The 135,527-nt window shown below is 34.6% G+C and overlaps 3 protein-coding genes and 1 long non-coding RNA gene across 6 annotated transcripts; 2 read left to right on the top strand and 2 right to left on the bottom strand.

Annotated features, from left to right (window-relative positions):
* Positions 1-11,225: 11,225 nt before the first annotated feature.
* LOC149410136 (modular serine protease-like) lies at positions 11,226-78,890 on the bottom strand. 2 transcript variants are annotated; one of them, XM_089648482.1, is made up of 14 exons: positions 78,754-78,890; positions 61,988-62,039; positions 59,617-59,709; positions 53,459-53,575; positions 52,362-52,517; positions 31,208-31,394; positions 30,017-30,150; positions 27,622-27,830; positions 27,089-27,292; positions 24,052-24,213; positions 21,733-21,857; positions 14,422-14,601; positions 13,420-13,573; positions 11,226-12,329 (listed from the first exon to the last, which is right to left on the bottom strand). In XM_089648482.1, the coding sequence occupies exons 1-14, from the start codon at positions 78,791-78,793 to the stop codon at positions 12,106-12,108; spliced, it is 2,037 nt and encodes a 678-aa protein (XP_089504608.1). In that variant the 5' UTR covers positions 78,794-78,890; the 3' UTR covers positions 11,226-12,105. The 2 variants fall into 2 exon arrangements, with proteins under 2 accessions (XP_089504608.1, XP_089504609.1); XM_089648483.1 differs by lacking the exon at positions 13,420-13,573 and having other exon boundaries at positions 12,131-12,329.
* Positions 78,891-89,840: 10,950 nt separating this feature from the next.
* LOC149410137 (uncharacterized) lies at positions 89,841-94,897 on the top strand. Its single transcript, XR_016305028.1, has 2 exons — positions 89,841-89,978; positions 94,567-94,897. It is a non-coding gene; the product is annotated as an uncharacterized LOC149410137 (long non-coding RNA).
* Positions 94,898-97,957: 3,060 nt separating this feature from the next.
* On the bottom strand, positions 97,958-110,458 carry LOC149410138 (uncharacterized). The gene is made up of 4 exons (XM_089648472.1): positions 110,334-110,458; positions 109,397-110,039; positions 103,645-103,743; positions 97,958-101,373 (listed from the first exon to the last, which is right to left on the bottom strand). Exons 2-4 carry the CDS (start codon positions 110,025-110,027, stop codon positions 98,699-98,701), a joined length of 3,405 nt encoding a protein of 1,134 aa, XP_089504598.1. The 5' UTR covers positions 110,028-110,039; positions 110,334-110,458; the 3' UTR covers positions 97,958-98,698.
* LOC149410139 (uncharacterized) lies at positions 110,296-131,421 on the top strand. Of its 2 annotated transcripts, none has more exons than XM_089648486.1 (6): positions 110,296-110,455; positions 123,245-123,697; positions 126,742-126,910; positions 128,607-128,912; positions 130,021-130,237; positions 130,705-131,421. In XM_089648486.1, the coding sequence occupies exons 2-6, from the start codon at positions 123,249-123,251 to the stop codon at positions 130,899-130,901; spliced, it is 1,338 nt and encodes a 445-aa protein (XP_089504612.1). In that variant the 5' UTR covers positions 110,296-110,455; positions 123,245-123,248; the 3' UTR covers positions 130,902-131,421. The 2 variants fall into 2 exon arrangements, with proteins under 2 accessions (XP_089504612.1, XP_089504610.1); XM_089648484.1 differs by lacking the exon at positions 110,296-110,455 and adding an exon at positions 120,557-120,817.
* The last annotated feature ends 4,106 nt before the right edge of the window (positions 131,422-135,527 follow it).

A 135,527-nucleotide genomic window follows, 5' to 3' on the forward strand; every position in this document is an offset into this window, starting at 1 on the left:
CGGTTGTCTAGAGTCTAGACACAGCCGGTTCAGTGATGCAAACCCGCGTAGATCTGCGGTTGTCTAGAGTCTAAACACAGCCGATTCAGTGATGCCAACCCGCGTAGATCTGCGGTTGTCTAGAGTCTAGACACAGCCGATTCAGTGATGCCAACCCGCGTAGATCTGCGATTGTCTAGAGTCTAGACACAGCCGATTCAGTGATGCCAACCCGCGTAGATCTGCGATTGTCTAGAGTCTAGACACAGCCGATTCAGTGATGCCAACCCGCGTAGATCTGCAATTGTCTAGAGTCTAGACACAGCCGTTTCAGTGATGCCAACCCGCGTAGATCTGCGATTGTCTAGAGTCTAGACACAGCCGATTCAGTGATGCCAACCCGCGTAGATCTGCGGTTGTCTAGAGTCTAGACACAGCCGATTCAGTGATGCCAACCCGCGTAGTTCTGCTGTTGTCTAGAGTCTAGACACAACTGATTCATTATATTAATTTTTAAATAACTATTTATTAATTCTTCGCATCAAATTAAATGTAATGAAACTTATATATTCATAATCGGCGTTTGTTGACCTGTATGAATAATTATTTTTTATTCCATAACATTTTTCACCGGGGTTCTCCATTCGAATCTAAAGTACACGTCGTGTTAGAGGAGTAAGGCTAGAAAGCGGGTTCAAATCCCGGCGTGCGCAAGTAAATTTTATTTAATTAATGTGTGTTATTACACAATTTATTCATCTAAAATAAGTCAGGGTATCCGGGGGTGAAGTGCACTAATTTCGGGAGGTAATTTGACATGATGGCAGGAGTAAAAAGTATAATAAACTTTTACCGAAATTACAATTTTTAGGGGTGCTTTTCATTTAAAAAGGTAAAATTTGTTCAACGTGTGCGTCAGGCATTATTATACTAACTACCATCCCGCGTCTATTGCCGGTTCCATCAATCAATCTTTAATTCAATGAATTCCATGCTTTGTGTCAGTAATTAGTAAACAGTCATTCGCAAAGTGATCCGACAATTTAATGTACCTAGTAATGTTTGACTTTAAAAGCTTGATTGTTATAATCAAATCTAGTGTGTATTTTTTGAGAATTACTTTTATTTTATATTATGGTAATAAACAGTACATGATTTACAGTGATGAAACAATATACAGGAATAAGATACTTCATGTTGGGTACCTATGATATGTTTCCTTGTAATGTATGCTAAGCGGTATGTTTATTCCTTAATTATCAGGTTACGTGTTTAGTACAGGTGTGTGTGTGTAATGTGCGTGTGATTGTTTGTGTGTGTCTGTACAGTTTAAATTATTGACATGATGCTACGTTTGAATTTGGGCAGTGAATCCGAAAAAATGTCAATGTTAGACAAATATCATTTAGAGTATGAAGAGCTCGGTTAATTGGCGAATTAGATTCTGCATTTGTTTTATAATTAAGCGTGTGGAATAGCACTGTACTCGTATATCGTGTACGTCTCAAAGGTTTGTTAAAATTAATAAGGAACAGAAGTTCGGTACAGTCGATGTTATTATTCAAAATTATATGTATAAACATTGAGTCAGCTAATACTCGCCTTTGCTGCAAAGTTTCAAATGTACAACATCGTTATTTAACATTTTTTATACGTTCCTAAGTGGAAGATACATAAAAAAATTAAAAAAAAGACCGGGGACGATCATTATCATTTGTCAATATTCTTACGTCATTAATAGTGTGCATGGAAGTGCGATTGACGGAATTTCAATCTCTTAAGTTTTAAACTGATACACACCCATTAAATGTATGATAAATGGTTGCGTAAAAAATTAAAACTACAGGGTTTTCCAATAAGAGGTGTTATTTTCAATAGCCCGCTATTTCAGTAGATGTTACTTTTGAAGCTGTTATTTTTTGACATTTGACAAGTAGAAACTACGCCATTAATAAAAATGGAACGATACACGCTTCAACAATGCATTGAAATTATTAAAATTCACTTGATTGAATCAAATGCAAACCATCTTGAGTGATGAGGCCCATTTCCACCTCGGTGGCTTCGTCAAAAAGCAAAATTGTCGCACCTGGGGCTCGGAAAACCCAAGAGTTAGTGTTGAAAAGCCTCTCTATCCTCAACGTGTGACTGTTTGGTGCGGTTTATGGTCCGGCGGAGTCATTGGACCTTATTTTTTCGAAAATGAGGCTGGAGCAACAGTTGCGGTGAATGGATTGCGCTATTGTAATCGCAAGGCGAATCAAGAATGGACTGTAAAATTAATTGTGAACTTGAAGTTGACACAACGATGGTTAGCGATGGTGAACAGGGAGTAAGGAAGGAATCCGACTTACCCCTTTGATGTAAGTCAACGATGTTGCTGGTTGGTTTCACTCACAGGAGATGATTTATTTCACACGCAACTTCCACAACATCTGGGTTGGGTAAGAAACACACTGATGGGAACCGAATATATTCACTACACAGTAGGTATTCTACCCCGAGTTGATATCAATAAAAGCACTGATCATAAAGAGATGCTCATCAAACCGGCTTCATCAATAAACTGATTTGACAGTTACGTTTATTGTTGTAAATGACACACAAACGTGGGTATTGTCGGATAATGACAGGTACTTGTAGGTAATAGGATGGGAAAATTTCAAGGAAAATGTTAAAGGAAGATAGTTGCGTCAACAGCTATCGAGAGATGATTAATGATTTTTTATGGCTGGAATTGGATGGTATTGATCTGGACAACGTTTACTTTCAACAAGATGACGCTACGTGCCACACAAGCAACGAAACCATTGATCTTTTACGATTGAATATCAAAATAACAACTCTTATTGGAAAATCCTGTTCTTTATTATTAAGGGGGTAAGTAATTTGTGGACGTCTTGTGGTTAGACAGTGACACGAAAACCAATCTGTGTATTATTGAAGGCCAAGTGTTTATGGAAGATGAGATGATTAGATGTATTGTGAATAGTTATTGTTGTATCTCCCATTTATTACTTTTGTTTCCTTTTCATGTTATAATAGTAGATATATATTTTATCCTTTTCATTTTCTAATACTATATACCTTTCTAAAATTTTTTATTTTATTTTTTACAAACTCTTATTGCCTTTCAGACATTTTATAAGCACTTCATTCTTGCTTATACTACTTTATTGTATATTATTTCATATAATTTCTTACTTTTTTTCATACTTTTAACCTTACGACTATTTACTGATTATACCGTTATACTTACATTTATATTGTTGCATTCCTTATGTTGCTGTACTATTCTCTGTAATTTAGTATGTGAATGGCATATGTTGTGCCGTATATGTGAAAAATAAATAAATAAATAAAAGTATTGTAGCTTGGTTTGCGGTATATATTCAATTCAATTCTATTATTCAAAAGAGAGGTTAAGAAACAACTAATACCTATTTCTAAGGTGAACTGTGTTTGCGTGTGAAATGAATTTGGATTAAGGCATTTAACTGTCGATCCGTATCTGACCAAATACAAAATATTTCATCTACGTATCTCTTCTATATCAGCACGTTTTTAAGGAGAAGCTTAGTGCCAAATCACTATTTTGATTAATCTTTATGACGAATTGGTGTACATTAGGAATACCAAAAAATATGCATTAGATAAATTGAAGATTTTCCTATAGTTTCGCTTAAGATACAAATAAAAAAATAAACTACTCAATAAAAATATAAATGTAAGCTACTAAATTTTTTTTATTTTTTCAATAGAAATGTATGAACGCATAAAGGAAACAACTTTAAAAATACAGTATTATAGCTAAGATTATCTGTGACAGTTTTACTTGATGAACTTTTTGGTTTCTTATAAAATTATTTACAAAATAAATAAAAACCAGTTTTGTGCTTGAAATCGAACGTTTCTAGACTCCGTTTTTTAAGAGATTTTAAAACCTATTACCTACAATATAAGGTATACCAATAATATATACATTTTTGGCTTGTAGCTTCCTCTTAAAGAGTTAAAGAGAAACTTGTTATAAATCGGTAGGAATTGGGTATGTACGATAATAAAAGCTCGTAGTTTCTTAAAATCTTTATTTCATCAAATTTCGGTATTTATTTTAAATATTCTACATATTTATTAATTTTGAAGAATACCATTTTAGAAACGAAATAAAATTACCTATAATATTTTTGTATAATAATATACTTTTATAATTAAAAAAAAATAAATAAATTTTAAATTAAATCATGAAAAAAGTTGAAATAAAAACTAAATCACAAAATTTTTTAGGTTCATATATGACCTCATATTTTACAAAAGTATTTTTATCTTTTTTTGTATTTTTATCTTATCATGCGGAAATACGTAATTTTTTGACGCCTGAAAGAAAAATTATTATTATTTCTAGTTTGTCTCAAATATTTATACTGGATGCTATTAATAAAATCCTAAAAATTGCCAAAATGAATAATTTGGGTAACAAATTAAGTATAAATGTGTGTTCGCGCAATATATATGGGATTGTTAGGTATGCATCCACAGGCTTAAAGGACAAGTGTAATGTCAATACCAAATCCTGCAAATGTCCTACCTACCTTTTTACCCATCCCAAAATGTCACCATATTAAAAATATTGTTGCGACACATGTAAAATCTGACAAGTGGTGTCAGTTGCTTATCAGAGTTCGGAGTGATAATTAATATCAGACAGTGCGAATATACATATAATTTGTGAAGTGAAATCAACTAATACTCCTGGAGACGTGTGATAGTCATCAACGGGTGAGTCCATCTTTCCTGCATTCCAATCTGGGCTTATCTTGTGCTCCAGAAGCCCAGATTTATACCTTTGATTATTGCACTGTCCATCGGGTTTGTCGGATGCATATATCGTCCCATACCTATCATTCGGAGTAGTTTGGGACTGGTCCTTTGGGCGTGTGGCATATCACACCACCTCTAAAATATATAGTGGAGTCGCAGCTTCGCGACACCATTTTTGGTTCTTTCGAGCCGGATTACCAACGGGGCATTTAAAATTAACATATTTAAAGTTATAAATAAATATTATTTCCTCTTTATACTTTGTTAATTTGTATGTACTAGGTTGCATTTGTAATTATTGTTGTGTTTAAATTCCTACATACAATTAATCATGGCGACTAGCGATAGTACTCAGGATATTAAAATCAAGTTACTAGAATCGAAGATTAATTTGATGCATAATCGTGTTAATGAATTATATGAGAAAGGGAAAAGTATTGCGGACAGGGAGACGAGAAGTTCGGAGGATTTTGTTAAACAAACGGTTAATATAGCTACATATTATGCACAATTTAATACGTTGTGTGATGAATTTCATACACTTCAGTTGAAAAAGGATTCAAATTACAATATGAATTTCGATTTATGGAGTAAATTCGAAAATAAGTACTGTTTTGTAGTTTCTATACGCGAAAGCATTATAGCAAAGCAAGATTCATCACGTGATCGACAGAAATTAAATAATTCACCATTAATTAAGCTCCCACCGATCGAGATGCCATCGTTCGATGGTAATCAAGAGAATTGGTCGATATTTTATGAAGCTTTTAAATTAAACATTCACTCAAATGAAAATTTGAATACGTCGCAAAAGATGCAATATCTGATAGGGAAACTCCAAGGAAAGGCGTTATCAGTTTTTGCGGGAATACTTCCGAACGAACAAAATTATTTTTTAATTTGGGAAGCTCTCGAAAAGAAATATCAGGACAAACGCGTGCTAGGTACCTTTTATCTGAACAATATTTTGAATTTAAAATTATTGGCACCTAGTAACCCAAATGAGTTAAATAATTTTATCGAAAGGTTTGCGTCTTCCATAGCTGCACTCAAGGAATTAGGTATTGATGACCTAACCGATTTTATAATATTACATGTTGCACTGAAAAAATTAGATATACAGTTGGTGCAAAATTTCGAAATGTCTATACGGGAGAAAGCTATACCTACATATACCGATTTAATAGAATACATTCGGTCGCATGTCAAAATCCTAGAACGAACTGGGCAAAATGATAATAAAGTTGTTAATAATAAAAACAAAGTTACGCATTCATTCGCTGTGGTCGAACAGAAGTCAAGTAATAATAATCGTAATAGGTGCCGGAAATGTAATCATTCTGATCATGTTGAATTGTTTAAATGTGAACAATTTAACGAATTAAGACCAAATGCTCGCTTTCAGTTTGTGAAATTAAATAATTTATGTGTAAACTGCTTAAGCGATAAACATAAAACTGTGAAATGTCCATCTAAATCGGATTGTAGAATTTGTAAAAAACGACATCACACCGCTCTGCATTTTGAGAGCACGGTGAATACTGAAAGTCAATCGAAAAACGAAGCCATTACATTAATAGCGCGTAATAATAAACATTATAATAATTTTTCTGCGGGTAATATAGCTACGAATGTACTACTGTCAGCCGCGCAGTTATTTGCTTATGACAATAAAAATAATCAAGTAACCGTAAGGTGTTTAATTGATTGCGCCTCGCAACAAAATTTAATCAGTTTAAACACTTGTAATGAATTAGATCTTAAAATAATTCCTTTAAATAATTCAGTAGTTAAAAGTGTTGGTTCAGTAGAGACACCAATATTGGGACACGTTGCGTTAAAAATTAAATCCCGCGTTTCAGAAGATACTTATAAAATTAGTCTATTAGTTGTCGATAAAATAACTGATAAGCTTCCTACACAACATGTTGACACAAAGTCATGTGAGCATTTAGTGGGTTTAAACTTAGCGGATGAATCCTGGAACGTTCCATCCGATGTTGATATCTTATTAGGTGCACAGTTATTTCCATATATTCTGCTGGGGAATAAGGTTTTATCTAAACATAATACGAATGCACCACCGGCTATACAGACAGTATTCGGGTATATTGTAATGGGTGAAATACCTACGTGTACGCCGGAGGTTTCGTGGACGTTCGGCCCCATAACCAATGTAGATTTATATAATGCGTTATCCAAGTTTTGGACGATGGAAGACATGCCTATTAAGTCGTTGATGAGTGCTGAAGATGCAGAATGTGAGAAAATGTACCTCGAGTCAGTCCAACGGGATGAATCGGGAAGGTATATTGTATCTTTACCGTTTAAGATAGATCCTAATAATTTAGGTGATTCGCGCCGTGTCGCGCAGCGTCGATATGAATATTTAGAACGGAAATTTAATACGTCGCCAGAATTGCATTGCAGTTATAATGAAGTAGTTTCTGAATATCTGGAAAAGGGATATATGAGGGTTGAAGTTCCGTCTTCATCTAATATTGATGAGGGATATTTCATTCCTCATCACGCAGTAATTCGTAAAGATAAATCAACAACTAAAACTCGTGTTGTATTAGATGCAAGTACAAAGACCAGTTCAGGGTTGTCACTTAATGATACTTTGTATACAGGTCCAAATTTGCAATCTAATTTATTTACACTTTTAATTAAATTTCGCTTATTCGCTGTAGCATTAACCGCAGATGTTAAGCAAATGTATCTACGTATAATGGTAACGGAAAGCCATCGTAAATATCAAAAAATTCTTTATAGATTTCACGAAGATGAACAAATTGGAGTTTATCAATTTAATTCACTCGCGTTTGGTTTGAACTGTTCACCATTTCTAGCAATGCGAACTATACGGCAGCTAGCGAGCGATGAAAGAAATCGTTATCCGAAAGCGGCGGAAGTTGCAATTAATGATTTATATATGGACGATTTTGTATATTCTGTAAATACTATAAGTGAAGGCATCACTTTGGCTACAGATTTAATGGCGATGTTCAAGTGTGGAGGATTTGAATTAGTCAAATGGTCGAGTAATTCTCCTCATTTACTGGCCCAATTACCAGAGTCGCACCGCGCGACAATGGATTTTTCGGATAAATGTAGCATTTTAGGATTAAAATGGGATCCGATATCTGATTGTTTTCGATTTATGATATGTCCGACGGAGGAAAAAACTATATGTAAAAGATCAATTCTTTCCACAATAGCTCGTTTATTCGATGTATTAGGTTTGGTTGCTCCGGTAATTTCATATGCCAAATTACTTTTACAAGAGCTGTGGTTAGAGAAAGTAGGATGGGACGAGGAACTACCCCAAAGTATTGTTAATAGATATGTCAAATTCAAGGAAGAATTACCGATGCTTTCTAATTTAAATTTACCTCGATATTTGGGAGTAAAGGAGGACTGCACGATAAATATTATCGCCTTCGCAGATGCGAGTATGAAAGCATACGGTTGTGTAATATATCTTCATGTCACGGATAAGGGTGGCAACACTACAATGAATTTGATATGTTCTAAATCCAAGGTGGCCCCTCTGAAAACAGTGTCGCTCGCTCGATTGGAATTATGCGCTGCGCTTATTTTATCTAGACTCATTAGATCTATTATAGATACTTATAGAAATCGCGTTTCGATAAACGATATATTTGCTTTTTCAGATTCAAAAATAGCACTTTCTTGGATTCACTCGTCCCCGCACCGGTGGCAAACTTTTGTAGCTAATCGAGTTAGTGAAATTCAGGAAAATTTACCCGCGAAACATTTTTATCACATAGATGGCGTTACCAATCCTAGTGATTGTTTATCACGAGGACTACTGCCTGCACAGCTAGTCGATCATTCTCTTTGGTGGCACGGTCCGCCCTGGGCTGCGAACCCAGTATCCGAGTGGCCTGTCGAAAGATTTTCCCCCTCACGAGAGGAGGAGAATACTTTGGAATTGAAAAAATCGCATACATTTACGATAACGTCAATAGAGGAAAATTCTCCGATATATAATCTCGCTTTAAAAATTTCCTCATGGCCAAAACTGCTGAGAATTGTGGTATATATTTTACGATTTATGCGAAAGTTATCACGCTCAACAGTTATAAATTCCACGGAATTAAACATTGCTGAAATGAATGTATTAAAAGCTTTACAGAATAGGTATTTTAGTGCCGATATACAATTAATACAGAGGGATAAATTATGCTCACCTTCAATCCGAAAACTAAACCCGTTCTTAGATCATAATGGCTTGTTACGTATAGGTGGTAGATTAACAAACGCGAATATACCTTTTGAAAACAAACATCCAGTACTTTTGCCAAGACAGGATCATATTGTCGATATAATTATAGACTTTCACCATCGTGTGAATTGTCATACTGGTGCACATCTCCTTATGTCAATAATTAGACAGCGTTATTGGATCTTATCGGGGAGAAATCTAATACGCAAAAGAGTACATGCTTGTAATTTCTGTTTTAAAACTGCACCTTCTAATATTATACCGCTAATGGCAGATTTACCTACAGCTAGAGTTCAGGAAGCAAAGGCATTTACACATACGGGTGTAGATTTTGCCGGACCAATAAATATAACCCTTTCTAGGCGTCGTGGGGTAAAAAGTCAAAAGGCATATATATGTCTATTTATTTGTTTAACAACGAAGGCTATACATATGGAAGTGGTATCAGATCTAAGCACGGACAATTTTTTAAACGCATTTAAGCGTTTTCTATCCAGACGCGGACCGGTTTCGTGTATGTACAGTGACAATGCGACAAATTTCATAGGCGCAAAGAATTGTCTGGATGACTTATATAATTTTTTAGAGGCAAATTCAACTAAAGAAGTTCTTCGCAATGAATTTAACATTCGGAGAATTGAATGGAAGACGATTCCACCCCGCGCTCCTCACTTTGGAGGATTATGGGAGTCAAATATTAAATGCATTAAATCGCATCTGTATAGGGTTGTGGGTACTCAACTTTTATGTTATGAAGAGCTTCTCACAGTTCTGACACAAATAGAGGCTGTACTTAATTCACGGCCATTATGTTTATTAAGCAGTTCTCATTATCCAGAAGCTCTTACTCCGGCTCATTTTCTGATGTCTACCCCGATTCAGCATCTACCTGCTTATGATTTGACTAATGAACGCATTAGTCTACTGAAAAGGAAAGAGCTTTTGGACCACCTCGTTCAATCTTATTGGAAGAAGTGGCATATAGAGTATCTTCACTCTCTGCAGATGAGAAAAAAATGGAATAGTCCCGCGAATAACATTCTAGTAGGTACCATAGTATTGGTGCATCAAGAGGATGCGCCTCCACTTTATTGGCCGGTGGGTGTTGTTGAGGAGGTGTTCCCTGGTAAAGACGGAGTGGTTCGTGTCGCACGCGTAAGGACCCCTTCCGGGAACTTTAAACGACCAGTCGTAAAATTGTGTCCTTTGCCTACACAATAATTATTATTTCTTTATTTCATTATTTTATAAATTTTCGTTTTAACTTTGCAATATTAATAGCGTATTGATAAGAATATTTATATTTCATCTTTCGTTTTACATTTAACTTTTTACTTTATTTGAAAGTACTTAAAATTTCGGAAGGTACTTTCAACGCCGGGAGAATGTTCGCGCAATATATATGGGATTGTTAGGTATGCATCCACAGGCTTAAAGGACAAGTGTAATGTCAATACCAAATCCTGCAAATGTCCTACCTACCTTTTTACCCATCCCAAAATGTCACCATATTAAAAATATTGTTGCGACACATGTAAAATCTGACAAGTGGTGTCAGTTGCTTATCAGAGTTCGGAGTGATAATTAATATCAGACAGGGCGAATATACATATAATTTGTGAAGTGAAATCAACTAATACTCCTGGAGACGTGTGATAGTCATCAACGGGTGAGTCCATCTTTCCTGCATTCCAATCTGGGCTTATCTTGTGCTCCAGAAGCCCAGATTTATACCTTTGATTATTGCACTGTCCATCGGGTTTGTCGGATGCATATATCGTCCCATAACCTATCATTCGGAGTAGTTTGGGACTGGTCCTTTGGGCGTGTGGCATATCACACCACCTTTAAAATATATAGTGGAGTCGCAGCTTCGCGACACCAATGTGGTTACCGTTTTTGAAAACATTTTTCACATTTGATATTAAAATTTTATTACTTAGAAAAAGTCATGTTTATTTTAAATAATTATTATCTAGTTTCTAAAACAGTATTTGTTTTTACAGAAAATTAAAAAATAAGATTATATAGAGCATTTGAAATACACAGAAAACAATGCCAATTGTACTAAAATAAAAAATAAAAACACAATCCTTTTATTTAAGGAATTTGCAAGAAAGCTGATATTTTAAAAATGATTAAAAATTATAATGCTAATTCCCAGAGAATAATAAAAAATCCGATATTTTTATTAATTTTTGCAGAGTATAAATGTTATTTTCTTGGAATTGTATTTACCTACAAATGCATAAGGTATGTATGTTATTAGAAAACATCGTTATAAAATTCACGCGGTAAAAGTCAATCAAAAAATAAACCGTACGAAATAACCTCGCTTCTTGTGATAAAATGAAACTAAATTCACAACATGATTATAGATGGATTAAAATTTAAGGAAAAATAACACAAATAAATTGAATTATACTAATATCATTAGAATAGAAATTATGGTCATTGGAATAGAGTTATATAAAACAAAAACATGATTTGAATCACATGACACAAATCAAAACTGTAATTTTGTCGGGAAACTGACGTGCATGGCGCATGCGTAAGTCTGCTAAACGCAATGTTGCCAGTTCTTTCGCAGCCAGTTAAAGACATTTTTTGTTAGTTATAATTCAAAATAGAAATTGTACAGTATTTATACAATGAACAAAAACACCGTTTAACTGTTGGGAAGTGTTTTTTTATTGGTAAGGCTAAAAGTAATATAGTGATTTGTTAATTTGAATTCAAATTACACATCTGCCCTGATGATAGACACTGCAATGCTGTCCAAAACGTTGGCTAAAGAAGGAGGTAGCGCAACACGGCATAATACCTCAAAAACAAATTACTATAATACTTTTGGCCGTGAAAATCTCAAATCATACCAAGGCTAAAAGTGTTTAATTTTCATTAAAATGATACAGTTAAACTCGAAAAATTTTGTTCAAAATGGTGGTCTACTAATATATATAGAAGAAAATCACCTCAAATCGCTAACATTTGGGGCTGAAAGTTTTCAAAATAGTCTCAATTCCACGAAAATGCTGAAGTTAGTTCTAAATCTATGGCAATACTTTTAGAATTTGCAACTTTTCAGTCATCCAGTCTCTGTGTACGTAGATCTGCGTGAATGCGGCGTAAGTTTCGGTGTTGCATCTGCCTTCGACGCGCGGTTTCGGACTGACAGAGACTAGCGCGCGAAGGTGCCACACATCCTCGCTTAATTCTGGTTTGTGCTCTCTGAATACCAGCCCTCCGCCGCTGTCGCCCATGCACACGGTGGTACCTATAAATATTTATATACTTTTATGAACTGGAAACTAGTTACATGGTTTCATTTGCCATCGAGGGGGTCTAGCACGATTAAATTTATAACAATAACCCTCGATACTGACGTCAAAACTGGCGGATCAGTTTATGAATTGACATTCCTAAACGTCAAACTGTTATGGGGCACTATTATCTTACCTGTTATAGCGCTGTCCATTTAATGTGTACTGTGTGTAAAGGGTTGTGATAATGTAAAGAATGTAGTTGAATAATTACGTTAATATTTTTTGAAAGTACGGTACACTATTAGTTACAACACGAATTTTATCAGAAGGGTTTTTATGAAGAGCTAAGAACTGTCAACTGCCAAGGCGGACGTGAGAAACAGGAATGGTTGCCGTCGGCTAGAAGTGCCGAGAGCGCCGTTTTCGGGTGGCGAACCATAAAAATATGTTTCCATTATTAAAAATATAAATTAATATAAAAATTATCATTTAAAGTTATTTGCCAGTTCTTACCTCTACACTGTTATGTAAATATATTAATAAATTGACAATACTAGATTTAAATACTAATTTCAATATGCATTTTGAGTGAACTGTTAAAGAAGTTTTTGGCCATAACTTGTTACATTTTCGTTTCTCCAAGCCCGAATCTAACTAACTAACTAACTAACCATCACGCCGTTTCCCCGCAGGGGTAGGCAGAGAGGACGGACCGCCAAACAACCCGGTCTTGGCACACACTTCTTGCCTCATTCACAATTCATACATCGTCTCATACATTATTCTGACTCTTAATGTAAGCAGTTGGATTGAACGGAATTCCTTCAATTCTAAGAGCTTCGTTAGTTCACCTTTGTTCAATAAAAGCCAGAAATTTCGCGTAACGAACGATATCAGTAGAAGATATCTGTATATTTATGTTTATCTGGTACTTTGGAGGGTGCGCCGAAAATGGTCTATCAACCGTAAAATTTCTTATCAATTGTTGACCGTACTCGCAAATATCGCTAACTGACCATTTAGATGACGGATTTAGTCAATATCGTGTTTATATAGGGATTTATCGATCGACCGTGCTAGATTCCCAGTAAGTAAACCAACCATTTGTGTGTCCTACGCACAACTTGTCATACGTGATTATTCTGGTGAATTCTTTATTTGCCTCTATACACTTTTTATAGTCATTGATCGGCATATAGACGACGCGCAGTTCTTCCGACGTATTGCCGCTTTCCGTCTTGCCCCAACCAGCCACCTGCAGAAACATTAACTTGATGTTAATACAGATTATTATAGGAATTAGACCAGAGGTTCCCAAAGTGGTCTATATCAAACCCTAGGGGTCGATATCGGCTTGTCTATGTCAGCGAGAAAAAATTTGGGGGTCCACGAGATTCAAATGGGGGTACATACGAGCGGACCCCCATTTACCTCAAGTCAACATTTAGGAATTCCGTAAATGACACAATAGACCTAACACAAATATGATAGACTGAGAAATTACTTATTTGATATTTGTATTTTTATATTTCGTAGAGTTGTTGATTGAGGTATATAAATAGAGAATTAATATATTCAAGCAAAACATTGCACATTGGAATCCGCGAATTTTCCTAGTTCCCCAACTTGTTTTTGAAAAACGTCCAGGGTAATAATGACGTTCAACATTTAAATGCACTTCACACAGACTTCAAAACTAAGTTTGAGGACATTTTGACTATGAAAATGGAACGTTGAAGAATCGGATATCATGTGACAAGAAGAACTGACCGGAAAAAGCACTTTCAAAGAACTTAAGGGGCAGTTCTGTAGGGCTAGTTACAGAAAGAAATTCCCGTTGCTTATCCTGCTTCATTTCCATTTGGTGTAATACCTCACAAGGGTGCCCCTGTCTGCACAATGTAAAGACAGAGCAACTATACCGCCACCCGGTTGTTGGACAGGCAAGGGAAGGGAATCTTTTTACAAAAAAAAATGATTATCACATGGGATGTTAATAGTTTTAGGAAAATTCAATATTCGGCAGGCAGGGAACCTCTGAATTAAACGAACCTTATCAGCTAGGTACCATTGAATCTGAAATATTTAAATGAATTCTCTGACCTCTCCCACAGTGTCCGGTCTCAGTTGGAAGTCGTTCAAGGGTTTATAATTGAGATCGAAGCAGATTGGACGGACGGACTCGCTGAACTCGAGCGGGGTACTTAAGTGCACCAGCGCTATGTCACTTTGATAGCTAGAATCTTGACCTCTGTAAAGTTCAGGCAAGAAGATTTGGGTTACCTGAAAACATAATAATTATATAGAGTTGTTCAATAAAGACTCACAAATAAAGTCGACCAATGTATGTGCTTTCGACGGCGATTGCGAGCGGCCTGGATTGGAGAATTGATACGAAAGGTAGATTTATTAATGTATTTATTAACGGACATCGTCCAAATTACAAAATAATAACACGAATACAGTAAAATGAGAAATACAGGAGTAGACAAAGGTACATGAAAGCAAAGACATAAGGCAGATATAATATAAGAAAATAAAGTGACAAGTCAAATCAAGTCAAGAATACGCTGTGGGTCAGGACCACATGACACTTATAATATTCCGTCACTTGTTTAGCGACCGGCAAAAATCATTCAGATTTATCCCCAAATAGTTAAGGTTTTGACTTGAATTGACTGGTCTACACATTCTGGACAATGGTGAATAATATCCATAATTTGTCGGTTGATGGTTGAGGAAGAGCAGTTCATTATTTCTGAGTCTTTGCGAGGGGATATTGAAGGGAATGAGTTGCAGTAGAGTAGGTGAATCAATAATACCATTTATAATTTTGAAGAAGTAAATGAGGTCATTTCTTTCCCGACGGGCTTCCAAAGGAGAGAGGTTTAGAGTTAGTTCAATTTCATCATATGAGTATTTGCCTTTTTCTAAACCTAGCCTCCTAGCAATCCCTCTTAAGAATCGATGTTGAACAGATTCAATGCGTTAATTCAATTTGGAATGTTTCGAGTGTCTTCCTTCACATCTGGAAGATATTCATAGATGGCGAGATGTATTGAAGATATTCCATAGATATAATTTATACGGCAGATATATCGTCTCAAATTGTGTTACATAGGCCCGGTATATCAGGCGATCTTAAGCTCGCCTTGGTTAGAACGTCGAGCTTAGCGCGCCTTGGAACATAATCCGTATATAGGTCGTAAGCCTAGACATTAGCAATATTATAATCTGATAGTATTATTATTGTAATGACTGTACAGTTTAGGATTGTTGTAATCGGAAGTGGCGCCCTCTGTTATTTTCAAAAAGAACCGTCGAAGTTTCAAACATTTTAAAAATAAAATTTATTGAATTATTTGATATTTCTCAGTTTTAAAAACGTTTACACAATTTCTTGACGCATTACCGACCCATTTTTCCGGAAGAATATTTTTCTAGAAAATATAATGTTTCACAGGATAAAAAATTTCCAAAAATGAAAAATTTCCTAACTTAGGATAACAAATCAAAAATTATTAATGTTTACCAAAAAAACAAAAAAAAATTGACAAGATAACAATCGACTATGACTTTTGGAATCGGTTCCTTTAGGCTTTCATAAAATTCGAAAATTTAAATTGTGCCCAAGAACAAAAAATATATCTAAAATTACATTTTATGTATGCAAAAGGCAATCTTGCAATTTTAGAGCTCTCAAACCGATTAGGTTAAAAAAATTTATGGGGAGAAACTAGAGTTTCATGTGAAAATATTTCAGCGGCGTTCTTTAATTTCTTTGAATTCAGACAGGCTGTCAATTTCCTAGTTAATATGAGTTTGTTACTTAGTAAAAGTTAGTTTTCATTTGTGCAATTAATGATGAACGTAGTTACGCGACATACTTGGATATTTTATGGACTTTAAAATGATTTTTGTACATTTTCTGATAATTGCTGTTGTACTAAATCAGGAAAATTTACTAAATTGGGCAGTTTTCATCTGCTAGTGTTATATTACTTTTTGATTGTATGTGTTCTAAACAGTTTTTATCTGCTAGTGTTATATTACTTTTTGATTGTATGTGTCCTAAACAGTTTTTATCTGCTAGTGTTATATTACTTTTTGATTGTATGTGTCCTAAACAGTTTTTATCTGCTAGTGTTATATTACTTTTTGATTGTATGTGTTCTAAACAGTTTTTATCTGCTAGTGTTATATTACTTTTTGATTGTATGTGTCCTAAACAGTTTTTATCTGCTAGTGTTATATTACTTTTTGATTGTATGTGTCCTAAACAGTTTTTATCTGCTAGTGTTATATTACTTTTTCATTGTATGTGTCCCAAACAGTTTTTATCTGCTAGTGTTGTATACCTTTTTGATTGTATGTGTCCTAAACAGTTTTTATCTGATAGTGTTTTATAACTATTTGATTGTATGTGTCCTAAACATTTTTTATCTGCTAGTGTTATATTACTTTTTGATTGTATGTGTCCTAAACAGTTTTTATCTGCTAGTGTTATATTACTTTTTGATTGTATGTGTTCTAAACAGTTTTTATCTGCTAGTGTTATATACCTTTTTGTATGTATGTGTCCTAAACAGTTTTATCTTCTAGTGTTATATTACTTTTTGATTGTATGTGTTCTAAACAGTTTTTATCTGCTAGTGTTATATTACTTTTTGATTGTATGTGTTCTAAACAGTTTTTATCTGCTAGTGTTATATTACTTTTTGATTGTATGTGTTTTAAACAGTTTTTATCTGCTAGTGTTATATTACTTTTTGATTGTATGTGTCCTAAACAGTTTTTATCTGCTAGTGTTATATTACTTTTTCATTGTATGTGTCCCAAACAGTTTTTATCTGCTAGTGTTTTATTACTTTTTGATTGTATGTGTTCTAAACAGTTTTTATCTGCTAGTGTTATATATCTTTTTGATTGTATGTGTCCTAAACAGTTTTTATCTGCTACTGTTATATTACTTTTTCATTGTATGTGTCCCAAACAGTTTTTATCTGCTAGTGTTGTATACCTTTTTGATTGTATGTGTCCTAAACAGTTTTTATCTGCTAGTGTTATATTACTTTTTGATTGTATGTGTCCTAAACAGTTTTTATCTGCTAGTGTTATATTACTTTTTGATTGCATGTGTTCTAAACAGTTTTTATCTGCTAGTGTTATATACCTTTTTGATTGTATGTGTCCTAAACAGTTTTATCTTCTAGTGTTATATTACTTTTTGATTGTATGTGTTCTAAACAGTTTTTATCTGCTAGTGTTATATACCTTTTTGATTGTATGTGTCCTAAACAGTTTTTATCTGCTAGTGTTATATTACTTTTTGATTGTATGTGTCCTAAAAAGTTTTTATCTGCTAGTGTTATATACCTTTTTGATTGTATGTGTCCTAAACAGTTTTTATCTGCTAGTGTTATATTACTTTTTGATTGTATGTGTCCTAAACAGTTTTTATCTGCTAGTGTTATATTACTTTTTGATTGTATGTGTCCTAAACAGTTTTTATCTTCTAGTGTTATATACCTTTTTGATTGTATGTGTCCTAAACAGTTTTTATCTGCTAGTGTTATATTACTTTTTGATTGTATGTGTCCTAAACAGTTTTTATCTGCTAGTGTTATATTACTTTTTGATTGTATGTGTCCTAAACAGTTTTTATCTGCTAGTGTTATATTACTTTTTGATTGTATGTGTTCTAAACAGTTTTTATCTGCTAGTGTTATATACCTTTTTGATTGTATGTGTCCTAAACAGTTTTATCTTCTAGTGTTGTATTACTTTTTGATTGTATGTGTTCTAAACAGTTTTTATCTGCTAGTGTTATATACCTTTTTGATTGTATGTGTCCTAAACAGTTTTTATCTGCTAGTGTTATATTACTTTTTGATTGTATGTGTCCTAAACAGTTTTTATCTGCTAGTGTTATATTACTTTTTCATTGTATGTGTCCCAAACAGTTTTTATCTGCTAGTGTTTTATTACTTTTTGATTGTTTGTGTTCTAAACAGTTTTTATCTGCTAGTGTTATATTACTTTTTGATTGTATGTGTCCTAAACAGTTTTTATCTGCTAGTGTTATATTACTTTTTCATTGTATGTGTCCCAAACAGTTTTTATCTGCTAGTGTTTTATTATTTTTTGATTGTATGTGTCCTAAACAGTTTTTATCTGCTAGTGTTATATTAATTTTTGATTGTATGTGTCCTAAACAGTTTTTATCTGCTAGTGTTATATTACTTTTTGATTGTATGTGTCCTAAACAGTTTTTATCTGCTAGTGTTATATACTTTTTTGATTGTATGTGTCCTAAACAGTTTTTATCTGCTAGTGTTATATACTTTTTTGATTGTATGTGTCCTAAACAGTTTTTATCTGCTAGTGTTATATACCTTTTTGATTGTATGTGTCCTAAACAGTTTTTATCTGCTAGTGTTATATACCTTTTTGATTGTATGTGTCCTAAACAGTTTTTATCTGCTAGTGTTATATACCTTTTTGATTGTATGTGTCCTAAACAGTTTTTATCTGCTAGTGTTATATTACTTTTTGATTGTATGTGTCCTAAACAGTTTTTCGCAATAATCTAGGAATCAGCAAATGCTTTCAAAGCGGGTTTTTTAAATCGACGACTCAATTAATAAAATCAACATTCTTCATTGCTAGAAGAATATAACAGTCCAGACTGATAAAATTAGGCAATTTACGTAAATTTCCATGCGACGTAATGTCAGATTTGACATGTGTGGCTGCTAGCGCCTCGGTGTCTAAAAAAGTAACTATTCTGCAGAATTAGCCGCTTAAATTTGAGCGAGGAATTTCGTACATAGCGAGGATATGGACTATGGACGAGGATTAGAGCTGATATACCGGGATATAAAGGATTTTGTTGTTATAGCGCCTTGTTGCGTGTGGATCCTTTCAAATGTATCTCGTATAAACGTATTCGGCGTGTGAACTTCCATAATTGAAGAATTTACCGTTGTGTATGGCCAATCCTTGATTTTTATAGGTCGCTGCAGATGCCAAACTTGTGAAATAACCACCAAATCGAATCTGGGCAAGAATTCATTCCTTGTACTACAGTACAGAGCTTTGGACCACTTCTGGATTTACTTGATTCTTGGAGGATGTTGTCATCGGAGGTCATCGATTGATTCTGCACATTGATAAGGCCACACTTGCCCTGGAAGTAACTTTCTTTTTGGAAATCCAGCCAAGATGATATTCCTGCCTGCCGCGCTGTTCGTCTAATCTTTCTCTTCCCTGTGGTGGGGGGGTCAGAGGGGGACACCTAGGTCTGCGAGCCATTCTAGGGCCTCAGGCGTCGCCATGTGGACCACAACAATCCCGCCGGGGATTCTCGTTCCGGATCCCGTTCGGTGGTCTGCACCGCATCACATTCACACATCGCCGACTCTTTAAAGCCCCATCTGTGCATCATGTGGGCACAGCGGCTATGGGAGCGCCTTAACATATTGATGGCGTAGGCTATAGGTTTTGCGAGGCATTGAGAACCCAGGCTGTCTCTCGGTGGGGTCCTGTATGAGGTGGGCGTTTCCCACGTTGGCCGTTTGCCACTCAAGTTTCCACCTCTCTTCTGGGGTGAGAGGTAATCGTTCTGTCAGTGAGTATTTTGAATAGGAAATCCACTTTTGATCGACAAGGGGACAATATTTTAATTGTTCCCCGATATTTATCGATTCCGCTTGGCCGGGAGACCTATCGGTCTTCGGCCCCTTAAATAGCGGGTATAGATTGTTGTTGGAGGCCCACTTAATTTGGTATCCGCTTCACTCACTGCACTACCTACACGCGCGGTAACAATCGTTCGTCTATAACAAGGCTGCCCAACCTTTTTAACAGTTGGGCGAAATTGACGATTTTGAATCACTGGCGGGCCACTGAATACCTGACGGTTCCTATTTCCATGGGGGGGGGGGTTGTTAGAGAATTTCTATAAAACATAATTCCCCACAAAAAAAATTCAAAATGAGTGCTCCCCACAAAATATTTGAAATCCATGGGGGGGGGGGGGTTGTTCCGGAACTTCGCTGAGAAAAAATTCCGCGCACCCAAAAACATCATATGTGATTCCCCACAACAATTTTTCGAATTCCATCGGGGGGGGTGGCTACAAGATTCCATTTCGGACGCAAAAAGTATTATATCAAAAACCAGTGTATTTTTGTTTAAAAAGTAAGTTCAACAGGTTAGATTTTTTCATCGCTGATTCTCGTTCTGAGTAGCCTAAATATCGATAAATCGCCTTCGTTGGCAACACTGGTGACCGCGCGCAAGCTGCATTGTTTGTTTTACCGCGGGCCCGCGACACTTTTTTAAATTGGCGGATTGGCGGGTTTTTTGAAAATGGTTCACGCGGGCCACTTATAATTCGTTCGCGGGCCACATTGTGGCCCGTGGGCCTGGGGTTGGGCAGCCTTGGTCTATAACTTCGCTTCAAGAAGAAACGGTGTCAAACCATATTTACTACTCCGAAGCGAACCCTTTTGCCTTATATAGGGTTTTCCAATAACAGGTGTTATTTTGAATAGCCCGCTATTTCGGAAGATGTTACTTTTGAAGCTGTCATTTCTTGAAATTTGACAAGTAGAAACTACGCCATTAATAAAAATGGAACGATACACGCTTCAACAACGCATTGAAATTATTAAAATTCACTATTATTAATTATTAGAATTCCATCGAAAAATCATCTTGAGTGATGAGGCCCATTTCCACCTCGTTGGCTTCGTCAACAAGCAAAATTGTCGCATCTGGGGCTCGGAAAACCCAAGAGTTATTGTTGAAAAGCCTCTCTATCCTCAACGTGTGACTGTTTGGTGCGGTTTATGGTCCGGGGGAGTCATTGGACCTTTTCGAAAATGAGGCTGGAGCAACAGTTACGGTGAATGGATTGCGCTATCGAGAGATGATTAATGATTTTTTATGGCCGGAATTGGATGGTATTGATCTGGACAACGTTTACTTTCAACAAGACGGCGCTACGTGCCACACAAGCAACGAAACAGTTACATATTATTTGCAATAATGAAGTTCCATAGCTCATCAAATTGTGTTGACATACGATTATTTTGACATCATTTTGTTTTCATTGTTATTAATAATCCCTCGATAACAACAGACTGATGATGAGATGAATTAAATTGTAATGTCATTGAATTTTAACAAATTATTATAAGCATTAATTACTCGCCTGAAATATCCATACAAATTGAAAACATCTGCCGAATAAAAATAAATGCTGCCAACGGGAATTGAACCCGCAACTTCTTATGTCCGGTCAGGTTCTCTGGACCACTGAGCTACGTCTTATTCCAAACCCGCCAAATCAACCTCAACACAACTCAACAACACAAATGTAAAACATAATGAAAATTGTGTTCATACGTTTCTTTTTTGTACCCAGGGATTTTCGTCGTCTTTTGGATTGTTATAGGACTGATAAAACTTTCCAGCGGCGATCCTGAAGTATTGGGCACCTATTAGTCCATTGTCGTAAAAACAATGGGCGGCTGAAATCAAACATCATAATATATACACATCACGTGTTACTATGTTCGTACACGCTAATCTAAGAAACCGCCAAAACGTTACAATGATTTTTTGTGAATTCTAAAAAAAATTCAACAAGTAACAAACACTCAATTCTCACGTTTCTTTTAAATTATTTTTTTAAGTGTTGGTCATATGATATAACAAAGATAGAAATGGATATTAGACTGAATAGAATTTACGTTGTAATAAAGTAAAGTTGTATTTCTTGTAATAATTTACAATTTTAACACTCCAGTGATGGAGTGTACTGGGGAGCAAGCCCTTCTAATGCTATGTATATATTTGCGAGCCGAACTGCCGAACTGAACCTCAACTCTGGGAAAGAAACGAAGCAACCCCAAATGGCGCGAAACGCCGCTTGCAGTTGATTTGTTCCTTTCCCGTAATTCGTGGTACGGTTCGCGTTTCGGTTAGCAAATGGTCACTAAGTTCTTGTCTATTTGTGTATAAGTTAATTTAAGATGTTGTTAACCGGATTTGATTCGGCTCTTTCAGTAAATGGTACTTATGTCAGCTAGTGTATAAAATAGATCTGATTTTTTACCACTATATTTTGCACAAAGCGTGGAGCAAATTTTTGAGCAAAATAGTTTAACGCGTTCGATTGAACGAAATTTCTTCTCCACACTAAGTCGCCTACCTGATAAGTAAGATGTTTCCTACGCAAATTATAATGATTTGCTCCCTTTTGATATGCTTTGAGCAGAGCGTTTGCTACTTGTTCGTAAACTGAAGATAATCCTCCTAGCCTTTGAGCATAAGCTTTATGATGGGCACAATTTTGCAAAATTGTCCTCCACATCGGCTATCGGGTTATGGTGCAGATCTCCGTCTATTATCTGCTCCCGACCGTGCATCAAAAAATACGGGGTGTAACCTCTAGCGCAATTGACAGAATTCTTCATGGCTGATTGAATTTGAGGAAGAAATTTAGACCGATTCCGGTGGTCAGATTCAACTAGAATGGATAATGCGGTGAAAAAAATTGATTATAACGCTCCACAACATTGTTTTGTGGAGTGTACAAGGAATTGTAAAATGGTAGCGGAATATTTTAGCTTTGTACATAGTAGTTCTTTAAGAGATATCATTATCACAAACCACCGTTCGTGGTACGCCATGTACGAGGAAGACAGCCGATTAAACTTAGAAAAGACGTCAACGCATGTAAATATTACGGTGAAACCGGAGTAATTCCGAGGTAAAGTATAATAATGATAATAATAATATTGGATAATTTTTATTGCGCCGCTTTTGTGAATTATCACCTCACGAGCGCTTTACAGTTGATGCAGGTATTACAAAAAATATAAATATTACCAACATAAAAAGTGAAGTTAAGTAAAGTAAAATGAAGAACAGGAACAGGTGACATGAAGATAGAAGATGGAGACTCTGCAGCAAGAATCCTAGGTGGTGAAGAAACTGGACCGGCTGCTGCAGCGAGAGAGTCCACCAACAGTGCCAACGCGAGGTTCGTCATCCATCCAGGTATGTGTCTGCTGCTAATAAAGCGCTGACACAATATCCTCACATAGATAACAGACCTTAGCAGCACCGCTGTGATGTTCGACGAAGATAGAAAATGGAGACTCTGCAGCAAGAATCCTAGGTGGTGAAGAAACTGGACCCTACTAAATCTAGTGATAACATCTGCATAGGTCTAGTAACTCGTTTGGGGTTTGAGGATAAACCATGAGGAGGGGCCGTGCTAATCTTATGGACTTTACAAGTTGTGCAAGGATTCACGAATTGTTTTTTTTATATGTCTTAAAGACTTATCTTCACGAAGATAGTCTAATGAGCATTGGAATGAACTTGCTGGAAGACGAATTTGCTCCGTGCAGACCAACAAAAGGTAAAAAGCGATGCTTCTTCCGTTCTTTCAACTACTATATAAAGCACTTAATGATAAATGCTTTCTTAACTAATAGCTTTGATTTTGGTGTTAATTTTGAGATTCACGCGCCTTATATTGACAATACTTGGTCGATGGTCTATGTCTAATATTCTGTCTCATTAAGTTTTACGTATAAAATGTAACGCCACGAGGTTAGCTTCTGGACTGGACTGGGTCGGGTTGGGTTAGGTTAGGTTAGATTATGTTAGGTCAGGAGAGGAGTTCATCATTGAAGTGATGTCTCCACTTACCGCTGATGATGACATTGGAGTACAGGATGCTGCCCCCGCAGAGGTATTTTATCACTTCGTTTTGTGTTTGGTACACGCCCACGTGCCAGGGGAAGTCGTTTTTTTTTGCTACTTGTCCATTTGAAACCAGCGGGTTTAAAGCGGGCTTTCTACGTCCGCAAACTAAAAATAATTAATAAAATAATTGTTAACATGGCGGTTGGGCCAAATACATTGTTCGTCAAATACCACGTACACAAAGAAACCAAACCTTCTCAACAATTAAAATATTGATAATTTTGAGAAAAAGGTTGAACAAGGTAGTCTTTATCTCCAAATGTTGGTTTCTTAAGTTATATATACAAGGTGTCCGGAGGTAAAGTGCGCTAACTTAGGGAGCAGATTCTACATGATAATACATTTAAAAAAGTTTTTTTTCCAATAATAGAGTTACATTGTTTGTAATTTTTTTATGGAAAAATATTTTTGTATGAAAAAAAAATGATGTGATTTCGTAAAAAGTTACTTTTGTTTTTTACTTCTACCACAATCACAGTATCACAATCTACAGTTACACACTGTACATACAGGGTGTAACTGGACATACCCGAAAGGTAACCTATGTTAGCATAGGAGATAATAACAGTCAGCTAGAGAGTATAAACTATGGAGTTCCTCAAGGATCTATACTGGGCCTCCTTATATTCCAAATATATATAAATGACATCTGCCAGTTGAAACAACATGGTGAAATATTTCTATACGCAGATGAGACTGCAATATTTTACTTTGGAAAAAACTTAGAAACTCTATTAGAACAATCTCAAAAGGATCTTAATATACTAAACAGTTGGCTAATAAAAATATATTAACAATAAATATTAATAAAACCGGCTACATGATCCTAAGCTCACCTAAAATAATAATACCGTCGCATGAACCTTTGCAAATAGAAGAAACAGTGAACAGTAGACAGTGAAAAATACCTTGCCTTACATGTTGATAAACATCTGACATTTAAACAACACGTAGAAAAATTAAAAGCAGAAATCATCCCACTAATTGGTGTATTGGGTAGAATTGCCCATCTCCTACCAACAGAGGTAAAGAGGGGCTTATATTTTAGTTTAATCCAGTCTCATCTAAATTATTTAATAGAAATATGGGAAAACACATACATTACACACTTAAATGATTTAGAAACAATACAGAACAAAGTTATTACAAAACTCTTCAATTATAACCCGGACACTCCCACAAAAAAACTATATCAGGAAATGAAACTCTTGAAAATAAGAAAATTGTACGAATACAACATATGCCTCCTAATCAACAAAATCCAAAATGGACTTATACACACAAACACAACATTTAAACAAACTTCACAAGTACACGAACATTATACTAGGCAACATAACAAATTGTACACAAATACTGTAAGGACTGAAAGTGGCAAAAGAGGCATTGGCCACGAGGGTGTACAAATATACAATCTCCTTCCAGATAACCTTAAAACGGAGAGTATAAATGTATTCAAAAAAAATAATCTTAAGTTATCAGAACAAAATTAGAAAAATACTTGTATGTAAGTGAAATGTAAATTTCTTTTAACTTAATAAATACAATAAAAATAACCAACTATTCCTGAGTGATCGAGTGGTACGCGCTCTGTCTCGTCCGTTACCGTGCTGCTTGACGAGATGGAGTGCGCATCACATTATCCGCTAGGCCATACCTAACCACCCGTAATAATGCTCGAGAATCGCCAGTTAAATTCCTCTCGGTACATGCTGTCACCCCTTGTATATATATTAATATACTTTTAGCCCTGTTGCTTCGTGGTAAATTGATTGAATATCCTTCTAGTGAGAAACATAACCATCTTCTTTCCTTTCTCCTTGCTTTTCTCATTCCCATCGGTCTCAGAAAATCACAAAAATCAGGCTTACTGTAGTCGTACTGGCTACGAGCAGTTGATAAAAGGAATAAAAAATCATAATTTCAGTATCTGTCTACAAAATAATTTGAACAGGTTAATTAATTGGTGTTCTCTTAACAAACTTCATCTGAACATAAATTAAACATAAAATTTTCTAAAAAAAACATTATATATAACATTATTTCATAAACATTTCTAAACATAAAATTTTACAGAATAAATCAACCAATTATTCATTCATATAAACTCAATAACTCAATCCTTACCTCTGTCGAAGAAATTAATGACCTGGGGATAACTTTCGACTCTAAATTAAACTTTATATCGCATATAAATAATATTAATAATAAAGGAATGAAAATTCTAGGCTTCATTCTTCGAAATTCCAGAGGTTTCAAGAATATTTCAACATTAAAAATTTTGTATACATCCCTGGTTCGTAGTCAAGTCGAATATAACTCCTCGATCTGGTCCCCCCACTACAAATTACATTCAGATTCAATCGAAAAAATTCAACATAAATTCCTAAGACACATTAATTTTAAACTCGGTATTCCCATTGAAAATATAAATTATAATTAATTGATGAAAAATCTAAATTTATTAAAACTCTCAGATCGAAGAATTATATCCGACTTAATATTTATGTTCAAAATTGTAAATGGTAGTATAGACAGTCCTGATTTAATTAACCTCATTGAATTTCATATACCCACGAGAGCTACTCGTTCTAAAATTTTGTTTAAATGCAACCAGGACTGAGTATTCCAAACACTCGCTCGTACCTAGGTTGCATGAAGTTAGTAATAGATACGCAGATGTGGCAGATCTATTTAACTGCACGCAAGGTAGGTACAAGAGGGCTATGCTATCAAATCTTTTCAATCAATATTAATTTAATCTAATTCTACCTTATTTGCACTATAGAAACTTTTGTACTTGTATCTCTTGTTTACTTACTTACTTACTCTCTAATGTCATTTCACAATCAAATGCCACATATATTTGTAATTCTTTTTTTAAAATATTTCTACGATTTTAACTGTGACATGTTATCATTGTTTATGGTATATTTATACCATTTATATTAAATAAATAAATAAATAATTTGTTTCTCACTTGCTGTACAGGTGGGTGGGAGGACATTCCATTGACCGTCACGACAGGTGATTGGGTTCAATTTGTTCACTTTCTCAAACTCCAACTTGCACTTCGACTCCACCACCGTTCCGTGGGACATTGCGTCTTTGCATTGTATGGTCTCGCCATTTGCAGACAGGCAAATAAAATCCACTGAGAATGAAGTTGGCATCTCGCATCTTTCTAAAAAAACACCACGAAACAAAAATTTACTCATGAAGTACATTTTAAAAATAAACACTATTTCTCACGTCCCGTGAAGATCATACACTGGAGGAGAACAATGAGTATTTTAACAAATCAAATTACCTGTTCACGCACCTGCATTATTTTCCTTGCTGATTGTCCACCGTGAAAATTGGAGTGTGGGTCGGTTCGGTTGTAACATATCACAAAGATCTCGTACAATAGGTACCAATACAGAGAGGATCATTAGGAATGTATGTCTCTAAAATGTGAGCTGGACGAAAGAAGCCTTACGGAGAAGAATAAACAATAAATAGTGTACTCACTGTGACAGGTTGGAGTTTTGCCCCAGCCATTGTTTCCATCGCACGAGGGGGAGATTTCCGAGGACAAGTCGTAACCGTTCTCACAGGAATAATTTAGGTAAGTGAATTTTGGGACCAAATCTCTTGGTCCAAGCGTTGGATTATTAAAGATTCTGTATTTTCCTCCATTTGGATATTGTGGCAGAATACAACCTCTGCTACCAGGATTGCTATACAGCAAATAAAATAAAACATTATCCACCTATACAATAATAACTATTCTTCTTCAGAAACGTTTGGCAATTTGGTTAACCAAAACACAATATTCTACATGGTCGTAACGACGCGACGGGTTGACAATTGATTAATTTTCAAGTTCTTTTATTATTTCAGTTCTGTGAGGCTACTGGCACGTAATGATATAATAACAGAATTTGAATAGGACTTTCGTTTAATTGGAGAATGCCCATCTTCCAAGATCATCTTAGGCTGGAGATGGGGGCCCAGTCTAAGTGTTAAATATTAACGGTATCTCTGGAGAGATACCGTTTGAATACCTACAACGGTACATTATAGATACGAAAACCGTTAATGTGATGAAACAATGTACGTCTATAGACTATAGACTACAGTGCCCACATCAAGACCAACATTCAAGAGCTAAATCAGAACTTCACATTGAAGCCACAACATTCAAAAGGTAAAGACCTCCTTCCCACTATTTTTCTTTAGAATTTAGATTCAAGAACATATAAGATGTTATAATAATAAAATCATTTTTTCAAAATTCGCAGAACATCTCTTAGTAAATAATCACGTCCCGCTTGACAACAATGAACTTAAACCCTTACATATAGAAAGAAAGGGCCTTAGATTAAATTTACTTGAACAATTAGAAATCAATAAAAAAACCAATGACCCATTAATAAAGTAAGGAAAATTATTTATTCCCCGCTTCTAAGTATGTTCACAAAACCTAAACAATATAACACATTTAAATAAATTAATAACTGCTACATCATCATTAAACAATTAATGTGGGGAAAACAGACTTCAAAATACCCCCACAGAATATGAAATCTATTGTCACAATTATTTTATCAGTAAATTTTACCGGTAGTAAATCATTTTAAATTGGGAGGGGGTAAAATAGAATCATATTAATAAGTCGTCTAAACGTGGCTAAAACCAAAGTTTGAAAATGGACTTGAATGCCGAAACAGCTGTAACAATAACAAAAACCAAAAAATACTTGCAAAACATATTAAATATATTATTAAATTTGATTTTACCATAAATTAAATGGAATTATACGAATTAAACACAAAAACAATAAATAGAAATAACAAATGGTAATATTTTTATAGTGTTAGAATGCCAAATTCTTTTTATCGCATTTCCTAAATCTGTGTATTTTCTTATTTTTTAAGAAACAGATTTTTTAATATTACAGGAATTTGGTATAGCGACATCAATGATATAAGTTATTTTTTAAATTTTGTCATGTAAAACTATATCGGGTCTATTATGACTAATCGTTCGGTCTGTTAGTATAGTTTTATCATAATATTATATTTTATTAACTTCATTTTCTAAAAATGAATTTGGTTCGTATTCATAATGTTTAGTATTGAAACAGTTTTTTTGGATAATACCTACCATTTTTCCCATCATATACTATCCATCTTCTTCCCTAAAACATCATTATCTTGCACTGTAAATTGTCGCAAGTCAGTCGAATTCGTGTCGTATAACAAGAAGGTGCAACCTTAGTATCGTCGTTGTATTATTCACTTTTCTCGTTCATCTCGTTGTGGAGGAAATTTCACCAAAACAGTGCAAGTGCATCGAGATCCCTATTACCCGGATTCATGGGAATTCCAGGTAGGCTGTTCCCTTCATTCCACTTTTCCCGTGATTTATTCAGAACCAATTGAACGAGCTCTTTACTGTCGTTTTTTAATATAAATTTGATGTACAGTTCATTTTGATGTGTAATAGAACATTTTACACATAATATGGTACTATATTACGTCAGTCAAGCAAGTCATGTTTAATTACCAAACTGTAATGAATTATTTTTAAAACTTGATTGTGCCTAAATGTATACTCGGACGGTGTTAATACAGAACATCCCGATACAATATGCAAACATTTTCTACATAAATCATCAATTTGATTTGTATCTTTGATTATTATGCTTCCTATAATTTTTAGTATTAATGACTCTATCCTGAATGGTAAGCATAAATAATTCTATTTCTGCGTTCAACTCTCCAATACTCAACCATTTGTTAAACGAAAATTTCCACGTATGACGCAAGGTCGCGCTGTGCTACTAGACAGCCTGGACGAGAGCTTTTTATCGTCGACTCGCTCTGGCCAGTGTTAAATATAATAATAAATAAACACTTACACGTGTTCGTGACGATTGGTAAGTTTAGTGTTGGTTGGGGTCGGAGTAGTTGTGATTGTGACTTGTGGTGTCCATCCCGTGACCTCCTCACAAAGAACTGGATCCTCATCTGAACCATCTACACAGTTCACTACCTGGAAACGAACATGAATAACGGGAAGGAGCGTTAAAACTGCTTCTGGGCATCCCATAATTATCTTAAATTAGAACGGCGTATACGGCAAACAACAGTCAGTGGTATTTTATAGAGCTCATAAAACAGTCACTATCCGCATCAGTCTGTTTATGCGATTAGTTCTTCTAAATATGCAACGGATTTTGATAGAGTTTTCACTATTATTTAAAGAATTTTTTCCGGAAGGTTTATATATACAGGATTTTCCAATAAAAGGTGTTATTTTGATATTCAATCGTAAAATATCAATGCTTTCGTTGCTTGTGTGGCACGTAGCGCCGTATTGTTGAAAGTAAACGTTGTCCAGATCAATACCATCCGATTCCAGCCTTAAAAAAACTATTAATCATCTCTCCATAGCGCAATCCATTCACCGTAACTGTTGCTCCAGCCTCATTTTCGAAAAAGTAAGGTCCAATGATTCCGCCGGATCATAAACCGCACCAAACAGTCACACGTTGAAGATAGAGAGGCTTTTCAACAATAATTCTTGGGTTTTCCGAGCACCAGATGCGACAATTTTGATTTTTGACGAAGCCACCGAGGTGGAAATGGGCCTCATAACTCAAGATGATTTGCATTTGATTGAATTTTAATAATTTCAATGCGTTGTTGAAGCGTGTATCGTTCCATTTTTATTAATGGCGTAGTTTCCACTTGTCAAATGTCAGAAAATGACAGCTTCAAAAGTAACATCTACCGAAATAGCGGGCTATTTAAAATAAAACCGCTTTTTCGAAAATGAGGCTGGAGCAACAGTTACGGTGAATGGATTGCGCTATCGAGAGATGATTAATGATTTTTTTATGGCCGGAATTGGATGGTATTGATCTGGACAACGTTTACTTTCAACGAGACGGCGCTACGTGGCACACAAGCAACGAAACCATTGATCTTTTACGATTAAATATCAAAATAACACCTCTTATTGGAAAAATCCTGTATTTAAAGATTAGAGATAACGGAGAACGCTTCGATTGTAAAAGTAATTTATGAAAAATTGAATGTCCACATACATTATTGCATCTTGCACCAATATCCATACAGGCACCGTAAGCACACTGCGCGTTGATGCTGGGACAGGGAAAGTTCGCGCACAGATACAGTGTCTCATCAGATTTGTCTCTGCAGTTTGCAACTCCGTCGCACACTTCGTCCTTGTCTATGCACTGCTGACCATTTAGGCATTCAAATTTGTTTCTTCTAAAAAGAGAAAACAAATTTAATATTCAATTTGATAATAATTACGTATCTCTGCAAAAAAAAAATATTTACTAAAATAATTCATGTAAGAAGTCAACTTGCGTACAAGTATTCTCCTGTCTGGAACCCACATTATAATATATATATATACAAGCTGTTGAACGAATACAAAACAAATTCTTACGTTTTATAAATTTTAAAATGGATATTCCAGCAATTATATTTAACTACAGCACTCTGTAAAATTATATGAATATGCTTAAGAGGAAGCTGCAAGCCAAAAATGTGTATATTCTTGGTATACCTTATATTGTAGGTGATAGGCATTAAAATCGCTTGACAAACGGAGTCTAGATTCGGTTTCAAGCACAAAACTGGTTTTTATTTATTTTGTAAATCATTTTATAAGAAAGCAAAAAAGTTAATCAAGTGAAACTGTCACAGATAATCTTAGCTATAATACTGTATTTTTAGTAAGTGTAAGGTGGTTTCCTTTACGCTTTCATGAATTTCTTTTTAAAAAATATTTTTTTTAGTAGTTTACATTTATATTTTTTTATTTAGTAATTTATTTTTTTATTTGTATTCTACTCAAGCGTTAGTGTTACCGAAATGTTTTAAATAAATTGTTACTTAAATTAAAAACCACATACTATAATGATAAATTCAAAAATCTTTTTCAAGATTCAAAAAAAACATGGGACGAGAGTAATCAAATTTTAGGCTAGGTTTACACTTGTAAGTAAAATTTACGACTTTCGTAAATTTTTGATAAGTTACTCACAGGAGCGATTACATATGCATCCAACTTATCGTAAATAATGCTCACGGAAGTTGTTTGGAAGTTTAACTTACGAACTTCTCACAGAGACCGCTACACCAATAATTCTATTTTAGGTAAGATGGCTTCCTGACAACAACGCGTTGCCGCCGACTTTGACAGCTGTCAGTTAGTAATATTTGATAAGGGATTTGTTTATTTACGGTTAGATCATGGATCCCCATATAGTACCCATTTCCGCACACAACGGATTGCCGCTGCGATAATATGCACAATTTTGTCAAACAAAAACGTAAGGGCCCGCAGAGTGTGTTGGATTAGGAGTTGGCTTCAAACAAAAAGTACTGATGGGGATTTCGTTCGTTTAACGGCAGAATTAAGAATTGAGGATCAACGAAAATTACTTAATTTTATCCAAATTAGAGCAACTGACTTCTAATACATAATATATGTAAATGGTTAGACCGCTAATTAAAAAGAATGATACTCGTTTTCGGAATGCTATTTCACCAGATGAAAAATTAATGAGATTCCTGAGGCGTATGTGTGTAACACCATGTACGATCGTGTGAGAAATGCGGAGATCCGCAAAGAGTACAAGGCTGATGTAAGCGTAATGAGTAAGATCAAGAAAGGGACGCTTAGATGGTTTGGGCATGTAGAGCGAATGAGCAAAGAAAGGAGTGTAAGGAGAATATACGATGCAAATGTGAATGGTAGCAGAAGTCGGGGACGCCCGAGGAAGACATGGCACGACCGAGTGAATCAAATACTTGAATCGGGCCATGTCAACAGTCATAATAATAGAAGAGTATGTATTAGACGATGTATGAATGTGAATGAGGCAATAAGTGTGTGCCAAGACCTAGTTGTTTGGCTGTCCGTCCTCTCAGCCTACCCCTGCGGGGAAACGGCGTGATGGTTAGTTAGTTAGTTAGAAAAATTAATGGTGACTCTTCGATTTTTGGCGTCAGGTAATGTTTTCTACGTATTCTTGTATTGCATTTTTGTATGCATTCATTCGAGATATTAATTTGTTGTGAAGTTTGATAGCTGATCCATCAGTTCGTGAAGTCGAATACTAGAATCATTATCACACATTTACACAGGCATTTTTTAAACATGACATTGTGTTAATGATAAATAATGTTATGTTAGTCTCCATAGATTATCGCAGTGTATTATTTCATAAAGCTGTTCATGGCGACAAATAAACAAGTCCCGAGGAACAACGGCAGAAAGACCTGTCAGTGTTGCAGATTTCTGTTTTACCATCCCGACAGTGACGTCAAAACTTACTGTAAGCGTCTCAACTTATCAATCTGTTTTGATAAGCTGTGAGAGAGCCGTAAATTCACGCGTGAGCGATTAGACCTGTCAAAAACTTACGTAAAAAAAACTTCCGTAACTTGGTAAAAATTACGGTAAGTGACTTATGGTGTCGTTTACATTGGTAAATTTGTCGTAAGTCGCTTACGTGAGCAACTTACAGGAAAAAACTTACAAGTGTAAAGGCAGCCTTAGGAAAGAAATGTAAAAATAATTGTGACCAAGTTGCCTCCAAATATTTGATGAAAGATCAGACCAAAGAAAATCTAAATAATGATTTTGTTAATTATTTCTCTGATAGTGTTTGCAATATGTTAAATAAATGTAATTACAGGACAACTGGGTTTGAACCAGAGGAGATGCCTCAAACTATGTACCTACCAAGGGCCAAAATTTCTGATATAGAAAGCATTGTAAGACAACTTAAAAACTCTTCTCCTGGAATTGATAATATCAGAATGAGCGATATTAAAAAACACATATCTACCTTAGGTCTAATTATAACCCATTTTGTTAATAGAATCATATTTGAGGCAAAAATTCCAGATGACTTAAAATGTAGTATCATCCGACCCATTTATAAAGGCGGTGATCACACTGTATTGGGTAATTATAGACCGATTAGTATTTTGCCATCACTCGAAAAAATCCTTGAAAAATACATTCAGCTGAAATTGATTAAATATTTAGAAGATTTTTCTATTATTGATACAAATCAATACGGCTTCCAGAAAAAAAAGGGCACTGAAATGCTAATTCAGAAGTTTGCCAGCCTAATAAATAATGAATTAAATAGTAAAAATCATGTATTAGTCTTATTTATAGATTATTCCAAGGCATTTGACACTATTGATCATAAAAAATTATTGAAAATATTAGAAATCATAGGAATAAGAGGGAAACTTCTAAAACTCTTTGAAAATTACTTGAACAACCGATGCATGAAAATAAAACTTTTGAACACCTTAAGTAAACAAAGGAAAATATTAGCAGGCGTTCCTCAAGGTTCCATATTGGGACCAATTTTATATATTATTTATGTATCTTTTATTAAGTACATTTTTAAACAACGGTACGTTGTTGGTACGTAACGTACGGACGATACTGCATTGGTGATTTCTCGCAGTGATTTGCAATTATGTATTGAACTATTTTTTTTTTTTTTGTAATTATTTTTTATTTTTAATAATATGTTTACATGGTACATAATTAATTTTACATCTTGTATTTTTTTACTACTCTTCCATTGAAAGCATTTGCTTGTGTATGGAAGGGGAGTGTACATAAATGTTGTTGTTAGTTAGTACTTAAATAATTCTTTTTACATAAATGTATGTTTGCTGTCGTATTTTTTTTGATAGTAGTGAAGGATAATATATTAATTTATTAAATTTAAAAAAGAAAGGAAGTTATGGAAAACTAAGGATATTATTTGTGAGATTAATTAAGTGACAGTAGTTTTTTTTTCAGAATATTTTTAAAATGTCTCTTGACAGAGAGCAGTATTCGGGTTTTATCATTAATGCTTCTGATTTCTTCTGGTAGACGATTGAAAAAAATTCTTCCCTGGTAAGTATAATGATGTTGTGCAAAAGACGTATTTAGTTTTGGGCATAGAAAAACATGTCTAAGTCGCGTTCTGTTTTCATTTACAAATTGATATTTATCTTTTTCTTTTATAATTTGGATTAATGAGTTTTTAATATATAGGTCTTTAAATGTAGGTACTTGAAATTCTTCAAACAGGCGTTCTGTTGGGTAGTCAAAGGATTTTTTTAATATAATTTTAATAATTGTTCTTTGTATAATTTCAATTGGAAGAAGGTTACATTTATACGCGGATCCCCAACTAATAATAGCGTATTGTAAAGTGGATTGAACTAAGGCATAGTAAATTAAATATAGATTTTTTATCGACAGAAAGTTTCTAATTCTTAAAAATATATATATTAATTTTCTAATTTTGTTTACTACTTGACATATTTGTTCCTTCCATTTCAGATTTTTATCAATAATTACTCCTAGATATTTAATTTTATTTGTTGTTTTTAGTACTGTACAGTTTGATTTGCAATAGTTTTGGCTGTGAATTTTAGTATTATTATGTATGACAATGTTAAAATTTTTAGGAGTATCATTTGTATGGATTGCAAATGGAATTACAAATGTCTTTTCTTTATTAAGTGACAGTAAATTAGTGTCGAAAAAATTCTTGAGCGTGTTGATGTCTTCTGTGGCCTTTAATTCTACATTTTCCCAAGTCGTATCACTTATTATTAATACTGTATCATCGGCGTATGACGTAATTTGACCATGTAAGGGTTGAAAAAAAATATCGTTTACATATATAGTAAATAGAATTGGTCCAAGCACTGTACCTTGGGGGATTCCAAAGCTTGTAATCTCTTGATCACTATTAACACGATTGATTTTTACTACTTGAGGACGGTTTTTTAAGTAGTCGGTGATCCATTTAATTGCGTTGCCTTTTAATCCAATATTATTCAATTTTTTTAATAACATCTCATGGGATATGCTATCGAATGCCTTTCTAAGGTCAATAAATATACCCGCACATTTTTTACCTTTATCTAATGATTCGTAAATGTATGAAGTTACGTTAGCAATAGCATCTTGTGTGCTGAGTGATTTTATAAAGCCAAACTGGTTTTTGTGTAATATTTTATTATTATCTAGAAATTTTACCAATTGTTTTTTTACTATTTTTTCAAAGATCTTTCCTATATTAGAAATTAGACATATTGGGCGATAATTCGTTGCTTGATGTGGATCTCCAGATTTGTAAATAGGTGAGATTATTGTGGTTTTGTAGTTCATTGGAAAAATTCCATTTGTTAAACTTAAGTTTATTAAATGAGTGATAGGTTTTATTAAGTGAGGTTTCATAGTTTTTAACATGTGTGTCGTAATAGAATCAAAACCGGGGGACGAACCTCCTTTCATATTTTCTATTATTTTCGAGATTTCACATTCTGTTGTTGTTTCAAACATTGAAAGTATATTACGTTTCTGTATATTTTTATTTTTATGGTTTTCTTGGTTTGAAGGCTTATAAATATTTTTCGAAAGATTTTTCCCAACATTTGCAAAGAAGGAATTAAATATGTTTGCACATTGTTTAGGCTGTATATTGGCATCTATAATTTTTTTATCATGTTCAATGTACTTAATGTTTTGTGTTTTTTTTGTATTTTCTATGGCGAAATTAACAGTTTTCCACATTTGTTTATGGTTATTTTCTGAAGATAATATTTTATTTTTAAAATACTCTTCTTTACTTTTTTTAATATAAGATGTTAATTTATTTTTATATTTTTTATAGAAAATATATGCTTTTTCATCTTGGGGATTTTTTAAAGTTATTTTGTAAAGTTTTTCTTTATTTCTGATAGATATAATAAGTCCTTTGGTAATCCAAGGTTTTAAACATCTTAATTTTGATTTTATGTATGTTGTTATCTCAGTTGTCGAATTTTTAATGTGTTGTGACATAATATTTTCGAAGTTAGTCGAACAAATTTCAGTATCATCACTGTTTAAAACATTATTCCAATCTTCCTTTTTTAATTTTTCAGAGAGAATAGTCATATCTATTGTTGATTTTTTGGTTATTAAATTATGTTTTTTATGTTTAATATTATTATTATACAGAAGTAAGCATGAGTGATGATCAGTTATGTTAGTTTTCCAAACAATTGATTTTATTTTGTGAAGATCTTTAATGTTTACATTTGTCCAAATGTGGTCTAAACAAGATGGAGTATGTTCTTTTATTTCCCTAGTATTTTTATTTATGCAAGATATAAAATTTTGTTCAGTCATACAATTGATGTATTCATTTTTGTTATTATTTTCTATTTTTTCATTAATATTAACGTTAAAATCTCCTACGACGAAACAAAGTTTATTTTTTAATTTTAATAATATGTATTTGAGGTCATTAATAAATGTAATAATACTCGAGCCATGCGTTCTATAGATAGCTATTAGATGGTATATGGATTTGCCGAGTTTGAAATGTACTTCGATGCAGTTTACTAAGTGTATTGGATGTTCTATTATGTTAACAATACTAAATTTATTGCTTGCAAATATTATTATTCCCGAATTTTTATTGATGTCTACTTTGGTAGAAATATAGTTGTACTCAGGTAAGTGGTAAGACGGTGACTCAGCGTTCGTAAATGTTTCGGATAACACTATAAAGTCCGGTTTTTTAATTAAATTATTTATTTTTAGAATTAATTCATCTAAATTTTTTTGAATTGAACGGATGTTTATGTGCATAATAATTATATCATTGATGTTTTTAGAAATAATTTTGTTACACGAATCGGTACATATACATTCATATTCTTGAATTTTAATATTTAAATCTAATTCGTTACTTAAGAAATTATCCATTTAATGCATTTTCGGTTGTATTTTACAAAATTATTTAAAAGATTTTTATTCAATGTCGTAGTTAATTCTTTCTTTGGCTAATTTAAGCATGTAAGATCGGAACTTACATGTTTCGCTGTTTGTTCGGTGGTCTACTTCATTCATTTTACTGTTCAAGGAGTTTATTTCTTTCTTCTTGTTAGCTGAGTTGCAGTTAGCGCATTTGGGTGGCAGTTCCAGGGATTTACACTCGGAGATGGGATGATCTTCTGAACAGTGCTTGCATGTTGGTTTATTCATTCTATTGTAGCATTTTTGTGCTGTGTGTCCAAATCTTTGACAGTGGAAACATTGGGTAAGAGGACTGCAGTCTTCTACATAGATTCTCATGAATCCTAGATGAATTTTTTATTACAAAAAGATTACATTGAACTTTTGAAATGGTCTCACGACTCTGGTTTAATTATAAATGCCAAAAAAACTAAATTGATACATATTATGTATCAATTTAGTTTTTTTAAATTGATACGCGATATCCGGAATTATCGACCAGTTGCCGTTCTATGTTCCATCATGAAAATATTCGAGAAAATTCTACATAAATATATACTTAATCACGTTAATCCAATTCTTGATGACCGTCAATATGGTTTTAGACCCCAGATGTCAGTAACATCAAACCTCTTATGCATCTCAGATTTCTTATCACAAACTCTCGACAATCGGGGACAGGTGGATGTTGCTTATTTCGACCTGGAAAAAGCATTCGACAAGGTTGACATCGACATTCTTCTAAATAAGCTAGCTTCATTTGGTTTTTCCAAAAGACTACTCTGTTTTTTTGCTTCATATTTTCGAAATCGTAGACAGTTTGTTTATTATAAGGGTTCCAGTTCTTTGGAATTCACAGTTTTTTCTGGAGTTCCTCAGGGGTCTATCCTTGGACCACTTCTGTTTCTGATTTTTATTAACGATATTGGTTCAGTCATCACACATTCGCTGTATTTACTATTTGCAGATGACTTGAAACTATATCGTTCAATAAAAAACCATCTTGACTGTATTCTCCTTCAACGTGACATTGACTGCGTCTCAAACTGGGCCAAAATAAATGGCTTGAACTTCAGTACACCCAAGTGCAATATCGTCTCGTATACAAGATCAAAGAAACCGCATTTATTTGAATATACAATCAATGAAATTATTCTCCAACACCTAAATCAAATCAAAGATCTAGGAGTTATTTACGACAGCAAACTAACCTTTCACCTACACATCGATGATTTAATAAGCAGAGGATACAGGCTTCTCGGCTTCGTAATTAGAAACTCATATCCGTTTCGTAACACAAAAACACTGACGTTATTATATAACACACTAGTCCTAAGTGTACTTGAATCAAACTCGATCATCTGGGCTCCACATGAATTAACATACACTTTACGCATTGAAAGAGTCCATAAAAAATTTTTAAGGTTTTTATTTTCGCGGCTCTATGGACGTTACCCTTGGCTTTACCCATCGATTTATATATTAGGCATGACCAATTACCACTCCCTAGAGACACGTAGAGGTATTGCTTTGCTTAAATATTTTTTCCAACTAATAAACGGTCACTTATCTAATAATGAGATACTGGCCCAATTAAATTTTTTTGTACCAGAGTCTCACTCTCGAGGACGTCATCACAATCTTCTATATAGTAGAGCAAGCCGCACTAATTTATTAATGAACTCACCTGTGGGGAGAGCTACGTGCTTTTTGAATGCGGTAGATAAGAAATTAGATTTATTTTTTGTGTCCTATAGCGCATTTACGAGATTTTTGGCATTGCATATACACTGCATAAATGGTACAATTATAACGTCTTAGGCTTTATTACCTGTAATTGTTATAAATAAATGTACAAATTATATAAAAAAAAAAAAAAAAAAAATTAGATCACCCAATGCTAAGGCAAATATTATTACACCTGAAATAAAGACACACACTTCAAATTGCTTACATGTTGGTATTCCTGCAATATGTACATGTGAAAATATTGAGCTGGTCACAGAGTATGTATATTTAGGTATTATTATTGATTGTTTTTTCAAATGGGACTTACAAATAAATAAAGTATTTGCACGTCTGAGATCTATTGTTAATAGATTATATAAATTAAAATTCTATGTTCCAATATGTACACTTAGAATGATTTATTTATCACTAGCTGAATCTATTATAAGGTATGGAATCACAGCTTGGGGGCTTTCATGTAAAACAAATATAAACCATGTTCAATCAGTTCAAAATTCACTAGTTAAATTATTAGCTCATAAAAGTTTATACGAACAAAGGCATAATGTTCCATACCTTTATCAGAATCTTAAAATTTTGTCAGTAAGATCAATTCTGTGGTATAAAATTATATTTCAGCATATGAATAGCCCTATATACATAAATAGACCAGACCACACTTACAATACTCGTTTTACGTTAAATGAAGGACTAATTGTACCTAAGCATTTAAACAAATATGGACAAAGAACACTGGACTACATATGATACCTAGTTGCCTAAATATGTTACCTGCTGAAATAAAAAAAATGTACAAATGTAAAAACAAATATTATGTTGAAAAATTGGCTCGCTGAAAGAAATATAGGTAGGTAGATACTATCACTGTTTTGTATATGTTTTTATATTTTTAAAACAAATTGTTATTTTTATTGTTATCACTGTTGTCATTAAGTAAAATAAGTTTTTATCTTTTTTAAATATTTTTTATGTGAAAAGTTGCCATCGACAAACTACTGAAAAGTAGTTTATTGGAACTTTTCTATTTTTTTCTGTATTTTTTATTTTATTATTTACTGTAATATGTATTTTTTGTCTTGCTTTCTTCAAATAAAAAAAAAAAAGCGAAACGATAGGTTTTAGTATAGTACTCTTAATTTCCTCACGCTTACTTAATTTGTAAAAAGATATATTATTTCATCTTTAAAAACACACTTTTATAATTTGGGTATCTATGTTAATATTATGTTTGTATTTATATCATAAGTTTTTGATTATTGTTTAAAAAATCATTAGAACTAAAGGTAAATACTCTTCCCATAAACACGAGCTCCTGGAGCTCAACTTATGGAGTAGTAGAATAATAGGATGGGGAAGAGCGTATAAAACCAACTTAACCCCACTTGAAATAGTACATAGAAGACTCATGTAAATAATTCTAAAGAAACAATTAGACTATTCAACCCAAAAATTATTCGATGAATTCAAAGTATTACCAATAAATAAAATTTATCAAAAAAACGCATTACTACAAATCCATAAAGACAAACTAACAATAAAGTCATTTAGCACCAGACCGAGAACCTTAGGACAAATAATAATCCCTAAACTTAATACTACAACAGCCCAACATCATTACACATACTCAGCAATAAAATGCTATAACGAACTCCCTATAGAAATACAATCCGAGAGGAATTATGAAATTTTTAAACAAAAACTCAAAAAACAATTTACTATTAAATAATTTCTAAGTATGTGTTACGATGTGCCAACCTATATTTCCATTATGTACAAAACAAATGCCATCTGATATTTTTCATTATGTATAAAAAAATTTCATTATGTACAAAAAAAAAAAAATTGCAACTTATATTTTCATTATATATAAAAAAAAGTAGTCCTTCATGCATCCAAATTGTAACAACTGATAAGTATGTATAGTACTGTCAATTTGATAGTGCTCCCTCCCTAAACACGAGAATTTCTCAATTAGGTAGGTATTGTTACCACTAATATTATATATTATATATGTGGCGTCGAGAAAAATCTAGATTAACTAATTAATAATAAACCGCTCGACCTAATTAGTACCTACTCCCGAATTATGTACCTGCAGTCGAAATCGCATCGTAAACAAAGCAATCTACTTACTACAAGCACCTACTTGTCTACCAGGTGACAATACGTCACAGGCCGTCTTTCACATTACGAGAACTCGCCAGAAGGTTCGAGTCTACCACCTAGGCATAATTGCCGCGCCATCGAAACTTCGTGAAACACACAGACTGTGCGAGTGCCTAGGATTTAGTTGCCATCCATCTACCTACTGTTGCCGTCGGCCGTGTAGTATAAATATGCCCGACGCAGCGAGTCAGTCAGTCAGTCATCATTCTGCCGCCAACGATTTACTAATCTCACGAGTGACAAACGGTGCGCCCCCGCGCCCCCCGCGAAGGACAAGATACCCGGCTTCGCCGTACCATCATGGACTCCATCGGAACACCATCATAGCGCCTTGTCCAGATTGCCGTCCCTGGCAAGCGCTACTCGGATTACAAGCGCCCTGGTTCCAGCGTCTCTGACCAGCGCTTCTTCCACGTCACCATGACCACCACGAGGACACGTAGCATCCTCACTGGTCTACGTCGCTCCCGCACAACCGCCTACAAGGTCCGCCGCACCTTCGGCCTTCCGTCAGCACTGAAGTATTTATTCCCCAGATCGCCAGTGCCTGACAGTCATCGAGTCCCTGTCACCAGCGCCCGGCGTCGACTCACTGACCCGCGCTTGACCTGCCAACACAGCCAGCATCCGGTGAATACATCTGTCCAGCGTCAACTCTCTTTACGGCTACTCTGACTCAATAAACACAGTGACCTTCACGACACGCCTTTTATTTCGTGCCTCACCATTGATCCCCAAATATATTATGTATTATATGTATATTGGTTAATAAATATAAAAAAAAATTATAATATGTAATAAAAAAATGTAATAAAAAATATATATTTATATATATACATTGCTATTGAACTCCTTTGTACAACATAAATCTCCATGATAACTTTCATTATACCTGCTAATATTATTCACAATTGGCTTATTATGTCATGTAATATATTCTAACAAACTAACTAACTAACCATCACGCCGTTTCACCGCAGGGGTAGGCAGAGAGGACGAACCGCCAAACAACTCGGTCTTGGCACACACTTCTTGCCTCATTCACATTCATACATCGTCTCGTACATACTCTTCTATTGTTATGACTCTTGACATATCCCGACTGTAGTATCTGATTCACTTGGTCGTGCCATGTCTTCCTCAGGCGTCCCCCACTTCTGCTACCATTCTCATTTGGATCGTAAATTCTCCTTACACTCCTTTCTTCGCTCATTCGCTCTAAATGCCCAAACCATCTAAGCGTCCCTTTCTTGATCTTACACACTACGCTTACATCAGCCTTGCACTCTTTGCAGATCTCTACATTTCTCACACGATCATACATGGTTTTACCACACATACGCTTCAGGGATCTCATTTCTACAGCATTCAATCTACTTTCATCCTTTCTCTGCCAGTTCCATGCCTCACTGCCATACATCAGGGTAGGTACCAGCACTCCATTGTGGACTGCTAACTTCGCTTCTTTGGACAATTTTTTGTTAGCGCCAACTGCGTTCAGTCCTCCATTAATGGAGTTACCTGCATTTACTCTTCTTTAAATATCTCTGTCAGCCTTCTCATCTCTCTAGAACATACTTCCTAAATACACAAACTCATCCACCTGCTCCAAGTATTCCTCATTCACAGCTATATTGCACACTGTTTTCGTACTCTCTCTTTCAAACACCATTACTTTAGACTTACTTAAATTCATCATTAACTCATTCTTCATGCATACTTCGTTCATCCTATACACGAGAGACTGCAGATCATACATACTATTAGCAATATAATGAATACTTATTATTGAAATCCTGAACAACTTACCTATAACAATATATTCACGTAAAAGCCTTCATGGCTTGAATATATAAATAAATAAAATAAATATAATATGTTTTTTTTTTAACACCTGGCTTTCACCCTTCAAGGGTGTTCTTGGCCATCATTTAAAATTATTGAGAAATGAAAGGTGAATTTAAATATTAATTTTATTTAAATGGGCAAATTTCAAAATTATAATGATAATTGGAGTCGAGTTCAGACTTAGAAGAGATGAGATGTTGAATGGAGGGGAGGCAATTTTAGATAAGGCTTGATAGAAGAGAGGATATTTGTTTAGAGAGGGACAACCAAAAAATATGTGATCTAAAGTTCCCACTTCTAGACCACAGAATGTACAATCTGAGGAGTCAACGACGTGAATTTTAAAAAGATGGGAAGGAACGGAACAATGTCCGATCCTCATTCGAATGAGTGAAGAAATTTCTTTTTTGGAAAAATGAGGGAATTGCTGAAACCACGGTTTTGATGGAATAGTCCTTTGTATTGAGGCATAGCAGGCTCCCTTGGATTGACTAGCAATGTGCCAATACTCAGACCAAACATTGCGGGATCTATCTTTGATGATGGAAAAAATGTCAGATAGGGGAATGTGGTTTACGAGGGTAACAACAGGGTTGGACGCTCCTTGTTTTGCCAAGGCATCCGCAATATCATTACCCATGATACCAACATGTCCAGGAATCCAAATCAGAGTTACAGTTTTACCAGAGCTTTGAATGGAGGCTATCATCTCTCGAATAAGGCACACAAAGTGATCATCAGGATGAAGAAGAGGACTGGATTTAAGTTTTTGGAGGGAACTGAGAGAGTCAGAGAGAACGAGGGAATGTTCGATATTATTTTTAATTATATATTTGAGAGATTCTATTATTGCAATGCACTCGGCTGAAAATATTGAAAATTGATTTGAAATTGAATGAAATATTCTGTCATTAGAATTATTGTGGTAAACGTTAATACCTATACCACAGTTCGGAGAGTCGGGAGATTTGGATCCATCAGTAAATAAAAGAGAAAAGTTGGGCCATTTAGATGAAATAATTTCATTGAAAATATTATTGACAGTTCGGGCCGGGAGATTGGAATGACTTTTAAGGATTCCAATCCCTTCAAATATTGTTGGGGATAGGGTGACGTGACTATATTTTAATTTGTATAAGGGAAGTAGATCATTTTGGATGATGTGAAGCTCTGAGAGAGACTTAAAATTTTTACAGATGTCAGGATGAGGTTTAGTTGAAGCTCTGATTGTATATGAATGGATTGAGTCAATGAACAACGAGACGCTGGGGATAACCTGATGACATTTAGAATTTAAACATTTAAGAACAAATTTGTCAGCAAATAGTTGACGCCTTAAATAAAGAGGAGGATCAGAACATTCTACTTGAAGGGAATTGATGGGTGACGATTGCATCGCTCCAGTTATAATTCGCAAAGATTTAGATTGAATTTTGTCTAATTTATCAAGTACATTTTTTGAGGCAGTACTAAAAAGTGGGCAGGCATAATCGAGATGGCTTCGAATAAGTGCGTTGTAAAGCAACTTAATGCAAGTAGGGTGAGCACCCCACCAAACGCCAGATAATGATCTGATGATATTTAAATTTTTTTCGCATTTAGTAACTAAATTATTAATATGGGAAGACCATTTAAGTTTCCTATCAAATGTTACTCCCAAAAATTTTACTTCAGAAGCGTTGGGGATTGGAGAATTTTTAAATAAAATTTGAACGGGGGGGTTTTTATGGCGGTTTGAGAAGGTGACACACTGAGTCTTTTGGATTGAAAGTTCAAAACCATTTAAGGTGAGCCATGTGCAAAGGGCATTCATGGCTTCGTTAAGATATTTGACGGCGAGAGGGATGATTTTGGATGATAAGAAGAAAGCTATGTCATCTGCGAACTCAATAACTTTTACTTGTGGGGAAATAGTGACATGCATATCATATGTGTATATATTATACAGTAAGGGGGACAATACATCGCCTTGTGGCAAACCCTTCCAAACAGACCTACTTTGAGGAGAAATATCTGGAAGTTCAATGAAAATTTTTCTATCTAGAAATAGATTAATAATAGATTGGATAAACATGGGGTGAAGGCCAAGGCCTAGAAGTTTTTTTTTCAGGATTGGGATGGAAACATTGTCAAAGGCGCCTTCTATATCTATAAAGACGGCAAGACAAACTTCCTGTTTAGAAATTGATAAATTAATATCAGTGCTGATGATGGCAAGGTTATCTTGAGTGGATTTTTTTTCCTAAATCCAAATTGAGATGGAGAGAGAAGCTGTTTACTCTCGACAAAAAATTCTAATCGGTTTTTAATTAATTTTTCATAAAGTTTACTGAGGGTGGATGAAAGAGCGATTGGCCTGTAGTTGGATCCAGAATTTGGTGATTTGTTTGTTTTTAAAATAGGGATGATTATTTGACAACTCCAGTCATCAGGTATTATACCAGTCTGGAAGATTTTATTTAAGATGCTTAAGAAGTGGTTTAGAACATTATCATGACTATTTTTGATTATGCTGTAAGGTATACCATCTCTGCCTGGAGATGAGTCCTTGACTGTTGATAAACATTTTTTTAGCTCAATTAAGGTGAACGGAGAGTCTAGCCAATGATTAGACATAGGAGTATTATAGATGGGCGTTATTTCATCTAAGTTAGGTACAGAAGGGGGGGCAATTTTGTCCAAGAATTCATCGATCCATTTAGAATGAGACGCTCGAGGAGATGGTGAACTGAAGGAGGATCGAAATCTTCGGATCATAGACCAAACTTCCGAAATTGGAGTGTTCGGAGATACTGAACTGCAGAAGTTGTACCACCCAGATCTTTTTTTTGACCTCAATACCCTTTTGGCATTGGATTCAGCGTTTTCGTATATAAGATAGTTCTCCATAGTCATATTGTAACGATAGGAAAGAGATTTAGCTTTCCGAATCCTTACTACTTTGGAACATTCCTCATCCCACCAGGGAGTTGGAGGGAGTTTTTTTAAAAGAGATTTAGTTTTAGGGGGAGGATTTGATTTCTTTATTGCAGTTATGAGCATTGATTTGAAGTTATTATAATCATCTTTGACGGAAAATATATCGGTGGCGGGTAAATTTAGAAGGAACTTGTCCATATGAGAGTTAAATTCATCCCATTTGGTGTGTTTCGTTTTAATCTTTGTCGAAATATGAGACTTGTCCGATTGGAAAGAAGTTTGATAAGTAATGGTGATCGGGAAATGATCACTGGAGCAAGGGTCGGGGGACACCACCCAAGAGGAGAGAGAAGCCAGACTAGTAGAACATATCGAGAGATCCACTGCACTGGGGTTTGTGCTGGGGCGTGAGATCCTAGTAGGAGATCCATCATTCAAAAGGAAAAGGTTGGATTGATCTATGAAATCCATCACACTTCGACCATCTCGGTCGGAGAAAGCAGAACCCCAGACGGGGGAATGGGCATTAAAATCGCCTAATATACAGAAAGGAGGGCTTAGTTGACTTACAATTTGCAACCAAATTTTTTTATTGAAGTGGGCTGTTGGGGGAAGATAGACTGAAATAAAGGATGTGTCCTTTATTTTAGCTGCAACCATTTGGAAGTCAGCATTGGGGGGTTTGATATTATTTATTGGGTAAATGATATGGATTTCTTAATAAAAAGGGCAGCACCGCCGCCCGAACCTTCCGGGCGGTCGTCGCGGAGACAGGAATACCCTCCCACATTAAAGTGGGTGGATGGAGTAAACCAAGTCTCCGAGATAGCAGCCAAAGAAATAAAGTTGGAATTTAATAGGTTAAGGAGATCAGATTTGTTAGAAATAGCACTTCGGCTATTCCACTGAAGTATTTTGAAATCTTGAAGAGTCATTTTGAATAAATGATTTTAATGTGGAAATAATAGTAGCAGCGTTGGACGGTAGATTAGTTTGAGAAGAAATAAGGTCAATTAGAAGCATAATGAGAGTTTGGATAAATGAAGAATTGTCTTGGGAGAGTTTTTCAGAAAGTTTTAGAGAGTTCATTGAGGACGGATTATAATTATTTGCACACCCATTTGTGGCATTTGAAAGAGATGAACCATTGGGATTTAAGAGCAGTGAGTTGTGTTGTTGCTGATCGTATCCAGGAGCCGGTTTAGAGATAGCGTTTTTGTATGTGAATTTAGTTGAACGAGAAGTTGTTGTAGAAGAGGGAAGAGGGTTGGATGAGGAGTTGCTGGATAAAGCCTCAGCAAATGATTTTTTGACAGGCGGGAATAGTTTAGAAGCCTGCAGAAAAGACAAGTTCTGAGAGGCCATAGAAATTTTAATATTTTTTTGGCGAGATTGTTCTGGGCAAGAAGTGTTGATAGCTGTATGTGAGCCTGAGCAGTTAAAACATTTGGGTGAGGAGGAAGAAGGACATTGGTCAGCTGCGTGGTTTTCTCCACATTTAAAACATCTGGGTTGAGATCTGCATGCAGCTTTGGTATGACCAAAACGGCAGCAATTGAAACATTGAGTGGTGGGATAAGTATACATTTCAACTGGTAATGAGTTGAAGAATAAATATATATGGGAGGGAAGAGATTGACCTTCAAAGGTGATAACTACAGATTGGGAGGGCTTCCAGGAAATTATACCCTCAGAGGAGTCCTTGTAATTTAGCCTCCTGGCTTTAATGGGATTGCCAATGTGTTGGGGGGTTGAAAGTGAAGACAGAATTTCTTCGATGGACAGATCGGTCGAGATACCTCTGACCAGGCCCATGCGAGTGACATTGAAAGTAGGGATATATGCCTTGAACTTTGAATTAGATGAAATGAAGATATTTTTGATGAAACTGTTGGCAGCTGACCCTGAGAGGAATTCGACGGAGATTCGGAAGCGACCCTCGGCTTTTACACCTCCAGGCTTGATTGAAAGATTCTTGCTATTTGATAGGAATTTGCCAAATTCAAGAGGGTGGATGGTTTTTCCTTGCTCAGTTTTTTGGGCGTATACTATGAATGGGCCAAGGGAATGAGGAGAATAAAAGTTTGTTGGAGGAAGTTGAGAAAGTGCTGGTGGGGACTGTGAAGTCGAAGGTGAGTCAAGTTTTATTGGGGAAGAAGGAGTAAATTTCCTTTTTTTGGTAGAAGTCAAAATGACAGAATCACTGTCAGAAATTTCTGCATTTTCCCCGTCTGGGGGGTCTGGAGAGGGATCTGGGGGCTTTGTAGGGGGTCCAGGAGGGAAATCTTCCTCCATTATTCACAACAGTAAACAACTACAATAATAGTATGGAAAATGACAGAAGTAAAAAAAGTTTATAAATATCTGGAAATCGGCAGCGAAAAGTGACTCCTGGAAGATCAGGAGGGAGAAGAAACCTCAAGGCACAACACACTACACTTTTTTTTGCCAGAAAACAAAAAAGAATGGTAAAAATTTAATTTTAGATAGAGCAAAACAAAACAACTGATGACAGCCAAATGTTATTGTTGCAATCAAAATATAATATGTTGACTTACAATATTCTACAATAATTTTCCTCTAACAGGTAAAACATTCAGACGCTTGTATAATAATTAAATGTTACTTCTGTGAGAATTAATATATTTATGGATTAACAATTTTGTAATGTTTTTTTAATGTCCCCAAGAAATGATTCCATATCGGATTCAGCCAGAAATAAGTAGATTAAGGTTAAAAGTGACGCTCGTTATAATCTATGTGCTCATAGACGGCATTAATTCATTTATTTTATTAAAATACGCATTTTGCAAGATATTGCTTTACAATTTTGCACGTAAGTACTGCATAATTCATTGATTCCAGAAAACAATCATCAAAATTTAAACCGGTTAAGCCATAGTTAACTTTTGGATAAATTGTATCAATCAGACACAAAGAAGCACTATACAAAAATTTATCCGACAACCTACAAATGAAACACTAAAGAATCACCTAAAAGCATACAAAAACAAACTTACTTATTTAATAAAAAACACAAAAGAAAACTATTTTCGGCAAAAATTAGAAGCAACGGAGGACGATGCAAAAAAACGTCTGGCATGTTGTAAATGAAATCATAGACAAGACAAAACATAAAAAAAAGAAATACATAGCATCACACATAACAATAACAAAAACAATATTAAGCCAAATTATTTGTTTGCACCCGTACATACGCAATATGAATATGAATGAATAGTTTTATTTGTTTAAAACTCAATTCTTCGAGAAAGGCATACAAATACAATATTGTACCGAAGATTCAATCCAATATTGTAGTATTTGTATGCTTTTATTGAAATAATAATTTTTTTACGGGAAAAAAACTGTTTATTAATGTTCGTATTGCGTATATACGGGCACAAACGTGCCCGTATATACGCAATAGCAATATTTGTCTTAAAATTGTAAAGCAATACCTTACAAATAGCTAATTGTTGTGTTCTCAAAAACAGGTCTCCAATTCGTTTTGGAAGGAGTTTAATAATAAGTGGTTCTTTTAGATTAATCGATAGTCGACCTAACTAGAAGCTGGCTAATTGGAATCTGAAACAGTAAGTTTCTCTGGGAGCCTTCCCACTGGCCCTGGCGACTACTGGCCACTGGCTCCATCTTGCGGACTTCCACGCAAGCTCTATGCACTGCCATCTGTGCGTGCATCTATGAAGCTCTTACTCCCCAACAATAAGTTAATTAACACCATCTATGAACACGTAGAATATAACGAGATTCGCTTTTAACCTTAATGAGAACTTGTGTATAGGCACGGAATATTTCATTTTATAAATCGATTGATTACAATTTACATCCAGCGCCAACAAAACAGGTCTTTTTTTTACTTGTTTTTGTTTTCAACAGCTCGGCTGTGGAACGAATTGCCAGATTATTTATTTTTCAGTCCTGCTACATGTTAAGATTAACTCCTTCATCCTTAAAGGATGAAGGAGTTATACGCCAAATAAGGAAAATTCTTCCCCGCGGCCTCCCGCGTGGAGATAATAAAAACTAGGCAATGAAAAATGACCGGGGTACATGGTAATACCCAGAGAATTTTGTTGTATTTCCTGGTCAGCAGACTCGATAAACTGCTTTTTAGCAGTTTGTCTAACGGGTTCTTTCATTATAAATCTTATTATAGTGAATTTACAGTTACATTTTTACAATTATATGCATAAAACAAAAAATTAAAAATATTATAGAAATATAGCATGAGAAAAATGATGAAAAACATAAATAACAATTTTAAAAGACTTTAGAATAATATATCATTGTAAACCAATACAAATTAATTCTTTTAGTAAGCCAAGTTTTCAGTAAGTTCACCAATTATTGGTTTTGGGCACAGTTTTTAATTTCAGCAGGTAACATATTAAAACAACTCATATAGTTTAACGTTCTTTTTCCATATTTATTTGTATGCTTAGGTACAATAAGTCCTTCATTAAAGTTAAAACGAATATTGAAATTGTGTTCTAGCCTGTTTATATATAAGGGGTTATTTATGTGCTGAAATATAATTTTGTACCACAGAATTGCTCTCTCTGAAAGAATTTTGTGACTCTGATAGAAGTATGGGATATTATGCCTTTGTTTGTATAAATTTTTTCAGCTAATAATGTAACCAATGAATTTTGTATGGATTGAACATGGTCGATATTAGTTTTACAGGAAAATCCCCAAGCTGTTATTCCATACCTTATAACAGATTCAGCTAGAGATAAATAAATTATTCGAAGTGTGCAGATTGGAACAAAAAAATTTAGTTAATACAATCTGTTTACAATAGATCTTAGTCGTGAACAAACTTTGTTTATTTGTATATCCCACTTGAAAAAGCAATCAATATTGACACCTAAATAAACATATTCTTTAACTAGTTCCATATTTTCACGTGTACACATTGCAGGAATACCATCGTGTAAGCAATCTGAGGTATGGGTCTTTATTTCTGGTGTAATATATACCTTAACATTAGGGGACCTTATGTGTAACAATTTAGTTTTTTTGGCATTTATGACTAAGCCAGAGTCATGAGACCATTTTAAGAGTTCAATGTAGTCTTTTTTTAAAAGGTCTATTCAAGTTTGCAAATCACTGCTAGAAATCACTAAAGCAGTATCATCCGCATATACAAAGTGCTTTGCATGTCTAAAAATGTATTTAATAAAAGATACATGTATAATATGTATAAGACCGGTCGGTGGCCGAGTTGACATCGCGTTTGGATCGAACCCAGGCGTAGCGTGTTCAATTTCTCGGCTGGCTAAGTCCTCCATCACAACACAAGGAACATTTTCATCTTAATGTGGTGGTAGTAGGAGATTTTCAAATATTGTCAGGTTATTCGTAACCCGGGAATGTTTGTCTTTCTTTAAAAAAAAAATATATACAGAATTGGACCTAATATGGAACCTTGAGAAACGCCGGCAAAAAACTTCTTTTTTGTTGCTTAAAGAGTTTAAGAGTTTTAATTTCATGCATAGGTTGTTTAAGAAATTTTCAAAACGTTTTAGTAGTTTTCCTCTTATTCCTACAATTTCTAGTATTTTAAGTAATTTACCATTATCAATAGTATGAAAGGTTTTTGAGTAATCTATAAATAAGACCAATGTATGTTTTTTACAGTTAACTGTAACAAATTGTGGAAAAAAACGTGCAAAATATTGAATTGAACGTACCCGCAATTTCGAGATACTCTTTCTGTGTTGTTCCTGTCGCAGTCCCTGATGCGTTCGTCGGAACCGTCGGGACAGTCCAGCACGCCATTGCACTTGGCGCTTGCTTCTACGCATGCTCCGTACGCGCATTGGTAGAAGATGGACGCACACCTCCCGCTAAATAATCAAATCACATATAAATTTCTCAAAGTCGAGGAAGTATCCAACTATCTTCTTCTTCTTTACATCGATTATTTGTATAAAAGTGTTCTGTTTTTTCAGAGTGAAAGATACTCTCAGTATCGCCCTGATGAAAGATCATTATTCAGAATCAAAACAAAGCTTACCATGGCTTTAGTGACTTAGGTCTTAGATCTGGGAAAAGCCATTTACAAAAAACAACGCCAATAATTGTTCAAGAAAATAAAATAAAAAAATTTCTTTTTGACGCACGGGAACAGAACTTAAATTGATTGAAAGTTATATGGGAAACCACACCTAAGCCTCAATAATAAAAAAAAAAAAAAATTGTGTCACCGAACGGAATCATACGGAGTACCCCAAGGCAGCGTTCTTGGTCCAATACTATTATGCATACATATTATATGAACTATCTGTGACACCTCAATATATATGAGGAAATTAAAGTGTTACTCTGCCACAGATTGGATCACATTAAGCAAAAAATAATTGTGTCAACGAACGGTATCTTACGGAGTACCCCAAGGCAGCTTGCTTGGTCTAATACTATAAAATATATACATATTATATGAACTATCTTGAAATATTTTTTTTATTTCTACGTTGATTTTTTAATTTCTAAGTTGTCTAAGCGTTTTCCTCGGTTATTAATATGTAGAAATTTGAAAAAATACAGAGTTCATATTCTGGCTTTGATATAAAAAATATATTGGTCCAAACAAAGTGATATCATTTAATTTATTAAAAAATAATTAATTTAAAAACGATTTGTTAAGCAAGGTACTTCCCCACTTACCTCTTTCCCTCCCTGCAAGCTTTAGCTTCACACTACAGGTATTCGAATTGGGAATATCATTGATAGTCTTACTTGCTACAGACAGTTGGGAATCTTGTATACTTAAAAAAAAAATTCTCACGTGCGCTTGCTGCAAACGGCCTGAGTTTCATCAGACCCGTCTGGGCAGTTGATAGTTCCATCACACGCTGCGTCCCTTTCTATACAGGACTTGTCACGACATTGCCATTCACTAGATCTGGAAAATAAATCACAAGGAATAAAATATACCAAAAAAATTAAACAAACAATAATAAACGTGATACAGAACATTGTTACTATTACTAAACGAAAAGCTTACTTCAGCTACAACAACATTAAAAATGCCATTTTTGTAATATTAGCAATCTAGAACACCCAAAAGTCACGAGCCACCACTGGTAATAATGTGTTTTCAATTATACAAAATTATATACTTTTAGCTTTACAAATTCAACAATTGTAACAACCCGTGAATTCACGGGTTCACGCTACTATTGCTAAAGTACGTACTAAATTTTTGATGTGACAACATTGAATACTGACCTCAAAAAATTTGCAAGGCTTGACTTATATCTAAAAGGTGTTCATTGAACATTTTAAACCCCGTTTTAAAATGATCAGTAAACATTATTTTGTTTATCTAGAGATTACGATTTGACAGCTCGTACACGGTTAAAACATGAGTGTCTGATTTATTAAAATCCTGTTAAAAACGTGTTAGCAAAACCATTTACCAACAACTTATTAGTTGTATCATAATACATCGGAAAATGTGTTATTATAAAATGACAAAATGGGAAAATGTTAGTATTTTTATGAAAACGTGTTCCGACATCCTAATATACATTCGTGTTTTACTGAAAATTTGTTAGGAAATCTGTCAATTCATTCGATAAAGTCCCGAGAATACGAATAATTTGAGCAGATTTTTAATAAATTAGCAATATTTTATATCAGTAAGTTTTCTCTGTGTAAAAACAATATACGTCGAGCGGTCCGACGGAATGGACTGACCCATGGTCGACTTTGCCCTAGCAGGCCTAGAAAATAGATCTTTCCGTGAGGTTTATTTTAATTATTTCTGATGAACGTATTACTAAAATCTCAGATGTTTTTAGAGGAATCCCTTGGGAAGTTTTTTAATTCACCATCTAGAAAATTTAAATCTGGCGATTACCGGTTATTTTATACTTGAGAATAATAATATTTACTCTAAAGTAATATTTGTATAAAGGCGATGCACTACGTCGTGTAATATTTTAAATCGAGCCGCAATCAATAACAGCCCTTACGTAGATGGCGATAAGGTTTAAATTCCCGCTTAACACCATCCGCCTGTTTTGATTTATGCAAGAAAAAAACATGGCCAAAAATTGCCTTTTATTTTATTTTGTGGATGTTCAGACATAAATATTTATTTTTTTTCTGGTCATTTTTTAAATAATAATTAATTTACCACATTATACAATAAAATCATAACCGAAAATGGGTTTGTAAGTAGGAGATTTCGATCTTTAAAGCAGTTTTCATAGGCCTTATACATTATTTTTTCTGGGCTTATAAAAATACTAATCTAAAAAATACTCGATTATTTCAAAGGCCAAAATGTATTCTACTCGCAGTATTTAATTAAAGCATCTGAAACATTTCTAGGCGACCAAATTTTCAAACCAAAAACAAATGATTTTGCATAACTACGTATGGCATCGCCTTAAGCTTAAATATAAATAACTGACATAAAATATGAAAAAAATTTAATTTTATTTTGTTATTTTTATTTCTTGCTAGAGCAATCTCGATGAGTTACAAAACTCATTGTAGGACGAGAGGAACTTACAATACATAGGTGGGAGTCAATAGGTACAATTTTACATTGGTATTTTGATATCAACATTATAAATTTCACATACGAAACAGTACAAACATATATTTATTATTTATTTATTTATTTAATTATTTTTCATGTTCTCCGTAAAACGGTTATTCACCAATACATTATGGAGAAGATTACAAATTAGACAAAAAGTATAGCAAAACACATAAAAAGGTCAGTTTCACTACTTTGTGACATACGTCAAAAGATATTTGTTAAACTGCCTGTAGGTTACGTTAAAAATGTCGATGGTCAATGCAGACTCGTTGAGCAGTTCAGTCGCTCTGTTGACTGGGGCGTTCTGATAGGCAGAAGTCCTCGCTTTTGGAGCATAAAAAAGGGTATGGGACCTTCCACGAGTATACTTGTCTGGGACATATAAGTTAATCTCTTTCAAAATAGGTGGATTATGTATAGTTCCAGAGATTATCTTAAAAAAATGTTTTTCTAAAAATATTTTTCGGCGGGCTTCTAATGTATTAAGATCGAGCATTCCTGCTAAGAATAAGGATGGATACAGGAAAGGGTAGTACATATATTCCCTCATATATAGGTAACGCATGAATCTCTTTTGTACTTTTTCTATTTCGAGAATATGGTTTTGCTCAGAAGGGGCCCAAATAATGGAGCTATATTCCAAGATACTGCGAACAAGTGCTTCATACGTTCTTCGGATTGCGATTCCGTTGGTAAATGATCTTGAATTACGAAGAACAAATCCAAGCATTTTGTTGGCACGGGAGACAATATCAGATATATGGGATTTGAAAGAGAGATTTGCTTCAAAAATTACGCCAAGGTCTCGAATCTCATTTTTACGTGTTAATTCATGTTTATTAATGTGGTAGGGGAACAGGAATGTATCTTTGGACCTTGTAAATGTAACGACACTGCATTTCTGAATACTGAAGGGTAAGTTGTTCAGTTCCGACCATTTGACAAGAGAATCAAGATCGTTCTGCAGAAGAATGGAATCGATGTAACTTTTGATTGCTTTGAAAAGTTTTATATCGTCAGCAAAAAGGAGATATTTTGAGTGGTTTATAGTGTTGCCAATGTCATTGATGAATAAGAGAAAGATAAGGGGTGCTAGATTCGATCCCTGGGGAATCCCGGAGTTAGTTTTGTATTCGTGAGAGGTATGGTGTCCGTAACTGACATACTGACGACGATTGCGTAAGTAGCTAGCCACAAAAGCGAGGAAATTCTGAGAGAATCCGATGTCACTTAATTTTTTTAATAAAATATCATGGTCGACTTTATCAAATGCTTTCTCGAAGTCTGTATAAATCACACCAACAGGTACAAAATTTTCAAATGAATTATTAATATAGGTAATGAGATTCATAAGATTCGTTGAAGGTGACAGTGTGGGACGAAATCCGTGCTGATTTTCGGTGAGTGCGTGTTTTGTTTGGTTATATATCTGTGAATAAATTATGGTTTCTAAAAGTTTTGCGGGTGCTGACAACACAGCTACAGGTCTGTAATTATCTATTTCTGACTTTTTTCCTTTTTTATGTATAGGCGTTACTTTCATTAGTTTCCACATTTCCGGAAAGATATTTTTGCGAAGTGATAGGTTAAAAATATGTTTTAGAGGTTGAACAAAATAACTTGCATATCTTTTGAGGATTATAGGTGGAATACAATCTGGGCCGACGGAGTATTTAGGTTTTAGCTTATGGAAAGCTGTAATAATATCGTCATCGTTAATTTCATGAATTTGTACAGGTAAAGAGTTAAATGACGATGAAGCTATAGAGGATATGTCAAGTTTGGGGATATTGTCGCTAAATACTGATTGAAAATAGTGTGCGAAACCTGCGGCGATCTCAGACGATCCATCATATTTATTGTCTTTGTAGTCCATGTGGTTAAGTTTGTCACAGCCGCGGCGTTTATCGTTAGTGTAAGACCAAAATCGAGTTGGGTCTGTTATTATACTGTTCTCGGCCTCACGTGTAAAGTCAGTGTAGGCCTGACCAATTAACCGTTTGATTGATTTTCGCAAAGTTTTAAAGTTAGCTAAGGCATGTTCGGATTTTGTTTTTTTCCAAAGATAGTGCATTTTAGTTTTTTCTCGTATGAGGTGAATGATTTCCCCATTAAACCATTTCGGATATTGTCTAACATCTTTGAGCATACGTGTAGATCTTTTCTTAAAACAAATGTTGAAAATATTATTGAGCTGTTCATAAAACATTTCGACAGCTAGATTTACGTCAAGGCAATCGTAATGATTCCAGTGATGTTGTTCTAAGGCATTCTTAAGTGTGTTATCTGAGCTTTCGTGGAAAATCCAACCCATGTTTATGTCTGGAGGCAATGTGTCTGTTTGTATATGTGATTGAGTTGTGTAATCGAATGTGAATGAAAGTGAAGGGTGGTGAATATCCTCTCTGACTAATGGGGAGTCATGGCGGCAGATAACAGCATTTTTAGAATTTACATTACTTAATACTAGGTCTAACATGTGTGCATTTATGTTATAAACAGTGTTGAATTGTGTTAAATTATAAAAAGAACAAAAGTAATCGAAAACGTCAATTGGGTTTTTCCCTGAGGGAAAGTTAAAATCACCGAAAATAATAATATTTTTTGATTGTAACTTTACACTTTCACTTATAGTTTTGTCGTAAAATAATTGATACTGTTCAGATGTTGTATTTGGAGGAAAATATACAACACATATATAAATGATGACATTTCTATGCGATTCTTTCACCCACAAGTCTTCACCTTGGGTTTCTATGCAGTCCATTCTTTCCGCGTGTGAGTGGCTGTCAGCTCGGAGGGCTAGGAGAGTCCCTCCTCCGCGACTGCCTCTATCCTTCCTGTAGACGTGGTATAGGTTTTCGAATAGCTCCGACGAAAAGGTGCTTGAAGTTAGCCAAGTTTCGGTAAGAGTAATCAGAAGTGGTTTCTGGCACATTACGTTTGTCATGAAGTCGATAATTTTATTATTCAGACTTCGAACGTTCTGGTATACTCCACTAATGTCTATCTTTTTCGGACGTCGTATCGACCGTCCTAGTTTGGGGTCGTGGTCTCCGAAATGACCATTCGTTGAAGGCCACGTTTTCAGGCCAGATCGTGGGGTCCAGGAAAAAGTGGAAGTAATTTTCCGGTATGCCTATTTTGAAGGCAGCATAACGTTCATGCCTCGTAACCAGTTTTTCGACAGTGTAAATTAAATCCGGCTTCTTCTTTTTTAAGAATGAAGATAAATTTTCTTCTGTGGTATTCGGGTGAAACATGAATACATGCAGATGTAGGTTTTTGGGAATAGTGACCAAGCTGTCGTCGATAGACCCTGTCCCTTTACAGATTGGCCGAGATCGTCGTCTACCGTTGATGAGGGCATCGCTATACGATGTTATTGGCTGGGTTGGCAGCTTGGGCACAACAGGCTGTATTGTACTCTGTGGTTGTGGAGGAGAAGACGCCGCTGCAGCAGATGTGGAAGCGGAATGTAGATCTTCCTCCGGTTTTCCTTTTTTAGCAGTGGATCTTGTGGTCATTTTGCGGGTAGTGAGCGGCTGGACGCCGCTAACGGGAAGGTGAGTCTGGCCGGCTAGAGCGGCTAAGGTAGTAGCAGGAGCGGGGGCGGGGCCGGGGGGCCCGGGCGGTGGAGGTGTCCCAGACGGCTGCTTAGTGATATCGCCGTAGGCTGAGCGCACACACACATTTAAGTCTGGCGCCGGCGCTAGTACCTGGGGAGTACCTGCAGTTACGTTGTACGAGTACTTGCATGAAGGGCACACAATTTTAGCACTACCGTCACTTAAAATTGAACGAATCGTGGTCAGTTCGCTACCGAAACCCTCGATTTTGCCACTCAAAACATCGATCGTTTTAATCAGGGACTGAATGATATCACCAAACTCTTCCATTTTGTAAATAGACTAGAACGAACGATTAAAATGAATACTATCGAGAGCCGATGACAGAAGACGTGCGTCGCGTGTTGCGTGCGTATTGACAACTCATTATGTTGTGTTCCCACAAACAGTTTTTCAACTCGTCGTGGAAGGAAATTATGAAGACTAAGTTCTTGTGTTAAATCAGGGATTTATTAAATACTTCGCGTATTAGAATAGTGACTTCTATGGTCGACCTAACTAGGAGCTGGCTAAATGAGATCTGCAAAACACAAGTTTGTCTCGGAGCAGCCTAACCGGCCTTAGCGACTACTGACTACTAGCTGCCATCTTGCGGACTTCCAAGCAAGCTCTTTGCACTGCCCTCTATGAGTGCATCTGTGAAGCTCTTAGCTGACTCACTTCCCAACAATATAAATTATTAGTTATTAGTTATTAGTATTGTATGGCAATAAGCTAGGTAACGCTTTTTATCACTTTGGCAACTTGAAGATTGATTACCTGCAGTTACCCCTACTGGTCTGGCGTTGTTTCCTGGTTAACGCAGGCAAAGAAGGTTCCGAGTAGAAATCATCGTTCATTAAATCCACTAATCTGAAAATGAAAAAATATATATTTAACACCAATTGAACTAGTTGTTTTAATTTTTTTATTGGAGAAAACACAAATACAGACTATTAGAAACATTACAGTAAGAAAACATTAATTAGAGAATTAATAAACATTACAATAATAGTAATAAACATTACAGTAAGAAAAGATTAATTGGAGAATTATAAGAATTACAATAATAGTAATAAAAATTACAGTAAGAAAAAATTAATTGGAGAATTCGACTGCACCCTAACTATTTCCCATCCTAGCTTTCAATTTTCTACAAAAGATACTAACTGCATGTATCAAAAAATATGTCGGAATCCTTCAGGTTTGGATTTTGACTAAACAAAAAGGTTTTTGGGATTCATTTTAGGTTTGTGAAAGTTAAAGTTATAAGTTTGTGAATTCTAATAGTTTAACTTGCCAAATGGGTGCATTTTAAATGTAGAAATGCTATAAAATTATCAATGGCCTTATTGATTGTTCGCCCCTTTTGTCTGAGATTAATTTTAGTCCCAAGCTTTAGAACTAGAGACAAATCACCTCTTCAAAAATGTTTACTAATCTCAGACAAAACCTTTTTTATATTCAGAGCGTGTAACTTATATAATAAGAATTTTAATGATATTAACATATTTTCGTGTACTTTAGGAACATTTAAAAAATAAACCTTAATTATTATTAAATAATTATTAATATGATACTGCAAGTTATCATGTTGTTGAGAGTTGAGACGAACCCTGTCCAATTGCATGTGATTCATTTTATAAAAATTTGTTGAGTTTAGTTGTAGATATTTATTTGCGTTCTTATAATCTTTGTTATTTTTATTTTATTTAATATTTACAATTTTGTATTTTTTGTAAATATTTTTAGCCCACGGGTACTGGACCCTTAGTTTGTTGTTATAATTTTATGTTTACGTGAAAACCTGCCATTAGATTTTATTTGTATTGTTTATACGTTTATTATTTAAAGATGTAACAAAATCTGTTGGTTTTTCTAAATAAACAAAATAAAATATTAAGATTTGTTTCACTTGGTCGTGCCATGTTTTCCTCGGGCGTCCTCTACTTCTTCAACCATTCACTTCCAAGTCATACATTGTCCTCACACCTCTTTCTTCGTTCTGTGTTGATTCGTATCTTTTTTACAGTTCACTTCATGTATTATATATATAATAATTGCGGATATAAGAGTCTTCTTCGGGCGTCCTCAACTTTTTTGACCATTCACTACTGTTTACCATATCTACCTAATATTATCTTTAATTCGACTCAGTATCTCATATACGTGCAGAGATAATGTCAAGTCGTCCTCAGGCGTCCCCGACTTTTTCTAAAATTCAAACTACTCTCTAAACACTCCTGGCACTAATAAGAACAAACTTAGAAAATTTCAGCGAAATCGGTCCACTAGTTTTGGAGTCTATAGAAGACAAACAAAGAAACATTCGTTTTTTATGTATATGTAAATTACAGAAAATTACAATTTTAGTTAGTTGGTTAGATTACAGATAATTACAATTTTATTTGGATAGTTAGATTAAAGATAATTACAGTGGGTGATGATCTGGCTTGTAAGCCACACAGACCATCAGGGAATAAATAATTCCCTATAAAAAAGGGGTTGATTACAAAATTCACTCTGCATGAAACGTAACAAATCATCCAGCCATCAAATACAAAAAAACAGAGAACTCACCGAATATATCACTCGCATTGAGATTGGCACCGATTCCTTAATCTCAAAATTCGGCAGCGGACGGCAATCAGCACAATAACACTTGCATTCGCACCATGAAATAATGATCTGTCACGACCAGCTCTCAAGAGAGTAGAATTTAGAATAAAATTGAATTAAAAAATGTAATTCTAAAAGTACTGTCACTTTTCTTGTGACAAAAATATTTAAAATCAGAATATGACAATCAGGACTAGTGGTGCCCTCTCTTGTCAAACAATATAATTCGGATGAATCCAGCTGCTAAATACATAGGTGATTGTATTTCATTATCACTTACCTGCAGAGCAAAATCTATACAAAACTGACCAGAGATGTCTATCCTGTCCACTATTTTTAATTTCAATTTTCAAATTTTATTTCAAACTAATTTTTAGTCTAGTGCTTCTCCAACAGTTTTAGTTAGTTAGATTATAGTGGACGAATCGATACATTTTTTTGGTGTTCTGTGTGATGTAGATTCCCCATTTTCCTGCTTGTACTACGAGTTACCGAACACCGTGTATATTATCTTCTTTCATCTGATTCTTACCCCGCTTCGTCTGCCTGATGTCTCGGCAGGTGGCCGCTAAAGGCTGCTACCACTGTAACAAAACAAAAAAACACAATGGCTGATGTGACAAGTGCGTAAAGTTCAATACTACTGCTAGCTAATCCATTATTGCACAAGCAACATCTTCTGCTCAAGTAATATTTCGGCGCCCCTTGTCAAAACCAACATACACCTAGGTTGAAAAATTATATCAATGGCGATTTGTTATAACTGTTAGGTATTATCAGCGCTTTGGCAATTCGACTCCCTAAGTTTTTTACTATCGACGATTATAAATCTTTTTTATCATTTGATAATGTGAGCCTTACAGGTGCTGAGATCACCATTTTACAATTTTATGTGACGTATTATTATTTTTTAATTCAATATAGATATAAGTGGGTACAGTGGTGTTATATAAATTATATATCAGTAGAAAATATATTTATAATCGCAATCTCACCAAAGAAAAAACTGGTTCTTGTGCTTGGTGAGCGAGTTACACTTATTATAAGGATAATAGAATAACATTATGCAATAGGTAAGTATATATATATATATATAATAGGAACAATTGAAACTTCTGGATATCTATATGTGTGGGTGTACGACGAGGTTTATCTAGCACATGGTCGGCGTTCCTACGTTCCTACCTACGGCCTACGAGTACTTGCCGATGAGCGAACTACTCGAACGGGACCATCACAGCACCCTGGCCCCAGCATTCCTGGCCAGCGCTACACCGGATCATCACAGCGCCCTGGTTCCAGCACATCTGACCAGCGCTACATCCACACACCTAGACCCCGCGTCATCCTCGCCGGTCTATGCATCTCCCGCACAACCGCCGACCATGTCCATTGCACCTTTGGCTTCCCTGTTCAGCACTGGAGCACCCGGAAGACCCATGGACCTCACCAGTACCTGACACCTCCAAGAGTCCGGTTACCAGCAGCGGCGTCGACTCAAAGGCCCGCACTTTGACCAACACTTCACCGCCTGCATCCGGAGTCTTCAACATCGGTCCTGAAGTCATCTCATATACGGCATCCTGACTCAATAAAACACTCTGACCTTAACAACTCTTTAATTTCGTGTCTCCTCACCAGATCCCCATTAATATATAGGATTCTGTTACATACTAAATATTGAGCAATTAAGAGAGTAATTAGATTCATCTAAATAAAGTAGAGATGAATATAGACTGATAATAAAAATAAAGAAACGGAAAAATAGGCAACTATTTAGTTAATTATTCCTGTCAAGTATAACTTCAGTTTGTTTATATCTTTTAATTTTTTTATTTCAATCGGAAGGTTGTTGAAATACTTTATTCCGAAATAAATATAATTGTTTTGCATTAGTTTGGTATTAAATTTTGGTATTTTGATGTTTATTTATTAAATTATTATTGGTTATTTCTTACAAACAGGTCTCCAACTCGTCTTGGAAGGAGTTAATAAATAAGTGGTTCTTTTAGATTAATCAGGGATTTACTAATACTCCGCGTATTATAAAGGTGACTCGATAGTCGACCTAACTAGAAGCTGGCTAATTGGAATCTGAAACAGTAAGTTTCTATGGGAGCCTTACCACTGGCCCTGGCGACTACTGGCCACTGGCTCCGCTCCATCTTGCGGACTTCCACGCAAGCTCTATGAACTGCCATCTGTGCGTGCATCTATGAAGCTCTTACTTCCCAACAGTGGGTTTCAAAGTTTTTGTTGATATTCTCTTTGTAAATTTGTATAATTGCATTTTCTTGAAGATATCCTCTACTCGATCACCTCGAAATTTGCGAATAGCGTTTCTGTTGTATATGTGGAGAGTTTCTTTAGAGAGTTTAATTACTTTGATGATTAGCTTCTGGACCACTTTGATCAGGGTTAGAATATTGTTGTATGACCTACCCCATCCAATGATTCCGTATTGAATTAACGACTGAATTAGTGCGTAGTATACTGTTTTTAGTTACTGAGTTTTAAAATATTTCTTAATCTTATGAATATATAAACACACTTTCTGATACGCTTAACCAATTAACAGATGTGGCTCTTCCACTTCATATGTAGTTGTATTATCACTCCGTGATATTTAATTATGTAATCAAAATGGACTGTGTTGAAATTATGTTTATTAAACGAATTTAAATGAAATATTGAGAAATACAATAAAGTACAGTAATAAAACCTAAGCATCTAATAAATATATGCCATGTGACTTTGTAGGTATTTTGGTCCGGTTGTGTACGATATGTGTAGTATGTAGGTGTATTGTTGGTCCAGTTGTGTCCAATATGTGTACCATGTAGGTATATTGGTCTGGTTGTGTATGATATGTATACTTTATAGGTATATTAGTCTGAATATATATAATATGTGTACTTTGTAGGTATATTTGTTGGGCTGTGTTAGATATGTGTACTATGTAGGTATATTTTTTGGTCCGGGTGTGTATGATATGTGTACTATGTAGGTATATTTATTGGTCCGGTTGTGTAAGATATGTGTATTGTGTAGGTATATTGATCCGGTTGTGTATGCTATGTATACTATGTAGGTATATTTATTGGTTCGGTTGTGTAGGATATGTGTACTGTGTAGGTATATTGATCCGGTTGTGTATGCTATGTATACTATGTAGGTATATTTATTGGTTCGGTTGTGTAGGATATGTGTACTGTGTAGGTATATTGATCCGGTTGTGTATGCTATGTATACTATGTAGGTATATTGGTACGATTATATATAATATATGTATTATTTAGGTATATTTATTGGTCCGGTTGTGATGATACGTGTACTATGTAATTATATTGGCCCGGTTGTGTATGATATGTGTACTATGTAGGTATATTTATTGGTCCGATTATGTACGATATGTGGGTGTATTGGTCCGGTTATGTATGATATGTATACTATGTAGGTATACTGGTCCGATTATATATAATATGTGTACTATGTAGGTATATTTCGTCGGTTGTGTTAGATATGTTTACTATATAGGTATATTTATTGGTCCGGTTGTGTATGATGTATGTACTATGTAGGTATATTTTTTATTCTGTCAAGATAAATTTATTTGTCTTAATTTTGTTCGTGAAATGTTTTATGAAATAATGATGAAAGTAGAAATGTTGTCAAGTTACCAAACAAAAAACTTTATTTTTATAAATAATATGTAGGTTTAGCTTCTAGTCCAGTCAGTGGGGGATAAAAAAGGGCTCCACCTTGCAAAAGATTAGGTAGTAGCGATTTTCACATATGTTGTTAAGATTGGGACTCTAAAGAAAAAAAAAAGTTTTCGACCTTGGGGGGGTCGAGCTCGATCCGCCATCTTGGATTGAAGGTGCCAAAATTTGTTTTTTTCAAAATAATTATGAAGTGGTTGACTTTAAAACCAAATTGTTAAGCGCAAACTTAAAGACAACTAAATTATCTACATTTTTTGAGAAAAGTTTTTTTTGTAAGTCTAATAGGTAACGAGTTACAGCGGTTGAAAGAAGAAAATTTTGACCAAAAATTGTAAAACTCCAGTTTTCTTGATAAATTTTGTACGAACATATTACACAATATCATTTTAACGTATTTCTACGTTACAATATACTTATATAGCATCATCCGTGTACTCGATGACGTTGATTTGTTATAGTGGGATCCTAGTCTACAGCTGACTTGGCAACACTGATTGAGTCCTGGTTACAGGACGTTGCCTGGATGCTCATGTCTGCAGATGTTCTTTTCGATGAAACAATGCCAGTTCAAGTTTCACAAGAACGATTTTTAGCCAATGAAAATAACAAAGTCCGTCTGATTTCGATGCTTACAAAGGAATTTATACAGGATGATTTTACAGTTAAGCAGGCTGAAGAAGATGCTGATGAGTTGATTGTCAATACTGCGATTTCCTTGTGTTCATCATATGACGCTGTTTTCATTATTGGCGAAGACGTTGATCTCCTAGTTCTGCTGACAGCATTAGCACCATCCAAAAGTAGTATATATCTTCGCAAACCCGGGAGAGGCAAAACTTTTGAAAGACTGTGTTCCGCGAATAGTGTGAAATACAAAGAGGCGGCTGAGAATATTCTCTTCATGGCATTTAAGGCATTTAGAGGCTGCGATACAACATCGTCCTTCTTCAACCAAGGAAAAACAAAATTTTGTTCGCTTGTGCAAAACGACACAAGACTCAATGCCATGATAGGAATCTTCAAACAACATGATGCAACACCAGAAGACATAGCAGTTGCAAAAACACGCTTTCTTGTTGCTTTGTACGGGGGTGACATGGATAAGGAAACCTTGGAAGAAGTCCGCTACAAACGTTTCGTAAAGTCGACAGCAAAAAGCAAATTCAATCTTGCCTCTTTGCCACCAACGAACGACGCTGCACGGTACCATACATTTAGAACGTACCATCAAGTCCAAAAATGGTATGGAATCCAAAAAAATCCAGAAACTGGGGCTGGAAACGTGACACCAACGGGCTTGTTCCAGTAAGAATGACAAAGAAACCAGCACCCGAGATTTCATGCAATTGTAAAAAAGGATGCGGCGTTGCATGTAGCTGCACGAAAGCTGGATTGAAGTGTTCTATTGTATGTGGGTGCTGTAATGGTCAAACATGCTGAAATTCGCTAGAGGTTCACATCGATGTCGAGGACGAAGAAGAAGAGATTTTGTCAATGAAAGCCCAGAATCTCAGTATCACAGGCAATGAGTTAGATGATGACATTGGTGACGAAGACTGTTATTAAGTAACATAATTTATAGTAACATAATTCATAGTAATGTAACATAATTTCGAAATCTACCATCGCTGGTATATCTGTGGAGTAGACCTACTGCGGATACCACAATAAAAAAATGCGCCATGTTCTATACCTCATGGTGGTGTGGAAATGAGTTTACAAAATCATTATAATTATGTAATGAATAACCCGAAAAAATTACAAAGTTGGGAATTTCATCATTTTTTAGAAAAATATTCACATTTCTGCCACTGTAACTCATTACCTATTAGACTTACAAAAAATAGAATTTAAAAAAAAATGTAGGTAATTTAGTTGTCTTTAAGTTTGCTTTCATGAATTTGGTTGTAAAAACGACCACTTCACAATTATTTTGAAAAAAACAAATTTTGGCACCTTCAATCCAAGATGGCGGGTCGAGCTCGACCCTCCCAAGGTCGAAAACTTTTTTTTTTCCTTAGAGTCCCAATCTTAACAACATATATCAAAATCGCTACTACCTAACCTTTTGCAAGGTAAAACTCCCCACTGACTGGACTATTCCTTGTGATGAAAATAAATACACAGAACATATTATTATTTATTATATAAACTGGTTTGATAAATAGTAGCTACATTATCAAACCCGTTTTAGAAATATGGAACATTTATTAAAATTGCCTATACAAGGAAAGTCACCGATATCGATTCGCGTGTTTATGCAATAAATTTACTATCCATTACGCTGTTTCACCGAAGCGGTATGCAGAGAGGATAAACAGCACGCCCCTCTCTATTTGCGCACATTCCCAGATTGAGTGGAAGCCACAAGTCAAAAATATACATTATTAGTGTGCCTTATATTGCCACGAAAATAGGTAATAGACGTAAAAATCGTTTGGCAAACCGAGTCTGGAAACGCACGATTTCAAGCTCAAAATTGTTTTTTTTTTTTTAAATTTATTTTGTGAATAATTGCATTATAAAGAAAAAAAAATTATCAAAGGAAACTGTCACACATAATCTTAGTCACATATATTTTTAAGTTGTTTATTACATATATTTCTAATGAAAATAATACTTTTTTTTAGTAGTGTATGCTTTAACTTTTTACAACGTAATTAAAAAAATATTTTAATTCCACTCAAGCGAAACGATAGAAAAAACTTCAATTTATCGACAGCATACTTTTGGTATTCAGAATGTTAACCGATTCGTAGAAGAAATTAATTTTAAAAAAGTGATTTGTCATTACAATTTCATTCATACACGGAGAAAAATTTGTATTTGAAATGTATTAAACATTTATTCAAATCGGAACACCTTTTCATGCACTTGCATTCGCCTTGATATAATGACGATAGATAATTTCGCTTTAAAGTCGCTTATCGACGATTTTTACCGTGTAAACTGTAATTATCATTTTACAAGAATTTAAAAGTCACATTTAATTATACAAAGATTACGAATAACGTCACTATATATTAAAAAAAACTCCTATATAAATATACCCACGTCGCCTGGGTGGGAACCAGACTCATTTGTCAACCACTAACAGGCCTGTTATGGCATCTCAAACAACAAGAATTATGTTTAAAATTAATAACTTAACACAATTTTCGTTAAGGTTTCCAAATTCCGCTGCACGTACGCAATAAACAAATACTTGAAATCAACTCAATAGAGTATTTGCATTGATGCCAATATTAGTCTATAGGTATTTGCAATGTTTGTTGAATAAATTTTCTTTAACGATTTATTCGTTTTTATTCTTTCATTCGGCGGCGATGACGTCACGCTAGGTGACGTTGGTGACAGCCGTATTACGAGACATTGGAATTTTCTATGTCATAATGACGTTGTAGTCAGTTGGAACCGTTTCAGAATTTTTAAAAAAATCAATAATGGTGTATGAAAATATTAAAATTATATATTTTTAGTACGATAATCATGATCCGAATTTCAATTGAATCTAATAATTTAATTATTGAAGACAATATTAGCGATTCTTAAACGAAAATTTATAACAGAAACACATACGGTCACATCTAGAACTCGAACCCAGGACCCTTACCTTGCCGGGGCACCGCTCTACCAACTGAGCTAATGGGACCCTATCTCATTCGGTCATATTTAATTGTATCATTCTTCGAATAAGAACATCCAACATCATCTTTATTTTCTCACCGCACATTTTTATTGGCTGCTATCTTTATGTATGATCACAAGGAGATTGTCTTCAATAATTAAATGTTACAATTTGAGGTTTTACTCATTAAGTTATTCAAAAAATAAAATAAAATATATCTTTCACACATTTTTAACGGTTTTCATAGTTTCTGAAAATTACCTTTGGAAATAACTATTTTAGTGGGGGAGATGGTAAAACATGCACAAAATTGATTATTAGGTTCTTAGTTAGGAATATTTAAATAATTTATGAGTTCTTTCGATCTTCAAACATAATTTTAATCGACATAAAAACGTAACATACAATCTACAATCCCCCTCGAGATAAGTAGGTAGTTCTTATATATTCTTTTAGTAATTAAGGCGATGCACTACGTAGTAATTTATTTATTTATTTATTTATTTAAACGCCCATTGGGCTTTTACATACATTGTTATAAGTGTTATTACATTAACTATGTGACATTGAAAAGTTTACGTACATATATAAATAAAATAGTTATTATATCTGTAGTACATAAATGTTTTACAAATAATACAGAATACCATTATGGAGAACAGTTTTTTTTTCTTTTTTTACTTAGAAAAATAAATGGATTGAAATTAATCAGCATTTATAGGGACTTAAAATCATATTCGAATTGTTATTTAAATTACAATATTAATTACGTAAAGTTAAAACATATATATTAAAGTTAAAAAGACATAAAAGAAAAGAGTGAAAAAACAGAAGCTAAAAAATGGGTTTTTTACTATAGAGTGGAGAAGTCATACATTTCAGCAAAGTGTTTATGTAGATTTCGTTTGAGCACTGCTACGGAATCTCTAAATATATCAACAACATTACCAAATTTATTACCAAAATTTTGTATTCGATTTAACGATATGTGCGCATGATAATTAGATTTGAAATTGTTACAGAAAAAGGTGGAATTTTGTCTCGTATTTTTGGAAGGTACAAATAATTTTATTGTGGCAAGAATTTCAGGGCTGTCGATTCTATAATTAATAATTTTATTTAGTAGAACAAGGTCGGAGATAATTCGCCTATCTGATAGCTTAATCAAATTTAGTTGATGCATGAGTTGGATATAATTTATATTTTGGATTGGAATATTTAGTTTAAAGTTAATAAATCTTAAAAATTTGTGTTGTACCCTTTCAATATTGTTGGAATGTACTTTATAAAACGGGGACCAAATAGGCGAATTATACTCTACTTGACTTCTTACTAAAGATGTGTACAGTGTGTTCAAACATTCTAGTGACTTGAAGTCACATGCGGTTCTACATATAAACCCAAGCATTTTTAGGGCTTTATTTGTGATTTCATTTATATGCGGATTGAATGTTAACTGTTCATCAAATATAACACCCAAGTCCCTGATTTGAGTGACAGCTGTCAATTTTACATTATTAAGCGAATATTCATAAATTGTATGATTTCGTATTTTACAAAAACGAATGACCTGACATTTTTTAATATTAAGAAACAGAGAGTTGATGATGCACCAACGATATAGTTTATTTAAATTAAGTTGCAAAGTATAACAATCGTCTAAACTGCGTATTGTTTTATATATTTTCAAATCATCTGCGAAAAGAAGAACTTCTACATCTTTAAATATGCTAACAATATCATTAATAAATAACAAAAAAAGAATTGGTCCCAGGTGAGACCCCTGAGGGACCCCACTTATGGCTTCGAAAATGTAAGATTCCACAGATTTTATTTTGACACATAGCTCTCTTTTACTAAGATAACTTTCAATCCAACTTAACAGATTACCCTTGATACCCAACATACTTAATTTTTGTACAAGGATATGTCGCCTAACTTTGTCAAATGCTTTGGAAAAATCAGTATATATTGAATCCACTTGATGCTTCAAGGCAAGAGAATCAGTTATGTAATTTTCGTATATGATCAAGTTACTTAGGGTGGATTTACCTGTGATAAAGCCATGCTGGTTGGGTACAATAATATTATTAATTTGTTTACATATTACATCTAGGACTAACAATTCAAATAGTTTGGGAATAGCGGACAATATACATATTGGTCTGTAGTTCGATACATCGCTTTTATCTCCCTTTTTATGAATAGGCGTAAGATAGCTTTTTTTCCACTGTTTTGGAAAACACCCTGACGACAAAGACTTATTAAATAGTAAAAATAATGGATAAGTCAAACTGCGAACACAAGATTTTAAATATATTGGAGGGAAACCATCCGGTCCAGCGGATTTATTAGTATCTAATGCTTTTATAGCCTTTTCTATAGCGTTTATTTCAATAAAACAATGGTTAAGGTTAAGTGATTCTTCAAGTGATATATCATTTGGGATTTCATTATCGGTAATATTATCATCATAAACACTTTTGAATAAATCTGCAAAAAGATTGACAATGCCTTCGGTATTATCCGCACAATTGTTATTCAGATACATAATATTTGGTAAACTACCATCATTTTTACGCTGAGCATTAGAAAAGTTCCACAATTTTTTAACATTATCATGAACCTCCATTTCTATTAAACTAATATAATCATTATAACATTTTAAGACAATTTTTTGCACTGCTTTCTTATGTTAGTAAACATTATATAATCATCGACGTTTCTAGATTGCTTATATATTCGGTGAGTTTGTTTTTTAGTATAAATCAATTCTTTTAATTCTTTTGAAAACCATGTAGGGTAAAGGGATGCAATAAAATTAACTTTTGGAACATGACGTTCTTTTGAAGTGTTTAGGATTGAATAAAATTGTTGGACTTGATTCACAATATTGTTTTCATCTTCTAGAAATGACCAGTCTATATGGTCAAGATAATCAATTATATTTGGGTAGTCAGCTTTTTTAAAATTGTACGATGAAGTTTTTAATTTCTGCAATTTTCTAGACTCATTTGTGATAATAATATCTAACGCGGGATGGTGTTGGTCTAAAGGTAACAACAATTCATCCGATTGTTCTACCACTGTACTTAAGTCACTAGAAAATACTAGGTCAAGCATTCGGTTATAAGAATTATGCACTTTATTTAACTGTTTTAGTCCTAGGAAAAAAGACATATCAAGCATTTCCTTAGATTTGACACACTGCACTTCTGTTTCGTTAATAATCACTTCATTGTTCTTATCGAAAGACCAGTCGATTTTCGGAAGATTGTAGTCGCCTACAATTATAAATTTGGCTTTAGGATATTTATATTTTAGTGTTTCTACATCCTCGATGTGGTTCTTGTATATTTGCAGATCTGACATTGGTGGAATATAAGTACAAGCGATAATGATTTTTGTGGATGAAATATTTAGCATTACAAACATTTGTTCAACGCTTTTGTGTTTAACTGGCAATTTTTTAGATGAAATGTTTTTAGATATGCACACCATTACACCTCCTCCTTTTGATTTGTTGCTTGTTGCTCAAAAAAAAACTTACCAACCGTCACATAGAGCGCACGCAAAAATATTGCTTCACAAAAATTATCCGAATTTTAGCGTATAATTCAAAAAAAGCAAACAAGATATCAGTAAACGTTTACATGAAGATAAATTACAGTTAAATTTTACGGACTGTGAACTCTGAGTGATTTCATTAAGTGATTTCAAGTGATTCCAAGTGAACAATCTCTACAAAGTGACAGTGACTATTGTCGAAAAAATCCATCAGCTTATTTCATAAAATTTCTCTACCAAGAGATTTCATATTGCACCTATTTCACGATACGTCATAAGCGGCCAATAGCGCAGTGGCGTGAACAGTCACGAAAGCGGCAGTCTAGACAGGGGAGATATCTGAACCAAGTGAGTTCGAATCCTACTGTTTCAAAAAGTTTTTTTTTTTCTGTTACTTTAATAATAAATTAGCTAAATAACCTAAACTACTTGAAAATAGATTACAGTGACTACTTAAATAATTGGAACTGAAGGCAATAGAACTAAATTTAACTTAATTAAAGTGACATCTATCGACCAAATCATAAGCACAAATTTAAAAATGTCGAAATCACGTAAAAACACCAGTGCATCTCCTACTCCTCACTCAGCCGAATTACTCGAAGACCTAACACATCGACTAATGTCGCACATAGACACAAAAATAGATGAATTAAAAAACGAACTTTTCAAAAAAATGAACCTTGAAGCAGCAGAAAGACAAAAAACCATAGACTTTCTTTGTAATAAATATGATGAATTAATAGAAAAAATAGAACAATCCATTCTCTCGGAAAAAACAATGATGACAGATATCGAAACATTAAAAAAACATTAAACGAAAAAAGTATTCTACTAAAGAATCTGGAAATACGGGCTGCCGAAAGCGACCATAGAATACTGGCAGACTCGTTAGAAATATCCGGAGTACCTCTTAAAGCGGATGAATCTATATTGGAAATAGTAAGGTCAATAGCCGAAACAGCGGACATTCAGATCCTTCCGGAAGACATTCTACAGGCCGTCAGACTACATCCAACTACTGCCAAGGCTCAACCAGGGGGACCGTCTGCAGCATCAACGTCAACAAAACAAAAGGACCATCCGAAAATCAAAATTAGATTCAATAATTCTAAATTACGTGAGCTTTTGCTCTCTAAGAAAAGAGAAGTCAAATACAAAACATCCCCAGGGCTAAACTCAAAAATCTACATCAGTGAAATCCTGTCACCATATCTAAAGGAACTACTATGGAAAACAAAACAACAAGCCATCACAAAGGGATATGCATTTGTATGGACCAAAGATGGAAAGGTTATGGCGAGGAAAGCCGAGAAAGATAAAATAATTTATATTAAACACTCCGATGATATAATAAAGATGATCTGAATTTACTATCCCAAAATCGTACACATCCATCCGATAATTTTAATCTTACCATGGCTAAACAATTAAAAATATTACACCAAAACATACGGAGTATCTCAAAAAATTTTGACAATTTCACTGTCGTACTTCAACAATTGGAGACAGAATTTGACGTGATAATTCTCACAGAATGTTGGCTAGATAAAATCTTCACACCAATACAATTACCTAATTATACGGTCACTCACTCCAAAAATATTAAAAATCAAAATGACGGTATTGTAATTTACTGCAAAAAACATCTACATTCAACTTTAATGGAGGTAGATATCACAGACGCAAACGGCTTTGAAATAATCATAAATAATGACATATGTATTTTAGCTATGTATCGATCACCTTCTATACAAAACATATTTCCCTTTCTGAGGTCCTTAGACAGTCAACTTATCAAAATGAAAAAACAAAAAAATATCTGCTTAATAGGAGATATGAATATAAACATTTTAGAAAATAAAAAACATCCACAAAGTGACGATTACTTAAACCTTTTGTTATTCCATGGACTCTTTAGCACCATAAATGAACCCACAAGAGTCAACTTTAAACAAAATAACCTATTACCCACGCAAACTTGTATTGACCACATTATGTTAAAAACAAAAAGATCATACAAATCCTCAATCCATCACTCGACAATTACAGACCACTATACACTTATCCTGGAAATAAACACTACAAACAATTCACAAGAAATACACTCCAAAACCACAAAAACCCACAATACAACTGATATTTTAAAACTAAATGACATACTACTTAATAAAAAATGGGAAGAACTCGTAGAAAATAATAAAATTAATGAAGCATGGTCACTTTTTATAGAATGTATTCAAGACGAATTTAAAAAAAATACCATCACGTCCGAAAAAAGTTCTCCAACTAAACATAAACTTCTAAAACCGTGGATATCAAAAGGACTCATAACAAGTTTCAGTAAAAGAGACAAACTCCACAAACAATGCAAATCTAACCCATATGACATCTATCTCATAAATTTCTATAAACGATATCGAAACTTATGCACACGACTTGCACGTATATCGAAAGAAATATATTATAAAAATAAATTAGATAAATGCAACAAGGACCCCAAAAAAATTTGGCAAATCCTAAAAGAAATATCCCACACATCTTCAAAGAAAAGCGATTCCATAACCGAGATTAAAATAGATAACGAGATTATTAAGACATCAGAACAACCACTAAAAGTATGTAATTTTGTGAATAACTATTTCGCTAACGTCGGCAAGGTATTAGCAAACAGAATCACTACAAATGACGATATCCCAGAATTCTCAAACCACTATACACACACTAGTGTTTCTTCCTTTAAAATTCCATACATTACCCAAATACAAACACTAAAACTTATAAACGAACTAAAAAACACAAACTCTCAGGGTAGCGACAAAATATCACCGATGACACTAAAAATAATAAAGTCAGCACTTCTTATCCCACTTACTATACTTATAAATCGGTCCATTAAAGAAGGAGTGTTCCCAACTATTTTGAAAACGGGCAAAGTAATTCCAATCCACAAAAAAGGAAACAAGGAAGAAATTAATAATTACAGACCAATTACAATTCTAAACACGCTCTCAAAAATTCTCGAGAAACATATCAAAAACCACCTTTTAATTTTTCTTAACAAAAACAATATACTATCACCAAATCAATTTGGATTCAGGGAAAATATGAGTACCTCACATGCCATAGCCTCAGTAACAGACTTCCTCAAAACAAATATAGATCAGGGTAAAAAATGCCTTGGAATATTCCTAGACCTGGCAAAAGCGTTTGACACAATTCACCACCAAAACCTGTTCAATAAACTTAAATATTTCGGAATCACGGGAACAGAACTCAAATTAATTGAAAGCTACATGGAAAATCGCACCCAATATACCTCAATAGAAAACACATGTAGTGACAAGGAACAAGTATCCTACGGAGTACCACAAGGCAGCGTACTTGGCCCAATCCTATTTCTTATTTATATTAACGATCTTTGTCACCTCGAAATAGACGGGGAAATTATAAGCTTTGCTGATGACACTGTGTTACTTTTTAAGGCCACTGACTGGAACACACTAATCACAAAAGCTGAAGTTGGCCTAAATATTACAAAAAAATGGCTTGACTCTAACTTATTAACTTTAAATATAGATAAGACTAAATTCATAACCTTTAGCATAAACTCGAGAGGCCAACCCGCCAAAAACATCTACCTTAAAATACATTCCTGTCACTCAGCGAGCACCCCATGCAATTGTCCTCCAATCATACAAACCGAAAATATCAAATATCTGGGTATATACTTCGACCGATATTTAAAATGGGACAGACATATTGAATCGGTTAAAGGAAAGATAAACAAGTTGATTTACTTTTTCAAAAACGTGAGAAATATACTGAACATATTTGATATTAAGAATATATACCTCGCAATAGCACAATCTATAATGGAATACGGCATTATTGCCTGGGGCTATGCCAGTAAAAAATACATAGACACACTATTTAAAGCTCAGAAAACCTTAATAAAAGTAATACTTAAAGTACCAATACTAACACCCACTTCAACCATATTTAAACAATTCCCAGTGTTGAAGATTCAAAAACTATATTCAAAACAAATACTTACTTTCCTTTACAAGAACCTAAACACATTTAAAACTTCACAAACTTCTCGCAATACCAGAACAAGACATGCACACCAACTACTAATACCAAAAACCAACACATCCTTTGGACAAAAACACTACATATTCCAGGCTATAAAACTATTCAATTCACTTCCAACACAATATAAAACATCTAATCTTACAGAATACAAAAAACACATATGGAACTGGCTACAATCCTGTTAATATTTAACTTTTTATATTTCACTTTTTTGGAATAACTATGGAAAAACTACTGTTATAACTATGGAAAAATCGATTTTATATTTTAATTTTTAATGTTTCTATGTGTAACCAACTCCACTGTATTGTTTTAGAATTATATAATTTTACAATTGAAAAAGTCCTCCACAACACAGGTGAACTCCTAGCGTGGAGGACAATATACTATACCATTGTTTAACAAATATATTAAAGAATAAATAAAAATAAAAAAATAAAAATAAAATGGGGTCACGGTCAAGACGATAGATGTTGTATTTATTGAGACCTAATTCCGATGAATTGATGTCCTCATTTAACCATGTTTCTGTTAATAACAAAATATCATGTGGGAATGTGGGAGAAGTTATTTTAAGATGTTGTAATTTAGTTCTCATTCCGCGGACATTTTGGTAGTACCCAAACAATTTTAGGTGCTGTTTAAGTTTTTTGGCACGTTTTTTATTATTTTTGGAACAGAGTTTATGTACTTAATTGTTATGTTTGTTTCCCCTTCCGCTTTTCTCGTTTCAAACTCTTTCCAAACATCCGTCATTTGTTTCCTTTGCAGCTCCGTGAGATCTTGTTTAACTTTGATGCCATTTTTCAGTTTATATTTATTTATGATTATTTGCTTAGCTTGATATGAATCTTGGAGTTCTACTTTTATTGGCCTGATCTTGTCAGTTTTTCTTACGCCAAGCCTATATATTTTAGAAATATTTATCTGTAGTGTATCATCGATAATTTTTAACGTTGAACATACTTTGTTGTTGTCATCAGATATCCTGTTGGTTTGATTCTCGTCTCTACTTTCAGGTACGTTCAGCAGAATTAGATTTTTCGAACGTAAATTCCTTTCTGTTATCTCGGTAATTGCGTCACATATTTCCATTGAAGTAGATTGAGTAGTTCCAGTTATTGCAGGTTGGTTATTAATAATATTTTTGTATGCGGATAGTTCACCCTCCATAGTCCCCATCTTCACTGCCATCTGTCCCGCGACGCCCAGTAACTCGGTAGTTTTTGGCATTATTTTTGCAAGTTGTTCTTTATTGAACTTATTAGATGAGTCGGTAATTATTAAATGTATTTGGTTAATAATTTCCTGAGCCTTCGCCATACATTGATTAGCATCCATTTTTATTTTAGAGGTTCGTAATATTAAGTTAGGAAGTGAGTGATGACCCTGCACCCTGCACACTCAACTGCGTCCGGAGTGTTTCTGCGCTGCTTGCACTTACGGGTGATAGTGACCTACTATGATGTCGCACCGCTCACACGCACTGGAATCAGTAATGTCTGATAATATTTTATAGAATTTAGTGAATAACCGATTGATACGTTTGGATCACTACGATTATGGTATAATTATATTTCACAGTGTTTAGAGGGATTTTTATAATGTGATTCACACAACCAATTGTTTAAATGATGCTTATAAATAACTATTTTAACTGAAATTCGCAAGACAAATTCAAACGTTACTTGTCACTTTTAATATCACGACAATACGTAATGCAAAATCACGTGTTTTTGCTTTGAAAATTCGGTCGCCTAGAAATGTTTCAGATGCTTTAATTAAAAACTGCGAGTAGAATACATCCTGGCTTTTGAAAGAATCGAGTATTTTTTAGATAAGTCTTTTTTAAAGCCCAGAAAAAAATTAATGTATAAAGGCCTATGAAAACTGTTTAAAGTTCAAAATCTCCTACTTACGAACCCATTTTCGGTTATGATTTTATTGTATAATGTGGCAAATTAATTATTATTTATAAAATGATCGAAAAAAAAAATATTTATGCCTGAACATCCACAAAATAAAATAAAAGGCACTTTTTGGCCATTTTTTTTCCTTGCATAAATCAAAAAAGGTGGATTGTGTTAAGCGGGAATTTAAGCCTTATCGCCATCTACGTAAGGTGTGTTATTGCTAGCGGCTCGATTCAAAATATTACACGACGTAGTGCATCGCCTTAAGTTGAAAACAAGCGTTATTTTAAATTTTGGAATGTTGATTTAAAATTATTTACAATTTTACCCATTTTTTAAAAGTGTTGTAATCAAAAGATAAACTCACCTGTAAAAAAAATCGTTAAAAAAACCAGTAACCTACACATATTTCGTATTTTTACTATTTTTTATGTCACTGAAAATGTCCAAAATCACGTAAGAACTAGGTAATAATGCTATGTGAAATGGTAGGACCTTAGCCGACCAAGGTCGACCAATAAGAGTCTGGCTTATTCAACAGAGAGATATAACTGGCAACTAGAGATTGCAAATCAAGGGCCGTTTAGGAAAATTCGGATTTCCTTATCTATTATTTCCGAATCAAAATCCGGATTAAATCGTAATAAAAAATAAAATGTTTGGGGAAAAACAGTTGGTTGGGCGTGGCTCGCCAAAATCCATCCAGCTGAGACAGCGAGACGTGGCTTGGCTCGGCCGTATGTGGCAAATCCTCCCGCTGATGGCTCGCCTGCTCTACCTTGTGTGCGCGATGACCGAGCCAAATCCGTTCAGCGTGAAGTATGAATTCAGATCTCGGGTCGGACAGTATATCCCAAGGATGAAAGATTACTACGTGGTAAGACCACTTCTATCGGACGTCACTTTGTTCTTGGTGTTGAATAAAATATACGTTTTTTTATGTACCACCTATTTTTTCCGCTTAATACACGGAGAAAAAAAAGAATATGGCTTCTTTATTAAAAATGTTGACAGCGTGATGGCAAGCCATTTCCTAATAAAATATTAGTACATTCAGAATATATCGGAACACGTGTTGTACACGTGCAGATGCTCTTTTCCTGTTATATATAATTACGAAATGCGACAATATTAGAATGTTCCCACATCCTTATAACACATTCGTGTTTTACTGATAGTTTTTTAGGAAATCTGCCGATTCATTAATTAAAGGCTTTCAGTCCCATTTTTAACAGGAATACGAATAATTTGAGAAGATTTTTAATTAATTAGCAATATTTTATATCAGTAAGTTTCTACGTGTACTTCATTTTAAATAAACCTTCTCACGAAGCCCAATTGTGAACGACTGAATACCAATATAACAAACTCAGCATGCCTACATTGCGTCTGTGCGTTAGAGATGGAAATGTGTCTGTCGGCAACAGTAAATATATGAAAAAAGCAATAATTGTTGAATGAAATACTAGTATTTATTGAATTATTTAGCGGTTAAAAATAAAACGACGTAGCACAGTGGTTCCGTGTACCTGACCGGCAATCAGAAGGTGCTGGTTCAATTCCCGTCGACAACATTTATTTTTTTACGAAAGATTTTTTCAATTTATATTTGTGTTTCAGGCTAATAATTATCGCTTATAATAATCTGCTATCTTTAATAATTCAGATATATATACAAACAACACAAATTAGGGTCATGATTAATTTCTTAGAACAAGCACTGTATATTTAAAAACTAATGTTGATTGATTTGTTAACTGGGCCTTAACGTATTCACGCCTGTATTGTTAGCTTTCACTCGCCGTACATTTTACTTGTCAATATCATTGTGCATATATCCAATATACATGTATGCATTATTTGGCCCAATATGTAACTTATAATTTTTCTTCATCAAATGTAGATAAATAAATAAAAGATATCGTATATGAAAATCCGGAATGTGAATCCATTGTGAATGATCCGGATTTTCCGTATTGCAATCTCTACTTGAAACTGCACAAGAGGAAATAAAACATCTTGTTATGATAAATTAATATGACCCGTGCATTCAGTTCGAACTCCATGGCACAATAATATTATCATTAGTTTATTCCTTTTTTTAAATGTATGATCATGATAATTACAACATTGCAGATAACTGTATCCAATTCGCAAAAGTACCGTTGATGCAGTTTGCATTATAGATAATGTGTTAAAACTTGTAAGAACTCATTGTAATGATAGCTATACAATATTATTTTTTCATACCATTCTCCAAATGAAAAATCTTTGCTTTACACCAGGGCTTCCCTAACTGTGAGTCGCGACGCCCCGGGGCGCCGCGGGATCATCCCAGGGGCGTCGTGAGGCGATTTCGAAACTTCAACCTCGTTTTGAGAAACTATGCTCAGAAAAGCAAGCACATCCTTCTCATTAATACCAAAGAAAAAATTGCTCTTTTATCTTTTTTGTTTGCTTCCATCTTTATTTTTATGTTGTGTTCTTTATTTTCTAATAAAAAATTTAGATACTATTTGGAGTTTTTCTGACAAATTGTTATTAGGTAACGTACCCATACTACGTGACCCGTTCAGGGGGGGGCTTCAAAATACTACGCTGGGTACAAATGAGCGGCGGGGGGCTTAGATTTTTAGTCACCGGGGGGGGGGCGTCGCAAAAATATGGCTTCCCAAGGGCGTCACAGTTGAAAAAAGTTTGGGAAGCCCTGCTTTACACGATTATTATTTTCATACCAACGATTTTATACGTCATTAGAGTAGAAATTATATTTTGGGACGGTATTAAATCGGCAAAAAAATGACAACATAACAATAAAATCCGCATTCCTCTAACACACACTACGAAATATGGAATAAAATCTCTAAACTTTATTTCCTACACACTCTATAACTCTCTTTCAGATGTGTATTAAAACAGCGGCAATTATAAAAAAAATTAAAGTAAGGCTTTAAAAGAATATTTTTTAAAAACATATAAAAATGAAAATACGTATTCTTGTCGTGTTGTATTTTGTCTCGATTCTTTCTCTCTCCTTTATTTTTAATCGAGCATAATCTATTTTTACAAAGGTATTAGTGGATAAGTACCTTCTTGTGAATTCCTACCTTGGCTTTGTATTAAGTGTATATCCCTTTCTTGTTTATTTTTATTTGTTCTACTAAACCTCCATTTTTCTATTTTTGTACTGTTTCGTATGTGAAACTTATAATTTTAATATCAAAATACCAGTGTAAAGTAAGTTCCTCTAGTCCTACAATGAGTTTTGTAAGTCATCAGGATTGCTCTAGCAAGAAATAAAAATAAAATATTTATAATTGTAGCATACAATTATTCTATTTCGCTGACAATTTTAAACAGTCTACGTATGCAAATCAAGTTAGATCTCGTTTTATCGTAGAGTTTTCTCCGGTAAAAATTAACAAACAATGAAAACTGACGTTTAAAAATACTTAATAAATGCGAAGAAATGATTTTATGAAACGGAAATATTTTAATAAAATTTCCCTCGCGATTCTCGTGTAAGGCGCATTATCTTGTTTTGCACTTTGTAAAGGTCAACGCTAGGATGACCTATTAACAAATATGTCATAAGTATAAATAAGTTTATAGCGCATAGTAATATACATAAATGAAATTTTGGAGAATAAAATAAAAACCATTTCAAGTGCGACAAGTAAAAAAAAACTATTAGATTCATGAAACTGAGAATAGCTGATTTGGAATACCAAATTAAAACTGAGTGCATCGAAATAACTGGAATTCATATTCACGACAAACCAACAGAAATATTAGTAAGGACGGGTTGTTTCGGAGAATTTGAACAATTCATCAAATTTCAACGTTCATTTTCGGGGTCTGTGAAAGTTCTATGCAATTTCTGTTGATATATCATTGTAGGTTATTGGCTTGACATAACTGAAATAAAAACAGAACTTGAAAAAATCTTTTGCAGAACTGGAAAATGAACGTTGAAATTTGATGAATTGTTCAAATTCTCCGAAACTACCCGTCCTAAGAGTAGCTGACGCTGCATGAATATAGTTACATATAACAGACATAATAGAGGCAAGGAGAAATACAGACAAAACACAAAACGCACCTCCAAAAATTGTTGGTAAAATAACAGATTCTTCAAAACGAAATCTATTGATAAAAAAAGGAAGGATATAAGCTATCTCAAAATAAGTGATTTGGTTAAACAACCAATTTTCATGGGAGAAATCATAGGGCCGTATTACAAAGAACAATTGTGGAAGACAAAGGAGACGGCAAGGAAAATGGGCTGTATGTATACATGGTACAAGGAAGGCAAAATAATGTCAAGAAAATCTGCAAATGATACACAAATTAATTCAGTCTTTCTTCCACATATATATCCAGGGAAAATATTACAGAACCCTACGATCTAGCACGGCTTCTACAACCACTGAAATGTTAAAAAACATCAATCCTGAAGTAAAAATCACGAAAAATATCATAGACTTAATACATCAAAACATCCGAAGCCTTAATAAAATTTTTGACTAATTTGCGATTTTAAACCAACTTTCTTTTGATGTCCACACTATACTAATTCTCACAGAATGTTGGATAAATGTAAATACCCACGCTCACAAAAAAATGAACAACCACAAAGAATTTAATACCAAAATTCACAAAAACCAAAATAATCTAATAATTGTGTACTTAAAAAAATAATTTGGAAGGGGATGTTCAAGAGATTGATTTGAGCGATGCAAATTTTATAAAATTAAAATAAAAACATGATACTTTCATTTTTGCAATCTACAGATCTCCTGTGACCTCCAAAATAACACCTTTTCTGGAATCACTAGACTCCTAACCTACCCGAGTACGAGATATCAGGAACCTGTATATAATTGAAGACATAAACATCAAACTTGCATAGATCACATCATGATTAAAACTAACAAAATTAACTCTCACTGACCACTACTCCCTGATTCTTAATGTACAATCACAAATTAAGTTTCCCAATACAGAAAATACATTTCAAACTAAAACAAACACTCTGATAAATTAAAAACCTCGTTGAAAAATGAGACTTGTAAAACAATATACAATACCCAAAACCTGGAAGATGCTTAGCAACTCTTTGTTCAGCATTTACAAAATAAGATAAAAATGAGCTCAAGGATAAAAAACTTAAAATTGCACATAGAAACTCAATTCTAAAACCTTGGATCACATCTGGACTACTTAAATGCACAAGAAAGAGAAATGTTCTTCACCAATAACTAAAAAAAATCCATTCAATCTATCCCAAATATTTTTTTATAAAAAAATACAGGAATGTATGCTAAATTAACAAACCCACAAAACAAAATAAAAAAAAATGAAACAAATAATGACCAAAAACATATATGGAAAATAATTAAATAACTAACCTACACAAAACACAACAAAGGTAAACAAATTGAAATAATAGAAACGAAAAATGATATCATATTTCTACATACAGATGCGAACCTATTATAAAATTTTACTGATGAGTTCTTTGCCAACATAGGCTCTAGAATTAGCCAACAAAGTACACCACTTTACTTTTAAACCAAAATACCACCGTACATACCACGTCTACGTCTACAAGAAACATATTTGCCGTAAGACCTACTACCAACAGTGAATTATCTCATATTTTATCTAATTTTAAACCAACATCCTCATCAGGCCGTGATGGAATCTCAATGAAAACAATAAAATATATAGAAGATGAACTCATTGATCCCATTCACTTTATAATAAATAGATCCATTAATGAAAGCTTATTCCCAGCATTACTTAAACTAGGCACAGTAATGCCAGTGTATAAATCAGGTAATCGAATGAATATAAGGACGGGTTGTTTCGGAGTATTTGAACAATTCATCAAATTTCAACGTTCATTTTCAAGTTCCGTGAAAGATTTTTTCAAGTACTGTTTTTATTTCAGTTTTGTCAAGCAACTAGCCTATAATGATATAATAACAGAACTTGAATTGGAGTTTCACAGATCCCAGAAATGAACGTTGAAATTTGATGAATTTTTCAAATACTCCGAAACAACCCGTCCTTAGTAACTAAAGACCAATCACACTTATGAATACCCTATCAAAAATTATGGAAACTATTAAAATTAGTAAAAACTATTAATTGTAAAAATTGGTAATAAAACTAGCCAACCACTTGACATAAAATTTGGTGTGCCCCAGGGTAGTGTTTTGGGTCCGATCTTGTTTTTAATTTACATTGACCACTTGTGCAATATTGAAACCTATGGTGAAATTATAAGTTTATCCTCACAGATGGAGAAAACTGGGAGCAAACATTTACCATTTAACATTTACCGACAATATACAATTTTTTACATTCCGGAAGTTATACGAGGCAAATTTTTTGGTATTTTTAAAATGGAAACCTTAAAAATGCATCCAACATAGTTCACAACAAAAAAACGCTGTACTGCAAAGGTGAATTTTTTTCTAGAGTTCTGTATTTTTAAGAATATATATCAAACCATTTTGGAAAATAGAACAGAAACCGTAAAATATTGTTTGAATTATTTTATTTAGCCAAGTCGGCTTTTCGAAAAAGGCTCGCGGGCCACTTGTAGATCATCACTGCTGTAGATCTTCCACCATATTAGCGTTGTTAAAATATCTTTCAAACTACTTATCGGCCATGTGACGCACGCCAGGCAGATGTGAAACACCGAAATTGATTTTTATTGAGGGAAGTGAAAATGAAAATAAACAAGTCTTTATATTTTGGTTAATACACAATTATTTTTTTACTATTAAAATATACACAAATAAATCAGGGTTTCGCTGTAGTTTTTAGTTTTATTTTTATTATTATGTGTAAGAGTCTCAACTGCTCCCAAGAAAGCGGGGGCGTTGATGGAGAGTTGGAATGAGTGGGGTTAGATGATGGTCGTGGGAGGGGAGATGGAAGAGGTGGGGCGGGGGATTATCTGATCCTGATATTGTGTCCAACTCGACACTAATGCAGTGATAATGCCTCTGGGAAGAATGAATACGCAATTAAACCACCTTTCTTCTGACATTTGTAGACATTTTGCAGTCAAACCTCAGTGAATCAAGGATAACACGGCGCTGCATCGCAACAGATATCATTAATGTATTTAATTGATTAATGGAATTATTTGTAAATGTTGTGAAATGCTACTAGAATCACTGTTTTTTTCAGAAATAAACAATAAATAAATAATACAAATGCAAGTACCCCTCGAAAATGCTCTGTACTTAACTTCCTTCATCAATAAAGAAAACTTACAATGAAAATTAATTTTTAAATTAAACCCCTGGCGACCAATTTTCTATTCATATTTCGATTTACTCGAAAACGAAAGCTCAAATCAACAAAGTTGTAATTATTTACCTACGACCCCCGTTTTTAATACGCATAAAAAACAATCATTTTTGATACAACTTAATGACAATAAATAAGAACTTTTTGCATTGACGATTTAAAAAATATTGATATTTAATATTATTTACGTAAATAATAGTTTACGAGAAAATTTTCCATACGAAACACCATTTTAACAGAACACCGTTATGAACATGATTCGCGTTTGTTTGTAGGTAGTGTAGAAAACATGAAAGACATAATCGGCATAATAGACAATTCGAGATCGCTGGCCACGCACCCGTTAATTATTAGGCGCCCATATTTGGTACAAAACATCATATGCATTTAGTTTCTTAATATAAGGTTTACTACGTTTTTTTTTTAAATAAAACGTTTTGATTTTAGGTTAGGTTGGGTTATTATAGGTTATTACAGGTTAGGTTAGGTTGAGTTATTATAGATTAGGATAGGTTAGGTTAGGTAAGGTTGGATTATTATATGTTAGATTAGGATAGGTTAGGTTTGGTTATTATAGTTTAAGTTAGGATAGGTTAGGTTGGATTATTATATGTCAGGCTGGATTGGATTATTATAGGATAGGTAAGGTTAGGTAAGGTTGGGTTATTATAGGTTAGGTTAGGTTGGATTATTATTAGGATATAGGTTAGGTTAGGTTAGGTTGGATTATTATATGTTAGATTAGGATAGGTTAGGTTAGGTTAGGTTGGATTATTATAGCTTTGATTAGGATAGGTTGGATTATTATACCTATGTTAGATTAGGATAGGTTAGGTTGGATTATTATAGGTTAGATTAGGATAGGTAAGGTTAAGTTGGATTATTATAGGTTAGGTTAGGTTAAGTTGAATTATTATAGGTTAGATTAAGATAGGTTAGGTTAGGTTAGGTTGGATTATTACATGTTAGATTAGGATAGGTTGACCTAAGGTTAGGTTGGGTTATTATAGGTTAGGTTGGATTATTATAGGTTAGGTTGAATTATTATAGGTTAGGTTAGGTTGGATTATTATATGTTAGATTAGGATAGGTTAGGTTAGGTTGGGTTATTATAGGATAGGTTGGATTATTATAGGTTAGGCAGGGTTGGAGATTCGATGATTTGGATGATGTCAAATGGATTGTTCTTTCCGAAATCAATCCACGCTTTTTCCGCTAAATCCTATCAAAATGTACATAAAACATGTACATTTTCGACCCTCCAGATCAAATTTAACATTCAAATCAAGTTCGGACTTTTTTTCTTTAAAATGAGTAGTAGTTGAGAAAGCAACTTGCGTAGGGTGCTACCAGCACTGATATCAAATCCATAGTCGACGCGTCGCGTCTTGTACGTACACTAGCAAAATAGTACGGCAGATACTCGGGAGCGACGCGTACGCTACGGAAACAAAACTATAGTCGCTTTTAAGCAATTTACGAATGGTCTTACACTTCTCGGCCTTTCTATTTCTCATCTCTCTCCCTTGCGGTGGTTCGCAGTCATTCTCCATGTGGTTCAAGCAAAGTTTTTAGAGGACAAATAAATTAATTTAAATCACTGTTCACATAAAATAAAAATATATTCAATTTTAATTATATTTTATATGCATGTATTATTTTATTTTGGGAGGCGGGTATGTGAAATTGTCGAATTTCCTTATTTTATATTATCAAGACAAATGCAGGTGCATAAACAAGAGTTCCGAATTATTAGGAATTTATTAAAAGTTTATCAGGAAACGGCCTGCAAAACTGTTTTTAATTTGATCACCAATAATTTAAACAGATTTTGAAAAATCAGCAGTACTCATTTTGAATTGAATTTCATCAATTGAAAAATAGCTATTACAAACACGAATATAATAATTAAACTGGTCGTTAAGTATCTATATTGGATATTCAGGAATAATGTTATTCGATTATTTATATAAAACGTTGAAAGAAAATGGCACAGTAATGACTAATCACATAAAGAGATGAGGTGGTAAGAAAATGGCACAGTAATGACTAATCACATAAAGAGATGAGGGAGGTAAGAAAATGGCACAGTAATGACTAATCACATAAAGAGATGAGGTGGTAAGAAAATGGCACAGTAATGACTAATCACATAAAGAGATGAAGGAGGTAAGAAAATGGCACAGTAATGACTAATCAAATAAAGAGATGAGGGATGAGAGTGGTAAAAAAATGGCACAGTAATGACTAATCACATAAAGAGATGAGGGTGGTAAGAAAATGGCACAGTAATGACTAATCACATAAAGAGATGAGGGAGGTAACAAAATGGCACAGTAATGACTAATCACATAAAGAGATGAGGGAGGTAAGAAAATGGCACAGTAATGACTAATCAAATAAAGAGATGAGGAATGAGAGTGGTAACAAAATGGCACAGTAATGACTAATCACATAAAGAGATGAGGGAGGTAAGAAAATGGCACAGTAATGACTAATCACATAAAGAGATGAGGGAGGTAAGAAAATGGCACAGTAATGACTAATCACATAAAGAGATGAGGGAGGTAAGAAAATGGCACAGTAATGACTAATCACATAAAGAGATGAGGGTGGTAAGAAAATGGCACAGTAATGACTAATCAAATAAATGAACGTATAGAGCAAGGCTGCCCAACCCCAGGCCCGCGGGCCACAATGTGGCCCGCGAACGAATTATAAGTGGCCCGCGTGAACCATTTTCAAAAAACCCGCCAATCCGCCAATTTGAAAAAGTGTCGTGAAAACAAACAATGCAGCTTGCGCGCGGTCACCAGTGTTGCCAACGAAGATTTATCGTTATTTAGGTTACTCAGAACGAGAATCAGCGACGAAAAAATCTAACCTGTTGAACTTACTTTTTTATTATGTGATTCCCCACAACATGATTTTTTTTCTCAGCGAAGTTCCGTAACAACCTCCCCCCCTTCCCCCATGGATTTCAAATATTTTGTGGGGAGCACTCATTTTGAACTTTTTTTGTGGGGAATTATGTTTTATAGAAATTCTCTAACAACCCCCCCCCCCATGGAAATAGGAACCGTTAGGTATTCAGTGGCCCGCCAGTGATTCAAAATCGTCAATTTCGCCCAACTGTTAAAAAGGTTGGGCAGCCTTGGTATAGAGAGAAGGTTACCGCTTTTTCTATGTACTTCTTTCTAATATATTATAGTTATCCTCTTTTACTTTCAATGCCATGTAGTGGGTACTGTTATCAAGCTGTGAACTACAACTAGAGCAACAGGGTTAAGAGTGGGTTGATTCGGGGAAAGGGTAACTAGTAACTAGTAAAGTAGCTGGTAACTCAACTTACGTTTGGAATAACGTTTTAATCAACAAGGGAAGGCAGTAGCAGAGGAAATGTATTAATTCTGAGTAACAAGTGTGCCTTTTTCAAAAAGTATGAATGTACAATTTAATGGATAACCGACATCTCTGCTACAGGTCACCCCAAGTGGTTCGCTACTTTTGATGACTTAGAAGGGGTTCATGGGATGAGGTTAGTCTGGGTTTTGGCGGTGGATGCGTCTTCCCACCTACTGCGTGACAGGCTGGATCGGAGGACACTGGAAGACATCGGAAGGCATCGACCATCAGCCTGCACCGCATTTAGAGAAATGGATTGATACATCTGTCACTCCTGGACACACTGATCGCTAGATTCCTACCCACCCCTCATACCCTTTTCCTTCCGAGAACTTCTTCTCCTAGCTGAGCTTATAAACTAATTGTATTGGCATTATTGTTGTAGTGAAAGAAATTTTTAGTTTGTGTGACCCTATTAGGAACATGAAATGAAACAATGCAGGGCTACCAATAATGTAATTAATGATTTTTAAAAGAAAAAATGACATCAGATACCAATCTTCAGTTGGACAGCTTTATTAATTTTAGATTTTTTGTTAGACAGTTGTAGTCTAAAATTTATGTCTTTAAAATTTGTCCTGTGATAATTTTTTAATAGAATCTGAGTGAACCTTATGGTTGGGTCATTCATGGCCTATCTCCTTTGTTTGTATTATCCATGATTACACGAACGTTGTAATAAACAAGTTCTCCTACAGGCGGCAGGCTGGGGAGTGGACGAGTCGGGAGTTTCCTCGGAAACCCTGAACAGTATGGCCGTCATATCCAAGGCAGAGTGCAAGAAGGAGTTCGATAAGTACCGATTTGGAGGGTACCTTACCTCGGACAAGTTCTGTGCCGGCTACACTAATGGTCAGTATCTCAAAACACTATTATTAAGTAACTTTCAAAAAATTACACTGTTTTAGAGATTATAATGTCCTTTCTACATGCATGTATATTAGGGTGTCCCAAAAAAATTAAAGTTGTTATTTTTGAACGCATACCCTCTAATTTTGTTTTAATAATGACAAAACAATTATAAAAAAAATTTCGTTTACTTTGGACAACTGCAACCCGTGCCGACTTGCATCGAAAGATGTTAGTACTTGTACATTAAGACGCCAGCGAGCAAACGTGTTGATGAGCTTGTTGTAACTTGCTATTTTGTTAGTAAACGAAAATCACTCGTTCAGGCAAGATGTTGTTAGATTTACGCACTTCTAAAATGAGTATTTTTTTAATAGGAGTCGTAAAACACCAAATATCGGGTTCTAAACTGTCATCTAATGGACAAGTTCTTGAAGTTTTGTTCTACAATATCCGGAAAGTGAATTTAACTGTCAATATATACCAAATATAGCCATAGTTGGTATTAAAAGCTGTGTTTGAAGTAAAAATCAGTCAAGTGACTACAAGCCCTGACATACCACTCTTCAAAAAATTTCGAGATAACTGTAAAAATGTTGATCCCGATAAAATTCAATGCTACAGAGAAAATCTTACATTGCACCTAACCGCTTCCGAAATCGATGATTTGCTTGATTTTTACCGTACTGCACTGACAACAAAAATACTTGGAGATGACCATTGAGAGTTTTTAGAGCTCTGTGTGATAGTTTTAGGAGGAGATACAGCGAGAAAATTTAAGATTCGACCTCCAGGTGATCGATGGATGGCAAAGGCGCTTTATTCCTTGAAAATATCATTAATTTGTGCGCAATTTAAATTTACCGGCAAGGATAAGGCGGCACTTTTAGACGTTTGCACAGGCAATAATGTGTATGAACAGTCATAGTAACATCCTATGTCAAGCCATGGTTACAATGTATTATAGCAGTTAAAGCACCTTACCAGGACTTGTGCTTTTTGAAATCGATGAAGGCTTAAGAAAAAATTGATGAAAACATCTCAATGGCAGCTTTATTTCTGTTCAGTAAGAAGTTATGGTATTTGACCGATTAAGGATCTATTTTATCGCTGTTTGACGACGCTGTGGATCAAACAACTAAAATAAAAAAGCTCGAAATATCAAAAAAAATAATTTATCAACACATGACAAACGTTACATCCCATCGAAGGAAGATCTTGATGGTAAATTGTATGGTAAGTTTATTAAGTAGTTTAAATTGTGTTTTGTATTGAGGTTTTTGTTCATATCATAATTTAGTGACTTTTGTTGCAGAGAAAAATATTTACGACTTCATTTCACTCAAGAGCAAGTATTTGTTTGATCGTCTGAAAACAGATGCCAGTTTTCTTAACGAATTACCTACGATGTGGTCAAATAATGCTTCGTATCAAGAAGTCAGAAAGAAGGTGTCGCCGCTGAGGGTAGTGAATGATACAGCTGAAAGAACTGTTAAGTTAATGCAAGATTTTCATGGCAATCGCACGGTTGAAGAGGAACAAAAATAATTTTTGTTACGATGCGTTCAGGATCACCGGAAGATTTATCCTGACTGTAAAAAACAAACTATGAAGAAAAAAACTAACCAATAAACCATTTTTAAATATAAAATACTACATAATTGAACATTTGTGCATTTTTAAATTTTATTTATCCGACAAAAATGAAAGTTGAAAATCCTTCCATATCAACTCTGTACCATATGTTTGGCATCAAGTCGGCACGGGTTGCCGTTGTTTAATCAAAATAATATTTATTATATGAGTTATTGGGATCAAATAAAATAAAATAAGAGGGTATGCATATTTAAATTCATGAAAAAAAAATTCTTCCTTATGTCCTGGGACACCCTAATGTATATCTATGTGATTCAGAATTTAAGGCCAATCGTAAGCGGATATACTTACAAGCGTCTAGAGTTTTGTGCGTGTAGCGTATTATCTGCCACACATATTTTGCTAGTTTTCGTACAAAACAACAACGGGTTTGACGTCAGTTGCACGCTACTGATAGTGCTGTTATCACGCAACTCTAGTTGCGTACGCATCTACTACAAGTATGATAGAAATTACGTCCGAACATGAATTCAATGATAAATTTGTTCTAGAGGTAAGAAAATATCAATTTTTATATGACTACTAGTGAACCCGGCAATGCTTCACTATTACTAATGTATTTCTCGGGTGTCTCCGAATTCTTCCGCTATTCACTACATACCACATATGATATGATCACTGTATACCACAATGTTTAACTTTAACATTATATAAATCAATTGTGCGAAGTATTCTCGAATACGCATAAAAAATTTGGTCTCCCAATTATGAGATTCATAATTATAGGATTGAATCCATACAAAGGAAACTAATCCGTGTAATTGTTTATCGTGAAGGTTTATCTGGTCAATTTGGAACATATAATGACCGAATTTTGCAATATAAACTACACTCACTGACGGTCAGACGTAAACTTTCTGACGTACTGCTCCTACACAAAATTATACATGCATCAGTTGATACACCAAACATTTTATCTCAAATTAACATCAATATACCATCAAGAAAATCAACAAGGAGGATGAAAGACATTTTCTATTTTAAAGCCTACCACACAAATACAGGATATTTTTCCCCTGTACCGCGAACATTAAGAAATTATAACATTATACATGGCTCTAATAATGAAATAGACATTTTTAATGACCAATTTAAACACTTCAAAAAAAATGTATTACCTTTAATCATATTAAGCTGATATTGTGATGAAGCCCTTTATTTAAAGAGAAGCAACATTGTACCTACCTAATCAGTGTCTCACCAGTACAGGTGTGACAATAACAAATTGTTTATGAACATATTTGTATTTACCTTTTACCCATTCTTATTTGTTATTTACTTCTGCATATTTAGCTTATTCATTTTGTTACTATTTTTGTTATTATCATTTTGTTATTATGTATTTAAACATCCATGTATGTAAATTTTTGGGCACCATGCCTGTTTTATGTACTTAAATAATAAAAAAATAATGTTGCTGTTACACTACACTATATCGGCTTTAATTCGACTCCATATCTCATTCCAATGCAGAGATATTGCGTTAAGTATTCCTCGGGCGTCCCCGACTTGTTCTACCATAAAAAACTCTCTAAGCACTCCTAGCACTAATAAGAACAGATTTTGAAATTTTTCACAAAATCTCGTCTCGAGTAGTTTTTGCCTCCATAGCGCACAAACATTCGAAAAGTAATTTCATTCTTCTGTACATATAATCTACATTGTGGCTTCTAGTTATATGTGTATTTTGATGCTATGATTAATATTGTCAAATTGACCTGGTGACAAACTGCTTTGGCAGTTTAGTGGGTGCCGCCACCAGAGCCGCGTTCGTTCGGTAAACGACGGAAACCGTCGAACCCCATAAGTTCCGTATCGCTGTGGCGTGTAAATTTGCATGGACGAGTACTGTTACATTGCCATACTGTAACTTAAAAATTTACATTACAACTTGCTTGATATTGTATTTAATAACTTTATTTCTGTTCTTATTTTATTAGTATTTTTTTTATATTACCTACGCACAGGTAGTGCCTTTGTGAGTTCCTTAAACTTACCTTTTTTAATTATTTTACAAGCAATAATTATTCGCCTGAAACACTCATCCACATTGAAAAATCTCCTGATAAAAGATACATGACACCAACGGGACGTGTAAAATAATTGTTACCCTTTGTGCTATGCATAAAAAAAAATCTTGTCTTAAACATTAGTTTACCAAAAAAATAATAATTAATATTTGACAAGTTCTAGTATTTCACCTAAAAATGTAGACAATTTGTCTCGACGCCATCTAGTGAGAGAGTTTAGCACTTACAATGCCTTTCTCATATAAAATAAATTTGGTTGTTTTCAGGTGAAAAAATGTAACAAGCATTAATTTTTGAATGAAACACTAGTATATATTGAATTATTTCGCGGATAAGAGATAAGCCGCCATAGCTCAGTGGTCAGAGCTGTCGACCGGAAATCGAAGGGACACGGGTTCGCGTCCCGTTGGCGTCATGTATCTTTTTCAGGAGATTTTTCAATGTGGATGAGTGTTTCAGGCGAATAATTATTGCTTGTAAAATAATTGTTACCCTTTGTGCTATGCATAAAAAAAAATCTTGTCTTAAACATTAATTTACCAAAAAAATAATAATTACCTTTTTTAACATTTTATATGTAAGCATTTAAAAATATAAAAATTTTGAACGCAAACAAAGATAATGTTTATTGTTTATTAAAGTTGCTTAAATATGGTTTTTACTTATCCTGCAAACTGTAATTATTACACTACTTTACACGAAACAAAAAAATGTATTTAATTAGAAAAAGGTATTATAAAAGTTATTGTCCAATAACTTTTTTCATTTGATATAAAAATTTGCGTGACAAATATTTTTCAAACGCTAAATGTTGTTTCATAGAGTTAATTGAATTTTTTCGGGAGCGTTTAGAGTAAATTATCAAATGCAAACTGAAAGCGTAGTATTCTCTCTTTCACTTCCAGATAATCCGAATGCCATTGCAGAAGAGAGGCTCGTGGAGGTGTTCTTCGTAGAAGAAGATGAAGACGAAGCATTCCTCGATAGCCGTCCACTTCCAGGGCTATTGCTGGGTACGCAGTCTCTATCTCAGGGATAGTTGGACCATCCCACTGCTTCGCACGCCTTAACGATCAGGTAGCCGCAGCCGGTATCTGGTGTGAGGGGGCCACTGTCTCAAATAAGCTGCCGTCTCGTTTAAGAGAAGAGAGAATTCCCCAGACTCCAGAGGGTCCAGATGCTTGAAGATCAATTGATGAAATAGGAAGAAGGTGATAAGAGGCGATTGAAACTGAAAAGCACGATTAAAAATTGCAATAATAATTTATTGTTTTTTATTTCCATTTCTTTTAACAAATAAATATGTTTAATACATAATTATTTACAAATATGATTAATAAACAAGAAATATCATTCAATGATCTTGTGACTGGATCCAAGCTACCTATCCTGGAAACAATTATATTTAATAATTAAATTAGCATCGCAGATTATTTGCGTGTTCCGTGCAGAACACACCTTTTCTGTTGAGGCATACTTCAGCATTTTTTCACCTGAAATAAGGGAAGTAATTTAAGTAATCAACATTATTATTTCTGTGCAATGGCAATGCCATCAGGTGACAACACTGTGCTTGTCACTTGTCCGATGAGTCAATGAAGTTGGCTTGCGCTTTAATCATAATAGTCTTCATTGATTGGAACGACAATTTATCACTGTAGTATGTACTACTGTAGTATGTTATTGAAATAGCAGAGGTACTTACTTGTTGACATTGTGATTTGCAACATGTTTTCAGGATAGTCTTTAGGAACCGAGCCAAATTATAAATAAACCTCTTTTAGGAGTGAACATTTTAAAGTGAACATACACTGGACGGAGGTGTCCAATAGCCTCCAAGCAATCTTTTGTGGTGCAGAGTTATTCCTGAAAACAATTATATTTATTATATTATGGTATATCTATATACAATGCTTGTAGTAAGATAATGTTGGTATATAATAGAAAATGCGCCCACACAAAATAACATTACAAACAGTAACTAACATAGTCGCCCGAAATATTAATACAAATTGAAAATATCTCTAGTAAAAATAAATGCCGCCAACGGGAATTGAACCCGTGCCTTCTGATGTCCGGTCAGGTGCTCTGTATCCACTGAGCTATGTCGGCATAGTTCCAACCCGCCAAATGATTCAATATCTTAACACGTAATACCCGGAGGTTCAAAATAAAACACATGCGGCGATGGTGGGTCCAGATTGACCCGGTGAAATGATGAAATTAAAAGGCTTTTTATGCATTTTTCGTTCATATCCTTACTTTTATATGATATTATGTAATTCCTCAATAACTCATAACATAACTCATATCACATCTGCGCGGGACTGTGAGAGACAAAGACGGAAGGACAGAGCAAGAGATATGCTGTTTCGTCGGCTGCTCGAATTCAAACTGAGAAGAAATGGAGTTTTTGCTCGTTTTTATACACAATTATTATAATAACTTTTTTAAAACGTGTCCGATTTTAATCATTTTTGAGTCGAAATGTGGGTAAACATTTGATGAAAGAATAGACAAAAGGAAATTAGCCTAAACGAGATATTTACGGCAAAATCTTTTATTTAAAAAACACTGGGTCAAATCAGACCCATCACCGGAGTCGAGGTGTTAATCAACAATTACTGCTTATTTTATTTCTTCCACCTGTAAACAACAAACTTTATTTTTGTAGGAAAGGCTTTGTTAGTGCTAAATTTCCCACTAGATGGCGTCGAGACATATTATATCTTCATTTATTTATTTAGCGGGAGATATTTTCGATGAGATATTAATATTTCGTGCGACTAATTATTGCTTACAATTATTTGTTATCCTTTATGCTATGCATAAAACCTTGTCTTATAAACGTTAGTTTATCATTAAAAAATAGTAACTAACGTCACTGGGTACATACACTGTTATTATTTTTGTTTAAGATGATGCAAGTACTACTATTTCGTGATGTATTAATATTAAAATAACATACCGGGTGGTGGTTCTCCGAGATTTTATCGTTGATTCGGTTGTGGATTACATAACAGCATTTTTCATCAGTCAAAAGCCGATTCTTTTCACATGCTTCTGCAGCCATCTCTGGTCCGGAGCCCCAAAATACCTGAAAAAAACCCTTGACTCTGTGCAGAAACGGGCGGTCCGTTTGATAGATTCCCCAATCTTAACAAACGGACTGCAATCTTTAGAGCACAGGCGTCAGGTAGGTATGCTGTCCTTGTTCTATCGGTATTACAATGGAAGATGCTCTGAGGAACTAGCGTCATTGATCCCTTCGGCACCGGTGCGTAGTCGGGATACACGCCAAACGCGCGCCCAACATTTGTACACGGTTGACATTTGTCACATGAGAACGGGTCGCTTCTACGATTCGTTCTTAAGTTCAACAGCTCGGCTGTGGAACGAACTGCCGGCCTCTGTGTTTCCTCCCTCCTACAACATGGGACTCTTCAAGACCCATGTTCACTCCTTCCTCTCCACAAAAAGACCCTCCACACAGCATCTTCAAAGATGACATAGGCCCTGAGGGAAATTATTTTCTTCAGGGCCTCCTGTGTGGAGTTAATATAAAAAAACTTCAATTCTGGCAAAATCCTCAATTAAATTCATATCAAAGTAAAATAAACACTGAAATCTAAATAAGTGTAAATTTCACAGCTGTAAAAAGTGTCAAGTGTCAAGTCAAAACGTACTGAAAGGAAATGGGTAGAAAACTCGACTAACTTATTCGATATATAATTGCTAATAGCTGCTTCGAGTATCGTTTTTGCGCGATGGTGAAATCGAAAAAAAAAACAGCTTATACGCAAGATGGTGAAAAAAACCCCCTAAATAGGTTGGGTTTGTAGGTTAGTTTTTTTCATCACTTTTTTTATGACTTTGAATAACTTTTTAAATGTGTGTTGAATTGTTATTGTGTTGAGTTATCATGGAACCATTGACATCATGCGGAAGCGGACATTTTAAATTAAAATAAATAAAAAATAGTCTACCATATTAATAAAATGTATTATTTGTTGATCTTCAAGACTGCAAATAAAATACATTACGAAATATTTTAAAAGTTAACAATCACAATTAACAAAATTTTATCACTTTTTATAAACATTTACCAAAGAAGATAAGTTTTTTGTTTCACTCTATTATTGTAGCTTTGCTATCTCTATGTATTTGTACACAAGAGTTAATAAACTTTTTGTCTTATCGTAGCTTTGAATTATAACATAATTGTTCCAAGCTCCTTTCAAAATAAGTTTTTTCATTTTGATTGTGGCTCATTCGCTGGTACCATTTGAATTTGTTGCAAATCAGGTGGTACCATTTGAGTTTGTTGCAAATCAGGTGGTACCATTTGAGTTTGTTGCAAATCTGTCGGTACCAATATAGATTGTGGCGAATCCAGTAGTACCATTTGAGTTTGTGGCATATTTGTTGGTACTATAGGAGATTGTGGTTTTATTCGAGATAGTTGTGAATCCGGTGGTACTTTTTGAGTTTGTTGCGAATCTGCTGGCACCATTTGAGTTAGGGGCGTATTCGTTGGTACCATTTGAGATTGATGTGAATCCCGTGGAACTTTTTGAGTTTGTTGCAAATCTGTTGGTACCAATTGAGACTGTGGCTAATCCGGTGGTACAATTTGAGTTTGTGGAATATTCGTTGGTACTATCCGGGATTGTGGTATTTTCCGCGGTAACATTTGAGATTGTTATGGATCCTGTGGTACTATTTGAATTTATGGAATATTTGTTGCTACCGTTGGAGATTGTTGCGAATCCGGTGGTACTATTTGAGTTTGTGGCATATTCGTTAGTACCATTTCAGATTGTAGTGGGTCCGGTGGTACCATTTGTGTTTGTGGTGTAATTGTTAGTGTTTGTGACACAATTAGCTCTGCTTGTAAGCGAGGTGCAATAATCTTCACCGGTTTTGACGTAGCATTTTGTAACAATTGAACACACCATTGTGACAATGTTTTCAGGGCTTCAATTGATGGCACAGCTTTGCTGGTTCATTTGCAGAATTAGTTTGTGCCGCTTCTGTCTAAGGAACTGCCTTCGCTTGGCTTTGTGGCAGACTTGTCACTGATGCAATTTGTGGCAGACTTGTCACTGATACGATTTGTGGCAGACTTGTCACTGATGCAATTTGTGGCAGACTTGTCACTGATGCAATTTGTGGCAGACTTGTCACTGATGCAATTTGTGGCAGACTTGTCACTGATGCAACTTGTGACAGACTTGTCACTGATGCAATTTGTGGCAGACTTGTCACTGATACGATTTGTGGCAGACTTGTCACTGATGCAATTCGTGGCAGAGATGTCACTGATACAATTTGTGGCATGTCAACATCCACGTGAGATAGTGACACATCCATATCTTTCACTGTCTTCGTTTGTGGCGCAGTCATATCCACTTTTGACCCATCTAACTCAATTAGAAATGGTGGTTTATCCATATACATTGAATTTGGCGGCATAACTGTTACTAACTGTGGCATATTTGCGCCATTTCTTTTGGGTGAAGAAGTTCTGGAGTAGCATTTGATTGGAGTTTTAACATTTAAATTTAAAGACTTATCTGCAATTTCTTCACTTGTTTCAGAAGTTTGGAGGGGTCTTAATGAAAGTTTAATTTTTTTAATCGGAATTCCGTTAACTCCAAGCCCTAGTGTACTATCATCACATTTATGTTTATTGTCAACAGTGTCCATTTGAGTTGACCCTAGTTGTGGTGAAATTGTTGCACTCGATTGAACAAGCGGATTAAGATGGTTTAAAGTTGGTGCGCGTTCTTCATGACCACCGAGATTGGAGGCCAAATCTACTTCCACAGGAACTGGTTGAAAGAGAACATTGATCAGTCTGCTGCTATAGGGATGATCTCTGTCTACAGTTCTGATAATATTTACTCTAGAACTTGGTATGGTACGATCCATATAGTTATAGACTGGATCAACACCGACGGGCCCAGTCTGATTTATAATTGTCTTCGAGGCGCAATTTATTCTTCTCTTTTCACGTGCATTTAAGCGTCCATTAGATTTTTGTAATGTGTTAATAAGATTGGTTTCTTTTACAAGTGTAGATGTATACACTTCTTGGAAACAGCTGGGTTTCGTTGACAAAGAGATTTTCTCATACCATTTAACGACATCTGTCAAATTTGGTGATGCATTACTTGCAATTGGCACATCACATGGATATTCTGATTTGATAGAAATGTCAGCGGGCGTTTGAGGAACACTACTGTTGCTATTTTGAATGGAGTTTGAACTATTCTCAAGATGCTGAAGACCGTGTGCTGAACCATCTACGACATTCCGATAGTCCGTTTTATCTATCAAGTCATATTCGTTTAAAGCTCTCAATGCCGCATCGGAATTGCAACGCAATAAATTATTTAATATCCTCGATTGCTTGGCTAGGTCAACGTTTTCCAATCCCGTGGCTCTGTTTGAAAGCAGACTACTTGTAGGTTTGCTCCTGGGTTGGACGATCCTTTGGATTTTCTTGTAATATGATGTACCAGACAGAAGGTCTTGTGTTTTCAAGAAATCTGGGAAAGGAATGTTTGTAGCATTCGGCATTTGTTGTGAATCACTTCGAGGTTCCTCTTGTGGCGGGGGAACATCATCAATTCCAGCGGTAAATATCATTGGTTTTGCTTTCGTGACTTTTTGAGGTACAGACTTTACTTTTGCATCTAATACATTCCGTGATGGATTATTCCGACGTTTTTTGTACTTTCTACGATTATTTACGGCACTTTTTTTAGGTGTTTTATTTTCAGTTTTTTCGTCCTTGGGTTTATTATTGCACGTACCTTCTGTCGATTTAATGGAATTGACGAAAGCAATGCTTTCACCCGTCTCCATTTCTTGCGAGTTGAGTCCTGCAGGAGTATCATTATCTGGTGGATAAATTTGATCCGAATTTGTAAAATCACCCTGCAGATCACTGACCTCATTTAGTTTTCTCTTATTTGTAGCCATTTCCACCGGCTTTGTTCCTTGTAAAACTACTTTCACAGGTTTATTAGCCTTCACTTTCTTAGCTGACCATGAATGGCAACCATTATTCTTATCATTAAGAGAGATTTGTGGAAACCGTTGGAAGCATTCTTGGATCAAGTGTCTTTTCAGCGTCATGGACGAAAGTGCCTGTTTGCGTTTAACCATGTAACCTTCCAGTTGTTTAATAAGACGCTCAAATATTGATGAATTGCGCATGTTTGGTTTGTCCAAAGTTTGGATAGGTTCAAAAAGGTGCAACTGATTCAATTCCTTCATTTGAGGAAATCTCTCAGTGATTTCGTATCTGTTATTTGCACTATCCTGCAAGTTATACATTAGGTTGACTCTAGTACGAGGACATATATGAACTTCTTCAGAGCTTATTTTTGCAAAGGCGTTTTCACAAGAAGAGATGACTCTTATCAATTCTCTGTTTTCCCGTTTCAATGCTTTGATTATAAAGCGGGATTCTTTGAGTTCTTTTTGCGTGGTTACGATATTGTATTTATCCATTATTTCTTGGTCTACTTTAATGTTAGTCAAGGTGAGCAGTTCCTCTCTGCTCCAGCTGGCGAGGAAGATTTGTATTTGGGCCTTCACTTCCTCCAAGCTGAGCTCTTTTTTCTCACTCATCTTACGGATGTCAGCGTTGATGTCCGCATATTTCTTTTTAATGCGTGTTACAATTTCTCCCAGCACATCTAGAATATGAAAACGATGATTATAATAATAAAACAACAAGGGGAGGCAAAGAAATATGGGGAAGACGAAGGTGAGGAAGTACCTGGCTATAGTCACCAACTGGAAATGACACAACAAGGGAAGGCACAGAAATATGGGGAAGACGAAGGTGGGGGAGTACCTGGCTATAGTCACCAACTGGAAATGACACAACAAGGGAAGGCACAGAAATATGGGGAAGACGAAGGTGGGGGAGTACCTGGCTATAGTCACCAACTGGAAATGACACAACAAGGGAAGGCACAGAAATATGGGGAAGACGAAGGTGGGGGAGTACCTGGCTATAGTCACCAACTGGAAATGACACAACAAGGGAAGGCACAGAAATATGGGGAAGACGAAGGTGGGGGAGTACCTGGCTATAGTCACCAACTGGAAATGACACAACAAGGGAAGGCACAGAAATATGGGGAAGACGAAGGTGGGGGAGTACCTGGCTATAGTCACCAACTGGAAATGACACAACAAGGGAAGGCACAGAAATATGGGGAAGACGAAGGTGGGGGAGTACCTGGCTATAGTCACCAACTGGAAATGACACAACAAGGGAAGGCACAGAAATATGGGGAAGACGAAGGTGGGGGAGTACCTGGCTATAGTCACCAACTGGAAATGACACAACAAGGGAAGGCACAGAAATATGGGGAAGACGAAGGTGGGGGAGTACCTGGCTATAGTCACCAACTGGAAATGACACAACAAGGGAAGGCACAGAAATATGGGGAAGACGAAGGTGGGGGAGTACCTGGCTATAGTCACCAACTGGAAATGACACAACAAGGGAAGGCACAGAAATATGGGGAAGACGAAGGTGGGGGAGTACCTGGCTATAGTCACCAACTGGAAATGACACAACAAGGGAAGGCACAGAAATATGGGGAAGACGAAGGTGGGAGAGTACCTGGCTATAGTCACCAACTGGAAATGACACAACAAGGGAAGGCACAGAAATATGGGGAAGACGAAGGTGGGGGAGTACCTGGCTATAGTCACCAACTGGAAATGACACAACAAGGGAAGGCACAGAAATATGGGGAAGACGAAGGTGGGGGAGTACCTGGCTATAGTCACCAACTGGAAATGACACAACAAGGGAAGGCACAGAAATATGGGGAAGACGAAGGTGGGGGAAAACCTGGCTATAGTCACCAACTGGAAATGACACAACAAGGGAAGGCACAGAAATATGGGGAAATATTTGGCTATAGTCACCAACTGGAAATAACACAACAAGGGAAGGCACAGAAATATGGGGAAATATTTGGCTATAGTCACCAACTGGAAATAACACAACAAGGGAAGGCACAGAAATATGGGGAAATATTTGGCTATAGTCACCAACTGGAAATAACACAACAAGGGAAGGCACAGAAATATGGGGAAATAACTGGCTATAGTCACCAACTGGAAATAACACAACAAGGGAAGGCACAGAAATATGGGGAAATAACTGGCTATAGTCACCAACTGGAAATGACACAACAAGGGAAATGTCGTTAATGTGTACATCAAGTATGTTGTTAATGTGTACATCAAATATGTCGTTAATGTGTACATCAAATATAGTGTTAATGTGTATATCAAATATGTCGTTAATGTGTACATCAAATATGTCGTTAATGTGTACATCAAATATTTTGTTAATGTGTACATCAAATATGTCGTTAATGTGTACATCAAATATGTTGTTCATGTGTACATCAAATATGTCGTTAATGTGTACATCAAGTATGTTGTTAATGTGTACATCAAATATGTCGTTAATGTGTACATCAAGTATGTTGTTAATGTGTACATCAAATATGTCGTTAATGTGTACATCAAATATAGTGTTAATGTGTATATCAAATATTTCGTTAATGTGTACATCAAATATGTTGTTAATGTGTACATCAAATATGTCGTTAATGTGTTCGATTTCCATGAGACCTGTGTGAGTTGTTTCCAAAAGCGAAGCCTTGCACTTAATGTCGTTAGTGTGTACATCAAATATGTCGTTAATGTGTCCATCAAATATGTCGTTAATGTGTCCATCAAATATGTCGTTAATGTGAACATCAAATATGTCATTAATGTGTACATCAAATATGTCGATAATGTGTACATCAAATATGTCATTAATGTGTACATCAAATATGTTGTTAATGTGTACATCAAATATGTCGTTAATGTGTAGATCAAATATGTCGTTAATGTGTACATCAAATTTGTCACTATGTTAAAATTTTTACCTTGATTTGCAGGAGCACAGCCAACGCTTTTAGATCTTATTTTTCTCTTTGAGACGTTCATCTTGTATATTTGTTCCTTTGATAAGTTTAAATTGAAATCTGAAATTAAAGAAAAAAACATTATTAAACAAAATATCATTTCATTATGCTAGGCTGCAAAAGTTAATAGTTTTCAATGGCTCTGGTAAAAGAATTTTTAAACTCTGGGGTCAATCCGCACCAAATCATCCAGAAAATTTTGGATTTGTCACCCACCATCTCAGATTTTGATGAAACTTTAAATTTTTAATCCTTCCATATAGATAAGAAAATATACCAAATTTTACCTTCCTACCTCAACTCGTTTTTTTTTTATGGGCAGTTGAAGTTTGGGCAAAATAAGCGTTTTTACATATTCCGAGCACTCCGGAAGAGCTTGTACCTTCAATGAAAAAAAATTGTATCTTTGTCATTTATAGTGCAAATGCAATGAAAATTTTCAATATTATCAAGAAAACTATGCTGATTGCAGAAAAAAAAAATAAACCCTTTACATTTATCTACTTGACTTTAAAAAATTACCAAAAGTAATTTTTTAAGTAATTTTTGGGACGGAAAAGGTACTTTACAAAAAAGCAATATCTCGGGAAGGTACAGTGTTAATGAAGTAATTTTTTTTTTATTCATATTTACAAATAGCATAGAATCACATACAAAAATAAAATTCATGGCATTTTACTTGCTTCAATAAATAAAATCCATTTTAAACTTTTTTCAAACTTTTTGTAATTTTTTTTTTATTCTTATCTACAATAAACATAGTACAACCTAAAAAAATAAAACTCCTGGTATTTTGTGTGCTTCACAGTGTAGAAACGTTTTTAAAATAAGAAATCTTTATCATACAGAATTGTTCTAGGTTTTTTCAAATCTAGATACAAAAATAAATAAAATCCATTTTAAACTTTTTTCAAACTTTTTGTGATTTTTTTTATATCTATTTTTAGTTTTTAATTGGGCAAGTTATAGTTTAGGTATATAGCTAGTAATATAGGTTGAATGAATGGACTAATATCAAAGAAACAGTCCTAGAGACAAGTCACTACATGGAAATGATGTATCTGCAACAAGAACAAGACAGGTACTGAAGGTACAAGCTCTTCCGGAGTGCTCGGAATATGTAAAAACGCTTATTTTGCCCAAACTTCAACTGCCCATAAAAAAAAAACGAGTTGAGGTAGGAAGGTAAAATTTGGTATATTTTCTTATCTATATGGAAGGATTAAAAATTTAAAGTTTCATCAAAATCTGAGATGGTGGGTGACATAGCCTGGATGATTTGGTGCGGATTGACCCTAAAATGATTCAATTAAAGGTATAACATATTTAGTGATATTTCAGAATTGCTGGACATGCTATACAAATATTTTTTTGATATAACCCAGATAACCCTTCCATTTAGATTAATTACTTTTTAAAGACAATTACTTATGTCAGGGGAAATGGAAAAACATTCACAAAATAAGTTATTAGGTTCATAGTTTGGTTTATTCATCATCTTGATGGCCTCCGACTAGCAAACCAGAGGGGTGCAGCTCTCGGCTAGCAAGCCGGAGGTCATGGGTTCAAATTCCGGAGTGTGCAATTAAATTTAATTTGTGTTATTTCACAATCCACTCATTTGCAGCACGTTCCACAGTGGAAGATACTCTCAGTATCGCCCTGGCACAAGACCATCATTTAGAATTGAAACGTTGCTTGAAATGGCTTTGACCGTGTTTGATGACCAGATCTGAATAGCCAGGTACTTCCACACTTTACTCTATCCCATCTCCTTCCCCTCCCCACTACTTTCAGTCTCACAAAATACCCTAATTGAGAATGCCATAGTCTCACTGGCTCCAGGTTGTTGGCAGCAGTTGGGATTCTTGTGCGGCTTACATAAAAATAAAAAAAATTACGCGTATTTCCTAACCTCCAAATTTAACCGACGACAAATGGCAATCATACAAACAAGGAAAAAATGGTGGTCGAAATTGTGAAAAAACATGTTAAATTTATGATCAAAAAATTAAAGCAGATCATTGATACCCACTTGAATGAAATTTTGCACATTTGACGTTAAAAATAATATCTGATTTCGTAAACTCTGTGTAAACTTCACTGTGGACGACTAGTACCTTAAAATGAACATCGTAATTTAGTCTCCAATTGGGGTACGTTGTGAGACAAAAGGGGTCGGGAAGGGAAGGAGATTGGGGAGATGAAGGTTTAGAAGTACCTGGCTATTCAGATCTGAGAACCACACACGGCTAGAGCCATTTCAAGCGACGTTTCGATCCTGACACTGAGAATACCTATCTCCCTCTCAACATGATATATAATTAATACAACAGGCAACATTTAGGAAGATACACATAAACGAGACAGTCTCGACATAATAAAAAAGGTAATTTTTGGATAGGGCCTGACACGCTTATTACGAATATTTTTTAGAAAAAAACTTTATATTCGCCTTAATTACTATAAAAGAAAACTTTTTACATTTCGGGCGGCGGAAAATTATGAATTTAAATTTTCAATTGCGTTAACCAAAATTCACTTCGCGAATCGATGCGGCGGCAATCAGCTGCCATTAGGTACGTCACTGTTATGTTGGTATCCCTGATACATTGATTTGTATCACAAACCATGTTACACAAACCTAGCGTAGCCGGTAAACTAGTTGAAAACTGGGATGTTTTTCTTGCCTTGACGCGAGCAGGCGTTATTAAGGGGCACTTTCCTTTGTATCACAAACCATATTACACAAACCTCGGCATCCCACGAAGATAGCAACGGTCGTATTTAGCTCTTGTTAATGCATCAGTGATACCAACATAACAGTGCGTTCCTAATGGCGTCGCGTTGTCGCCACATCGATTCGCGAAGTGAATTTTGGTTTTATGCAATTGAAAATCAAAATGCATAATTTTCCGCCGCCCGAAATGCAAAAAGTTTTCTTTTATAGTAATTAAGGCGAATATAAAGTTTTTTTCTAAAAATTATTCGTAATAAGCGTGTCAGGCCCTATCCAAAATTTACCATAAAAAATAATGATGACATGTAACAAATAATAACAATTAAGTTAAAATATTATCGAAATGACAAACCATACGAAATTTTGGAAGTATGTCAGTAATAATATCGTTTATACGAATGGCTCAGCGTAATTTAGATAAAAACTGTTCTAAACGGCAGCCTCATGTTTATCGCAAGGTACGTACAATAATTGATCAAAGGAATCAATCCGAATTTTCTGTTCAGATTTTTCTGACACTTGACACTTGTATTATTTTATTTGAAGCATGAAGCATAGATACTGGCGCGCCTAAATTCCACAGATAAAATCAAAAACTTTTTGCTGTGAGTAAAATTTAGCATGAAAATTTAAGTACAAAACAATTTAGGTGAGAAAGCAACTCTCATTGAAAAGGATGAGTGTTCTATTTACGCCCTTAGTGCTTGAACATAAAACAAGTACCAATAAATTATATTACAAAGCGCAATCAAATTAACATAATAATATTTTCATTCCCAGCTACATGAATGAGATTTGCAAATCAATTTATCCATATTGGCACCCTAGCAAACATGATGAAAGTAGACTGAATACTGTAGAAATGAGATCCCTGAGGCGTATGTGTGCTAAAACCATGTATGATCGTGTTAGAAATGTAGGGATTCGCAAAGAGTACAAGGCTGATGTAAGCGTTATCAGTAAGATCAAGAAAGGGACGCTTAGATGATTTGGGCATGTAGAGCGAATGAGCGAAGAAAGGAATGTAAGGAAAATATACGATGCAAATGTGAATGGTAGCAGAAATCGGGGACGCCCGAGGAAGAAATGTCCCGACCAAGTGAATCAGAATCTTGAGTCGGGCCATGTCAAGAGTAAGAATAATAGAAGAGTATGTACGAGACGATGTATGAATGTGAATGAGGCAAGGAGTGTGTGCCAAGACCGAGTTATTTGGCCGTCCGTCCTCTCTGCCTACCCCTGCGTGGAAACGGCGTAATGGTTAGTTAGTTAGTTATTAGAAAACAATAAAATATCTCTAAATAATATTTTTTTTTTATAGTGAATAACTCACAAGAGTCCCAACTGCTCCCGTCTGGAGCCAGTGAGACTATGGCATCCCCAATTGGGGGATGTTGTGAGGCTGAAGGTAAGTGGGGAAGGGAGAGAGAGGAAGGTGAGGAAGTACCTGGCTATTCAGATCTAGTCACTAAACACGGCTAAAGCCATTTGGAGCAACGTTTCAATTCTGAATGGTGGTCTTACACCAGGGCGATACTATATACTATATATATAGAAAAGTAAGGCATATTATATGGTAAACATTTACATACATGGAATACATGAAAATATCAACAATATATTTATTTCATATATTTATATTGGGGAATTAATAAAATAGTTAATGGTTAGTTAGTTAGTTAATAGTTAGACGAATAAACAAAGAACAACTCAGGAAGTCTCGTGTTACGATTTGGTAATCGAGACGTCATTAGTTTTGTAGTTAGGCGCATACACGTCACTGAGCCACTATTAATGTATAAAAGTACCAAATCACTAATGGTTCTTTGGGCCCCGTAGTAAGCGTTCAAAGATGGTTTGAAAGGGAATTATGTAAACTGGAATGTTAGAGGGAGTGTGTTGATACTAAAAAACCGATAATAATCAAGCGAAAATGGTGAAAAAATTTAATAAAACACGAAGTAGAGCAAAAATCTCTCGCCAAATGCTTATTTGCATTTAAAGACACCCTGTGAATTTTTCATGCGTATAACACATTAAATTACAGAACAAAACGTGTTTTTAATAATTTTTGTTTGAGCTTATTTTTGCGATTTTTTTTCTATCGAGGGAATTTCATATATATTATCTTAAAAAATAACATATATTTTTATTGGAACATGAAAACTTAAAGAGTTAACGAGAAAATTGTTATAGATTGGGAATGCGGGGCTTAATAAGTCAGTTAAATCAAGTAATTTCATTAAAAACTAATTTGGTCAATAGGTATGGTTTGTAATGTATGGTATTTACGTTTTTTAGCAACTAAAAACGCCCGGAGACAATCAATGTCAAGTTTAGTTACGTCATTGATTCGAATAATAATTTGCTGATTATATTATTGATCTTATAGACAATGGGGTATTTTTACAAATCATGAATACCGATAAATGTGTGGAAGATTCCAAGTTAATTTTTATGATTCATAATTATTGATTTGAAAAATCCGCGCATTCCGAAACGATTCCAACTTGCTGCAACGTAATTATGACATAGAAATAGCCACTGGCTGGTAAGACAACTGTCACCATAAATCAACTATCTAACTGTCACCCATAAATGAACCTACACCCTACACCCTGTCACCTGTCACCATACTGTCACCATCGTTGCCAGGCGTAAAATGTCAATGCCCCGAATTCAAGAATAAAAACGAACATGTCGTTTAGACATCGTTTGTTCAATTGCTCCATCTATGGAGCCTTTTGGAATTAAGTTTCATCGAACGAGATTTACTTATAATTACATTATATCGCGATTGTGCATAGTTATGGAGAGTAAAATCAATTGATGATTGTATTCGCACACTGTAGGTACTGTTCCCGCAGACGTCCACAAAGCAATTGGGGCGAAAATATTGACGCTCGATTGAAGTTCCGTCAATTGATCGTCTCCGAGGGTTTTTTTTAGATTTGACAATATAATATTTCATACCACTTTCAGCGTTTTCTTTGTTCACAGTTTCTTCGGCGGAAGTTTCTTTTCCAACCGTTTCTTCTTTGACCGCATCTTCAATAACCATTTCTTCGGTGACCAATTCTTCAATTAGCATTTCAGAGGTGTCCATTTCTTCGGTAACAGTTTCTTCGGTAACCGTTTCTTCTTTGACAGTTTCTTCAATGAACATTTTATTAGTGACCATTTCGTCGGTAACAGTTTCTTCGGTGACCGTTTTTTCTTTGACAGTTTCTTCAATGACCATTTTATTGGTGGCCATTTCTTCGGTGACCGTTTTTTCTTTGACAGTTTCTTCAATGACCATTTTATTGGTGGCCATTTCTCCGGTAACAGTTTCTTCGGTGACCGTTTTTTCTTTGACAGTTTCTTCAATTACCATTTTATTGGTGGCCATTTCTTCGGTGACAGTTTTTTCGGTGAAATTGGAGGATTGTTTGGGATCTAATAAATCATCAATGATTTCCAATCTACGACGTCTTTCTCCCGTAGTTCTTTTTGGCCATCTTGGTGTTCGTTGGCAGTCAAATATATGCGGTAAAACTTCTTTCTTTGCTTTTAGTTGCCAGTATCCTAGACCCATTATTTTATGCTTCATGTAATTCTCCATGTCGTTCGGAAGCTAAAAAAAAAATAGAATAGCGATAACCGCATTGTTTTATGAAGGCGATTTTGAGGTTAATGTGATAATTTATTTCAACTGATGATATCTGCAGATCATAATGATATGTTCGTGGAGCTGGCACCAAACTTATGCAGTACAGGTGGGTAGGTACTTAGAACGGAAGCGTTCTTCGAACAACCTATTGAATGTATAGATTTATTCTATGGTTAAAGTAATTTGTATTTGTTTGTGGTAAACATTATTTATTAGATCGAATATTTATTATTGTTGAACTATTGTTATTGTACTTACATCAAAATGATCTCCGCAACAAAATATACTATATTTAACCGCTACAAAATCCGCTTTGGCGGCGTGACACCATTTCTGGCGTATTAATTCAGTTTTCGGAACGCTGATGAATTGTTTATCAGGTGCGTTTATGGATGTATTATTACATTGTGGTACAAAACAATAACAATAGCGTGATTTCACTGACATTTTACACCGTGATATTTAATTGGGGTTGAATTTTAGTAAAACACGTCTCAATTTTATCATGCAAATTACAAAATACAGAACTGTATTGGACTGACAATAAGTATTGAACAGCTGTCAAACGCATAACTGTATATATGACGTCACACCCGACAGCCGACAAGTGATGCCATATCACAAAAATGAAAAACCACGTGTCAGGGGTAAAAAAAACATGTTTATGAATTTAAAAAAAAACATGTTTTTATTGAGACTTTGGTTAAAATGTCTAATACCGCTTTATTCAATAGCTTTTTAAAAAAACAACGTTGATTTTAACTTAAATATCTAATGGTGACAACTATATAAGGCGGAGGTTTAAGTAAACATGTACAAAATAGGTTCTTAGGTTGCTGGTTTGGGTTATTTTAATAACTTACGCGTATTTTCTAACCTTCAATGCATCTTTTATCATCTCCCCGGCATAAATAGTTGATTCTTGTGGTAATTAGGCTGAAATCATGTTCTATTTATATATTTTTTTGCTTACTAAGCGTGAAGCGAAATTCGATAAGTTTATCGAGAATTTGTGAAATAGTATTTCAGATTTGAATATTACAAAACGACATGAAATTAAAAATAGGTATTAAAATTTTGAAGAGATTCAGTTTTGTCTCTTAAAAATGGTTTTTATTGTGTAAACTGTAATTAACACATTACAAGAAACTTTAAAAAAACATATTTGATTACACAAAAATACTAGAAAATTTACTGTCACTTTATTTTTTTTTCGTTTCATATAAACATATTTATTAAATAGTTTGCGATCCCCGACAAACATTTTTCAAATGTTGATACATAGAATTACATCAAAATTTTCGGGAACGTTTTTGTCTATGGTAAATTTGTTTATGCAAACTGACAGTGCGATATTTTCTCTTTCTAACACTGTTTAAATCATTTCTTCTTCTTCTTCGATGGCGCTACAGCCCATATCGAGCTTTGGCCTCCTGCAACAGTCGCCTCCAACTCCTCCTGTCCTCAGCGGCTGACTTCCAGTTTGTCACCTGGAGAAGCTGTGCTGCATCCCTTCTTACCTCATCTTCCCACCTCAGTCTGGGTCTTCCCACTTTTCTCTTTCCACCTGGGTGACCAGTCAGAATTCTTTTTGGGACGCGTGTATCCGGCATTCTCTGTACATGCCCAGCCCATCTCAGCCTGAGGAGTCTCATGTGTGCAGAGATGCTAGGGGCCTTATATATATCGTACAATTCTATATTGTGCCGGATACGCCACTGTTCGCCCTCTTTCACGGGTCCACATATTCTTCTCAGCACCTTTCTTTCAAAAGTATCCAGCATTTCAGCCATCTTTACCGTCAGTGTCAGCGCCTCACATCCATATGCCAATACAGTTCTTACAATGGTCTTATATATGGTTATTTTGGTTTTTCTGTGGACACTACGTGACTTAAACACTGGCAGCAAAGAGAAGTATGTTTTGTTGGCTGCTGTGATTCTCCTTCTAATCTGATTTCTGCTGGATCCTCATTGTTCTCTGTCAGGCTGGAGCCCAGGTAGGTGAATTGATCGACCACTTTGTATGAGTAGTTGTCTTTAAATAGTGCACTACTTCTTCTTCTGTGTGAGGGGTTCCTGCTCTGTACCATCATTTTTGTTTTGTCAACATTAACTCGCAGTCCTACTTCCCGCGCCCCTGTTTCTAAAGGGTCGAAGACCTCCTTAATGGCTGAAATTGATCTTCCGACAATGTTGATGTCATCCGCATATCCGACAACTTGACTGCTCTTGAAACAAATATTGGAGCCAGTGTCTATTAGTGTTTTTCGTATTACATGTTCGAGCACAATGTTGAAGAGAGTGGGAGCCAGACTGTCCCCCTGTTTAAGTCCCTGTGATACTGTAAATTCTTCCGACAATTCTCCGTCTATTTTGACCTGACATCTTGAGTCTGACATTGTGGCTTTTATGAGCCTAACCAATTTAGGTGGAATCTGGAATTGTAGTAGTATGTCATATAGACACTCCCGATCTATGCTATCATATGCTTGCTTGAAATCAATGAATAGTTGGTGTATGTCTATGTCAAATTCCCAGCACTTTGCCAAGATCTATCTGACGGTGAACAGTTGGTCTGTTGTGGATGTTTAAATCATTTAATCTCGTGAAACAATTTTTTTTTTTTTTTTTTCCCAGCCTGACACGATCTCATAAAAAATATCATGCTATCTCATTTTGTTTCACGAGTTTAAATCATTTAATCTCGTGAAACGAAATGAGATAGCATGATATTTTTTATGAGATCGTGTCAGGCTGGGAGAAAAAAAATCTCCCAACAAGTCTCTACGGTTTTTTGTATGTGAAGAATATATTCAAAAATTGCCCAATTAAGGCGAAGTTTAATGCCAAATCACTATTTTGATTAATGTTTATAACGAATTGGTGTACATTATGAATACCAAAAAATATGCTCTGGATAAATTGAAAGTTTTCCTATCGTTTTGCTTGAGTAGAATACAAATAAAAAAATAAATTACTCAATAAAAATTATAAATGTGAACTAATAAAAAAAATATTTTTTCAATAGAAATGTATGAACGCATAAAGGAAACAACTTTTAATAAATACAGTATTATGGCTAAGATTATCTGTGACAGTTTCACTTGATTAACTTTTTTGCTTTCTTATAAAATTATTTACAAAATAAATAAAAACAGTTTTGTGCTTGAAATCGAACGTTTCTAGACTCCGTTTGTCAAGCGATTTTAACGCCTATTACCTACATTATAAGGTATACCAAGAATTTACACATTTCTGGCTTGTAGCTTCCTCTTAATAATAATAATACTTAGATACTTTTTCCAATAATATATTTTTTCTACATTTTACACTTACTAGCTGGTACCTACGTGATTTTTATTTATTTCAGTCGGTTGCACATAAAGATGGCCAAGGGAAATTACGGCGCCAAAAATAGGTAAAAGTATTAGGCTCTGCCACACGTACGCTTCGGAGCGGCGGTACAACGCGCCACTCCAGGCCGCCGCGCAGTAATGTCCGAAAGTAAGGTGGTTTACAGCCCAGTCCATTGAGACTTTTCTGTGCGGCCCGGAGCGGCGCGTGGTACCGTCGCTCCGAAGTGTACGTGTGGCATAGCCTAATGTCTTCAAACTGATTATAAATACATTTGAAACGTTCTCTATAAACCGCTTCAAAATATTTATTCTCCCATGGGTATATATCAACACAACAGTCATACACAGTAAAAACTCAAAAACATCATAAAGCAGGACATCATATACTGATTTACTGAAGGCTGTCTCTGTTTCATGTTGACAAACGGCCGCTTCCTCATGATTAAGGTTTTCTATGGTTTCCCTTAATACAACAGGCAAATGCCGAGGAATTCCTAAGAATATGCCATAGCCGACTCCTTCCTACTCCCAACACAACACAGATTATGTATGTAATATATTGCCGCGGTTGGCTACTGTAGCTGATGCTTGGGCAGATGATGATGCAACAACATGCAATTTTAGTAGGGTTTTTTTAGGAAACAATTTCTTTCGTACCGAGAAAACACAAGGCTTCTAAGTCTATAATAGCCAGGTAACATTTTAAACACCCATATGAGGTAAACATTGTGAGGCGCAATGACGCCGTTTTATTTGTACGAAGAACAATAACTTTAAATTAAGTAAATTTAAATGATTCACCACCTCATGGAAAATAAGAATCTAGAAATGAAAAAAACGCTTCAATATTAACCGAAAGAATTTATTTTGTGAACGCAACCCAATAGTCTGCGCACGCGCAGAAAGTTTTCAGTATTGAAGCGTCAGGTATGTACTTTAATCTGCAATTATTTTTAACGTAACAGTTTTAATTTGATATAATATATGTTTTATGAAAAACTTTTTGTTATATTGAAATGTTCACTTTAGCTAGAGTTTTAAAAAAGTTCCACTGAGTTCTACGACATTTTCTCACTAGTTCGAAAATATATCTTGTAATATTTATTTATTTATTATTATTACACGCCCTAATGGGCTTTTACACACTACAAAGTTTAATAATAGAGTATCACAGATATTATAGATTCTACAAAATTAAAACAATAAAGGAAACATAATACAACGAAAAAAGAAAAAATATTAAATGTTACAACAAAAGCATATAATAAAATAAGATACATTAGTAAAAATGATAAGAAGTCTCACATAAATAGATATTCAAAATAAAAATAAAAATATATATATTGCGGAAATTATAGATGTCTATTTGTGTCTCGATCTATAAAAGAATTGAAATAAACAATATTTATATTGATTATTTTTAAGATGAAATATATCTCCCAGATCAGAGTATTTATTTCCGAGACTGAAGTCTTGGAATTGGGGAATTTTGATAAAACAGTGTCCTGGTGTTGTAAAAATAAAAGGGTAGTAAATTTCGGCAAGATCTTTTGGGTATGTGGATGCTGATTAATTGGAGTAACTCAGGACAGTCAATTTTGTAATGAAGTATTTTATGTAGTACTATTAAATCTGTGTTTATTCTTCTTTCAGAAAGTTTTAATAGTGACAATTTATCTAGTAAATAGTTATAATCAATGTTTTCTACAGGAATATGCAATTTATAGTTTATATACTTCAAGAACTTATGTTGAATCTTTTCAATATTATCGGAATGAATATTGTAAAAGGGAGACCATAATGTAGAGTTATACTCTAGTTGGCATCTAACAAGGGTTTTGTACAACATGATAAATGTGCCTAAATTATTGAAGTCTTTTGAAATTCTCAAAACAAATCCAAGAGTCTTAAGAGCCTTATTGATAATGTTATTAATATGATACACAAAATTTAGTTTGCTATCGAACAATATACCTAGGTCAATAATTTCACTGACGCAATTTAAGTTTTTATCATTTAATGTATATTGAAAAAATATTGGATTATTTATTCTGTAAAAATTAATGAACTGACATTTCTTTATGTTCAATGCAAGTTTGTTGATAGAGCACCATTCAAAAAGATTTCTCAAATTAGTTTGTAATATAATGCAATCATTTATGTTATTAATCTCTTTATAAAGTTTCAAATCATCAGCAAAAAGTAATACTTTTATGTTAATAAATATATCAACAATGTCATTTATGAATATAATAAACAAAATGGGCCCTAAATGAGAGCCTTGTGGCACTCCACTTGTGGCTATAAAAGTGTATGAATTTGTGCCATTTATTTTCACACTAAGACTTCTATTGGACAAATAACTAATAAACCAATTTAATAAACTACCATAAACTCCAAGTGTGGCTAGTTTATTAATTAATATTTTGTGACACACCTTATCAAAGGCCTATAATAAAACGTTAAATATATTTACCCATTTTCCATTTCGTTAAATCGAGAGCATTATTTTCAGTTAGTCTTGGCGACCCCAGTCTAAAGGAAGACAATTAAGAGAATGGAACTACATATTTATAACATAATACATGAAAAGTTTTACAAGTTATAGTAATTATAAGAAAATGTGAAAGATTTTCTTAGGTACTCTCCTCACAAGCATTTCTTATCAGAATATCAAATAATAATATTTTTGGTGTCGTAAATTATTGATATATGGTTTATTGGTTTTATTAATAATAATTGTTTTCATTAATAATAATTGAATTGGCTTTGGACGTGTTTGGTGACCATAGGTGAATAGCCAGGTACTTCCTCACCTTTCTCTTTCCCATCTGCTTCCCCTCCCCACTACCTTCAGCCTCACAACATACCCTAATTGGGGATGTAATAGTCTCACTGACTCTATACGGTTGGGACTCTTGTGCGGTTTCACACTAAACAAATACATTACTCCTTGCATTGTTGTCAACTATTTGCTTCGTTGTGAACTCCTTGCATTGTTGTGAACTCCTTGCTTTGTTGTGAACTCCTTGCTTCGTTGTGAACTCCTTGTATCGTTGTGAACTCCTTGCAACTTTAGTACCAAATCGAGCAACTCGGCAAAATGTATTACTCTGCAAAAATCATTCCAGGGTTAACTACCACATACGTGCACCTATTTCTCGCCTACGTAAACTTGGAAACAAAAACACCTCAAATATCGACATTTTTTATAGAGTAATAAAATTTATCTTATGTAGAGTAGGCTCAGGGCCGACATTTGGCGCTAGTAAAAATCTCAAGAGCGCTGTGCTAGGTGTTACGTATTATGAGCGCCTTCGCCCGGAGCACACTGCTCCAATATGCTTCAATAACAACCCTTACGTAGATGGCGATAAGGTTTAAATTCCCGCTTAACACCATCCGCCTGGTTTGATTTATGCAAGAAAAAAACATGGCCAAAAAGTGCCTTTTATTTTATTTTGTGGATGTTCAGACATAAATATTTAATTTTTTTTCAATCATTTTATAAATAACTTAATTTGCCACATTATACAATAAAATCATAACGGAAAATGGGTTCGTTAGTAGGAGATTTTGAACTTTAAAGCAGTTTTCATAGGCCTTATACATTATTTTTTTCTGGGCTTATAAAAAGACTTGTCTAAAAAATACTCGATTATTTCAAAGGCCAAGATGTATTCTATTCGCAGTATGTAATTAAAGCATCTGAAACATTTCTAGGTGACCAAATTTTCAAACCAAAAACACATGATTTTGCATTACTACGTATGGCATCGCCTTAATGCTAAATCAGTATTTTGGTGTACATTATGAATACCAAAAAAAAAACTTTAGATAAATAAATAAATTACTCAACTAAAAATATAAATGTAAACCACAAAAATTTTTTTTTTCAATAGAAATGTATGAACGCGTAAAGGAAACAACTTTTAAAAAATACAGTTTTATAGCTAAAATTATCTGTGACAGTTTCACTTGATTAACTTTTTTGCTTTCTTATAAAATTATTTACAAAATAAATAAAAACCAATTTTGTGCTTGAAATCGAACTTTTCTAGTCAGTTTGTCAAGCGATTTTAATGCCTATTACGTACAAAAGGCATACCAAGAATATACACATTCTTTGCTTGTAGCTACCTCACACAATATCTCTATACCGGAATGAGAATTGTAGTATACAGTAGTGAATGGTGGAATAAGTCGGAGACACCCAAAAAAGACATTAACAATAGCGAAGTATTACCAGCCACTAGTAAATTAATATTGCGCAACATTGTGCAATATCAATTAGTACATTATGTAAGTCCTACATCGTTGCACAAGCGAACATGACCCCTCATAACCATGTAAGTACCAGGAAAAAAATAATTATTGTTAAATTATTCTTTACCCGTAAACGGTTGTCATTTTTTTCAATAAATAAAAAAAGTAACTATTGCAAATGATTGTGAAATAGTTATGTAAATTCCGAGTTCAGGAGAGTGATGATAGCAATCAGGTACTTATAAATTTTGTGATTATTATTGTAGCACCTACCTACACAGTCAAACAATCTGTTTCTCTAAAGATTAGGTAGGCTTAAAAATAATAATCATTTTTTGACTATTTTTACAGTAAACAGTTTTACCTCGTTTTTTTTTAATTTTGCGGTTTGTGATACTAGCGGAGTAAGTCTAAATTTTGTGATATTTTTTAATGGTTCATCATTGGCTAATGACGTGCTTTATTTAAAAGAACGTCATTATTTAGTCTCCCATGGCAAGAAATCGAGGCGTTAAAATGACGTCATTTTTAATTCGGCCATGGCAGAAAACCGAGGGGATAAAATGAATGAGTTATTGAAGTAATTTTAATCGGTGTAAAACATTTTATTTGTAACTAGCTTTACTTTTACGACAAAAAGATGGTGGTGTTTTACAAAAAGCATGTTTATCCAACCGATAGCGCTGTTTTAAAAAAAATGTTTTAAGTTTTTCGGAATAACTTTATTGAGTAAAACCTCAAATTGTAATATTTAAATATTGAAGACAATATTAGTGATTACTAGACAAGGGTCCTGGGTTCGTGTCCCAGATGTGACCGTTTCCTTTTCTGATTTTTCTGTTTCAGATTTTCGTTTAAGAATCACTAATATTGTCTTCAATATTTAAAAATGTTTTAGCTGTCACAGGTGAAATCTATACAGGGTGTCCGGAAACTCGTAGTACAAGCGGGAAACTGGTGAATCTACATCACATTTGGAGTCGATTTTGTAGTATATATTTTTTTTTGAGCTTTCGTTATCGAGTAAATCGAGTTTGAAGTTGATTTTTTTTTTTTTTTTTTTTTTTTTTTTTTTAATCAAATTCTTATAAATTATTACTGAAGATCAAAGTACCCAACTAATTAAAACTATTTGAAAGTAAAACAAATGAAGAAACTCGGATTTGAAGCATTATTTTGAAATCACCCTTCATTTAACCCGGTGTAATCATAAAATATTTCTGCTCTGCAGGGTTAAAACATCTGTTATTCAACCCTAAACACCAGAAAAAACTTTAACCCTAAAATAGCCGAAAAATATTTTTTTTTGTTTTTTTTTTTTTTTTTTTTGAAAATGCTCAAATCAAAAAACTTTATGTTTTTTTGGGTTCCCCATGTGGTGTAGATTCTCCAGTTTCCCGCTTGTACTACGAGTTTCCGGACACCGTGTATACCTAATATACAAACGCATATTCGAATGCAATGTTATGTCAAAATTTCAAAGCATCCGGTGAAGAAGTTTCAGAGATAAAAGATTTTGAACAAACGAACATTTACATTGTTATTTATTTATTATAATATATGTATAGATAATAGAGAAGAGAAGATACGGGAAAACGGGCGTTTGTCACTAAAACAACAATATGATTTGCCAAAGGATACCTGACAAATTAGCAGCATGCTGTGCTGTAACCACAAATAAGGACACATTTTTAATTGTTATATTTTAAGTTATTTATATAATATACGGTATTTAATTACTGACGTTTACAAGGAAATTATCATTAAATCACTATGCTAGGCGGCTGCCTGATTCTTGGTGACCAATATAATGTAGTTATTACCTATCTATGTAAATAGTGTAAACATACCGATTCGATATACAGAAGTAGAAAACACAAGAGATACCTATACTGACGGCCGGCATAGTCCAGTGGTAACGCATTGGACTGCCATTCCGAAGGTCGCGGGTTCGAACCCGGCGTGCGCAAATAAATTTTATTTGATTAATTTGTGTTATTTCACAATTAATTAATTAAAATAATATATAGTATATTTGCGGCACGTTCCAGAGTGGAAGATACTACCAGTATCGCCCTGGTGTAAGACCACCATTCAGAATTGAAACGTTGCTCCAAATGGCTTTAGCCGTGTTTAGTGACTAGATCTGAATAGCCAGGTACTTCCCCACCTTCCTCTTTCCCTTCCCCACTTACCTTCAGCCTCACAACATCCCCCAATTGGGGATGCCATAGTCTCACTGGCTCCAGACGGGAGCAGTTGGGACTCTTGTGAGGTATTCACTATAAAAATAAAAAAATACAAAAGAGACACCTATTCATAGCTTTAATTTTTAAGAAATGTAGCATTAATTTTTGAAAAAATAGCTTTAATTTTGCGTTTTCAAAGCGTTTATAGCTAAATAGGATAACGTCAAGGAATGGGATTCGGCAAGAGAGGAAAAACAATTAAATTAGCAAAATCACTTGAAACATGTTTAATGTATTATTGATTGAAACTCAACATGGCACATGTTTCTACAGTAGAGTGTGTCATGTTGGTACTACGATCTGTGAACAATTTTTACAGCTAAGAGTAGCTGAATTATGTCTACAGTGACTCCATCCCTCACTTGCTCTACAAGCTGTCTTTGAAAACAGCTTTTACCTTCCAGAAATTTACTGTCATCAACAGATTTGAATGTTGGTGCAAGCCAATTATCGCTCTAATTCGCGAAAATATCGTTAATCCTATGAATGGGTGTCTCTATTTATAAACAACAAAACAAAATAGACAGAGAAATAGAAAACACTGACTTGGATATGTGTTGTTCTGAACTTACGCCCATTCTGCGCGATCTTATCTGACACATAGGTGATAAAACAAACAGGGTTTATCTTTCCTCTCTGTCTGTATTCAGCTGTCAGTTAGATAGGTACTCTATTTACGAACTACGAACTGTCAGCTGTCAGATCGTTGAATAATTTTTATAACTGATAATAATTCAAATCACATCAAATTCGCAAAGGAAAAATTGAATCAGTGATTAGTATTTTTGAATATTGACATATATTTATTGCTTGTTCTAATATAATTTTTAAGTTTATACTGAAAGTTTTACAACTGACAACACTCAACGGTAAGTTAACCTTTTAAAATTTGCTATATTATGTAGAATAATTAAACATTATTTCAAACTATGGTTCAGACCGTTTGAACCATCGATTTATTTAATTCAAAAGTTTTTAAAAGTTTGTCTTGACTTGTTTGAGGTTATAATAATTAAAAAAGTTAACTAATTAATCATCACGCCGCGCCGTTTCCCCGAAGTGGTAGGCAGATCTTTGTACACACCTTTTGTTTCATTCAAATTCATACATTGTTTCATAAATACACTTTCTTTTGGGAGGTGGGTATGCGAGTGCCACCGCGGAAACCGTTCATTGAATAACCAACACCTCTGATGTTGCCCCAAGTGGTTCGCTACGTTTGGTGACTTAATAGGGGTGCCCGGGTTTATGGGATGATTTTTGTCCAGGTCTTGGCGGCGGATGTGTCTCCAGCCAGATTCTCTACCCATTGCCTTGGTCACACTGACCATCTTCCGTACCCTCCTCCACTTCATTTCCATTAAATAACCACTACACAGCATCCCCAAACATGACAGGGCCTAAGGGAAATTATTCTCCTCATGATCTACTGTGTGGAACTAATGTAAAAAAAAACCCCTTTGTTATTCTGACTCTTGATATATCCCGACTCAAGTATTTGGTTAACTTGATCGTGCCATGTCTTCCTTGGGAGTCCTCGACTTTTTCTACAATTCACATTCATGAATCTTCTCATGCGTAACTACTCTTCCGTTATTTTGTCCTTTGACAGAAGTGAGATCTACTTATTATATCCTATTTAAAGAAAACTGGTGTTGCCAATTTCCATAAGACGTATCGACTCCTATGTTCCAGACGAGCCGATGATATTGATTATCTGTTCAAGCAAGAAATTGTATACACGGTGTCCAAAAACACACATTAGAAACTAAAAAACTGGTAAATCTACATCACATAGAAAACCAAAAAAGGTTTTTTTCATAAAACTAAAAGGATAAAAAGTTCGAACCGGGTCTAAAACTTCAAAGTATTTTAAAAGTTATTCCTCTAGCTAGTGATTTTTATGCTTGCTCTAACGCAATCAGAATATTTGTATAACTTACAATAATTCCTTACAGGAGACATAACATTAAAGATACCGATAAAAATTGCAGATTCATTCAAAAATTGGCCGGATACCGGATATCCCGCATATGTCTTGACCGGATAAATTTTTGCTGAGATGTACCAATCATCCCCTTGTAGTAACTTATACAGCGAGAGAATCTTTTCTGAAGCTGGTAGTGTATATGAAAATAAACGTTTTTACTTCTAAATGCTGAAAACTTTAACTTTACTCACAATAATTTGCTATCTGGCCGAATAATAATAATAAGTTTAGTGTCATTTCACTTCAAGTGCGCTTAACTGTAACAAACTTAAAAAAGATAATTTAGTATTAGTGGTCATGTTCTTAAAATTATTCCTACAGTGTGCCTTACAAATACAGATCTCATATTATAACAGCAAATATACTGTTTATACAAAGTGATGACCAAAGCTAGAATAACAATAACAGCGGACAGGACAAAACAAGAATATTAAAACTGAAACATAATATAAAACAGGAGGCAGTTTGTACTCTGAAATGACAATCTTCTGAGCAGATATTTTAAAAAGGTACAATAAGGAGGCAATCGAAATCAAACAATTATCGGAAGTTTTAGAATATGGCTTAGCCGGATATCTGTTGCATCTTTAACCTTTCCTTATCTGTGGTGTGTATTTACTACACATTGCTTCTAATAACTTTAATAACTCTATTAATATAATAAATTCTGGGTTCAGATTTTAGGTACTCCTCTATTATACATTTATGCACTGAATAAAAAAATAATATTTTATATAGTTTTCAAATTCAATTAAAAATCAGAGATTTTTGTTAAAAATCGGGATCAAATACACCAATACAATCAACCGTGTGACACTGCTACACAAAGAGTGTGCGAGGAAATGATACGCTATTGATGTCCCGCTTTAGTTTGCTATGCGGGAACATGAGAAATCCACACGTCCGCAGTTGTATTCAATTTAGGCCATCGATACCTACGACCGCATAGCATCCACCGCCAGTCGGTTGCGGGCCGTTGTTAGATATGATCTTCTCGCACGTTTTTTTAGCATCTGCCGATGGTTTTTTCATGTTTTCAGCAATTAAATTACAATTATTATCACTTGTGATATAAAATATAATAAATATAAGCGACTAGTTATGAATATTCATATTTTTCCGATATTAAATCGCTTATTTTGAGATGTGTATTGACTACACAGCACCGGAACGTGTGGATTTTTTTAGCACAGTAAGGGAAAGGTTAATAAAATATTCATGAAATAAAAAGCACTTAAATTCGATTTTTACCCGTCACAGCTGCTTGTGTACGCCCATTTTTCATGTGTTAATAATTTGTTTCCAGGTTTATGACTGAATTGGAAACATTCAAACAAACGAAAGATAGTAAAATGGCCGAACCTCATCCAGGATTGGGACCGAAGGACCGGCCGTGGTTGAATAATGAATTTTTCGAAATGATCATCAGGAAAGACTACACTGATTTCCTGCCGACCGACAAGATAATCATAGAAGAATACTTTTGCAAAAGTGCCGTGAAGACAGGAGAAAACTATTCGAGCGATATGCTACGTCTGATTCTGGGTTTCAATACAATTAATGATAAGAATGAAATTTTAAAGCATTATAACACTTCTTATATCGTAAAATGCATGCATCCTGGTGAATCCGATGCCGGCAAGTGGTTGAAGGTCATTAATGTGTTTGTGAAGGAGATCACCATGTATACGGAGACTTTGCCTGCCATCGCAGAAGTCCTCAAGGAAGCAACGGGTTTTACTGGAACGCTCATGCCGAGGTTTGTCCTATTATATTTATTCTATCCACTGCTTTATGTTAATGCGAAGAAAACTTATTACTCACAAAAGCAAACAAAATCAAGCACCCAATAATGTATAATTATTCATTGTGTAATGTTGACTTAATCTCTGTAATCGAAATACTTGACCTAGGCAAAATGTTTGATCAGAAACTCTGCTTTGTATCTCACATAACTTCTATCGCTAACAGGGCTATGAAAATGTTAGGTTTTATAGTAAGAATTTCCAAGGATTTCAAAAATATCAACACATTAAAAATTCTGTTCACATCTCTCGTTAGAAGTATTCTAGAAAACAACTCTACAATTTGGTCACCCGTCTATAATCACATTAATACCATTGAAAGAGTCCAACGCAAATTTTTGAGTTGTATTAATTTTAGGCTTGGAATTCCTTTAGAAACAATAGATTATGATTTCTTATTACATTCATTGAAATTGCTTAAGTTAAGTGATAGAAGAAAAATTTTTATCTTATATTTTTATACAAAATTATAAATTATCAGTTGGATAGCCCTGACATATTAATGTTGATTCAATTTCATGTACCTACCATTAGATCAAGGTCCTCTAGTATGTATTATTGTGACAATTATACCACAGTCTTAGGATATAACTCAGTTATAAATAGATTGCACACACTTGGGAACTTTTATGCTTAAATCGCAGATACTTTTAATATTCCCCTTGTAAAGTATAAAGCTGCACATAAGTGGCGTTAAAAACACATTTTAACGCCACTTATTTTAATGAGGTCACTACATAACAGGCTATTGTCATTGCTTCTTTCTTTACTGTTATTTTATTTGTTATGTTTTAACTAAATTTAATTCTTTAATTTTTCTCATCAAAATTTAATACTGCACTATGTATATCTAAAAAAATAAAATAAACACTTTGTATGTAAATGGCACTTGTGCCGTAAATTCTAAATAAATAAATAAAAAACTATATTTCAAAAAGGACCACACTACATGGCCATTAAAGTATATAACAACCTTCCACGTAGCATCAAACAAATAACCGACATACTTAAATTTAAATCATCACTAAAAACATTTCTTTTATACAAATGTCACTACACCTTAAATGAATACCTTACATAAATTAAATACCTTGGTTTTTTTTATTTATTATTTACATACATTTGTTAACATGTAATTGTTGGGTTATGTAATATAATGTGTATTTGTTGGGTTAGCTGGAAGAAATAGGATGTAACCTATAAGCTATACCCTTTGTACTCTGTATTTTTGTGCTATAAATATTTTTTTTGAATTTGAATTTGATAATGTATTAAAAAACAAAAAAAAAACGCCTTGAGCGATAGAGATTTCCAGACGTTCGTTCGGTTTTGGATTCGGCCGTACTCAATCCAAAAATCATATCTCCGTATATTAATTGCCCTATCCTGTACTCATTCCGGTACTACTATTGAAAATTACTATTTCTTTATGTCGTTAATGGTTTACTGGAAATGTATAGTCACAGATATTAAATCAAATTTTAACAATCTAAAATTTATAGAAAAAACAATTTAAAATGGCTTTCATATGCAGACTACACACCACAAAACATTGTCTAGAATATTCTAAGAAAGGAATATTAGTGACTTTTTTATATTCAATATAATCTCAATGTAACTGAACATATTGTCTGATTGCGGGAAGTTTAAAATAAATTTATAAAAATCAAATATCGCTAGAGGATTTTAGTAGTTCTACCCTAATTTGGGTAGCTATCGCTTGAGTGGTTATAGTAGGAAATGTGTTTAGGAAAAAAGATCACAATGTGTAGACCTTGCTTGACATTTCTGAAATGCTTAAGTTGGCAGCGAGGTTTTCTCGATTTTCGAGGAAAAACCTCGCCGAGGATCTATCATCTGTGCAAATTTTTTTCCTTCGTTTGATGCAAGTCAAAGTGGGATGCCGCAGTATCAACTTCATGAAGTCATTGGCTAGAAAGAAATTCTGTAACTTTTCGACTGACAATATGAACCGAGAACATAGCTCCATTTTCGGTTAATTTTTAGAGTTTAACGTTTATTCCAAATGGTATCAACGTTGTTATTTCGACGTTGATTCTTTTATCTTGAGATTTCAGAGAACAGATAAGCTATATCAGTTCAAGGAGACGATACTAAAACAGATAAAATATTATTAAGGTATTACAAGATAAGCCGGAATCATATGTACTTATAGGTACAGTAGAAACAGCGGAGTTGGGCCATGAATGTATATATTAGTTTGTATTAATGCCTTAATATATTAATACTATTAATGTCACCTGCAACGTTCACCCACACGACAACAAAACGCATCTACGCATAGCAGCGCCCGCCTTTGTTCTACCTACACATCAAATGCATACTCGTAACTTTTATTGCACAACCGCTTTGACAGTCTGCAGATTGGTCGTAGCTCGGCAAAAGTCGGCACGCTTCCTTGCCACATTTATATTTGTATTTCGTAACACTTATCTACAGCTTGATACACTTGCAGGTGGCCAGAAATGGAACTAAAGACACCATTTGTTTTGTAATTCGGTTGTCAAATTTAATGTGCTCGTTTTTTTTTATTTGTAAATTGAAGAACATTCGTTAGATTCCCCTTTCCTAACAGATGGTTTGCAATCTTTAGAGCACATGCGTTAGGTGGGAATGCTGCCCTTATTCTACCGGTATTTCAATGGAAGATGCTCTGATGGAACTAGCGTCATTGTTTCCGTCGGCACCGGTGTACGGTCAGGAAACAGTCAATTGCGCACCCATCATTTGTACACAGTTTACATTTGTTAAATTTTTTCAACTCGTTCTTGAGTTTTCTGTGTTTCTTCACTCCTTCGTTTCCACAAAAAGACCCTCTACAAGGCAACCCCAGAGATGACACAGGTCAAACTAATTCTCTCAGAGCTTCTTGTGTGTGTATATATCACAATAAATCAGTACTAGTGATACTGCAAAAGAACAGTTTAAACCAGGCCTAGTTGTGACGCTGTGTGAAATGCATTGTGCTGGTTTCCAGGTTATTGTACTACACCTCCACTCCGAGCGAGTTGATGGTGTTGGAGGACCTGACCAATACTGGCTTCCGCACCCCCAACCGAAGAGCCGGTCTGGACAAAGCGCACTCGGAGATGGCCTTCACCCGTTTGGCACAAATGCACGCTGCGTCTATGGTACTCAATAAAAAGGTAGGATAGACACTTCACCCCACCTTACGAGGTCAATCAATAAAAGAAAATTGGACACTCGGACATCTGACCAAGCTGGAACTCGGCACATCGAGCAATTGTCGATGACAATGCACTTTAACAACATTTGGAAGCTTTCACACATACACATGCAGACACATACGCATTTCTCTGAAATATGATGAAATAATAGTAATTTTCACTCATTAGGTGAAAGACTCCATTCAGAATCAAAATTGAAAAAAAGCTTTAAATGGCTTTAACCGTGTTTGTTGATCAGATCCAGGTAATTCCCCACCTTCCTCTCCTCTCCATCTCATTCCCTCCCTACAACATCCTCAGACGATTGGGAGCAGTTGGGACTCTTGTGCTGTTTTTACATCCGATTCCATTGAAAACATTCAGCATAAACATCGAAATTATCAACTACAACCATTTGATAAAATAATTAAAATCAGATATAAAACTTAAATTGTTAATAAAATTATAGACAGCCCTAATTTACTGAACCTAATCAACTACAACATACCAATTAGAACTACTCGATCAAAAATTCTTTTCAATTGCAATAATAATATCAGGACTGAGTCATTTTGATACTTGCTTGTACCCAACTGCATGCAGTTGGCAATACTTTTGCAGAAATAGTAGATATGTTCAACTGCACAGAATATAGCTACAAGAAGGCTATAATAATACACCTCAATAATAATTATTAATGTTAGCATAATACATACTATTCTTCTGCATGTGTTCTATACAAATTCAATAGTAAATTTTACTCCATGATTATTGATCTACGTTTGAAAAGACATTTTAAAAGTTCACAGCAGTTACGGGCCAGTCGCTAGGGAGGATGGTTCAATCCTCACTCAAACCAAGTATAGTTATTTGTACTTCTATGTACCACCTTTATGAATTCTAAATTCGTAATCTTCTCTGTAATATATTGATGTATGCAGAGATGTGCTTTATTTCAAATAAATCCATTTCAAATGGAAATGCAAAATGCTTTTCTCAATGCATTTTCCATTTTAAATGCTTTTTTGCAACATTCTTCCTACTATCTCCACTCATCTTTTTTTCATAAGCCCCAAATATCAGTCGGTCCTCAACCTCGCTATGAGAGATAATTTACATTTGTCAAGTTGCTCCCTGGTAGGAGCCCTGGCAATTGAGTGATACCATTACAAAAAATACTGATTCAAATACTGAACATGGGGCCATGACGCTGTAATATAAAATGTTAGATAGCAGTTTCTATGTTTGTACGTTGGCAACATTAGTCCCGCGCAAATTTTTTGTGGTTTCATAATCTGTAGTCGTGGTGTTTTTGGATTTACCATCATGTAATATGTTTGTTCTACATTGATGTCCATTATTAAATGACAAAATTGTTTAAAAATTATATAATTATTTTGATTTTTTGACCTGAGAAACCATTTTGCATTTTCAATGCATTTTGAAAACAGGTATTTTGCATTTTGCATTTGAAATGCTTTTCTAAAAACCATTTTGCATTTTGCATTTTCAAATGGAAAAGTTTTGACCCATTTCCATTTTGCATTTCAAATGGTTTTGGGTACCCATTTTGCACATCTCTGGATGTATGAAGGTTTTATGGAGACCATGAAAAATAAATAAATATTATAGGTAATGCATGTCTTGCAAAGCTCCATTCATCAATTTTTTTCAGGATCCGAAATTCCGCTCCACCTTCAATAAGGGAGGATTCTTCCCGAGCATGCCCGAGACCATGTCCGATAACTACTGCAACGGGGTGCGGCAAGCCACCCAGGTCATGCACAAGCACTCCAAGCTGAATCCCTTCATCAGGTTCTTCGAGAACTTTGTGGAGCACATGACCCGACGGGGGATAGAGTTGGTGCGGAGGGTGCCTGATGATGAAGACCACTTCAATGTCCTGAATCACGGCGATTTCTGGCTGACGAATATGATGTTCAAGTATAATGATAGCGGGATACCAATTGATATCCGATTTGTAAGTACATTGCACTTAATTCTGTTTTATGTGGGGGATGTTCCATGTGTAAAAAAAATGTTAATAATAACATATATGTACATGGTGTATTTGTACCGTCTTATATATCAGTCCTATCCACTAACAACATACATACAAATATATGTATACATAGTAACTTGTATTTCATAGCCCTCCTCACTAGGGTAACTTGTGCTTAGGCGAACTAAGGTTATTCCTTTTGTTTTATTAGTTTTCTATGTCGTTTTTATAGTTTTTACATTAATCTCTTTCAGCCAGATTTTTATTCTTGATTTGTAATCATTCAAATGTTCTATTCTCTTTATATCAGGGGGAAGGATGTTGTAGAGTTTCTTCGCAAAATAAAAATAATTTCTTTGTCCGAATGTGGTTTTATGACCTGGAATATTTTTTATGTCATCGTGATTTGACCTTATTTGATGAATATGCGGTATTGTAGAGGATTCAGTATTTTTGAATAGTTTCAAGAGTATATTTTTATCATATATTTGTTGTACCTACATTTGGTACATCAAAACTATTGAAAATTTCATTTGAAGGTGTTCTTATTTAAGTACGGTCTTTATGATTCCTTTTTGAATTGTGTTCAGGTTATGTATATACTTAGGTACAGCAGACCCCTATCCTACAATTCCATATTCTATATGAGAATGACATAAAGCCTAATAGATTTTTTCATGTCCTTTTTATTCAATTCAATTCAAAGAATTATTTTTTCCCTCCACTGGAATCCACTGTGGATTTCTTGGCATAATTTTTTATTTATTTATTTTATTTATTTATTTAACGCCCAGAGGGCTTTTACATGGTTGGTAGTATAATTTTAATTTGACAGATACTTTGAAACATAAAAAATAAGAATAAAATTTCATTTGATAAAAGCTATGCAACAAGTCATACAAACACAAGAAACAAAAACAGAAAATTACAGCTATTTGTAGGTTTACATGATGTGTTTAGGAGTATTGTTCAAATAAATGTTTTAAATGATCCACAAAACTTGCCAAATTGGTATTGAATATGTCAACATCACCCAAGTAATGATTTCCCATGGTGTGAAGTTATAATGTTTTTACATTATTTACAGATCGATTTCCAAATGTCTACATTTGGCAACTGCGGGCTGGACATCAATTACTTCTTCTTCACAAGTGTTGAGGAACAAACCAGGGAAACATCTAGGCAGCAACTTCTCCAGAGGTACTACAACACCCTGACAGACGTTCTTGAGGGTGTCAAATATGAGGGATTCAAACCAACCTTCAAGGACCTAGAGGACAAACTGTATGAAGCCAGGGACATAGGTAACTTGAATTATTTTTTAGTTAATTCAAACAATCATAGTTTTAAACACAGAAAAATTGGTAATATGCGATTTTGCCAAATGTTGATACCTATAAAAACCGTTGTGATACAGGTTCAAATGACGAATGGGTAAACAAAAACATTGATTGGATGATGACCAAGCATGTGACACAGCTCGCAAATAACACTGACAGATGCTTTCATGATTGTGATCTATGTTTGTGTTCAATGTGTTGCCATTTTATGATGATTTAGTATTATATTACCGTCCCAAAATATTATTTCTTCTCTTACGGCAACTATCTGTATGAAAATAATGATTGCTTTAAGCAAAGATTTGTAATATGGGTCCCGTTATGGGGATCTGTTTGAATAAATAGGCATAAGGCTGGCAGTGAACCTATTGACATTATTTAAAAAAAAATTGTTCCAAAGCTAACTTTTTTGTCTTCTTTTTTTTTTTCAGCCATCATGACGCCTTGCATCGTGTTGCCGTTAGTTAAACTAGATGTGCAGAGCAGTAAGACTATCTCTGTAGACCAGCTCTTGGACATTTCCAACAGTTCCTCAAGCGGCCTATACACCAATCCGTTTTACATTGAATCTCTTCAATGTGCTGTAGAGAATTTAAAAGATATTGGATTTATAAATACTGATGTTTAATGAAAACTACAACAGCTATAGTGAAATCAGTTTTTTGACTGAGCGTAGTCCTGTTTTAACATGACCTTTCTACATTTCATCTGAATATAAATTTGTTTGTGCGTTCCGTTTTCGTTTTCGAAAATCTGCTACGTCTACTTTATTTATTATTCAAGCAAGCTTTATTTTGACTAGATGAGTTAGAAGTCGATTTTCAAATGTAAAATCGTCGTGTTCATTTGGACTTCTTATTAGCATTTTTTCAAGTAGTACGTACGTTTTTAGTACGTATCTACTTCCCTGAAGAAAGTTAGAAAAATACAATCACAATGAAATTTCAAATTTGAGTAACAGAAATGAAAAAATCCTTATATATAAATCAGTAACTAAAGATTGTTAAAAATATATATTTTATTTGTTTTTACAAGATTTTAAATATACAGTTCGTATATTGTTGTACCTGTAAAGTTTATTTTTTATTATTATGTATTTTAAAATATAATTATTTTACTGTGTCATATAAAACACAAATGTTACAGAATATTTTAACATATTTTTGAATTGTTTTAATAAATTATTTTATTTTTTTAAACTTTTTCTTTCGACTTTATATCCGGGTTAAATCTTCTCCACAGGAAAAACTAAACCCTTCCACACACTTTTCCACAAATGATCATCTAGTCAATCCACATTATGGAAGTGCATTATATAAGCATAATAAATACAAAACAATACAAGAACAACACTTTATAAATTATTTTAATAAAATGATGCTTTTTTATCATTGTCCTAGTTAACATTTGGATAAGTCCGGTATATCAGTCAGTCCTTATCCTCACTATGTACAACATTCATCGCTAAAATTTTATGCTAAATCATTGATAAACCGCTTCATAGTTCTTTTTTCGAGGCGTTAGAATTGACACATGTCATGTCAAATTTGACATTTACGTAGATAATTGCATGCTTCCATCTCACCAAAACTTATGTAAATTGCTTAATTTTACTATGCCTTATTAATTTATAATCAATCTAAATTAGTCAGTAAAATAATCAGTAAATTTTTAATAATCAATTTAAAATTTCAGCTGCTGACCCTGTACAAGTCTCAAGTCCGCCCAACTTTTGAATTTGGGAGCCACCTTTGGGCTGGTGCCCCAAAATACTTAATAAACCTGCTTGAATCTGTGCAAAGGAGAACGATCCGTCTGATTGACAATCCGTTGTTAACAGACCGATTGCCTTCTCTAATGCATAGACGCAATGTAGGCATGCTGTGTCTGTTCTACAGGTATTTCAATGGAGCCTGCTCCAAGGAGCTAGCAGCATTGATTCCTGATGCACCGGTGCACGTGCGCGAAACTCGACGGACACGAGCTGAACACCCGTTCACGGTTGACGTTAGCTTCATGAGAACGGGCCGTTTTTACGACTCCTTTTTGTGTAAGTCGGCTCGTATGTGGAACGAGCTACCGGCATCTGTTTTTCCTCCCTCCTATAATCCGAGCCTCTTCAAGGCCCGCATTAACAAATCCCTTCCTACAGCCCCTACCTTATTCCGCCTCATAACGCCGCCCAACAGGGTTGTGACATAGTTCCCCTGTCTATACACTGCACAGGCAGGGACGCTCTTGTGAGGTTTCAACCTGAGAATAGTTTGTTTTCAGCGGTTAGTTAATCCACTAGATGATTCATTACATAGAACAACTACTTTTGAAATATTTCCATCAAGACAGGACAATTCCCTCAAATAAAGTCAGAATCTTAACGACGTAAGTAAAGAAGCCATGCACAAAAATATGTGATGCGCGGCCCTAGTGTATTGGACAGACCTATGGTTTAATTTGCCTTAGCAAATCTGTAAAATTAAGTGGGAATCTTTACGACATAAGTGAAGAAGTTGTGTCAAAAAATATTTGGCGTAATGGACGGACCTACGGTCGAATTTGCCCTATAGGCCTAGAAAACTGATCTTTCTGTGGGGTTTATTTTAGTTATTTCTGATGAGCTTATTACTAAAATCTCAATTGTTTCTAGACGAATACCTCGGAAAGTTACTAATTCATCGTCTAGAAAAATAAAATCTGGTACTTACTGCTAATTTCATAGCTGAAAAAATTTTATAAAATTTTCAAAAAAACATACATCAAATATTTTAATGCTAAGGTACTGTTTTTATTTATTTTATATATAAATAATTTACATCCGTGGGGATATGTATACAGGGTGTATCAGCACGTACCCGACAAACTTTAACCAGCTATTCCTTAGCACGTTTGGAGTAAAAAAATGTTATGTGCACTTTGCTGTCCGGTAACATTTTTTTTTGATAAATTTATTATTCATATTTTCACCACATGTCACCAATGTTTTATCCTTTGTCAAAGTTTGAAAACCCGTCTGGCAATATTTTGTTCGAGTTTCGTTGAATAATGTACGTACGTACCTACGTTGGCGCGCTTTTACAATCACAACGAAATGGCACGGCACCATTCGTCTCATTTTTAACTATTATTATTTAGTGTGTACGAAAGAGCGAGGACACTTTTTGACGAACTTGCTAATAACAGCTGTTGAACGCGAGAAACAATGCAAATGACAGTGACGGAGTGTGGATTTTTTATTTATTTTTTGTTTTTAATGGAAAAAAAATGTAACCGGACAGCAAAGCGCCAATAACATTTTTTACTCCAAATGTGCTGAGGAATAGCTGGTTAAAGTTTGTCGGGTACTTGCCGATACACCCTGTATATTATAGTAACGAATTCGTCAGAATTAATTGAAATGTGAGTTTCGAGCAAATCCCTGTTATTAGAGTCTTGTGTCGCCTTAAGAGGAAGCTACAAACCAAAAATGTGTATATTCTTGGTATACCTTATAGCGTAGGTAATTGGCATTAAAATCGCTTGACAAACGGGAGTCTAGAAACGTTCGATTTCTAGCACAAAACTGGTTTTTATTTATTTTGTAAATAATTTTATAAGAAAGCAAAAAAGTTAATCAAGTGAAACTGTCACAGATAATCTTAGCTATAATACTGTATTTTTTTAAAGTTGTTTCCTTTTTGCATTCATACATTTCTATTGAAAAAAATATTTTTTAGTAGTTTGCATTTATATTTTTTACTGAGTAATTTATTTTTTTATTTGTATTCTACTCAAGCGAAGCGATAGGAAAACCTTCAATTTATCTTAAGCATATTTTTTGGTATTCATAATGTACACCAATTCGATACAAAGATTAATTAAAATAGTGATTTAATAATAATAATAATACCTGGATGACTTTTATAGCGCCGTTTTTGTGCAAAAATACCTCAAGGGCGCTGGCATTAAGCTTCGCCTTAAGTTGTTTTTATTTATTTATTTATTAACCCTTCGGTACTTTCATCACTTTTGTACAGTTTGCAATATTTTTTTGTGTATTTCAAATGCGCTATATATTTTTTTTTTTTATATAATTAGACTTAACACTCTTTATTTATTTATTTATTTATTTATTTATTTAACGCCCAGAGGGCTTTTACATGTGGGTGGTACAAATTTAATGACAGTTTTGAAACATAAGAAAGAAAAGAAAGAAATAATAAAAATAAAATTACATAAGTATATGCGAGAAACAAAATTAAAAATATCAAGAACATAAATTAAAAAATACAGCGATTTGACTGGTTTACAAAAATATAACTTCCATTTAGGAATAGTATTGAAATAGGTCTTTTACATAATCCACAAAATTCGCAAAGTTAATGTTAAATATATCGACATCACCTAAGTATTGGTTTCCCATAGTGTGAAACCGTTGTATTGGGGAGTTCGCAATGTAATTGCGCTTATGTGTGTTGCAGTGGAATAGTGTATTTTGTCGTGTTGTTATTGTAGGTATTCGTAAGTTTATGAGTTGCAGAAGTTCGCAACAGTCGAATTTAGAGTTTAGAATCTTGAATAAAAAAGTTAAATCGTTTATTTTACGCCTGTCTTCCAATGTGTGTATTTTTAGAGTGTTTAATAAGAAATGATATTGTAAGTCTTCTAGTGGGATATTTAATTTAAAATTTATAAAACGCAGAATTTTTTTTTGTATTCGCTCAATGTTATTAATGTGAATTTTGTAAGAGGGAGACCAAACTACTGAGTTATATTCAATTATGCTTCTAACTAGAGATATGTATAACAGTTTAATGGCTTGTATGGAGTTAAAGTTTTTAGTTGTTCTTAATACGAAGCCTAGTGTTTTCATGCCTTTGTTTACAATTTGGTGGATATGATTGGCGAAACTTAGTTTTTCATCCAAAATAATTCCGAGATCTCTCATTTCCGTGACTCTTTCTAAACAGAGGCGGATTTGCAGTCTTGGCCGCCCTAGGCCCCAGACCAGGTAGCCGCCCCTTTCTCAGTACCCATCATATTGACCAGGAGTATCCAAACTTTTCAGTAAGTTCCTAGGGTCAAAACCGTTTTAATTTTCCTGCCATTATCATTCATGGTTCATGGGGTGAGATTTGTCCAGGTCTTGGCGGCGGATACGTCTGCCCACCTGCTGCGTGGCGGGCCGGATTGAGAGAGACTGGGTGAGGGAGGCCTTTTGACCTTGTGGCGAGGGCGGCTGCGGGGCGTGGGGGCGCGCTGTGTGCTGTGTGTGAACACG

Source organism: Hesperophylax consimilis, chromosome 28 (assembly GCF_061612785.1).
Source record: "Hesperophylax consimilis isolate HC1 chromosome 28, BYU_Hcon_1.0, whole genome shotgun sequence".
Lineage (NCBI taxonomy): Eukaryota > Metazoa > Arthropoda > Insecta > Trichoptera > Limnephilidae > Hesperophylax > Hesperophylax consimilis.

Coding starts and splice junctions, on each gene's coding strand:
- LOC149410136 (XM_089648482.1), bottom strand. CDS start 78,793: ATGTGTAGGTTACTGGTTTTTTTAACGATTTTTTTTACAG. Junction 53,576..59,616: donor ACCAGTAGGGGTAACTGCAG/GTAATCAATCTT, acceptor TTTATTTTCCAG/ATCTAGTGAATGGCAATGTC. Junction 30,151..31,207: donor TTGGTGCAAGATGCAATAAT/GTATGTGGACAT, acceptor GTTCGTTTCCAG/GTAGTGAACTGTGTAGATGG.
- LOC149410138 (XM_089648472.1), bottom strand. CDS start 110,027: ATGGAGAATTACATGAAGCATAAAATAATGGGTCTAGGATACTGGCAA. Junction 103,744..109,396: donor CAAAGAAAACGCTGAAAGTG/GTATGAAATATT, acceptor CTTTAATTTCAG/ATTTCAATTTAAACTTATCA. Junction 101,374..103,644: donor CTGTGCTCCTGCAAATCAAG/GTAAAAATTTTA, acceptor TTCATATTCTAG/ATGTGCTGGGAGAAATTGTA.
- LOC149410139 (XM_089648486.1), top strand. CDS start 123,249: ATGACTGAATTGGAAACATTCAAACAAACGAAAGATAGTAAAATGGCC. Junction 126,911..128,606: donor CTATGGTACTCAATAAAAAG/GTAGGATAGACA, acceptor AATTTTTTTCAG/GATCCGAAATTCCGCTCCAC. Junction 128,913..130,020: donor TACCAATTGATATCCGATTT/GTAAGTACATTG, acceptor CATTATTTACAG/ATCGATTTCCAAATGTCTAC.